This window comes from Schistocerca piceifrons, chromosome X (genome assembly GCF_021461385.2).
Source record: "Schistocerca piceifrons isolate TAMUIC-IGC-003096 chromosome X, iqSchPice1.1, whole genome shotgun sequence".
In the NCBI taxonomy this organism is placed as follows: domain Eukaryota; kingdom Metazoa; phylum Arthropoda; class Insecta; order Orthoptera; family Acrididae; genus Schistocerca; species Schistocerca piceifrons.
In genome coordinates, this window is record NC_060149.1 from 834,463,098 (window position 1) to 834,607,276 (window position 144,179).

At 43.7% G+C, this 144,179-nt stretch overlaps 1 protein-coding gene and 1 non-coding gene across 2 annotated transcripts; one reads left to right on the top strand and one right to left on the bottom strand.

Moving 5' to 3' along the window:
* Positions 1-31,678: 31,678 nt before the first annotated feature.
* Positions 31,679-89,831, top strand: LOC124722730 (cuticle protein-like). Its single transcript, XM_047247871.1, has 3 exons — positions 31,679-31,690; positions 41,685-42,146; positions 89,259-89,831. Exons 1-3 carry the CDS (start codon positions 31,679-31,681, stop codon positions 89,829-89,831), a joined length of 1,047 nt encoding a protein of 348 aa, XP_047103827.1.
* A 42,597-nt stretch (positions 89,832-132,428) lies between these two features.
* Positions 132,429-132,500, bottom strand: Trnal-uag. The gene has a single exon. It is a non-coding gene; the product is annotated as a tRNA-Leu (tRNA).
* Positions 132,501-144,179: the final 11,679 nt, after the last annotated feature.

The following is a 144,179-nucleotide window of genomic DNA, read 5'->3' on the forward strand; positions in this document are numbered from 1 at the left end:
TTGTAGCGCTGCACAATGAGTGAACAACGTAAGGATTCAGTGGTTGTTGATGTCTAAGATCAGCAGACTTTAAATCTAAAGTCCTCTAAATGTTTCTGAAGTGCTGCTGGACGTCGAATATCACCATATCGAGTTTTACGATTAACTCATGTTAGAAGATGGAATAGTTTTCCGACCCAAGATGCATCTATGCCATTACCTGCAACTTTGAGACTGAAAAATTTCGGAATAGACAATCCGTTTGAGTACATAAGAGTTCATGATATTGCAGGACACTGGCAACTTTTATACCGAGAAAGTGTCAAGAGACGATTGAAAGACTTTGTCGTCTTTCTACACCAACCGTAATTGTTGCACTAATGCCTTATCCAAGATTTAAAAACGGATAGTTCACCTATACTTCTGTCCATGACCAGTGGAGGCCACAAAAAACTACATAATTACATGTACTATGGCCAAAGAAATGTCGAAGAAATAGACTTGTCAGTGTCAAATGGTGTTATGCTGCAAAAAAAATTTGTTTTGAACGTGATCCGGGAGCTGAAACTAACGTAGAATCGCAACGGTGTTATTTGCCGTACATTACAGCAGAATTAATGACTTCTCAATTTTTGCTGAAGCAGATTGTGATTGGAATATCTTATGTTGTTACCCTGCAATAAAGAAGATTTCGGGACATATAACACACCGAAATCCTCTCTACATGTGTAAAAGGTATTCTCTTTCTTGTATCAAAATGGCAAATCTTTGAAATTCAAATAGGGTTTCTGGTGACATGTTTGAAAAATATTTGATCTGAAAACTAATTTAAAAGAACAAAAAGTGAAGAAACAAAACTGTTCGCATGTCTTGATAAGTTCGGGTACCTTCGGTTTTGCACAGCTCGCAACAGTGAAAATGAAACACAATAGCAACGGCTGCAGCGACATATGTAACACACATTTGGCACTGTATTGGTTACTTTTTTCCGTATAATTACCGTATATTGTTTTATATGTACGCATAACTTTTATCTGTTTGAAATGCCGAGACGTTTATTTACAAACAGGAGCAGAACTGTATAGTTACGTGGTCGCAGCATGTCACCGTGTAAGGCTCTGTATTTCCACGGTAATAAATAAGGTTCCTTTCAGAGTATGCTGATGCAATAGCTCTATACTTAAAAATCATATACAACCGTTAGCTCGTCGAAAGATCCGTACCCAAAGACTGGAAAGTTGCACAGCTCACACCAATTTTCAAGAATGGTAGTAGGGGTAATCCAATAATTACAGGCCCATATCATTAACGTCGATATCGAGCAGGCTTTTGGAACATATACTGTGTTTGAACATATACTGTGTTTGAACATTACCAATTACCTCGAATAAAACACAACTAGGTCTCAAATCGCATGAAGTGTTGACTGCTATTGACAAGTGATTTAAAATGGATTCCTTATTTCCGGATTTCTAAGAGGCTTTTCCCACTGTACGACACAAGCGGCTTGTAGTGAAATTGGGTGCGTCTCAGTTATGTGACTGGATTCGTGGTTTCCTGTCAGAGAGGTCACAGTTCGCAGTAATTAACAGAAAGTCATAGAGTAAAACCGAAGTGACTTCTGGCGTTCCCCATGGTAGTGTTATAGGCCCTTCGCTGTTCCTTCTCTATATAAACGATTTGGGAGACAATCTGAGCAGCCGTCTTAGATTGTTTGCAGATGACGCTGTCGTTTATCGACTAGTAAAGTCATTAGAAGATCAAAAAAATTGCAAAACGATTTAGTAAAGATATCTGTATGTTGCGGAAACTGGCAATTGACTCTAAATAACGAAATGTGTTAGGTCATCCACATGAGTGCTACAAGGAATCCGTTAAACTTTGGTTACACGATAAATCAGTCAAAACTAAAGGCCGTAAATTCAACTAAATACCTGGGAATTACAATAACGAACAACTTAAATTGGAAGGAACACATAGAAAATGTTATGGGGAAGGCTAACCGAAGACTTTTTTTTTTTTTTTTTTTTTAGGACACTTAGAAAATGTAGCAGACCTACTAAGGAGACTGACTACACTACCCTTGTCCGTCCTCTTTTAGACTACTGCTGCCTGGTCTGGGATCCTTACCAGATAGGATTGACGGAGTACATCGAAAAAGTTCATAGAAGGGCAGCACGTTTTGTATTATCGCGAAATAGGGGAGAGAGTGTCACTGAAACGACACAGGATTTGGGATGGACACATTAAAACAAATCCGTGTTTCGTTGCGGCGGAATTTTCTCCTATCACCAAGTTTCCACTCTCAACGCGAAAATATTTTGTTGATGCAGACCTACATAGGGAGTAACGATCGCCATGATAAAATAAGGGAAATCAGAACTCGCACGGGAAGAGATAGATGTTCGTTCCTTCCGCGCACTATACGATATTGGAATAATAGAGAATTGTGAAGGTGGTTGGATGTACCTTCTGCCAGGCACTTAAATGTGATTTGCAGAGTATCCATGTTGATGTAGAAGGTTCGCGTCGTCCCCATAGCATGTTTCTTTCTAATTTGCATTGTTTGTTAATGTGTTGTAAGCATAATACGAACATAGCCGAGATACGCCGAACATGACAAAACACTGCTCCACAGACGAGTATGTGACAGCTATTTACTGCCAGGATGTCTGAGCATACACACCCCGCGATAGACTGCCTCCTAGCACTCGTCCAGAATGACAGTTTCAGTGCGCTATCCCAATGAAGTGATCCATTTCCAGCAGGATAACTCACCGCTTCACACGAGTCGAATCGTTCAGCAACAGTTTCCGCAACAGACGGATGTCGACCTGATCGACTGGCCTGTTCGAGTTCAGAACTTGAATAGCACTGAAAAATTGTGGACCAAAATCAGGCGTCACATTAACTTACACTGACCGACACTAGTACCCGTATCTAGTTTTGGATAAATGGAAGTCCTGCTGAAGATGAGACTTAGTTCCAGGGACTGACCGCCTCCATGCCTCGTCGGATGAGGCAGGTAATTTGTACCAATGGTGAGTGCTACTTTTATTAGCCTCATCCCTGATGTGAAACAACTGTATATTTGTTGATTGTAAATCTACGTGAAATCATCGTACTTTTCATTTTACTTATTGAATTCATGCTGCCTAATACTTAATACATGTAAATTTGAAAAAGCTCAAGGAAGATAATTTGAATAGAAATGTCCCACTAATACGACACAGTCAGAGAAAAACTTAATATCGACCAATATAAGACTGGGTAAACGTTAAAATAATAATATTCCCTTCCTTACTGTCTCTGCAATATTTTCTGTGTTTATCGTTCAAAAGAAGTGCAGTCAGAGCATACAAAAGCTCTTTTTTGAGTGAGCATTCTTTGGGAGCTCAAGGATAATAGTTCATGCACTGTGACCATCTGCGTTCAATGACTTCTTCAGATTGCACATCTAAAACGTTGTCTTCAGTTAAATTTGTATCAGACTATGAATGACTGGAAGACTGTTTCCTGTGTTCGTCTTTCAATAACAAAACTTTCGCTTCTGTCTCCTTTGATTCCGCTACAGCATTCATGATTTTGAACGTTTCAAACATTCCCTGTATGGAGATGATGTTAGCTGCTAAACAGATTCTTAACGTGCTGATTTAAATAGACCAGGTGGCTCTTGATGTGGCTTGAAGATTTTGAGAGCTGGTTGGATACCACTTGGATTCGTATTTACCTCGTTGTTTGTTTCATGTACGTTGTAGCAAGCTAAATGGTTCAAATGGCTCTAAGCAGTATGGGACTTAGCATCTGAGGTCATCAGTCCCCTAGACTTAGAACTACTTAAACCTAACTAACCTAAGGACATCACACACATCCATGCCCGAGGCAGGAATCGAACCTGCGACCGTAGCAGCAGCGTGGTTCCGGACTGAAGCTCCTAGAACCGCTCGGCCACCGCGGCCGGCTCGTAGCAAGCCTTGACAGTTCGGTGGTTTTACTTCTGGAGGAGGTCGAGCGGAAACTACGACATACATAAAATATTAGTTCACTTTAGCGAAACTCTTTAATATATCACAGAATATTTAACTTGGCTGCAAGCCATATCCATATGAATAGCAATTTCTATTTAGTAGTGTCGCAGAACACAAGGATAATTGTTTCTAACTTCGAAAAGTGTTGAATGACAGTCTAATATCAATGTACATTTAATTATGACTTTGGTGCCCAGTTCTGAGTAATGATACTACCTTGCTGCCGGATCTGAGCTATGGTGATGCTGCTATCCTAGTTGGCTATCACAGAGTGTGGCGAACGGTGCTGCGCTCTGACGTAAATATACTTCCGGAAGCGGCGGCAAATATAACTTTTTGAGGATGTGTCTTCGTCGACGTCTCTCCCTGGTATCTGCGTCTGGCAGTGACTGTGGTTCCGTCTTGAGGTACCAACTTTAACCTGGGATCTCACTCTTCAGACGACACAATTCGTATCTTGTATGTCAAACTACTGGTGTACTGAAGAGTCATTGTCTCTTACATGGGAAGTATTCCGTTTTCCATACGCAGTTTATACCAGTTTCCATTGTTACTGCTCTCATAAACACGTAATCAAAAATGAGGTTATTACTTGACATGCATTATTTGCCCACCAGTTTTCTATGTCTTGGGGATAACGCATTTAAAACGGTCCCATGAATTCCACACAATAGGTTGCATTTTATGCTTGGAATGGGGTGATAAACAGATCATGTGGACACTGTTTTCTCTTGCTTTGTCTATCACACAAATGTGGTATGATTCACACAAATATTAGCACAACAGGATCGCCACCAGGTGGCTCCACAATGTTCACGAAATTGCCACAGCAATTGGTAAAAAATGTGAATCTGAATCCAGCTACTACAGTGGCAAGATGAAGTTATCTTAATACAAGATACCGTGTTGTAATATGCCATATTTTCGCGTATTAGGATATCTATGGTATCGCATATTAGGAATAAGCCATCTTACGCTAGAAACTTATCTTCATAGTTACGCTGCTTGGTTTGAAATAAATACGTTATATAGAATGAAGGAGTACTGTATGAAGAATATAATCACATCAATATCGTTGCAACAGCTACTCGGCTTCGATGTTTAAGTCCTACAATCACTTACGCTCAAAAAACTTGAAAATTAACACTTGTAAAATCAAAAACTTTTGACAATATAAGACTTCGTAATGATCTTACTGTCACTGCTATATGCCTCAGGCGCTGTAAGAACTAAGTTCTGATACTCTCCAACAGAGCTGAGCAGATACTTGAGCTAGAATCTAGCTGCCTCACATTAATAAATTCCCTCTGTAACATGCTGCTTTCTTCTACATTCAAAATACGAAAGCGAACTGAAAATTAATGCCTCCGAATTTTTTATATGAAAACTCTTAAAGATTTTTAAATAAGACAAACATTATCAACATTCAACACTTTTATTCTTCATGCCTACATATTTGTTTCTTAACATACTCACCCTGGCGATGAATACATTTCTCCCGACGAGAAAGCAGTTTGTTGATACCGTCACTATAGAATGTTTGACTTCGTTGATGTAGTCACAACTTCACCTCTGCTTGCACCGCTTCATCACTATCAAATTGAAGTCTTCGACGATGTTCATTAAGTTTTGAAAACAGTTGAAAATCGGATGGGACCATGTCGGAAGTGTATGGAGGATATCGATGACAGTGAACCAAGGTGTCGGATTGTTGAAGACGTCGTAGCTCTCATGTGAGGTGTAGCACTGTCACGCTGAAGGAGAGGGTGTTCCGTGTGTGAACGAACTCTTTGAATTCGAAACTATATTACAGCACGCTGTTTCTCACTCACCGACATACTGACGTTACATATCGCCATGTCACCTGCTACACTACTGACCATTAAAATTGCTACGCCAAGAAGAAATGTAGATGATAAACGGGTATTCATTGGACAAATTTATTATACTAGAACTGACATATGATTACATTTTCACGCAATTTGGGTGCATAGATGCTGAGAAATCAGTACCCTGAACAGTCACCTCTGGCCGTAATAACGGCCTTGATACGCCTGGGCATTGAGTCAGAGCTTGGATGGCATGTACAGGTACAGCTACCCATGCAGCTTCAACACGATACCACAGTTCACAATACTGGCGTATTGTCACGAGCCACTTGCTCGGCCACCATTGACCAGCCGTATTCAATTGGTGAGAGATCTGGAGAATGTGCTGGACAGGGCAGCAGTCGAACATTTTCTGTGTCCAGAAAGGCCCGTACAGGACCTGCTGAAATGTGGAGTTTCACAGGTATCGAATGCAGGGTAGAGCCACGGGTCGTAACACATCTGAAATGAAATGTAACGTCCACTGTTCAAAGTGCCGTCAATGAGAACAAGAGGTGACCGAGACGTGTAACCAATGGCACCTCATACCATCACGCCGGGTGATACGCCTGTATGGCGATGACGAATACACGCTTCCAATGTGCGTTCAGCGCGATGTCGCCAAACGGATGCGACCATCATGATGCTGTAAACAGAACCTGGATTCATCCGAAAAAATGGCGTTTTGCCATTCATGCACCCAAGTTCGTCATTGCGTACACCATCGCAGGCGCTCCTGTCTGTGATGCAGCGTTAAGGGTAGCCGCAGTCATGGTCTCAGAGCTGTTAGTCCATGCTGCTGCAAACGTCGTCCAACTGTTGGTGCAGATGGTTGTTGTCTTGGAAACGTCCCCATCTGTTGACTCAGGGATCGAGACGTAGCTGCACGATCCGTTACAGCCATGAGGATAAGATGCCTGTCATCTCGACCGCTAGTGATACGAGGCCGTTGGGATCCAGCACGGCGTTCCGTATTACCCTCCTGAACCCACCGATTCCATATTCTGCTAACAGTCATTGGATCTCGACAGACGCGAGCAGCAATGTCGCGATACGATAAACCGCAATCGCGATAGGCTACAATCCGACCTTTATCAAAGTCTGAAACGTGATGGTACGCATTTCTCCTCCTTACACGAGGCATCACAACAACGTTTCACCAGGCAACGCCGGTCATCTGCTGTTTGTGTATGAGAAATTGCTTGGAAACTTTCCTCATGTCAGCACTTTGTAGGTGTCGCCAACGTCAACCTTTTGTGAATGTTCTGAAAAGCTAATCATTTGCATATCACAGCATCTTCTACCTGTCGGTTAAATGTCGCGTCTGTAGCACGTCATCTTCGTGGTGTAGCAATTTTAATGGCCAGTAGTGTACAATTCGCAGCCCTCTATCGGCAGACGGCTGCAAATATGTAGACATGAAGAATAAAGATGTAGAACGTTAATAACATTTGTTTTATTTTATAAAGCCTAAAGAGTTTTTGCATAAAAAATCAGAGGCACTACTTTTCAGCAGTTATCTTTAGGTTAAATAAAAAACAATGTCCAATTAAAACATAAGTAGACATTTTCTCTGTGGTGTCGTCCAACGATCGCAGTGGCACACCGAAGTCGGCAACGCATATTGATACCACAGACGTTTGCGAGCTACTGCTGCAATCCACAACGAAGAATGGGAGGCACTCCAGAAGACGCACCCTCTGTCTCCGCCCTTTCAGCGCATTCGCGCTGGGGTTAATACAGAGCCGAGCTGGTATTAGACGTCCTCTGTTTGTGACCTCAGATGAAGCATTCAACAGCATCGAATAGGACTAAAGTGGTATTGAAGTCTCACATGGAAATCTACTTTTGTAAATATTGAACACTGTGGTTCAAGAGAAAAGTTTGTTAATTAGTGCATCATGTGATGCTTTAATAATCAGTGGAAGTTTTAAATTATCAAGAACTTGTGTGGCAAAGGACTGCATCAAGTTAGGTAAATCTTTTCTGATACTGCTATAGTGCAGTGTACTAATATTTCGTCTGTTGTCTCCCAGAGCAACTGAAGAACCACAGCTACGGCCGGACGATTGTAGTTTCGCCTGGTCATTAAATTTTCAAATTGAATTCTAATTATATTAGGGAAAACAGAAGTGCACACCATCACTTAATGTCAGTAGTCTTACACGCGCAGACCACCGGCATTATTGAGTTCTGTTTTCCTTGAAAATTACGGAGAAACTAACCATACTTTACGTTGGGAAACCATATTCTATGCTTGTCTTGTTAACTGGAAGGTCATGCAGTTCATCTGCATTTTGCCTCTATATACAAAATAATTTTCAGTAAAGTATTTTGGATCAGTGTACTGTTCCAATAGCATTTTAATAAATATTGTCTGACAGAATGTAAATATCGTATTCAGATCCTTTACCTTGAATAGTTGAACTTATTTTTCCCAGCACATTTGCAAATTTACTTAGAGACCAAAATTTATAAGCTGCCCGTTAAACATTTATTCTCCCTTACTCAATATCATTTTGATATTTTTTTCTGCTGCATCTGGTTCCCTGTTCTCTGCTACTTCTATGAATAGATTTATGCATACAGACAAAACTGTCTCTTTGACAGTTTAATTTGGACCTGATTGTTTTTTAAACTGAGAGTGATAATGAATTTTAGTGTTCCCGAATTAAAGGGCAACGGGGCTGCTGTTTAGCTTGGCGCTTGTATTTGAGTGTTTAATATGTCATTACCTATTTCATTCTAACCAAAGAATTGAATAACTATTTGATTACTTACTCTCTTCTACATCTGAAATACAAACTTCGTGAAAGGCAAAATTTTGCAAGAAATCTGATGATCCAAAACTTCATGTAAAAATGCTGTCTCTGTGGCAGGTATTCATTTTAAAATTCATCCGTCTCCTTCTCAAACAGATAATTGCTAAATCGGACTTTCCGTATCTATGGCATGAAGAACCTACCCGGAAGTTATTAGTCACACCAAATCATGAAGAAAACCGGCGAGTGGATAGTCCTGGGGTGAACAGGCATATCGCACAATAGTGAACAATAATTGCGCTATGCAGCGTGTTAGCTGTGACTGATCTAACGCGAATGAACAGCTGATTTTTAAGAGCCTAGCTAGCGATGGCGCTGGTTGTGACTGGTATGTGACCATCATTTACATATTGAAGGATACAGTAGTTAAAAACAATGGCACAAAACGGTGAGAAAAGTTCATAGTTTAATTAAATTAATGTATATTAAATGATGCCTTAGGCTGCGGCCACAGCGGCACCGACATCGGTGGATTCCGCCGACGACCGACATTTTCCGAAGACGGCCGACTTTTTCAAATCAGTGTGCCACTACGTAAGCGGTCACAATGTGGCCGATCTTATCACCCGAACGTGCAGATTTCGGACGACAATCGGTGAAATTCAAATCAGTTTGGCTTTCTTTTCCGGTCATAATGGCCGACACGACACTAAACATGGACTACGAGAAAGAGATAAGTTTAGTTAGAGGATTAGTTTGTTGTGAAAAATATCATAATCGAGATATAGTTCGCAATCTGTTCCCTACTGAAACAAACCCGAAAAATATTTTGTGGTGTATCTTATGATTAAATTTAATGTAGTGGATCTTTTTTGGTTGTGGCAGGTGGATATAAGCTCTTTACAGTGCTCTCGGTGTTCTACGTATCATATTCGAAACTTTGTTTTTGGCCTTCACATGTATGCTGAAGGACAGTCATTGAAGGTTAATTGACATATGTCTGCACAACATCAAATAAATTCACCAAAACAGACTTCGAGCGCCTCCAGTGCTGTGTATAGCACGTTTCACTGGCTCGATAATATGTTGAGGCTACAACGCAACATGAGCATAAACGGGGCGAAAGTGTTGCCACAAATTGTGGCGTTGCTGTATACACATAGAATGCCTGATGTGAGCCTTATCCATTTTCCGTACGAACAATTTTTTGTCGGCTGTACATTTGTTTAATAAATGACAGAGAATTTGGGCGATACATGTCATTAGATTTCTAATTAATCGGTTGTTCAAGACGCTTTTTATTTACAGTAGACGAATAAATGTTTCTATTCTTGTAAAAGAATAATGCTCCGAATAAATATTTCTATTTATTATTCAAAAATAACGAATAATAATTTTTATCTGTATTCGTTATTCCTCATTCGAATAAATTTTGTCCATCTCTGGTGATACGAGAAGCGAGCCACACATGCGCGTACTGCAAATTCTTAGCCTGTGCGCAAGCGAGAGCTAACCCGAGACATCCACTTGGCTGTGGGCAAGTGCTCACTCAGTTGTTATTGCTTCGGTCATCTTCGAAAACTTCCACTAACGTACACGAAGTGTATTGACGCTGCCCTCGCACGCCGCAGCCACGTGCAGATCACTCTGACTGCCACGTGCCTTCAGGGCTCTACTTGCAGCTTTAAGCCGGGGTTAAGAACAATATAAGATGGCATAGCTGTTAGGGAATTGGAACCGAATACCGCATTGATTTCCTTGACACAGTCAACTTCGTCAAGCTCGTCCAACATTGGCAAATTCTTGTCAGGTTTTAGGCCGTAAATCTGTTAAATAAAGGTCTGAAACATAATATTGGAACAAATCTCAATAATCACAGTGTTAAAAACCTCATAGCCTGCACAAAACTTGCTTGTGACACAGCAAAACTAGACACATGTGGGAAAAATGCAGTTGCATACAAGACAAATAAACTGATAATGAAACAACTTCAAACAAATAATTCCCGCAAAAACACTGAACTTAAAGATTTGAAAAATATTAATAGCAAACTGTCTGAAAGTAAAGCACTCATAGTAAAAGCTGACAAAGGAAATTCTTTAATCATAATGCATGAAAGGGAATATGTAGAGAAAACCTTGGAATTTTTCCATAGCAACAATATTACTGAAATAAAGACGGATCCTACAGTAAAATTCCAAACTAAACTCCGAAAGCTACTACAAAACTGTAACTTTTTACTAAACAAATATGAAATACGTAACTGCATAACAATGAATCCCTCGGCACCAAAACTGCGTGCACAGCCAAAGGTTCATAAAGAAAATTGTCCCATTCGCCCGATTGTTAACTCAAGAAACAGCCCTGCATACTTCATAAGCCGTAAATTAAAAGACCTCATTACCAAATACTATACATTTGAAAATAACTACACCATACATAACACACATGAACTCATAAGCTTAATTAAAGACATCCACATCCCACCAACAGCTAAATTAGCATCACTAGACATTGTCAACCTGTACACGAACATCCCTGTAAAAGAGACTATTAACATTATAAGAAACAATCTGCTTAAATATAAGAAAATTAGTGTTGCAGAGATCTGTGAACTCATAGAAATACTTTCACTTACTCTAGACCATAATTACTTTAGCTTCAACAACAAACTGTACCAACAACATGATGGTTTGGCAATGGGAAGTAGCTTAGCTGGGATATTGGCTGACATTTACATCAACCATATAGAACAAAAAAATTTTTTCTGCAAACCAGCACATCTCTAACAAAATAATATACTACAGAAGATATGTTGATGATACAATACTGATTTTTGATGGTACAAGCAATGAAATAGATACATTAGCAGCAGATCTTAGCAAAATGCACAAAAATATTAAATTCACAGTTTAACATGAAACTAATAAAAGCATTAACTTTCTTGACCTGAAAATTTGCAATAGTAACAATAAACATCAATTCAGTATTTACAGAAAACCTACCACCACAGATGTCAGTATTAGCAACTCATCTTGCCACCCCCGCCAACAAAAAATGGGATATTTCAGAACGATGCTACACCGAATTAAAAAAGTACCAATGAGTGACACAGACCAACAAAATGAAATCAATATAATTGAAACAGTTGCTCATAATAATGAATATAAACCCACAATAATAGAAAAACTCCACAACAAAATGCAGACAAAACCCACAGATCCACTTCACAGCAGTCACTTCAAGCCAAATCAGTGTGCCACTGAAGCCAAACCTAAATATGCTACTCTCCCATACATAGGCCCACTTTCATACCAAATAGCAAACTTATTTAAAAAGAAGAAAAATATCAGAATCAGCTTTTCCACAAAAAAATAAATTACAACACAAAGTGATACATGTGTAAACACCTCCAAGAGTCCCTACCGTAAATCAGGAATATACAAACTCAAGTGTGATACATGCCCAAAATTCTACATTGGACAGACAGGCAGAAGTTTTGAAATTAGATATAAAGAACATATTGACGCCCTAAGACTTGGTAACTTGAACAAATCAGCATTTGCAGCCCATATTGCTGAAGAAAACCATTCAGTGGGTAACATTGAGGACAACTTAAAGATTTTACATCTAACAGAAAAAGGGGCCACTATGAATATATTAGAAGAATTAGAAATACACACACACAAAAACAGCACCCCAGACTATATCCTTAACGAACAAACAGAGTTGGCTAACGCCCCTTTCCTGAAAAATTTCCAAAAATTACTTTCCAGCCTCCAAAGCAAATAATATTAACACACCTATCTGCAGATCAAGTAGAAAATTTATGTTACTATAATTCTCATGCTGCCAAATGTAATAAAATAATGTACTATTTTACCTATAGAGCTCTAAATATATATAAAAAACTTTATAATTAAATTAGCAATAACAGATTTATATATATATATATTTAAAAAAATTCAATCTCTCTACACTAATGTAAAAGACATTACAGTTTTGTAAAAGAATATATGATCCTTTCCAAACATAGGACATCATCGTCAAATGTTACGATATATCATAGCATCTGTGACACCCATATGTTTGTAAGCTCTTTGGATGTACCAAAACATGTGGTGCGTGGTTGGAATGAACTCAGTGACAAATCTAAAGTGTACAGTGAGAACTATTACGTGTGCAACAACGAGGATGCAGTGGGAATGCATTTGCATCGATTGGATGAACGTTATAGAAACAATCACTCGAAACCGACGCTTCACGTAAGTCACATGCAACGAAAATCTGCAACGCAACCATCTGTGTGTGGCGTGTTTGTAATTGTGTTTTATTTATATTTTAGGACAATTAATCTGTAAAAAACACACCAAATGTAGAAAGAAAGCGTGTAAACCGTATGATGATGAATCGCAACGATTTGAAACCGGTAACGGTTTCCTTTGAATAAAGGAACTCAAAGTAAATTTGTGGCTGGTTGCTGTCCTAACACGATCAACACCATAGATTTTGTTTTAAAGATGTTTGAGCACGAATTTTGTGCTACTATTTAGCTACTATAGATCTTTCTAGAAATGCCATCGTCTTGATAGTACCACCTCAATGTATGACAGACGAAATTTGCATATTGTGCACAGCAGTGTGCGTTGCTGCCAGATTATAACGGGAAGTGAACACAGCCAAATGTCTTCAACAAAAAATGCTCATGAATAACTATGCAAGGGACATGTCTCAGACCACTTCTGTAAGCTTCCCAGTCTCGTGCACAGGTTTCATATTAAAAAGTTTCATTACAATTAACGTATTTCATCTTGGAAGAGTAGCCGATGTTATTCTTGTCGAAACTATTATGCTAGCCATCGTTGACATTTTCAGTCTCTGTGTTGCAAATGGTATCTATCCCACCAAGGGGAAGCAAATATTAATTCTACCAATGCCCAAGGAAGATAACCCAAAATCATCAGGCGACCTAAGGACTATCAGCATTTTACCTACAATTTCTAAAGGCTTTGAGTACATTGTTCAAGAACAGCTGACAGTTTATCTTAATACTTATAACATCAACAATAAATAGCAATCAGGCTTCCGAAAACACCACCGCACAGAAACCATTTTAACCAAAGTGACTGACATCATACACGTCATGGGCACACGCTAGTCGACCATTTTAACACTCATTAATTTTAGCAAGGTTTTTGATAGTGTTGATTTCGATACATTACTTATTAATATGAAGTAGCTGCATTTCCCAAACAGTAATATTCTGTGTTTTCAAAGCTACCTCAGAAATGTATGTCAACGAGTCACCCCTGCGTCGGAGGTGTCATCATGTGAAACATGTGCTCTCTAGAGTCCTACAGCGTTCTGCCCTTGGTACTTCACTTTTCTCCATGTGTATCAATGATATTTCATGTGTGTTTCATTCGTGTAACTACCATTTATACGCTGGGATCTTAAGTTGTACTTCAGCGCCAGCCCTGCTTCCTGATCAGGTTTGAATGACGATGTTTGTTCAGTATCACGATGGACACAAAACCTGGGTCTTAAACTAACCCCTGAGAAATCACAGATCTACATCTACATCGATCCTCCGCAAACCACCATATGTTGCGTGGTGGAGGGTACGTTCTACTACTACTTGTTCCCTTCCCATTCGCTAATAAAGCGAGGAGAAATCGACTGTTTGTATGCCTCCTTACGAACCCTAATATCTCTTATCATATATTCGTGGTCCTTACGCTAAATGTACATTGGCGGCAGTAGGTTCGCCAGCTGTAAGTAAGCTTTTTTAAAAAAATATCTCACGAGATAGATAAGGATGATTAGCAACTACATAATCGTCAATAAATAAACATTAAACAATAAACGATAAATTAGTAAGAATTAAAACCGTGTATCCTGTAGAATGATTCGAACACTAATCCCAGAGTGCCCCAGAGAGCATCCCAGAGTGCCCCAGAGAGCATCCCAGAGTGCCCCAGAGAGCATCCCAGAGTGCCCCAGAGAGCATCCCAGAGTGCCCCAGAGAGCATCCCAGAGTGCCCCAGAGAGCATCCCAGAGTGCCCCGGAGAGCATGCCAGAGTGCCCCGGAGAGCATCCCGGAGAGCATCCCGGAGAGCATGCCGGAGAGCATCCCGGAGAGCATCCCGGAGAGCATCCCGGAGAGCATCCCGGAGAGCATCGCGGAGTGCATCCCGGAGTGCATCCCCGAGTGCATCCCCGAGTGCATCCCCGAGTGCATCCCCGAGAGCATCCCAGAGAGCATCCCAGAGTGCATCCCAGAGTGCATTCCAGAGTGCATCCCAGAGTGCATCCCAGAGAGCATTCCAGAGAGCTAAAACATCAAGAAGAATCGCTTCTCGGCTTTTGGCAAGATCAGTGTGTAGTAGTGTGTAATATATAAACAAATAAGTAGCACGCTCGAAATCCAAATGGCGGTGCCGGAAGCAGACTTTTCCAGCGGATCGCGCTTAGTTAGAACTATAGCGCGATCCCCCCACCAACTACCCCTACAGCGCCTCGTGTACCTCCCTGACGTCGTTACGTAGATATATGCAATAAAAGATAAATTCGTAAGAATTAAAACCGTGTATCCTATAGAATGATTCGAACCTAGAGATCATCACAGAGTCAACCAGAGTTCATCCCAGAGTGCCCCTGAGAGCATCCCAGAGTGCCCCAGAGAGCTAAAACACCAAGAAGAATCGCTTCTCGGCTTTTGGCAAGATCAATGTGTAGTAGTGTATAATATATAAACAAATAATCTGGAGCGCCGCAAGGGACACCGCAGGTGTCGCTTGCTTTGCCCACGGGCTCTGCTTCCTAGGCACCAGACGCGGTGGGTCCGCCCTCACAGCAGGGTGAGTGGCGGATGGTAACGCGTTCGCGTCGCTCGAGGCGGAGGGCCACTGTGGAGACTTGCCCCTGGCCTCGCCCATTCATCCTGCGAGTGCACAAGAGGCTGCTCCTTCAGCAGGTTCCGAGTTGGCACACGGGGGAGGGGTTTAGTGCCTCCAGCACACCGGTCGGCAAAGATGTAGCGAGAAGATCGATAATAAGCGCTGGATCAAGTGCGCCTATCACGAGAGAGGCCAGGGACCCACCGACAAGCAACTCGCCGCCAACGCCCTCTCGACAGCAAGTATTTAAGCCACCGCTGCTGACCGGAAGTTCTCACTCACTGAATCACTCGGGCTACGACAATGCATAGCGACCAGATTTGTGTAATAGCAAGATTACTGATATTGTCTGCAAGAGGACTATTACTGATGAGCTTGTACCAAAACACATGGACTCCGTTCAAGATACGTAAATGTTCATGTAAAATAAAGAATCGTATTAATTCACATGTGCATTTGTGTACTAGAAAGAGGATACTGGCCACCCATAACAACATTCTCTCCCTTGCTTCCTACAGTACACGACTCTACACCAATGTTAGGCGCGTTGTTGAGACCCTTAGGAACATAGCGTTCAGGGCTGGAAAGAAAGCCAACGTGCACTCGGTACATCTGCTGAGGGGCCTCATACGAGACGTGGAGGTAGCCTTGCTTGTGGCTATCGAGCGTGCAGGACGCAGTCGTCTGCTAATTGCGGTTCAAATCAGCGCCAGCGATGCGTATCGCATGGGTTCTGAGGCGCTCCTCAGTTCGTATAGGAAGCTGAAGGAGGTGTTGAAGACTGCTGGCCACGCGCGTGGGGTGCAAGCAGAGCTCGGAGTTAGCAGCATTGTTCCCAGAGTTGACAAGAGTCCTTTGGTTTGGAGCCGAGTTGAGAGTCTCAACAAAAGGCTTCGCCAACTCTGCGACGGTCTTGGCTGCAAAATTCTTGAACTGCATTATCGTGTGGGGATTTGTAGGACTCCCCTTGATAGGTCAGGGTGCACTACACAAAGGAAGCAGCTACTAAGGTAGGAGAGTGCACATGTGGGTTTTTCAGGTTAGGCAGTACTTTGAGGTGCTCTGATGAACACCCGCCAGTCGATATACAGCAAGAGAAGTCAAACGGCGTTCAGAATAAATAAACTTCAACAGTGTTTTTTTTTTCAGTGAACTGTCGCAGTATCCGTAATAAAGTTCGCGAATTTACTGCCCTGCCGTAAAGTTCTTGTGCTAAAATTATTCTTGGGACCGAGAGTTGGCTGAAACTCGAAGTAGAAAGCTCTGACATATTTAGGGAGTCGCGGAACGTATATCGGAAACACAGATAGAGGCCATAGGAGGGGAAATGTTCATTCCAAAAAATGGTTCAAATGGCTCTGAGCCCTATGGGACTTAACATCTGAGGTCATAAGTCCCCTAGAACTTAGAACTACTTAAACCTAACTAACCTAAGGGCATCACACACATCCATGCCCGGGGCAGGATTCGAACCTGCGACCGCAGCGGTCGCGCAGTTCCAGACTGAAGCGGCCGGCTGTACATTGCAGTTGACAAAAATATTGTCTCTATTGAAGTCGAAGTTGAATGTGGCAGTGAGTCATCTGGTCGCGTATAACAGGTATAGGTGAAACCAAGTTAATTTCGTCCATAGCCCGTAAATAATCAGATGGGAAAATTTGGAAATTTGTGGTAAGGTCTTTTGGACCAAACAGCTGAGGTCATCGGTCCCTAAGCTTATACACTACTTAAATTAACTTAAACTACCTTATGCTAAGGACGACACACACACCCATGCCTCGAACCTCCGATGGGGGTGCTGCGCGGACCGTGACAAGACGCCTCAGACCGCGTGGTCCTAAAATAATCAGATCATGAAATACTAGTTGGAAACGACTTTAACCTACCGAGTATAGATTGGGATGTCTATGGATTCATTGCGAGGGTTACAGACAGGCAGTCATGCTAAATACTTTTGAACACGTTTTCTGAAAACTGTGTTCAGCAGCTAGCTCGGCAGCACCAACGCAATGTAAATATCTTCGATCTTGTTGCTACAAATACGCCAGACCTTATCGACAATGCCAGTATAGAAACAGAGATTAGCGATCACGTTGTCATTATAGCAACTATGATAAAGAAAGTTAATAAATCAGTCAAGAAGAATAGGAGAGTGTTTCTGCTAGATAGAGCAGATTAGTAGTTACTAGCATCTCACTTAGACAGTTAATTGGCATCACTTAGTTCCAGTAAGATGGATGTAGAGGAATTATGGGCAAAGTTTAATCACAGTAAATCGTGATCTTGAGAGTTATGTGCCTACTAAGTGGATAAAGGATGGAAAAGACCAGCCATGGCTTAACAACGAAATTCGAAAGATGCTGACGAAGCACAGGCTGTTGTAACTACCATTTATACAGAACACACAAATGACAAGAGAAGGTTAGTAGAAGTTCGTGCGTCTGTGAAAAGGTCTATGCACGAAGCATACAACAGCTAACACCGTCACACCTTAGCAAAATATCTGGCAAAGAACCGGAGAAAATTTTGGTCTTGCGTAAAATCGCTAAGTGGGTCTAAGGCTTCCAATCACTCCCTTGTTGACCAGTCTGGTGCGGCAGTTGATGACAGCAAAACGAAAGCCAAAGTTCACGTTCAGGAAATCGTTCACACAGGAGAATTGCACAAACATTCCGTCATTTGACCATCGGACAGATTCCTGTATGGACGACATAGTAATAAGCATCCCTGGCGCGGAGAAACAACTGAAAGACTTCTACATCTACATCTACATGTACATGGATACTCTGCAAATCACATTTAAGTGCCTGGCAGAGGGTTCATCGAACCACCCTCACAATTCTCTATTTTCCAATTTCGTATAGCACGCAGAAAGTATGAACACCTATATCTTTCCGTACGAGCTCTGATTTCCCTTATTTTATCGTGGTGCTCGCTCCTCCCTATGTAGGTCGGTGTCAACAAAATATTTTCGCACTCAGAGGAGAAAGTTGGCGATTGGAATTTCGTGAGAAGATTTCGTCGCGACGAAAAACGTCTTTCTTTTAATGATGTCCATCCCAAATCCTGTATCATTTCTGTGACACTTTCTCCCATTTCTTTGAACTTTTTCGATGTACTCCGTCAGTCCTATCTGATAAGGATCCCACACCGCGGAGCATTATTCTAAAAGAGGGCGGACAAGCGTAGTGTAGGCAGTCTCCTTAGTAGGTCTATTACATTTTCTAAGTGTCCTGCCAATAAAATGCAGTCTTTGGTTAGCCTTCCCCACATTTTCTGTATGTTCCTTACAATTTAAGTTCTTCGTAATTGTAATACCTAGGTATTTAGTTGAATTTACGGCTTTTACGTTAGACTGATTTATCGTGTAACCGAAGTTTGAGTTCCTTTTAGCACTCATGTGGAAGACCTCACACTTTTCGTTATTTAGGGTCAACTGCCACTTTCCGCACCATTCAGATATTTTTTTCTAAATCGTTTCGAAGTTTGTTTTGATCTTCTGATGACTTCATTAGTCGAGAAACGACGGTGTCATCTGCTAACAACCGAAGACGGCTGCTCAGATTGTCTCCCAAATCGTTTATATGGATAAGGAACAGCAATGAGCCTATAACACTACCCTGGGGAACGCCAGAAATCACTTCTGCTCTACTCGATGACTTTCCGTCAATTACTACGAACTGTGACCTCTCTGACAGGAAATCACAAATCCAGTCACACAACTGAGACGATATTCCATAAGCACGCAATTTCACTACGAAGCGCATGTGTGGTACAGTAAAGCCTTCCGGAAATATTGAAATACGGAATCGATCTGAAAACCCTTGTCAATAGCACTCAACACTTCATCTGAATAAAGAGCTAATTGTGTTTCACAGAAACGATGTTTTCTAAACCCATGTTGACTGTGTGTCAATAGACCGTTTTCTTCGAGGTAATTCATAATGTTCGAACACAATATATGTTCCAAAATCCTGCTGCATAACGACGTTAACGATATGGACCTGTAATTTAGTGGATTACTCCTACTACCTTTCTTGAATATTGGTGTAACCTGTGCAACTTTCCAGTCTTTTGGTACGGATCTTTTGTCGAGCGAACGGTTGTGTATGATAAGTGTGGAGCTAATGCATCAGCATACTCCGAAAGAAACCTAATTGGTGTACAGTCTGGACCAGAAGACTTGCTTTTATTAAGTGATTTAAGTTGCTTCACTACTTCGAGGATATTTGCTTCTATGTTACTCATGTTGGCAGCTGTTCTCGATTCGAATTCTGGGATATTTACTTTGTCTTCTTTTGTGAAGGCATTTCGAAAGGCTGTGTTTAGTAACTCTGCTTTGGGAGCACTGTCTTCGATAGTATCTCCATTTCTATCGCGCATAGAAGGCATTGATTGTTTCTTGGCGCTAACATACTTCTCATACAACCAGAATCTCTTTGAATTTTCTGCCAGGTTTCAAGACAGTTTCCTTGTGGCAATTGTTATAAGCATCTCGCATTGAAGTCCGCGCAAAATTTCGAGCTTCTGTAAAAGATCGACAATCTTGGGGATTTAGCTTCTGTTTAAATTTGGCATGTTTGTTTCGTTGTTTCTGCAACTTGAAATCAAATAAATCAACAGGTCCGGGTGGAATCGTAGTTCGATTTTACAGAGTACCCTACGGCATTGATCACTTACCTATCTTGCGTTTATCGTGAATATCTCGCCCAGCACAGTGTCCGAAACGAATGGAAAAAAGCCCAGATCACTCCATTATGCAGGGTGAAAAGTATGTAAACCGACAAACTCTGGGAGGTTGTAGGGGATATCAGAACAAACGAGACCGATGCCCGTAGCAGTCTGGTCACTTCAATCCCCCAAACTAACCAACCAAAACAAATATTTTTTCCCTAATGTAATTTTTTCCTACGAGGCATATTTGAACCGGTACCGGAAGATTTCTCTGGTGACAAATTATTTAAACCAACAAACACTTTTTCATTTTTTATGACAAAGAGACAACACATTAACACAACCCAATTTCAATTATAGCAGATTTTCAAAATTTCCTCCATTGACACGTAAACAAAGGTTACACCGTCAGATCATGTTCTGACACGGGCAAAAACCCCAGGAGTATCCTGAATTGTTCCTGTTGCTGCTACTATCCGGGCAACCAGATCGTCTTCTAATGCAACAGGAGTTGCGTAAATAAGGTTGTGCATCTCTCCCCAAACAAAAAGTCCAGAGGGGACATATCTGGGGATCGTGCAGGCCATGGTACAGGACCACCTCTGCCAATCCACGTTTCTGGGAACCGTCTGTCCAGGAATCGACGCACACGACGACTGAAATGTGCCGGCGCCCCGTCATGTTGGAACCACATGCGTTGTGTTGTAGGGATCGTGACGTCTTCCAGAAATTCTGGCAATGCTCTGGTGAAAAAATTATAATGGTGCCTGCCATTTAATGGCCTAGGTAGCAGATACGGCCCAATTAAACAGTTCCCAACAACGCCGACCCACACATTAACGAAGAACCGCACTTGATGAGCGCTAGTATCAGTGGCATGTGGGTTATCCTCACTCCAAACATGCGAATTGTGCATGTTGAAAACTCCATCACGCCCGAACGTTGCTTCATCGGTAAACAACACAGAGGATGGAAATTTAGGATGCATTTCACATTGTTCCAGGTACCACTGCGAAAACTGTGCTCTGGGTGGATGATCAACTGGTTCCAGGTTGTGGACACGCTGTAAGTGAAATGGACGTAACAATTGCTCTCGAAGGACTGTTTTACATTCGTCTGATTCGTCCTCATGTCACCTGCAATTGCACGAGTGCTGATTGAAGGATCTCGCTCCACATGCTGCAAGACAGCTTCCTCAAATTACAGCGTTCTTACCGTTCGACGGCGTCCCTGTCCAGGTAATCTGCTAAATGACCCGGTCTCACGCAGACGTTGGTACACAGCAGCAAAGGTCGTATGATGCGGGATACGGTGATTAGGATATTGTTGTTGATAAACCCGCTGTGCATCTCGTCCGTTGTGGTGCGCTACGTAGTACACACCAATCATATCAGTGTACTCACTCCAGGTGTATCGCTCCATTAGTAAACAGAGACAATGCACTACTACACTGGTGGACAGCAGTTGGCTGCAACTGAAGAGCGCAATACGGCCTCTAACAACTGAAGAGTGTAATACGGCCTCCACCGGTTTAAATTATCCTCATAGGAAAAAATGACATTAGGGAAAAATATTTGTTTTTATGTCCCCTACAACCTCCCAGAGTTTGTCGGTTTAAATACTTTTCACCCTGTGTAAGAAGGGTAAAAAACAGACACGCAAAATTAAAGACGAATATTCCTAACTTCTGTTTGCTGCAGAATCCTTGAACATTGTCTCAGTTCGAATATAATAAACTTTCTTGAGAGTGATGAGCTTATGTCCACGAATCGGCATAGTTTTAGAAAGCATCGCTCGTGCGAAACTCGGCTTGCCCTTTTCTCATATAATGTACTGCGAACTATAGACCAAAGGCCACAGCTAGATTCCATATTTCTAGATTTCCGGAAAGCATTTGACTTGGTGCCTCAGTACAGGTGTTAATGACGGTAAGAGCGAATGGAATAAGTTCACAGATATCTGAGTAGCTCGAAGGCTTCTTAAATAATATAAACCATTATGTCGTCCTCGACGGTGAGTGTACATCAGAGACAAGGGTATCGTCAGGAGCGCCCCAGGGAAGTGTGACAGGACCGCTGTTGTTCTCTCTATACATAAATGATTTGGTGGACAGGGTGGGCAGTAATCTGCGGTTGTTTGCTGATGACGCCTTGGTGTACGGTAAGGTGTCGAAATTGAGTGACGAGTGACTGTAGGAAGACACAGGGCGACTTGGACAAAATTTCCTGTTGGTGTAATGAATGGCAGCTAGCCTTAAGTGTGAAAAATTATAATGCGGCTGAACAGGAAGGTCAAACCTGTAACGTTCCGATACAGTATTACTAGTGTCAGGCAATAAGAAATTCAGCCTTCAGTTGCAAGGTAAAATTTTTTTAGCTTACCTAGGTTTCGATGCCAATAATGGTATCTTCTTCAGAACCTATAGATTAACCCATACGGACGTGTATTAAACATTGAAATACATCAAGCTAATGCTTTTATAATAAGGAAAATCGTGATACTTACAAAAATTAAATTATTTTGAGGGCCAAACGTTGGCCATCTCACAGAATAAAATTAATACAGAATAAAAAAGCGTGATCGTAAGATTGTCTATCAGTACTAAAAACAATAAGAAAAACGTAGACGAGCCGGCCGCGGTGGCTGTGCGGTTCTAGGCGCTCCAGTCCGGAACCACATGACTGCTACGGTCGCAGGTTCGAATCCTGCCTCGGGTATGGATGTGTGTGATGTCCTTAGGTTAGTTAGGTTTAAGTAGTTCTAATTTCTAGGGGACTAATGACCTCTGATGTTAAATCCCATAGTGCTCAGAGCCATTTGAACTATTTGAACCAAAAACAAAGACGGAGCTACGCCGGGCCAGGAATAAGGGTCACTCGTAAGCAACAGGGAAACTAGGAACAAGGAAGCTAGTCATTTCCTTCCCTGTTCACTTGCAAATAGAGCGAGAGAAAACTGATTGTCTGTAACCCTCCGTACGAGTCCTAATTCCTCTAATCTTATCTTAATGGCCCTTACGCGAAATGTGCGTTGGTGGCCGTAGAATCGTTCTGCAGTCGGCCACAGATGCCTTTTCTCTAAATTTCGTCAATAGTGCCTCGCTAAAAGAACATCGTCTTCCTACCAGGGACTCCCATTCGGGTTTACGAAGCAGAAGAATGCCACTGTACTGCTCCGATGTCCTCCTTTAACCCGATGTGTTAGAGATCCCAAACAATCGAGGTGCAGTGTGTCAAGCAGCACACTACTTATACTGTATTCGAACGTTACTTGATTGTTTTTCCTACTCAGTCCCATTAACTTACATTTTTCTACATTTAGGGTAAGCTAGCCATAAATTGCTATTCATCCTGTCTGTAAAACACTTATGTATCGATACTTATTATAAAAATGGATGTACACTAAATAGCAAAAAACCTGGATCACATTAGACAGAAAATTTGACTATTTGGTAACAGCAGCGTAAAAATCGGGCTAGGGTGTAGGAAATGAAGGCTATCTGAAGTTCACTCTGTATTCCTCTATGACGAGTGTGGTCAAGAGTTGCTTACTTTTACAACACAGATTATGGATGTGACTGAATATCTGAATCGCAACGAGAGCATCTGGATAAGAACAAACGTGAGGCACAAAATCTATAAAAGTTTTAAGAACGCTCTTATAATGGCTCCTTATCTATCGTTCAGGCGTAGCTAAGAATGAAAGACCAATTTAACCAACAAGTTTTGTTTTCTAAAATAGCTTGTGTCCGTCTTTTGAAACTTGAAATGATAACTTCGCACGTTTTAGAGTGAAGATAAAAGCAACAAAATTATCTTCGATGAGCATATGGACTGAAGTGTTCGGGAAATCATTTTGACGTCTGTCTCATATGGTTTGATGGATAGAGGAGTGGGTAATAGTCTCTAAAAATAGAGTTCAAAGCTACAAGTTTCACCTTTATTCCTTATCTTTTGAAAGAATTCACTAGAACGAAAAAGATGGCGAAATTTCGGACAACGTTTACCCAAATTATGAAATCGAGTATGAAAGTAACAAAATAGCTGGCCTTACTGCATATCGGCTTCGCTATAATTGAAATACGTTTTTTTCTTGTTTTCGTGAGATCTGATGCGCTTTATTTCCTGTGAGCGCTGAATCTTTCTTAGTTTTGACATTGTCATGAGAATTTTTCTTTGCTCTGATTTTTGGTGACATTGCAATATTTTAGCTGGACGTGGCTATGTATGTTTCAGTTCAGTGGGAGAAATTTGCAACGTAAGGTAAAGTAACAAGGTTGCTACAGAGCTGATAGTAGTCTATATGTGGTACCGTTTTTATCCTCGTCTTGCGTGCCAAGCCGAGGCTGGTGACCCTTGACTAAACTATTTCCGTAATAGTCAACAGTTGGAAGTTGATCCGGGTTTGCTGACAAACTTTTACCTTAACTGCTTAATTGCCTCTGTACATCTTAACGGACTGGGACTGTGATGATGCACGCCACCACTATCACGAACTGCGAAAGTAAGAAACTGTCTATGAAGCTTATTAGGGGTTCTTTCGTCATGCAGGGATAAACAAACATATAAGAAGTAAGAGATGCAATGAACTTCCTTTGGTGACTTCATGAAAAATCTGATTTTGAAGTGATTGTGTTATTCTGAATTACGATGCAACGTTCCTTCGGACATGCATGCATATCCGGAGGAACAGTCACTGCGGTGACTACAGCCATTATGAAATACATTAAATGTATTCGTAATTGAGAATACATCGAATAGGCGAATGAGCTGTAAAATGGAATGACAAAAATGAAAATTTGGACCGAAGTACTGTTATTCTTCTTTTGGCTGACGAAGAACAAACACCGGCAGATATCCGTTGGAGAATGAAGAATGGGGCAGCATGTCTGTCAAAAACCACCGTTGTGGAATGATGTGCCAAGTTCCATGCGGGCACAATGCGACACAAGACGCTGGTCGATCTGGGTGTCCAGACACATTCAAGTGGGAGACACTCAAGCACGCGTCCTATAGTCTTGATCTTTCCCCACGCAATCATCACACCTTTGATACCTAAAAACAGGCCTTGAAGGATCGACGATTTCTGTCAGATGAGGATGTGCAGCAGACAGTTACAGACTTCTTCACGCAGCAGGACACGGCATTTACCAAACAGGTATCTTAAACCTGGTGCATCGGTGGGATGATTCCCTCAATGTTCACGACGATGTTGCCTGATTGACAAACCGATTGTTTGGTCGCCCATTATATGTTTCTAGTCGCAATACTTCACTTCCCCTTGCTTAGATGTATTGGAGTAAATTAGTTTGCTTTTAATGTACACGAAATTCTTTTAAGGTTAGAGTGTATGGCGTTGCATGTAGACCTCAACTGATGCAGTGAAATGCCTACTGGTCGTTTTTACGCAACCGTCAAGATAAACGTTAGAAATAGACTACCGCACATGTATAGCCTGAAGTCTTGGTAGCGTCGAAAATTGTAGGACGCCTGGTTATTGTTGGTGAAGAAACGACTAAGTTTAAATTGCATCAACAGCTAGTTTTTTATCATCCTATTCAGTTATTCATTAATACTACCTTTCAAATGGGAGGGGGTCAAGTAGTGGTTTATTCCATATCGTTCCATTGCCGTCTTTAAATGCCTATTTTGAAATACATTTCTATGGTCGCTTTGAAAGTTGTCAGCACACTAATTAGTTTCAGTCGTCCAATACCTCCGCAACATTCTTCCCTGTCTGATTCTTTACAGGTAGAGCCCAAACAAATTCGGACTATGTATCTATGATCACTAGAATGCACTTCAAACCTTTATTCTATCGTGAATATTCTCAGATATCTATGAGATCAGCCTCTCATAAATCATACAATTATGTGTGCCGCATATGGAGCTCAAGAACAACGTTCTCCATCATTACTTGATGTGTTTTTCCCGAAGTTCTGAAATGACTGATATTATTTCGTTCATGTGACCTGTATTCCCTGTGGCAGCTGATGCTCTAAGTAGCTATAATTGGTCTAGGACTTCATTCGGGTCATCGTAATACATATACTCCAGAGGCAGACTGTTAATTCGTTTCTACTGAACTTCAACTCCCTTGCCTTGCGCTACGTGCACCTGCTAACACTGATTTAATTATATTCTTGTATTTGCCACTGTTTGAGACTTTCATTCGTCCTTTTAGGTGTTACCCTTCCTATGTGCATTAGTCATGTTTAATACTTCACCATACACTTATCTATTTTCTGGAAAATACTTTTTGACATTTGCAGTTTTTCAGAATTTGACTTTAATAAATCAGACGTTCTTTCACATTCCGTATCCCAATGTGTGTTGCATTATCAGTGAAACATACTGAATGATTCATTGACATATAGTGGACATTGTTGTATTCTAACATTCAGCACCTCATCATTTCTAGCTACCACCTCAACGAGACCTTCCATTAATTTAGCGTTGATTGTCTCGATTTTTCTGTCAGTGTGTGCACACATGTGATTTGTACCTTCTGAACAAGTGTGCAAGACACATGTAAATTTGCCTATAGTCTTCAGTATACTGGTGCAGTTACGTTTTACTACACTTCGCTTGCCGGAGTGGCCGAGCGGTTCTAAGCGCTACAGTCTGGAACTGCTCGACCACTACTGTCGCAAGTTCGAATCCTGCCTCGGGCATGGATGTGTGTGATGTCCTTAGGTTAGTTAGGTTTAAGTAGTTCTAAGTTCTAGGGGACTGATGACCTCAGAAGTTAAGTCCCATGGTGCTCAGAACCATTTGAACCATTATAACTACACTTCCTTTTATGCAGATGTTTAAATGTTCAAATGCGTGTGAGTTCCTAAGGGACCAAACTGATGAGGTCATCGCTCCCTAGACTCACACACTACTTAAACTAACTTACGCTAAGAACGACACACACACTCATGCCCAAGGGAGGACTCGAACCTCCGGCGGGAGGGTTTTATGCAGAATATCGTCGAAATTTCATCTATATCGACCCTCATTCAGTTTCCTAGTTTTATCTATAATCAGAAAGCCATACTATGAGTTATTCCAGCAATCCTCGGTTATTGTAAGCAATTCGTTGAATGGACAGTTCCTTCATGTGCTTGGTAAATATGCTTTAAATTCAGATTGTCCTATTTGAAAGCGATAACAAGATTCACCTTATCCCATATCCACTGCTTCAGGATCCTTGAGTACATCTGGCTCAAATAAAATATATTGACGTGTATATGGCCAACCAAAGCAGAAATGTCTCTAGATCACAAAGCAGAAATGTCTCTAGATCACATCCTGATTTTCCACTACTACATTATCAAATATGAATATATTGTTTGGGCTCTTTTTTCAGACAATGGAATATCCTTGCTTTCGCTGAATGTCTGGTACATTACACCCTCAATTCCATACAAAATCTCCTGCAATAGCAGATATTTTGGCTGAAACAGGGCTTTTGAAATAATAGATACATGCTCGAATTGGAATTCATCAGGATGTGTTAACAGTTTTAGAACAAGATTATTGTTCCCCCAGTCTGCAGGCCTGATAATTAAAGAATGTGTGTTATTGGGAAGTAATGATCCATTCCTCTACGTCTTCCACTTTCTAGCATCAGCACTACAGTACCTGTCACTTGCTATAAGACCCTTGTGGTGAAGTTGTTTCGTCCAGTCAGTCATGGTGGCAACTTTTCGTTTACATTAGGGTTTGGATTTTTTTTTAGGGAAATAAGTAACACATGTGTGGCTCTTAAACTTTATAAACTCTTACCTACACAAACTAAATAAGATCGTAGTTCTGTGGTCACATTTGTTAAAGTTGAATCACACAATCACACACCTCCACCTCCATCGACGCATAGCAAGTATTGTAGAGCTGAGCTATGGTTTCTTCTGATGGGCAGAGTTTGGCTAGCTAACTCCACTAGATTGCCCCACAATATCTCATAAAATTGGTGGACATATGGCAGCCACCTTAGTTGACACTCTGCGTCATGCTTTACGGCGCAGCTTGATATATTTAAGTCTTAAAAGTATGTTCCAGAGGTGTATGGACTCTGTTGTTAAATATTTTAACTGTTCCAGGCACGTCCCTACAGAGATTGTATGATCCTTACGATGGTCAAGTATCATGGCGGGGAGTGGACGATTCCATAGATCAAGGCTGAAATCTGCATTGACACATTGCACATTCGACGCTATTCATGCATGGGTAATATTACTCGGATGTCACTAAATCGAGCGTTTTCAAATTCTGCCACTGAGCAGAACTCAGAGTGCGATATAACACCAACACTGAAATGCTTACAGTCACTGGTGTTCAAACAATAGGTTCGACTGAACAGCATTGTTTTCGACATCATGTGGCTGTTGCTGGAATGGCTTCCCCTCGCCTGCAAGGAAAAGGAATTATTTGTTAAGCATATGTTTTTTCCTACTCATCAGCATCAGTGTTATTACTTACACTGCCTCGCAGCAGGTTGACGGTTCTGTAACAACTGGGTGAACTGTAAATATACATACTATTCACGAGCTCTGCTGCCAGTTCAGCGTACAACCGTACCGCTGCTCTAATAGTTTGGCGACACTCGCTATAAACGATACTCACTTTCTCGACAGTTATATACATCGTGAATGCCTCATTAGCTTTACGGGCAAGTTATCTGATTTCTACAACAGCAGAAAAGACATTGAAGGGCTTCAGGCGCAGGTAAACACAAGAATCCTACATGAGCTACGTGCTTCTTTACATTTCATGTAATAGGGCAGATGTTTGTGGAATCTCTTTTCCTGACGGCGGGACAGTAATTGACACTAGTTGATAAAGTCTCATATATGTTATCTCGTTGAAGTTCTCTTAGAGGCTTCTTTCTAACGCTACAGAGAAGAATAAAGTCGGTGTCGTAATTCGGCGACTACAAACGATAAAAATCACTTGCGAACGTCAGGAAATTCGCCATATTGTCAACTATAACTCTGAGAAAACCGCACCTCGATGTATTTATTCAGTCTGTATATACGAGGGCGTGCTGAAAAGTAATTCCTCCGAATGTTTTATATGAAAACACTTAAGGCTTTTTAAATAAAACAAACGTTAACATTCTACATCTTTATTCTCCGTGTGCTCTGCCGCTAGACAGCTCGGAATTTTAGCGTGTAACATGGCGGCGGGTAACGGTTAGTGCGTGCTGTAATACAGTTTCGAATCCGAAGAGTTCGTCCAAATACGGAGCACCCTCTCCTTCAGCAAGAAAATGTTAAACCATACAGGAGCGCTGCGAAATCTGTAAAAATTCATTGTCATCAATCATCCTCCATACTCTCCCGGCTTGGCCACATTCGAATTTCATCTGTTTCCAAAACTTAAAGAACGCGTTTGAGGACTTCACTTTGACAGTAAATGAAGCGGTGAAAGCAGAAGTGAGTTAGGGCTCCGCCAACAAAGTCGAACCTTCTACAGTGACAGTATCAACAAACTGGTCTCTTGCTGGGAGACATGTATTCGTCACCATAGTGACTATTTTGAGAAATAAAAATCTAGACACGAAGAATAAAGTTGTAAAAAAATTCGTAGGTATTAATTTTCAGCCCGCTCTCGTACCATCATTACTGAAAACTATTTTGAATGTAGAGTAAAGGTGCACGTTACAGGGGAGTTCATATATGGGGTGCCTGTCTTAGCTGCTTGATCCTATATACCATACCAGGTGTCCCTCTTAAGTGTCGTCAGACGCATTTTCTCTGGTGTTTCGGGGGATATTTGGAATCTCATTTTTGAAATGTGTAGCTGACATCACCCCAAACAAGTACTGCTCATCACGTATTTCATACGTTGCCCAGCGTGGGCGGAAGCGTCGGCTTTTTCCCCCATTTCGAACAAAATTATTTTTAGTGCGGAATTTTACCACCCTATTTGACAGAGTAGCCAGGGTAGCCGAGAGTTCTAACGCGCTGCTTCCTCGACTCAGGTAGGCGCGCTGGCCCCGGATCGAATCCTCCCGGCGGATTAACGACGACGGCCAGTGTACCGGCCAGCCTGGATGTGGTTTTTAGGCGGTTTTCCACATCCTACTAGGTGAATACCGGGCTGTTCCCCACGTCCTGCCTGTTACACGACTCGCAGACATTTGCAACACATTCACACTATTTCACGATTTACACTTGACGCAAACAGCTGGGGTACACTAATTCCGTCCCGGGGGGTATGGGGTGGCGGCAGGAAGGGCATCCGGCCACCCCTTACAATTAACAATGCCAAATCTGTACTTAACCCTGCCGACCCTCCGCACAATGTGGGATAAAGGCGGTAGCGAAAGAAAGGAAGAAAGAATTTGACAGAGTGATACCAGATTAGTCCAATGTGACTTTCATTTTATTAGTATGTATTAACAGAGACACTGGAACTCGTATAATAACCAGTACTCTAGTAGTGACTAAGTAGCGCTGCTGCATGGTGGCAGCTGTCGGCGCAGGCCAGGGTGCTGCTCAGTCAGTGATGGAGTACTGGTTATACTAGGTGTTTTAATGTCGCTGTTAATACATATCGATAAAACGAATATCGGAGTAGTCTGTGACTGCTCTATCGAGTCGGTTCGTAAAAATCCACTTAAAATCATTTTGTTTCTTATGGAAAACTAACCGACGCTTTCCGTTGACAACGGGCGTCGCATGAAAGATGTGATGAGCAGTATTTGTTTGGAGTGACAGCAGCTACACATTGCAAAAACGAATTTGCATAAGTGCCGGTGTCTTATTTTTGTATCTAGTAGTCATTCATCATACATAGCCATGCTGGGTGTCTCTCCTAAGAGTCCTGAGGAGCATTTTCTCTGGTGTTGCGCCAGACATTTGTAATCATGTCCGTCTTTGATTTGTCAATAGACGAAACGTACGACATAAGTTTTCTATGTATGGTACCGCGTCATAATGTAAAAAACTTCTGCTGCTGGAGAAAAACCAACGTTTCGGCCACGGTTGCACCGGCCTTCTTCCGGGTGTAATGGTGCGTTCTAGCTATGCAGTGTCCTTTACATTTTGTTGTTACTGTTCACTGCGCATGCCATCACGTCATAATTTTAAAAAAGGTAGTTAGTTTCATTGGTCACTTAGACGAAACGTAGTTCCCGCTCTTCTCTATGCTGACGAGGCAAAAGGCTTTAAACTATTTTGCGAGGACGTGATAAAGTAATTAAGTTTGCGGCAGGCTGTTTCCAGACAGAAGCCGTTAGCTGTAACACACGGATAAGATCAGTGGTTGAGGCAGTATGGGAGGTGTTCTGCTTAGTGGGTTTTTGTTGCAGCTCGTCATCGCGGTGCGATATGAGCGATGTCACAACGGATGTATGCAAGGAGGCTAACAGCTCGGCAGGGCCATCAGCTGAAGGTGTGGTCCCCACGGCGGCTGGCTCAGCTCAGCAGTATATATAGCGACGGCAGTCACCGTCTGCTAACAGTCTCTCGTCAACCATGGCTTACAAGGTGCGTACCACCAGCGTTCTCTACACCTTTGTATCGAAACTAAGGCAAGTTAATGCCGCTTCTTCTCAGTGTCATGCTAACAGCGAGTTTGGAAGTTTTGATACGAGTGCAACTCTCACCTGGAATCTTGTTTTCTGTATTTTTGTACATATCTACGCGTTCTAGTAATCTGCCATCTGTGACAAGGTACCACAGCTTTTGTTTGTAGGCCCAACATCCCCAATAATACCTCGTATTTCGGTATCCTTCCAAAACACAAACTTCTTCCCTTCCCCCCCCCCCCCCACCCCCCCCCCCACCCCACCCCGGACAATAGAATAATAATAATGATACACACATTTAAAAAAACAGCGGCAGAGGTCGCTCTCAAATTGTGCGACTTTACTGTCCAATTACCTCGTAAATATTCTTACCGAGTGTTCGAAACATTAGATTTATTATTTTGCATCGATTTCTATACAGCGTACTGATTTTGTTTTTAAATCCCATGACAATCAATGTTTTCTTCGAAAACATTACCGGGTTTTCTTAAATTTCTAGTTATATGCAACGTTTGGTGCGCTGTGATAACCATGAGGCCAAATTTCATATTCTTATTATTTTATTTAATAATTCAGATTACAATATATGCACTGCATTCAGATTGACTTAGTGCCTGCCTATTGGCTTCTGCGTCGAGATTTTCGGTCGACGTTTGTTCAACTATTTCCCTGACGTTTCGCCAGCACGAAGGGCTGGCGTTGTCAAAGTTTTACCTCCGCTTGCTGGTAGCAGACTGAAGTCGAGTCCGCAGCCGGAGATGGGAATAAGTAACCCGCCGTCCCAACGTCGCAGGATTTTCTTTGGTTATTGCCATTGTGGTTCTCCCCTTGCTACTTGCAACGGTTGTTCAGTTCAGCACAGGAATCACAGCTTGAAGCTTTCTTCTTTATTAATGAAACTGTTGTAATGTTTGCGAATTTCTATGGCTCTCAAAGTCGAGAATCTCCGTCAAGGCGAATTTTATTACACGCTGACACGGACGTTCTCACTGTGGGAAGAGCTATCACGCCCGCTTGTTCAGGGAAGGCATAGAAATTTATAAACATGAGATCTGGTATAGGTAGGTGGTAGATAGATGTGGAACTTAACACTGGCGATGTAATAGTTTTTAGCCGTCCAGTTGACAGTCCATACATTAAGTGTGAATTAATCTACTCTTTTTAAGTAACTAACTCATCACTAGCGCCTAAGACAAACTCATTCATTAAGGAAAACGCGATTGGTTCCGAGTTTCAATTTATAGAGACTTGTGAAAATTGTGAAAAGAAATTGTTGACTTACCTACAACATGCGGTAGTTAGATTTAGAAATAAAATCGTTTGTGATTTTTTTTCTGATCTATGGCCCCTCTCTAAATTTAAGGTGATAAAGGCGTACTACACTGCACAACACAATTAAAGGATTACTTTTTCGAAACCCAGTAACTGACTCACACTGAGACGCAAAAGTTTGAAATTTGGCTCAAAGGTGCCTAAGAGTTTCCTCTGTAATAGTGCAACATCGTGGCGCCCTGCGACGTCACCCTCGTGTTCGACGACGCTTCGTGTATCAAGATGTCGACATATGCGAAAAAAAGGCCAGAGCTCAGAAGGCTTGGGTTAGGTTGCTTGGGGAAGCAGACCAAACAGCGAGGTCATCGGTCTCATCGGATTAGGGAAGGACGGGAAAGGAAATCGGCGGTGTCCTTTCAAAGGAACCATCCCGGCATTTGCCTGGAGCGATTTAGGGAAATCACGGAAAACCTAGATCAGGATGGCCGGACGCGGGATGGAACCGTCGTCGTCCTGAATGCGAGTCCAGTATGCTAGCCACTGCGCCACCTCGCTCGGTCTAGAGCTCAAAGGTTCGTGTGTAAGGTTAATGATGTCACATGGTTCATGTGAAGTGTTAGGTGAGTTAATGATGTCACTTCGACACCAAATTTCACCAAAATTCTGCCGAACGCTACTGTGGACGTGTTACTCGATGGGGAAGTCGTCACCCCCTCATATCATACCCACATTCCTCCCCTTCTTTTGACGCCACTGCAGTTCAGATCAGAACGCGTCACCCACCGTTGAAGTCATGCGGTTTTCATATGGATGGCCGAGGGAGAGATTTCGAACACACCGCTCGACACGAAAAGGCCTGAGGGGGATGGCATAAAAGGTGTCAATGTGACCATCCCTTTCCTTGGGGCGTTGATTCTGGCACATTTCTCAGTCGAAAACAACAGTTCTAAGTGCGATGAGCAACAGGACGACGTGAAACTTACTTCTACCAGTACCTCGTCTCCTAACTTCCAAACTTTACAGAAGCTCTCCTGTGAACCTTGCAGAACTAGCACTCCCGAAAGAAAGTAAAGCTGCGAGGACGGGGCGTGAGTAGTGCTTGGGTAGCTCAGTTGGTAGAGTACTTGCCTGCGAAAGGCAATGGTCCCGTGTTCGAGTCTCGGTCCGGCACACAGTTTTAATCTGCCAGGAAGTTTCATATCAGCGCACACTCCACTGCAGAGTGAAAATCTCATTCTGCATAATAGGACGACGTCCTTGACCACCTTCGACTCTGCTCCCACCTCCCCTTCCCGCCGGACATTTCAGTCCCCCGCCTAAGAATCCCCAGTTTGGTAACACCCTCAGTGTCACCTACACACATTTTTTTGAGAGTTTTAAAAATGTGACTATAGAGAAACCCCGCGAAATAGTCCTAGACACCTGCAGGAAGGTAGCTAGTATCGGACGGATGTCAAGTGGTTGCCTGGTAGCAGGTGCCTAGGACTGCTTTGAAGGTTTTCTCCGTAAAAGTACATTTTGAAAATTCTCAGTAAATGTGGATGGGGGTCGTTGAGGGTACAGCCGAACCGTAAGGGCCTTAGAGGGACTCCTTCCCGTCGTATTGACATATGTGTCAATGTCGTACCCCTCCAGGTTGACGTCGCGGGAGGGCGTGAAACAAGAGGCCCAAAAACACATAAGCAGCCTTTCCTGCTTCAGATCACTTTCAGATTGATTCTGAACGGTTCCCAGTGGTTCCCCCGAGTGCACAAGAGCAAAAATTGTGTTCACACTGCGCCCCAAAGGGGTCGTATCACGTTCAATTGGGATGCACCTCACAATGTGTTTAGAGAAGGGTTGAAACATCTGGGGACGTCAGCAGCTTCAAATGTTGTCAATAACGTCATCCTGTACCTCATCACACTGATAACTATCGTTTTCAACCGCGAAATGTTCGTGAATCAAAACCCCAAGAAAAGGGAGGGTTTCATTTACGCCATTTATGCCATCCCTTGAGGCGTTTTCATGTCGAGCGGAGTGTCTGAAATCTCTTCCTCGGCCACCCGCAAGTAAATAGCCTGATTTCAACGCTGGGTGACGCTGAGTGACACAGAGGCGTCAAAAGAAGGGGCAAAATTTGGGTAAGAGAAGGTGTGACGACATTTCAATCGTGTGATACTTCCACTGTGGCACTGGGCAGAATTTTGGTGAAATTTGATGTCAGTGTGTCATCATTAACCCACCTTGCACCTCGCATGAACATCTGAGATGTGGCCTTTCTTCGCATGTGTCGACACCTTGCTGTACGAAGCTTCGTCGAGCCCGAGGCTGATGTCGCAGAGCGCCACGGTTTTGCACAAATATAGATGAAGACCGTAGAAACCTTTGAGCCAAATTTCAGTCGTATACGTCGCAATGGGAGACAATTCCTAAATATCGAAAAAGTTATCCTTTAATTTGTTGTGCAGCGCATTTGCTTCCATTTCGAAAGTGGTTAGAAACGAAGCTGGGTAACTAAAGAGTAAAGCAACTTTTCAGACTTTCCTAGAAGACGTCTGAATAATTCCTCTAATTTGGTTGTTGGACTGGTGTCAAGCACATTTTCAGATGGTGAAATTGCCTTCTGGAAGGCAAAAGTCTTGACTAAGGTAATTATATTGCAGATTCGGTCCTAAGAGGTCAAAAGAGATGTCCTCATGGGAGCTCAGTCTTCTGAGGTAGGAGAACTTATAACGTGCTGCTCTTAATCTCCAGATGTTTTAGTCTAAATCGCATGTCTCCCCACGATATATTGCGTTGTAGGTAAGGAACACTGTTTGGTGCTGTCTGGCACAGTCGTTCAATTCACGTAGCTCTTAGTGGCAGGAGCAAAATTTCTGTTGTCACTTCGTTTCACACTCTTCTTTCCATCCATTTAGGCAGCCAGCTATACAAACCTCAATGTACCATTACGTTTAATATTGATCGTCTGATCGAAAATTTATTTTTACGAACTTGACACATCATTGCTTTGAAGAAGACAACGGAAGGATAGATGCTGCGGTGCCTTTCCAAGAATACTCGTACATAGGTTCACAAATACTAACAGATCAAGTGTGGTTGATACCTACCTTTCCTGTATCTCATGCAAGTAAACTTATGACATTAGTGTTTTTAAATGGAAGACCGATGGTGAGTGCTACATGATATCTTAGACTGGCTGGTTCTCAACAGCCAATAAATACGATCGACAAGGCTGCTGTATTTCTATGATGTCCAGGCTACTCACATATATTATCTAGGTAGATGTAATTTACGTAAATGAAGTCTGCATCCAGTGATCTACTGCCGCAAAGATCTAGGGATGTCTTGACACTTGAGAGAAACGCTCAGGCCCGCTGTGACCAAATTTTTAGGTGATTGTAGTGAGTACATGTGCCAACGGCCTTGCTGCAGTGATAACACCGGTTCACGTCAGCTCACCGTGGTTAAGCGCTGTCGGGCTGGGCTAGCACTTGGATGGGTGACCAACTGGTCTGCCGAGCGCTGTTGGCAAAAGGGGTACACTCAGCCCTTGTGAGGCAAACTGAGGAGCTACTTGATTGAAAAGTAGCAGCTCCGGTCTCGTAAACTGTCATAAGGCCGGGAGAGCGGTTTGCTGACCACGTGCCCCTCCGTATCCACATCCAGTGACGCCTGTGGACTGAGGATGACACGGCGGCCGGTCGGTACCGTTGGACATCCATGGCCTGTTCGGGCGGAGTTTAGTTTTTGTTTTTTAGTACTGAGTGCATATAGAGTGTAGTATAGCATTCGCGTTAACGAAGAGAGAAGGGCAGGGGTGAACCCGATATCGACAGACAAGACATTCGACTATGAGGACACTAGCCAAATGACTGAATGCCGGCAAACGCGTTACACCCCCCTCACTTCCTGGGCACAAAGGACAAATAGCTCTAAGCACTATGGGACTTAACATCTGAGGTCATCAGTCCCCTAGACCTAGAACTACTTAAATCTAACTAACATAAGGATATCACACACATCCATGCTCGAGGCAGGATTCGAAACTGCGACCGTAGCAGCAGTGCGGTTCCGGACTGAAGCGCCCAGAACCGCTCGGCCACAGAGGCCGGCCCACAAAGGACAGATTTTGAATTCAATCCAGGACATGGGCGTGAAATCTAGTATCAGAATCTTCACTATGCCATCTCTCCTCCCTCGCCAGATAAGGTCTTTACACAGAGAGTAAACAACTACGTACACATATTTTTAGAGTTAATAGAGGAGTTAAAGAGAAACACTTTTATTACGTGACACAAATGCCACAGGCGCATCATTTCCGCGCTAGGGGTCCTTGAAAGGTCTGACGTTGAACTTCTCTTAGGCCAAACGTTCAACGTTGTTCTGACTGATTCACAGGCAACTCGTTGACATTGGAAACCGATTTTTAACACATTTACATCTTTCTACTAGGAAGGGTGAGTTTTCATTACTGCTAGCGGAGTCCACGTCCCTGGATAAACAATTACATTATTATCATTTATGTTGTGTTGTGTTTACATGAAAGATTCTGATGTTTACAGGTTCGAAATGGTTGATTACACTCTAATCGAGTCATCTGACATGCATCTCATTTTTGGGAAGAGACGATGCAACAGTCGAGCAGCAAGGTGCCTATATGCAAAACGATTTTCAGGGAGGAGGCTACAAAATCGTGTCACATTTCAAAGACTTAATGACCGTCGTCGTGAAGCAGGATCCCTTAGACCAGACAGACGGCAAAGTGGAAGACCTCGCGGTATGCAAACTGTAAAGTTTGAGGAAGCTGTGTTACGTTGAACTGGGGACAACCCCAGCAGCAGCATATTATCTGCAGCCAAGGAACTAAATAACTGCAACGCCACTTCGTGGAACATCCTGCACGAGACGGGCATGCATCCATACTAAGTATCAGCAGGTACAAGAACTGGCAATTAATGACTTTCCCCGGCGCCTTAAATTCAGCCAACAGTATCTACATCAAATTGTCAACATCCCTAACTTCCAAATCTGTGATTTGTTTACTGAGGAAGGTAATAATATTCAGTAGCCACGATAGTCATGTCTGGGAGTTCGAAAATCCTACAGTCACTCGTGTGTTCCAGAGTCAGCAGAGAATGCCATAAATTTTTGTGCTGGTATTGTTCACGACCATCTGACTGGGCCGTATCTTTTGCCTAACACGATTGGTGGATGAAACTACCGTATCTTTCTCCGTGGAGTACCACCGGAAATGTTGGAGAATGTCCCACTAGCAGTCATGCGACGATTATGGTTCTAGCATGACGGGGTCGCACCACACTTCGCCGTTGATGGCAGACAACATTTAGATTATTGTTCCCATTTGTTGGATTGAGAGGGGTAGACCAATGCCTGGCCACCACGTTCCCTGCACTTCACGTATATGATTTTTTTGTGGGGGAGGTGGGGGGAGGTTACAGCGTTTGGTGTTAGCTAAACCGATAGGTATCCCAGAAGAATCAGTTGCCCGATTGGCTAGCCTTCACCTTTCACTGACGGGAAGATATACCAGGAACTATACGTGGTTCGGATTCCATGTTCAACTGTAGATCCTTTTCCCGGGCAGCATTACTCAGGTACGATAAGGGAGCGCAAGTCACCGAAGTGACGTCCAATTGAGAGACCTCGCAAACAAGCGGTTGAACACCCTTCTCGAGGGGTTCCTAGCCAATCGTGTCATACAAATTTAGTTTTTTAGTGTCCTCCGAGCAATTCTCTACTTCTCCTTCTCATCTATTTCTACTTTTTCTTCCCCCTCCTACTTCTCAATTCCTCTTTCTTTTCGGCTGTCCTAAAACTGCACCCCCACCGAAACGACACTCAGGGCACGCACCCACTTTCCACTGTCAACTGACGCCACTGAGTACATTAGGTTTAGCTAGACTTTACGAGACACGCTGCGCCCCTGCCGCTGAAATCTGTCTCATTACCATTTTAACGGATCCGGTGTAAGTTCTGCGCTTCTTCAATGTTCACAAACTATACTACACTGCTGGCCATTAAAATTGCTACACCACGAAGATGACGTGCTACAGACGAGAAATTTAACGGACAGGAAGAAGATGCTGTGATATGCAAATGATTAGTTTTTCAGAGTATTCAACAAGGTTGGCGCCGGTGGCGACCTACAACGTGCTGACATGAGGAAAGTTTCCAACCGATTTCTCCTACACAAACAACAGTTGACCGGCGTTGCCTGGTGAAACGTTACTGTGATGCCTCGTGTAAGGAGGAGAAATGCGCTATCGCGATTGCGGTTTATCGTATCGCGACATTGGTGCTCGCGTTGGTCTAGATCCAATGACTGTTAGCAGAATATGGAATCGGTGGGTTCAGGAGGGTAATACGGAACGCCGTGCTGGATCCCAACGGCCTCGTATCACTAGCAGTCGAGATGACAGGCATCTTATCCGCATGGCTGTAACGAATCGTACAGCCGCGTCTCGATCCCTGAGTCAAACGATGGGGACGTTTGCAAGACAACCATCAGCACGAACAGTTGGACGACGTTTCCAGCAGCATGGACTATCAGCTCGGAGACCATGGCTCCGGTTACCCTTGACGCTGCATCACAGACAAGACCGCCTGCGATGGTGTACTCAACGACGAACCTGGGTGCACGAATCGCAAAACGTCATTTTTTCGGATGAATCCAGGTTCTGTTTACAGCATCATGATGGTCGCATCCGTGTTTGGCGACATCGCGGTGAACGCACATTGGAAGCGTCTATTCGTCATCGCCATACTGGCGTGTCACCTGGCGTGATGGTACGGGGTGCCATTGGTTACACGCCTCGGTCACCTCTTGTTCACATTGACGGCACTTTGAACAGTGGACGTTACATTTCAGATGTGTTACGACCCGTGGCTCTACCCTTCATTCGATCTCTGCGAAACCCCACATTTCAGCAGGATAATGCACGACCGTATGTTGCAAGTCATGCACGGGCCTTTCTGGATACAGAAAATATTCGACTGCTGCCCTGTCCAGTACATTCTCCAGATCTCTCACCAATTGAAAACGTCTGGTCAACGGTGGCCGAGCAACTGGCTCGTCACAATACGCCAGTCACTTCTCTTGATGAACTGTGGTATCGTGTTGAAGCTGCATGGGTAGCTGTACCTGTACACGCCATCCAAGCTCTGTTTGACTCAATGCCAAGACGTATCTACATCTACATCTACATGACTACTCTGCAATTCACATTTAAGTGCTTGGCAGAGGGTTCATCGAACCACAATCATACTATCTCTCTACCATTCCACTCCCGAACAGCGCGCGGGAAAAACGAACACCTAAACCTTTCTGTTCAAGCTCTGATTTCTCTTATTTTATTTTGATGATCATTCCTACCTATGTTGGTTAGACTCAACAAAATATTTTCGCATTCGGAAGAGAAAGTTGGCGACTGAAATTTCGTAAATAGATCTCGCCGCGACGAAAAACGTCTTTGCTTTAATGACTTCCATCCCTACTCGCGTATCATATCTGCCACACCCTCTCACCTATTACGTGATAATACAAAAGGAGCTGCCCTTTTTTGCACCCTTTCCATATCCTCTGTCAGTCCCACCTGTTAAGGATTCCACACCGAGCAGCAGTATTCTAACAGAGGACGAACGAGTGTAGTTTAAGCTGTCTCTTTAGTGGACTTGTTGCATCTTCTAAGTGTCCTGCCAATGAAACGCAACCTTTGGTTCGCCTTACCCACAATATTATCTATGTGGTCTTTCCAACTGAAGTTGTTCGTAATTTTAACACCCAGGTACTTAGTTGAATTGACAGCCTTGAGAATTGTACTATTTATCGAATAATCGAATTCTAACGGATTTCTTTTGGAACTCATGTGTATCACCTCACATTATTCGTTATTTAGCGTCAATTGCCACCTGCCACACCATACAGCAATCTTTTCTAAATCGCTTTGCAATTGATATTGGTCTTCGGATGACCTTACTAGACGGTAAATTGCAGCATCATCTGCGAACAACCTAAGAGAACTGCTCAGATAGTCACCCAGGTCATTTACATACATCAGGAACAGCAGAGGTCCCAGGACGCTTCCCTGGGAACACCTGATATCACTTCAGTTTTACTCGATGATTTGCCGTCTATTACTACGAACTGCGACCTTCCTGACAGGAAATCACGAATCCAGTCGCACAACTGAGACGATACCCCATAGGCCCGCAGCTTGATTAAAAGTCGCTTGTGAGGAACGGTGTCAAAAGCCTTCCGGAAATCTAGAAATACGGAATCAACTTGAGATTCCCTGTCCATAGCGGCCATTACTTCGTGCGAATAAAGAGCTAGCTGCGTTGCACAAGAACGATGTTTTCTGAAACCATGCTGATTACGTATCAATAGATCGTTCCCTTCGAGGTGATTCGTAATGTTTGAATACAGTATATGCTCCAAAACCCTACTGCAAACCGACGTCATTACGGCCAGAGGTGGTTGTTCTGGGTACTGATTTCTCAGGATCTATGCACCCAAATTGCGTGAAAATGTAATCACATGTCATTTTTGGTATAATATGTTTGTCCAATGAATACCCGTTTATCATCTGTATTTCTTCTTGGTGTAGCAATTTTAATGGCCAGTAGTGTAAGTCTGCGACCTGCGCTGAAGATGCTATGTGTTTTCCCCACTGCAGGTACTGGTGCTAGCGTCGCTGGTGGGCGTGGCGTGCAGTGGCATCATCGGAGGACACGGGGTGCTGACGGCGGGGTCGCCGCTCGCCGTCGTGGCCAGGGGCCCCGCGCCGGTGGTGAAGGCCGTGGCGGGCACAGACACAGACTTCGACCCCAGCCCGCAGTACAGCTACGCGTACGACATAGCGGACTCGCTGACCGGCGACAACAAGGGCCAGCAGGAGACGCGCGACGGCGACGTGGTGCAGGGCAGCTACACGCTGCTCGAGGCGGACGGCTCGCGCCGCACCGTCGAGTACACGGCGGACCCCGTCAACGGCTTCAACGCCGTCGTGCACCGCGAGGCGGCCGTGGTAGGCGGCAAGGCGGTGGTCGGCCCGCCAGCGGGGGTACAGAAGCCGGTCGGCCCCTTCGGCGTCGCCAAGGTGCCCGCCGCCGTCGGCTTCGCGCCGCTCCACACCCAGGCTTACATCGGCTAGCACCTCCCTCACCTCCTCACCGGTTCGAGCTGTCCCATTTATTACACCCACTCACTGCCGAACAATCATTATATCTCAAATAAAAATCTTATATCCAAATGTGAGTCTCTTTCTTTCTTAATAACCTAACAGTCAACGACTTTCTCTTCCGATTGCTAAAGTATTTTGTTTACGTGTTGCTTGAGGCTTTCCCGACGGACATGTATACAGGGTGTTACAAAAAGGTACGGCCAACCTTTCAGGAAACAATCCTCACACACAAAGAAAGAAAATATGTTATGTGGACATGTGTCCGGAAACGCTTACTTTCCATGTTAGAGCTCATTTTATTACTTCTCTTCAAATCAAATTAATCATGGAATGAAAAAACACAGCAACAGAACGTACCGGCGTGACTTCAAACACTTTGTTACAGGAAATGTTCAAAATGTCCTCCGTTAGCGAGGATACATGCATCCACCCTCCGTCGCATGGAATCCCTGATGCGCTGATGCAGCCCTGGAGAATAGCGTATTGTATCACAGCCGTCCACAATACGAGCACGAAGAGTCTCCACATTTGGTACCAGGGTTGCGTAGACAAGAACTTTCAAATGCCCCCATAAATGAAATTCAAGAGGGTTGAGGTCAGGAGAGCGTGGAGGCCATGGAATTGGTCCGCCTCTACCAATCCATCGGTCACGGAATCTGTTGTTGAGAAGCGTACGAACTCTTCGACTGAAATGTGCTGGAGCTCTATCGTGCATGAACCACATGTTGTGTCGTACTTGTAAAGGCACATGTTCTAGCAGCACAGGTAGAGTATCCCGAATGAAATCATGGCGGTGAATCGAGGTAGTACAGTACATACTGACGAAACTAAAATGAGCTCTAACATCGGAATTAAGCGTTTCCGGACACATGTTCACATAACATCGTTTCTTTATTTGTATGTGAGGAATGTTTCCTGAAAGTTTGGCCGTACCTTTTTGTAACACCCTGTATATGGTTCTCGGGCGAGACGTCAGATGTCATAGTGAAAACTCCACAATATTTCTTCAGCGCAACTGGCCGACATCTTCAGGTGCGACGAACACACAGCTAAGGCAGGACCAAAGCCCCCTATTTAATAAATAGGGGGCTCTGGTCTTGCCTTATCAGTGTGTTCGTCGCACCTGAAGATGTCGGCCAGTTGCGCTGAAGAAATATTGTTGAGTTTTCACTGTGACATCCGACGTCTCGCCCGAGAACCATATATATTTTGTTTACCTCCAACTGCATCGAAAGAAATGACCATCTCGATAAAATAAGAGAAATCAGAGCTTGCGCCGAAAGATTAACATGCTCATTTACTCCATGCGATATTCGAGAGTGGAACGGCAGAGAAATATTCTGTAAAGGGATATGTGAACTCTTTGCCAAATTCTTCACGTGTAACTGGATGCTTTTCACTGGGTCAAGTGAAGATATTTATTGCAGTCTATTGTCACATTTATCTATGCTTTCGCGTGTCGCTTTAAGGATCCAGACAAACTGCCCAATGAAAAATGAACTTTAAAATGCATAGCTATTCCGAATTTTATGAAGACAGTTTATAGAGACACGCCGCCAAATACATCTTGAAACAGTTACGCCGCCACGGCGTTTACATCGGTCGATGAGACCAGCTCAGCACCGGAGTTCAACAACACGCTGTCCCTGTTTCAGAGCCATGGAAAACAACGCCGTGGGATAGAATACTTGCAAAAGATGGACACTAATAAACGAGGTAGAGGAAAACTTGTTCCATATGTGAACTACGAGGTTCTCTTCCATTCTAGTTTTAATTCTACTCATTGACCATAATTTAACTTTGTAGGTGTTTTGTTTTAACACATTGATTTCATCTTCTTGAAGTGCCACATATAGAGGGCAACACCTCCTAACATGTTCTCAAAATCGTTCAAATGGCTCTGAGCACTATTGGACTTAACATGTCTTCAATCCACTAGAACTTAGAACTACTTAAACCTACCTAACCTAAGCACATCACACACATCCATGCCCGAGGCAGGATTCGAACCTGCGACCGTAGCAGTCACGAGGTTCCAGACTGAAGCGCCTAGAACCGCTCGGCCACAGAGGCCGGGTAACATGTTCTCCCTCACTTCTTTGTAATTCCTGACTTTGTATTGTGTGTGCATTAAAGACGTATGAAAGGTACGCACTGCACATATACAGTCATGTTCAGAAAAAAACAGAACACCTTGAACGACTAGAGGTAGGACGCTCATAATCAAAGGACATGTACATTAGTATGTTCCGCAGAAATGGTTAGCATTTCTGATAACGACATGATTATTAGAGTAGATGCACTAAATAGCAGCTGCCTGGTGCATCTACTCTAATAATTATGCCGTTATCAGCCATGCATTATGCTCCTGGCCCTAAAGGAGAATTGATTAACATTTCGCCGACCTTTGTGACCGAGCGGTTCTAGGCACTTCAGTCTGGAACGGCGCTGCTGCTACGGTAGCAGGTTCGAATCCTGCCTCGGTCATGGATGTGCGTGATGTCCTTAGGTTAGTTAGGTTTAAGTAGTTCTAAGTCTAGGGGACTGATCACCTCAGATGTTAAGTCCCATAGTGCTCAGAGCCATTTGAACCATTTGATTAGCATTTCAGTCACCTCGGTTCACCGTGTGTCCTGTTGCCTTGTAGGCACAGAGTCCACCATGGGCCCTGATAACTTGTTCCATGCGTCATAGCACTGGCGCGTATAAGGCGCGAATGGCGTGCTGTGATATAGCCATCCATGCTGCATTCACCTGGTTCCAAAGTTCATGTGTTATGATTGGTATTGGGTCACAGCGCTGTACCTGTCGTTTCACCACATCCCACACATTTTCGACTGGCGACGAGTCTGGTGATATGGCGGCCCAGGGCAAAGGCTGACATCCTGTGACACCAAGAAGGCACGTCATCCTGCAGTAACATGTGGTCGCACATTGTCTTGCTGAAAAATGACATCTGGGCTGTTGTGCAGAAAGGGTACGGCTACTGGTCGCAGGATACCATTCACCCTGGATGCACAACAACCGTGATTTGTGGTTGTACCCAATAGCACCCCACCCCATAAGGCCTTGAGTTTGCGTAGTATATCTTGTGCGAATTCAGTCACTGTGATGCCACTCCCCCTGTCTTCCATGAAACAAAATGCGTCCATCATTTTCAAACAAAAAGAACCTGGATTCGCCCGAAAACACTATCTAGTGCCATTCTTGTGTTTCTGTACATTCGTCAAAGGTAGGCGGAGAAGTGGAGGACGCACACGTAACCCATGCTGCAATAAATGGCGACAGACTGTCACCCCGGATAGTGTACGATGTGTTACACTGTTCCACATTTGTGCCAGAGCCAAGGAGGATTCAGATCTGCCCTACAATGACTTTGGAATGAGCTGTCGATCTCCTTGAGAGTGGTCTCGGTGGTATGACCTGACCCATCTGGCGTGTTTTATGGCATTCCGTGAACAATTCTGCACATACCTGTTGCACTGCCAAAAGAACTTCGTCCCGCACTGATGGAGAAAACGTGATCCATTACCTTCAGTTTATAACGTCAAAGGGAGGCGCAGGTACATTTTACCGGCAGGGGGTGTTGCGCCGCTATATCGATGTTGACGTATCGACATGGTTCAATGCCAATCGTCTCTGCAGAAAATACTAATGTACAGACATGCTCAAAAGTATCCGAACGACCTGAATTGCATTTCGCCTGATACGCATGCAACCCACATAACGCAGCTGTCTAGCAGGTCCTCTAATCGCTCCTTCGTACAATCGTTTGACTATTGAAAATTGTTCCAAAAAGTCACCGCTAGAAAACTCTGCTCTGTATCGTAAGAACTCAAGATGTGAAGTAATACCACGATAGTACAAATATCAGGGAACACCTAATCACAGATAAGACTGACCTTAAGGCTTGTAAGCTCACATTTATTGCAATAATGTTACCACTCTCATTATTACGTCAGATAGGCAATGCACGTAGTAAGATCGTCGTATTCATGATTTCCTCTTCAAAGTAACATACCGTACTTGTTAATTAAAACAAAATGACATTAAAAATTGAAAGTTATTCACGAGCAGCTAGTTGAGAATATGTGTGAACTTCAAATGTCACGAAGAACCGTCTCGTTCTGCATATGGATTCAAACCCAGGTCATGCAGACTAAGATTTCGTGACCGACGGAAACTGTCATTCCTGACTAGGCTTACAGAGAGTGATATACCTCGATTTTAGACAGTATCAGTTAGCGAATATAAACTTTAAATTACATAACGTAAACATTTTTAACGGACGCGAATTCCTACCCAGCATCTATTGTCCCTGTTAACGAACTACGAGAGATGTTCAATATTTCTTCTTCACAAGTAACTTACTTGAAATGCCGTGAGGTAAAGCTTTGTGTTGGACAGGGATTCGAACCCAGAACCTAATCGGATTGTTATCGAAGCATAATCAACTGTGACATATCGGATTTTCTCAGCAGTAGCTAGATGTTTTAACTGAAATGACGAGACGAAACATTAATTTTTTCCTTCCCAGGACTCCAACCCGGCACCTATCGCTGTTATATTCTAGAGAAAACGAACGTTAAATATGGGTTTGTTACACCAGCAGCGACATGTGAGCATGTTTGAACTAGAAATAATATGACGAAGAGTTCAGTGCTGAGTGGGAATCGAACCCCACACATATCGTTGTTGACTACACACAAAGAGACATCAGCTACCGAATTTTTCTCCACCAGCAGCTCGGAATAACATCCTTGAACTTGCAGTGATCTCTCAAATAGTTCTGTGTCTCACTGGGAGTCAAAAACGTCAGATATCGTTAGTGTTGGCAACGAATGAAAATGCATTAAAAATAAAAATTATTATCCACCAGCAGATAGGTGTTCTCATGCTAGAGCTTGATAATACATAGTGAAAACTTTAGTGCTGGGCCAGGATTCCAAGCCATTCATGCACAATATATGGAGATGTTGAGGAATCTGCAGTTTTGAACAAATTGTAGTCGAGGTGTATTGTCGCGAAGGGATCAAATTCCGCGTTAAGGGCGGTCTGAGTTGATTCCAAGCTCAGAATCAATTTTATCGGCATACAGAACCTCAAATAAAAGATGGAATAAGTGTCCAGTGACCCTACATAGCGTTTATTTCGTCACTAGAAATAAATAACTTGTATAACAAAGGTTACTGGTGCTAGAGTTCCCACATTTCGCCACTCCTGACTTTATTGAGGTTCAGCCTAACTTCTACTTGGAAAAGAAGGAATATCATGTTTAATGTGAATTTCATACCACGATGCCATTATACTTTCTTCACTTGGCGTAGTCAGAAGAGAATAGAATCTGTCTATCCCTATTAAAAATGATCGGAAGAAGCTGGAATGGAACCCAGACCACAATCATAGGAACCTATCATCAATCCAACAGACCACCAAATGTTCTTCTCTCAGACTTATATTTCTATCAGAACACCGTTGCGGCACACTCGATGAGCATTCTGACACACGGGCTCCCTGTGGTGGTTTACAGCTTGTTCAGTACATTCATTTACTTGGTTGACCGAATCGCCATGAACTAGCTGCCTCGGCGACCCAGTGCATACATTCGACTCTGTTTTGTAATCACCGAAATAAAATCACGTAACTGACACCTACACAAAACTGCCAACAGTGTAGGATGCAGAAATTTAAGTAGGAAGTGTTCCTTTCCATTTGAGCTACGTCAGTTGGCTTGCGGAGTCTGGATGTAGATGTAGATATAGAACATTGGAAACATGCCACATCTACCTCGCCGAAGAAATCCACAGCTGTTCGCAAAAGTATCGGTAAGGTTATAATGACCTTCTTCGACTGCAGGGGCCATCTGCTCTTCCAGTTCCTCAAGCGTGGAACCATAATCACTACACAGCGCTATGAAAACATTTTGCATAAACTGCAGTCAAAGCGCACAGGAGTGCTGTCGGGCAAAATCATCTTCATGCACGATAACGCCCGCCCCCACACTGGTAATTGGTCGAAGGCTACGATACAGCGATTTGGTTGGAAAACACTGAAACATCCTCCGCAGAGTCCGGATCTTTCACTGTGCGATTTTCACGTCTTTGGCTGCCTGAAGAAAGACACGCGCGGACGTCGGTTTCAGTCGGAAGAGGAAGTGCAAGACTAAGTACTGTTGAACATCCTTCAGCGGCCGACCGCGTTCTATGAAACGGGAATTGGTTGCCTCCCAGTGGGATAAATGTATTGATGTGTGTGGTGATTATTTTTGAATGGAATCATTCCATGGTCCTGTTGTGGTGGATGTTCGTTTTTCATTTTCTATATATACAGCGTGGTCCATTGATCGTGACCGGGACAAATATCTCACGACATAAGCGTCAAACGAAAAAACTAAAAAGACGAAACTTGTCTAGCTTCAGAGGGGGAACCAGATAGCGCTATGGTTGGCCCGCTAGATGGCGCTGCCATAGGTCAAACGGATATCAACTGCGTTTCTTTTTAAATAAGAACCCCCAGTTTTTATTACATATTCGTGTAGTACGTAAAGAAATATGAATGTTTTAATTGGACCACGTTTTCCGCTTTGTGATAGATGGCGCTGTAATAGTCACAAACATATAAGTACGAGGTATGACGTAACATTCCGCCAATGCGAACGGTATTTACTTCGTGATACATTACCCGTGTTAAAATGGACCGTTTACCAATTGCAGAAAAGGTCGATATCGTGTTGATGTATGGCTATTGTGATCAAAATGCCCAACGGGCGTGTGCTATGTATACTGCTCGGTATCCTGGACGACATCATCCAAGTGTCCGGACCGTTCGCCGGATAGTTACTTTATTTAAGGAAACAGGAAGTGTTCAGCCACATGTGAAACGTTAACCACGACCTGCAACAAATGATGATGGCCAAGTAGGTGTTTCAGGTGCTGTCGCGGCTAATCCGCACATCAGCAGCAGACAAATTGCGGAGAATCGGGAATCTCAAAAACGTCGGTGTTGAGAATGCTACATCAACATCGATTGCACCCGTACCATATTTCTATGCACCAGGAATTGCATGGCGACGACTTTGAACGTCGTGTACAGTTCTGCCGCTGGGAACAAGAGAAATTACGGAACGATGACAGATTTTTTGCACGCGTTCTATTTTGCTACGAAGCGTCATTCACCAACAGCGGTAACGTAAACCGTCATAATATGCTCTACTGGGCAACGGAAAATCCACGATGGCTGCGACAAGTGGAACATCAGCGACCTTGGCGGGTTTATGTATGGTGCGGCATTATGGGAGGAAGGTTAATTGGCCCCCATTTTATCGATGTCAGTCTAAATGGTGCAATGTATGCTGATTTCCTACGTAATGTTTTACCGATGTTACTACAAGATGTTTCACTGCATGACACAATGGCGATGTACTTCCAGCATGATGGATGTCCGGCACATACCTCGCGTGCGGTTGAAGCAGTACTGAATAGCATATTTCATGACAGGTGGATTGGTCGTCGAAGCACTATACCATGGCCCGCACGTTCACCGGATCTGACGTCCCCGGATTTCTTATTGTGGGGAAGTTGAAGGATATTTGTTATCGTGATCCACCGACAAAGCCTGACAACATGCGTCAGCGCATTGTCAATGCATGTGCGAACGTTACAGAAGGCGAACCACTCGCTGTTGAGAGGAATGTCGTTACACGTATTGCCAAATGCATTGAGGTTGACGGACATAATTTTGAGCATTTATTTCATTAATGTGGTATTTACAGGTAATCACGCTGTAACAGCATGCGTTCTCAGAAATGATAAGTTCACAAAGGTACATGTATAACATTGGAACAACCGAAATAAAATGTTCAAACGTACCTACGTTCTGTATTTTAATTTAAAAAACCTACCTGTTACCAACTGTTCGTCTAAAATTGTGAGCCATAAGTTAGTGACCATTACAGTGCCACCTATCATAAATCTAAAAAAAGTGGTCCAACTAAAACATTGATATTTCTTTACGTACTACACGAATATGTAATAAAAAATGGGGGTTCTTATTTAAAAAAACGCAGTTGATATCAGTTTGACCTATGGCAGCGCCATCTAACGGGCCAACCATAGCGCCATCTGGTTTCCCCCTTCAAGCTAGACGAGTTTCGTTCTTTGTAGTTTTTTCGTTTAACGCTTATTTCGTGAGATATTTGGCCCGGTTATGATCAGTGGACCACCCTGTATATATATGACAAGACTACGGTTTTCCAGTCGTCTAGGGTCCAACCTATATGGTCACGAGCCCAGGAGAGGAGCTGCAGGCGATTTCGTACTGTTAGCAAAGGCCTCGCGTCGGTCGTCTGCTGCTATCTTACGTAACTAACCTGAAATGTGTGTGTGTGTGTGTGTGTGTGTGTGTGTGTGTTTCAGATTAGTTACGTAAGATCAAACAGCATGTCTTTTACTGTTTTAAGATTCAAAATTTGAACGATATTGTTAATACTATAAATAAAAATGCGACGATAGGCTGAAATTAAAAATATTAGAAATTTATGTGTGAATTGCAGCGTAATCATCGAGATGTAGATTCAAATCCTTGAAGTTTCTTTCCTAACACTTATGTACGAGAGAAATTAACTTTTTATTCCTGTTACACTGTAGATAATACACTAAGGTGACAAAAGTCACCAGATACTTCCTCATATCGTGTCGGAGAGCAGCAACTCGACTGAAAAGCCGTTGGAGGTCCCATACAAAAATATTGAGCCACGCTGTTCTCATAATTGTGGAAGTGTTGCCGGCACAAGATTTTGTACTCCAACTGACTTCTCGATTACGTCCCATAAATGATCGATGGGATTCATGTTGGGCGATCTGCGTGGCAAAATGATTCGTTCAAATTGTCGACAATGTTCTTCAAACCAATCGCGAACGATCGTAGCCCAGTGACATGGCGCATTGTCATCCATAAAAATTCCATCGTTGTTTATGAACATAAAGTCCAGGAATGGCAGCAAAGCGGGGTAGCCGCACGATCTGAGGCGTCTTGCCACGGTTCGCGCTGCTCGCCCAGCCGGAGATTCGAATCCTCCGTCGGGCATGGGTGTGTGTGTTTTCCTTAGCGTAAGTTACTTTAAGTTCGATTAAGTAGTATGTAAGCCTAGAGACCGATGACCTCAGCAATTTGGCCTCACAGGAACTTACCACAAATTTCCAAAAAGATTTCCAATTCCTGCAAATGGTCTAAAAGTAGCCGAACATAACCATTTCCAGTCAATTATAGGTTCACACCACACCACATCATTACGGAGCCACCACCAGCTTGCACAGTGCCTTGTTGACAACCTGGATCTATGGCTTCGCGGGGTCTGCTCCTGCGCCACGCTCGAACTCTACCATCAGCTCTTATCACCTGATATCTGACATCACTACGGTTTTCCAGTAGCCGAGGGTCCAACCGATATGGTCAGGAGCCCAGGAGAGGCGCTGCAGGCGATGTCGTACTGTTAGCAAAGGCACTCGCGTCGGTCGTCTGCTGCTATAGCCCATTAACGACAAATTTCGCGCGACTATCCTAACAGATACGTTCGATGTATATCCCACTCTACGCAAACGCCGCTGCTCTCGGTCTTCTACTGTGTTGTCTTTGATGAGATGTAATTCCTGAAATTTGGTATTCTTGGCACACTCTTAACACTGTGGATCTCGGAATACTGAATTCCCTAACGATTTTCGAATTGGAATGTCCGATGCGTCTAGCTCCAACTACCACTCCGCGTTCAAAATCTATTAATTCTCATCTGAGTACAAATCACAGCTCCAGCAATGCATTGCCCTTTTATACCTTTTGTATGCGACACTACCGCCATCTTTCTATGTGCATATCGCTATTTCCTGACTTTTGTCACTTCAGTGTAGTCTCTCTCCGTAGCTATTCCAACTACAACACACAGGCTTTACTGAAACGTTCCTTTCGTCTTGCCCCGGAGCTTTCGTGCCGTCCCTCGGCCGCGGCTAGAATCCGTCCACTCTTAGCGATTTGCAGACGAGACAAATTACACTCCTTTTTCTCTCCAGATGATTTACCGATGGATACAAAAAAATACTGCCGGCAGTAATCATTTCGTTAAGAATGAATACAGCCTTTGTATAATTTATTCGTAACAGATGTTCAAATGTGTGTGAATTCCTAAGGGACCAAACTGCTGAGGTCATCGGTCCCTAGACCTACACACTACTTAAACTAACTTAAGCTAAGAATAACACACATACCCAGGCCCGAGGGAGGGCTCGAACCTCCGGCAGGAGGGAACGCTCAATCGGTGACATGGCGCCTCAAACCGCGCGGCCTATTTGTAACAGCCTACAATGTAATAAATAAACAAATCTCCAGATTTACTCTCATACGTTTATTGTTGAACGCTGATTAATTCTCCGCACTGATACGAAATGTATTGTAGGACTGAGGAACTATTTTTAGGTAGGACACAACATGTTATCTTCAATAGAGAATCGCCGACAAATGCACAACTACTACGGCGTGCTGAATACCTCCTAACTGATGTTTTTTAAACAAAACAAACGTAATTAACTTTCTACATCTTTATTCTTCCTGTCTACATATCTGCAGCCCTCTGCCGCTAGTGATCTCCGATCTGTAGCGTGTAAGATGGCGGTGTGTAATGTAAATGTCGGTTCGTAGTTTCGAAATCGAAGAGTTAGTCCACACACAGAAAACCTTCACGTTCAGCGTGACAGTGGCAGACCACACAAGCGTGTTGCGACATCTGCAAAAGTCCGACGTCTTGGGTTCACTGTCACCGATCATCCTCCATACATTCCCAACTTGGACCCATGCGGTTTTCATTTGTTTACAAAAATTAAAAAAACACCTTCGAGGAATTCACTTTGATAGTGAGGAAGCTTTGGAATCAGAGGTGAGGTTACAGCTCATTCAACAAAGTCAAACATTCTACAGTGACGGTATCAACAAACTGGTCTCTCGTAGGGAGAAACGTGTTCGTCGCCAGCGTGGCTGCGTTGAGATATAAATACGTAGACATGAAGAATAAATTTGTAGAATGTTAATAACGTCTGTCTTACACAAAAAGATTTTAGAGTTTTCACATACAAAAAATTCGGAGGTATTACTTTCCAGCACACCCTCGTAACTTCAGGTGTGCTCCAGGGAAGTGTTCTGGGACCCTTGCTATTGAATTTATATATTAATGTCCTTGTATACAATATTAATAGTAACCTAAGAATTTTCGCAGATGGTGCAGTTATGTGTAATGAAGTACAGTCTGAAAAATTTTGCAAAATATTCAATCCATTCTTGATAAGCTCTCAAAGTATTGCAGTGATTGGCAATTTACTTTAAATGTTCAGGAAATCACGGGAAACCTACGTATGAATGTCTGAACGCTGCTTTAAACCGTCGTCCTTCCGAATACAAGACCAATGTACAAACAATCTCGCTCGGTTCCGGCATCATCTACAACATCTCGAAGCTACTTACTTTTATTTTGAGTGTTGTGTATATTTGGCGGACTGACGGACCTCCGCATCTTCGACAGCATCGCAATTCCCGCAGTAGTCTATGTGCTACGTTGCTGCTTGTGGCAATGACACTCTGTATTGAGTGTTTATGGACATACCAAAGTGATGTATACTTTCCTAAATTTTAAACATGTATTTGAAATTGTATGTTATTACTTTATTGCTTTATTTATAAGCATTTTTCTTAAACTTCTTAGAAAAAAGTGCACTCACAACAGTGAAAGCATAAATAAAAGGTCATATGGCATTGTTGGATGCGGTATTCAAGATGGTGTCCCCTAATTAGAAGTAACTTATTTATTTGCGCATAGTACCTCCTTTCCTTTGCTGTCAGTTAAGAATATCTTCGTAGCTTAGATTACTCTTATGGTTCGATACAGAGTGTCTAATCATTCCGGTCTATCTTTCAGGTTCAGATTTGCATTCGCAGTCCGACAGTTTTATTGAACATCATTCTTTTAGTGCCCCGATGACGTGTTAAACTAATCTGCATTACTAACCGTTTGAGTTCTGACAATGGGACCGCGCCCACTCGTCATCACGATTTCTTATAAATTTGTGGTATACAAGTATGCAGGGCTTGGGCATAGATGAAAGTGACAGAAATGGGACCTCCTGATGAGCAAGTATTTAGAAAAAATAGCATTTTTGATGCAGATCGGACGAGGCAAAAGCTATTTATGTTACTGTAGCTTCCGGGCAACGGAGTTCGCCCGGGGACTGGGTGTTTGTATTGTCCTAATCATCTCATCATCATTTGTGAAATGGCAAAACTGGAAATGGAAAGATTGGGAACTTGTAAGGGCGCTGATGACCACGATGCTGAGCGCCCCGCAAACCAACATCTTCATCATCATCCGGACAGCGGTCGACGCAGGGGACAGATCCCAGGACAGTAAACAGACGTCCGTGGGATCGAGCCTCTACGTGAAAACATACTTTTCTTTTTTCTTGTTTTGAGCTTTTACATTACTTGCACTGCGAATAAACCGAAAAATGCCCAGTTAATTAATTAATTATTATTAATTAACACTAATATTTATTTTTTTTTCATAAAAGGCATGACAAGGATTTTTATGGCTTACACGAGAAATTCATACATAAAATTAGATACATTTACTGTTCTACAGATTATGTATTACACGTGCTAGCGTTGTCCCCAACGGCCCACAGTGGCTCGACCCCACTACTCCCGGATTATTGTCCTGTACTCTTTCCGACGCGCCAATCACGCCCAGAGACTATGCCTCGCTCAACCAGCGTCAAAAATGCTGCTTTTTCTAAAGGCTTGAGCATCTGGAGCTCCCACTTCCGTCACTTCCATTTCTTTCCAAGCTGTGCACAAACAAATTTGGACGAAATAGCTTATGACGAGTAGGCGCGATGCCCTTGGGAAACAAAAACGTGCGAGCGCTACCCACTCGCTACCGCAATAAACAGCTTTGAATGTTATGCAACGTTCCATTAATAATTTCGATATGTGCACAATGGAAACACCATCATATTGAAATATTGGTTCAAATGGCTCTGAGCACTATGGGACTTAACATCTGAGGACATCAGTCCCCTAGAACTTAGAACTATTTACACCTAAATAACCTAAGGACATCACACTCATCCATGACCGAGGCAAGATTCGAACCTGCGACCGTAGCAGTCGCGCGGTTCGGGAATGACGAGCCTAGAACCGCCCGGCCTCGGCCTCCGGCTACTGAAATATCTTAGTGTATTCCTAATTTGGTAAGTAAGGGTCGCCTAATGATTGGAGAAATTGCAGAAACTAGGGTTCATGAAAGGAAGTTGATTTCACAAATTACTGAACGTTTATTCAAATTTGAGAAACAACATGGAATCTTACTCCAGTGTTACTCCTGAAAAGCCAAAACACACAAAATTAACATGAAAAACTCAACCTAAAAATGAGTGACATCGAGTGCCATCGTTAAGAAAACTGATAGAAGTATAAATCAGAGTTCCTCATTTGCGCAAGAGAAATACCCCAACTGCACATTCAAGATGCGCAAAAGAGCCAGATACATGTGAGCTTCTCAGGTTACAGACTCTGCGATATGAAACTAAAGCCTGACGCTATAGCAAGAAGCGACACTTGACATCTCCAGACTGCACAATCAGCATGGGACCACAGGCAGGAAGCGAATGATAAGAATAAGAAGGTCACTGTTCTCAGCACGAACTCTGTTGGAGCGGCGACAGCATGCTTGTAGCCAATGTGACCAAACGGAATTGCGTCGAGTCATGAAAATAAACGGGAACGCTGCAAAAGTTTCCCTAATATGGCATAAAAATACGTATAAACAATTTCTAGGGTTGGTACCGAGTTTGACTGGGCTTTTACTATTGATTGACATAACATACAAAGTGTCTAATACGGGAAAAATTGCAGGATGGGCCACACAGAAATACTGCTGAGATGATTCGAAATTTCTCACGTTTCGTGAGAATGGAAAGGCAGAATTCTTGTTGACATCATCGCTGAATAGATACTTGCCACATATCAAGTGGACACTTCGGGCCTAAAGCCCCGCCGACCGGAGTGGTCGAGCGGTTCTAGGCGCTTCAGTCTGGAACCGTGGGACCGCTACGGTCGCAGGTTCGAATCCTTCCTCGGGCATGGATGTGTGTAATGTCCTTAGGTTAGTTAGGTTTAAGTAGTTCTAAGTTCTAGGGGACTGGTGACCTCAGCTGTTAAGTCCCATGGTGCTCAGAGCCATTTGAACCATTTGGACCTAAGGCCCCTTTGCGGCAGCAAGTCAGGGATTACTGGCAAGAAATCGCTCCTTCATAATTCGGCGACCACCCAACCCTAGAGCAAAGCCATACTGCTGCACTTCACACATCAGATGTCGTGATATTCACTTCCTTGAATGACAATCTTTTAATCACCACCTAACAGACTGTACTGCCTGCTTTATATACACATCAAAAAAAGTTTTGCATTACCCCGGTTCCACGAACTCTTGAAGACAGACGTTGACCGTGGATATTCTATCACAGACACAGTCCCTTTGACTGTTGAGAAATGTCACTAAACCCGCCCAAAGATGTAAACAACCATTCACGGGCAGCACCTATTAGACGGAGGAGGTCCGACAGCAGATCAGTTCCAGTCATTCCACCAGGAAGGAGGTACACGGCTCGTGTTGTCTGTAGTTCAACCTGCCGGCTGGAGTGGCCGAGCGGTTCTAGGCGCTACAGTCTGGAACCGTGCGACCACTACAGTCGCAGGTTCGAATCCTGCCTCGGGCATGGATGTGTGTGATGTCCTTAGGTTAGTTAGGTTTAAGTAGTTCTAAGTTCTAGGGGACTGATGACCTCAGAAGTTAAGTCCCATAGTTCTCAGAGCAATTAAAACCAGTTTGTAGTTCAACGATGACTAGATGGTCAATACCGCGGTTCGATTGCGTCAGCATTGATACTCTGTGCCAGGGAGGCCTCTCAACAAGGGAAGTGTCTAGGCGTCTCGGAGTGAAACAAAGCGACCAATGTACAAACCAATGTACAAACAACCTCGCTCGGTTCCGGTATCATCTACAACACCTCGAAGATACTTATTTTTATTTTGAGTGCTGCATATATTTGGAGGACTGACAGAGGTCAGCATCTTCAACAGCATCACAATTCCCGCATTAGTCTATGACGTGCAATGTTGCTGCTTGTGGCTGTGACACTCTGTGTTGAGTGTTTATTGACATACCAAAGTGATGTATACTTTCCTAAATTTTAAACATGTATTTCAAATGGACATGAAGGAGATACAGAGACACAAGAACTGTCGATGACATGCCCCGCTCAGGCCGCCCAAGGGCTACTACTGCAGTGGATGACCGCTACCGGATTATGGCACGGAGGAACCCTGACAGCAGTGCCACCATGTTGAATAATGCTTTTCATGCAGCCACAGGACGTCGTGTTACGACTAAAACTGTGCCCGATAGCTGCATGATGCGCAACTTCACTCCCGACGTCCAAGGCGAGGCCCATCTTTGCGACCACGACAACATGCAGCGCGGTACAGTTGGGCCCAACAACATGCCGAATGGACCGCTCAGGACTGGCATCGCGTTCTCTTCGCCGATGAGTGTCGCAAATTCCTTCAACCAGACAATCGTCGGAGACGTGTTTGGAGGAAACCTGGTCAGGCTGAGCCTTAGGCGCACTGTCCAGCGAGTGCACCAAGGTGAAGGTTCCCTGCTGTTTTCGGGTGACATTATGTGGGGCCGACGTACGCCGCTGGTGGTCATGGAAGGCGCCGTAACAGACGAACGATACGTGAATGCTATCCTCCGACCGATAGTGCAACCATATCGGTAGCATATTGGCGAAGCGTTCGTCTCCATTTACGGCAATTTGCTCCCCCATCGTGCACATCTTGTGAATGACTTCCTTCAGGGTAACGACATCGCTCGACTGGAGTGGCCAGCATGTTCTCCACACTATCGAAAATGCCTGGGATAGACTGAAAAGGGCTGTTAATGGACGACGTGACCCACTTGAGGGACCTACGCCGAATCGCCGTTGAGGAGTGGGACAATCTGTACCAAGAGTGCCTTGATGAACTTGTGGATAGTATGCCACTACGAACACAGACATGCATCAATGCAAGAGGACGTGCTACTGGGTATTAGAAGTACCGGTGTGTACAGCAATCTGGACCACCACCTCTGAAGGCCTCGCTGTGTGGTGGTACAATGTACAATGTGTGGTTTTCATGAGCAATAAAAAGGGCGGAAGTGATGTTTATGTTTATCTCTATTCCAATTTTCTCTACAGGTTCCGGAACTCTCGGAACCGAGGTGATGCATAACTTTCTTTGACATATGTAGTAATAGTATCGTCGATTACAACATGATTCCTGAGTAGGATTTCAAAAAATTGGAATCAATAGGAGAACACTGGTGGATTTTTGTAGTATACAGCCACTTATCGCTTTTCGAGAAAAGCAGCGAACGGTGGAAGGATTAAATCTTCTTTTATCTGATTAATATTTTATTTGATGTAACATTTTATTTGATATAATATTTTATTTGATTTGATATTTTAATTCTCTGTATCTTGAAACTGAGAGAGTCGAAATTTTCCAATTTTAGATCAGTTTCTACGTACGAAATGACAAGAATAAAAATCTAAAATAGGTTACTTCAGGAACCAGTTATTTTGAGCGGTTTTAACAGTCAGTTTAAACTGGCGTGGGAAAAAACCAATAAAACCTAAAAACGGTTGTTTCAGCGACAACCGCCATCCCTATGCGGCAGTCGGGTCATGGAAGGCACCGTAACGGCTGTACGATACGTGAATACCGCCTTCCGACCGATAGTGCAACCATATCGGCAGCATTTTCACACTAGCACATAACACTTGGTATAACACAATTTACGATGCAGTCTCAGACAAATCAGTATTAATAGTTCCTTTATAACATGTTTTTATCATACCAAGAAAAAATAGTACCATATAAAATTGAGTCCTTCTTGTCTTTAACAGTAGAAAATAATTCCAACGCGACAGTTCCGATCATTCTGCGATTTGCAGCTTCTTTTCATGTTGGGCTGTTTTGCATAAAGCGTCTAGTTTTCAGAATTGCTGTAGTCCTAAGAACAAAACACACAGAAAAGACAATAGATATGCACCACTTATCAAATATAAAGCCTTTCATTCCGTAAAGTTTATTTGTGTATGTTAAATATCATGTTTTGTTTAAATATAGCAATACTGGAATTTGTGCTAACACCCACAAACCTTTAGATTCCTGTGCCATATATAATATGTTGTAAAAGTGGAGGGTGCTGGAAATAGGTGCACCTGCCCCAGTATCTGTGTCAGTCTTAAGGTTTCCTTTGGTATTCAAAAGTATTATTAATATGCTGCTTGTGTTTTATAAACGTGTTTTTCCCCGTCCAGTAAGCACATAGTTCAGTAAGCCTAAGCACACAAATATAATGTTTGTTTTCCCCATTGTTCTAGATGCAGTGCTACAGTGACAGTCAACAAGAGACGTCGGACGCGCACATCTATATTTGTATTCTTCTTTTCAGCCCTGTAGCAATGCAATGGGAAAAGTAACAAAGACATCGAGTATCTTTACTTTTAATTTTGACATTGTAGAAACAGTTTCTTTTCATTCCCGCCAACTACTACTATGTTAAAAATACTGTATCTTGTGATATACTTAATTTTTTTGTAGAAGCTATGATTTTCTCTATTTGTTCAAAATTTAGAAGGATAAGTCTGAATTCATTTATATATGAAGTGTAAGTCTAGACCACATGGCATGAAGAATATTTCTAGGTTTTTCTTAGACGAGCTGAGTAGTCATAGGACACACTACAGGCTATTGTTTTTATAAAGAAGGCATACCGCTGGTATCGTGAAAATATGCTAGTGTGTTCGCGATACGTTTTGAGTGAGGTTATGAAAGTTTTTACCAGACACCTGTTTGCCAAGAGAGCATTGGGTGATAATGATTTTTATTCGTCTTAGGTTCCTATGGGTCCTATGTTTTTCTTCTCTGTGCTACTTTGAACTATGTGCAGAGCCTACATCTCACTAACATGATTACAAAGACAAACAAATGAAATAGCATGAAGGACAACAGTATTAAAAACGTATGTTTTTCTTGGGTGGGAGGAAAGGGGGAGGGGGTAACACTTTAAACCATATAAAAGTTTGGTGATAGGATTAATTTTTTTGTGCAGAGTAAAACTTAACTGTGGAAACAATCTTGATATCATTTCTCTATTATTTAATGACAAGTTAAATGTGGTGCTAAGCATTACAAATCTCATCGAAAATTTCATGTTTACACACTTTTTTTAAAAAAATCAAACATAATCAAATTTTATGATGGATTACCAACTTGTTAGATAAAATTTCATTTAAGTATAAATATGCTTATAGGAACCTCATTCTTTTTTGCAGCAAAGATGAGGTGTGGAGTGCACAAAGGGATGCTTACAGGAAAGAAACCGTCAGAGCAGACCAAAGGCGAATTACCTGATGAGCCAGCCATTCGGGACCGCACTGATTGCGGAGAGCGATATCACCGTGTTGGTTGTGTTGTTAACATGACTACCGACGAAAGCTGCAGCAGCCTGTCTGACGTAACCAGTGAGAGGGTCAACTCACTATATCAAGAAAATGCTAATCGCAGAATGTATGACTAATTTTTCGCTTGGCATGCAGAACAAACTGTGATTCCTTACAAATGCTTTGTGGTACATATAGGAAAATCGCTGCTTGGCGCTCTACGCATTTCTCTACTGGCTCCGTACCGACGCTTTTGCAATATTTGTGATTTTGTCAAGAATCTTCTGGTGTGTACAGAACAGACACACTAGGTGTGTAGGCGACAGGATAGGCTGTGAATTTAGTGGTAATAATATGAAGGCACAATTGACACCAATGCGATGTATTGGAAATAAGGAATACAGAGGTCCTACACATGGAGAGGCATCGCGGAAAACTCCAGTCTCTCCGAGATTGATCTGAAGCGTGCTAAGATCAGTAAGAGAGAGACCGAGCACTGGCAGTACGGCACTTGGCCCTTCGCCTCCCTGCCATAGCCTCGGAAGGAGGATCGAAAGTGTCGACACTATTACAATACTTAATTGTAATTATACTTTTTACATCCCTCCACCTTCAAAAAAGTCCAGATTTTGATCTTACCGTGAGCTTATGTTCTTTTCTTTTCTTTTGCGTGTGCCTGTTTCCCGCAGTGACGCAGGGTTGGCAAGGTTAATCGGATTTGGCAAGGTTAATTCAAGGGGTAGCCGGATGCCCTTCCTGCCGCCACCCCTAACCCCCGGGACGGAATCAGTGTACCCCAACTGTCTGCATCTAGTGTAATCCATGGAATAGTGTGAATGTGTTCAGATTTCTGCGAGCCGTGTAACTGAGGTGGGACGTGGGGACCAACCGGGTATTTACCTAGTGAGATGTGGAAAACTGCCTGAAAACCACATCCAGGCTGGCCGGCACTCCGGCCTCCGTCGTTAATCCGCCGGGCGGGTTCGATCCGGCGCCGGCGCGCCTACCCGAGTCCAGGAAGCAGCGCATTAGTGCTCTCGGCTAACCTGGCGGGTCCTTACTGTGAGTTTATGTCTAAGAAATAAATTATTAAACAAGAAGAAAAGTTTAATGGTGCTACATTCACACGACACAATTTACGGAGGCCATGAAAGCAAAGATAATAATAACTTTTTGTGACTGGTCTTCCGATGAGCAGTAGCTGTGGCTTGGCGGTGTGACAGTGGACAGGGCAGAGCAGCCACCAGTCCAGTACTCGCACGTACATCAATGTGAGATCAAACTCGTACGACTCTTATCAGCATAGTGACTGGGGAATTACTACATTATAATCGTACAGGAAGGGTTATTGAACATTATGATTTAAAACTTTTAATTGATGCAGAGGTGACAGAAGTTAACAGTAATTATTCTGGTTTTCAAACGTACCCATTTTGCTAGAAAAGACTTCCACATATTCTTGGGTTCTTCTCGCCTCTCTTCTGGAATATTCTGTATCTTGGAAATATTTACTTCTATCTTATGGAGTATCTCTTCATGTTGTGTAGATTCCGGTTTGCATCTCGCTGGAGTGTCACAGGGAGAGGCAGACGCGCCCTCATAAACCACCTTCTGTGGCGATGTTGTGATCACTTAGCATTGTGGTGGAGCGCTACTGCTTGGCTCTGTTCCGTTGAAACAGAATGCAACGTCTCGTCTTTCAACAGCAAGATAAATTTCTCGTTTACACACACCTACCACAGTGTCATGCTGTTGCATGAAGTCCACATCCAAAATTACCTTCTTGGTCAGGGGGGAAATTTGAACGAACGTTAGCCCCTTGCACTCAAAGGAAAACCACACCTGTTACTTCACTTCTAGTTTTTTGTCTTTTAGTGCTCCACTCACCCGTGTTTTCTCCAGTGGTAGTGCTAACCCATGATCCGCCTGTTCCCAGGCAATAAATGTGCATTCTGAGACTGCGTTAACAATACCACCCATTTGGAAGTACTACGCCGTAGGATTCGATATTGGATCCGATTGATTGAGTTCAGTTACAAATACGAATTTTTTTTACATTTATTTTTGTAAAATAACCTTGAAATGACATCACAGATGACAACAAAACACTTTTCAGTCACGAAATTCGTTTTGTTTGAAAAACTTACACACTTACACTAATACCCAAAAAGTCACGTGAGCAACAAAGTAACACTCATTACCCACATTTAGAAAAACAGGTTAATGATAAAACAAGACTACAAAATGATTATAGTATAGGAATCAGACTTTTAGGAAGAGCGGTTCCCTTAAATAATTCTTCATTGGTTCCGATTTTAAGTCCCACAGTCTTGCTAAACATGGCTGCTATTAACATCTACCTAGTTCCATTACACATGTAGACTGGTAAACAATCAATCCTCATCGACATATATAGCTTACATCATAGTCCACGACTAAAATGTTTACCGGAAAAAATTCAGTACCAGCCATAAGACAATAACATGTTACAATATCAGTTGAAATACTCGTAGATTTAAACAATAACGGATTCTGAAAGGCAATGCAACCTGCGGCATGTAACGTGGCCAGTACATGAAAAAAAAGATACATCAGTTTCTATGGAATCAAAACAGTACAATCACTGCAGCTATCTGAGAGCAAACTTATCAGAAAATCAGCTTACAACACCTGATCGAAGCACTACCTCTCTAACATGCGAAACTGTCATTCGCTCGCACTCGCAATAAGTTAGCTTGGCACACACGTCAGAAAGCACAGTCTCAACCGCCCACATAACACAAGCGAGCGACATATTCCAAACAGCAAGTCTGCACTTCCACCAATAGGATACGGGATTGCCTACGCTAACGCCCGTTGCCTGTTACGGGTTGTGGAGTGACTTGCGTCTCTCTTCATCTTCTTTTTCGCCACAATCCTCTTTAATAATCGTCTGCCATGATCACGCAACACATCCTTTCGTCCGGGTTGTGACTTTTTCCACTTCTCCTCTACGTGGCATATGTCTTCTACACAGTGCCTCTCGGAACATCGAACGCTTCGGCTTCTATGGTTACGGAACCAGCAACTAGCCCACGTTCGAATTTATTAAGCTCTCACATAACGTACTCACAACTACACATAACAGTGTTCCGACCACGACTGAGTCTTGCAACGTATTGAGGACATTGCACAGGTGCCGTTAGTGATTAAATACAATTGTGCAACCTGAAATTCAGGCAGTTTTTCCGTACCTTTGTCCAACCCTTGCAATTTGTATAGATATAATACATCTAAAATTAGCAGTAATAGATCAAGGTATATGTAAGCCACAGCCAAGCGAACGAAGTGATTTTGCTGAAGACCTTTCGCCTCGCTTTTCATGTGTGATAAACATTCATCGCATACAGTGTGACATGTCTTAACAGATGCAGATAATGTAAAGGCTACTAGAGATATATCAACTGTGTAAATACACCGAAGAGCCAAAGAAACTGGTACACTTGCCTAATATCGTGTACGGCCACGGCGAGCAAGCAGAAGTGCCGCAAAACGATGTGGCATGGACTCGATTAATGTCTGAAGTAGTGCTGGAGGGAATTGACACCATAAATCCTTCAGGGTAGTCCATAAATCCGTAAGAGTACGAGGGGGTACAGATCCCTTCCGAACAGCACATTGCAAGGCATCCCAGATATGCTCAATAATGTTCATGTCTGGGGAGTTTGGTGGCAAGTGGAAGTGTTTAAACTCATAAGAGTGTTACTGGAGCCACTCTGTAGCAATTCTGGACATGTGTGGTGTCGCACTGTCCTTCTAGAACTGGACAAGTCCATTGGAATGCACAATGGACCTGAATGGATACAGGTGATCAGGCAGGATGCTTACGTACATATCACCTGTCAGAGTCATATCCAGATATATCACACTGGACTCGCATTCGGGAGGACGACGGTTCAATCCCGCTTCCCCCATCCTGATTTAGGTTTTCCGTGATTTCCCTAAATCGCTCCAGGCAAATTCCGGGATGGTTCCTCTGAAAGGGCACGGCCGAATTCCTTCCCCATCCTTCCCTGATCCGACGAGACCGATGACCTCGCAGTTTGGTCTCTTCCCACAAACAACCCAACCCCTAGATATATCAGCTCCAACTGCACGTACCTCACACCATTACAGAGCCTCCACCAGCTAGAACAGTCCCCTACTGACATGCAGGGTCCATGGATTCATGAGATTGTCTCCATACCCATACACGTTCATCCGCTTGATACAATTTGAAACGAGACTCTTCCGACCAGGCAACATGTTTCCAGTCAGCAAAAGTCCAATGATGGTGAGGACGGGCCGAAGTGAGGCGTAAACCTTTGTGTCATGCAGTCATCAAAGGTGCATGAGTGGGTATTTGGCTCCGAAAGTCCATATCAATGATGTTTCATTGAATGGTTCACACACTGACACTTGTTGATGGACCAGCACTGAAATCTGCAGCAATTTGCGGAAGGGTTACATTTCTTGTTCCAGTGTAACATCAAGCGCCAGCACGTTGGCCTGGAACGTTACAGCAGAGAGGGCTGTGACATGACGTCAGCCAAGAGTATGCTGACTAGGACGACACCACGACAGGAGCGGTCCCTGTACGAAGAGAATATAAGCGCCACTCCACCTAGCTGTGGGAGCACAAGAAGATAAACTGTCATTCAAACGCTTTAGCCACGACTTCTGAACTGTTGTGTTTTGCTTGCATTGAAATTGTATATACCAAAGGACATTGATTATTGGCATGTCGCCAATTGTTTGAGACACCTCTTTTTGAAAATGCAAAGTATTGTCGATTTAATTCACTGTAATAAACTCCATTAATATGATTTGCTTGAATTGTTGTCTAGCTATCCGAGAAAACAGCTTACTGGGCACCCTACATTAGATGAGTGGACAGGATACGACATTTGGCGACGAGTTATAAGAAGAACCTTATGCCTGGCGGATACGGAATTTTCTTTTGTGTTTTTCTGGCGCCTTAATTCTCTTTTGTCTTTACTTTGCAGGAGTGTTTACCTGCTTTAAAAGTCTCTTATCATGCATTAGATGCAACACAGCTAATCCAGATGTTTCAGTTCCAGACTCATCAAATATCCACACTGCTCAACACGGTGCAGCAGCTACTATCCAATGCTATGCACCTGAGGGAACAAGCAACACCTACTGCAGCTATACCGCCTTTTCACCAGTTTCATGAACAAGGATAGGAATGGCTCAAGTGGTTACAACAACTTGAAGCCCATGTAATGCCTCACAACCTACCAGGTACTGTGAAACTAGCATATTTCTTGTCCACTTTAGGAAGTGCAATGTTCAGACTTATCCAGAAGTTATATCCTAACGCCACTCTGAGTGAACTTTCGTATTATCAGGTTGTAGGTTTGCTAATAACTATTATGACCAACAAGTGAATGTGGTAGCAGCTAGGTATCAATTCTTTAATAGCAAAAAAAAAGGCCAGAACAAACTTATCATGAGTGGGTAACAAATTTGCAGGGTACGACGAGGAAATGCAAATTCAAATGTGCTTGTGGTGCTTTATATTCGGATGTTATGTTGCATGATGTGCTCGTGTACAGTGTACCTTACGTCAAACTCAGAGAACAGATTTTGAAACAGTCCGATCCATCGTTTCAGCAGGGAATGCAAATACTAGATCAGTACGATTTACGTGCCCTGTCAGCCGAGAAATTTGAGCAGAGAGCTATTTTTTGGGTTGAGTCTCTTGTTTGCGACCGGCCTATTTGGCAGCGGCAGCTTGTGCTCGCCACACCGAGTAAACAACGCTCAACGCAACATAAGCAGCTCGCTAAACAAGTTGCTACACAAGCAAACATAATTAAGTCTTGCCCTCAGTGCTATTCACAGCACAAACGCCAAGACCACCCTCCCGACAAGCCCAGTGTTATGTGTGTGGCAAGAAAGAACATGTACAGTCCGTATGTTTACAACAGACCAAACATAAGAATTCGGCTCACTCACAAAAATCTAGTCACAAGGCCCATGTCATTAAGGCAGTATATTCCAAGTCTGCTGCAGGCATTAGCAAAACTAGCAAGCAAGCAGTTTCTTCAGTGCTAAGCCAGTCCAATTTTTATTTTTTTAATTTGCTTCTTTGCGAGAAACGTGTGAAATTTCAGTTACATACGGATGCCTCTGTAACATTGCTGAATCGTCACACATATGAACTATTAGGCTCCCCATGCCTGTCTCAAACTACCATGCAACTGATGGCTTACAATGGACAAGACATTTCCATTCTCAGAGAATATACTTTGCCTGCCATGTATCGTTCACACACGCGAACGGTGACTTTCACGGTACTAAAATCATGTGACTGTGAGAACATATTCGGTCTTGATTCATTTGATTTGTTTGGCTTTAACATTCAGGACAATTGTAAGACGTCGTGGTCTCCTGACCTTCATTGCTTACATATTCCGCCCTCACAATCATATTCCGCACATCAAGACGCTTCATTCGAACCCAAACTCGATAAGATAAAGTCAATATTGTATGAATTCATGTAAACGATATGCAAATAACTAATAAATCGCAAGTGCGCACCGTGGTTGAAATACTCGAGGCTGGCGTACACACATACATTCCAGACACGACAGTCACAGGAGCTTTTAGTTCAAGAGAGGTAACCGCACGCCAGGAGGCCAGTCCCAGCCCATCTACGTCGGCTGGTGACCGCCCGTAGAGCAGACAGCGTTTGCCCGAGTGAAAGGACGACCCCCTGTTCGGCTTAAAAGCAAATTCCGCTACATTGTGTGGGTGCAGTCAGCCTACGCATTCTTTACACATAGCACGCAGTTTCAGAGATTTTCACAGGGAGACAGCAAACGCCAAACGCCGATACTACAGATTTCCGGATTGGACGCCTTAAACGAAACGTCATTCTCCCGTTTTAGAAGAGCAACGCTGATTGGCAGACGATATTCCTGACGCCTTGAGGTGAAGAAGTAATGGAAGAGACCAAAAGATATACGTCTGGCGTGGAGAGGGGCCGTTCCGTTGTCGCTCTTGGAGCGAGAACACGTAACGAGAGCGTGCGCGCTCGTACGTGTACACAAAGAGCGAGGAACAAGTCTCTCCTCAGTACTTCACTGGGAGAGCACCTCTGTCGAAAGCGAATCGAAGTGCGACTCTATATTGAGTCCTTGCGATTAAGCGTTGTTCACTGTGTTGGCCGCCACACTTATTGTGTGGTGTGAACTGACAGAGTTATAATTAAACGCCTGCGAGTGAATTTTTGAGTGGCATCACGGTGGACTGGTTATCTGGTCGGCGTACCAAGCCAATAGTTAGACTAGGGGCGCATAGGAGTCCTTGACTTCATCAAGGCGTAGGGAGAGTTTGATTGGCGAAGGTCAATCCAGATAAAACGAGAGTTATCTTATTTGTCAGCAGCGAGCGGCGCAGACAGCAGTCATCGCAGCTTACGGTATTGTGCGCTACAGCTCTTGCGAGCCCCATATTTCCTCCACAACAGTACACTTCACTGCATTTCACACGCGACAGCCTCGACCGTACCTAGCAACATTCTAACGGATAATTATTCAAGTTGAGTAGGCGCGGCTCTCAGCCATTCTGCCAAGTCAATAACCATCTTAAACTTTGTATAGAAATTTCATTAGCGAATCCTGTCCTTGAGAGGTAACTTCACATTCCGAAAAGAATCAGGATACAACTTGTTCAATTCATAACTAAAAGTACCATTGTGATTTCTCAGAATTTTTGCAAAATAAATAACAATTTTCGTTAGTCTCATGTTTTTCTTACACTAACTAGCACTACTCCAGTACCCAAGAATCCCACTAGTTACGTAAGGAATTTTGTGAATTTTTGTGTCATTTCCTTACAGCGGACAACTCCAGAAGATATTTATTGCTGAAAGTTTTTCAGGCATTTCTCTTTAGAGCGTTAGGAGCGTCTGTCTGACTTCTGTAGTAGTGTGGGGGTGGAAATTGCATCTTGCAGGAACCACAGGGTAAAGGGTATATCTCAGATTAATCCGTTGCACAGAATGACAGAATAGAAACTCCGTCGCTCACACAACGTGTTGTCAGTTTCTGCATTCCATGCACAAGACAGTGTAGTTAGCTTGCTAAAAGAATTCCCCGAACTCTTTTCTAAAGGTTCAGGCAAGGGTAACAATTTTGCTGCACATATTACTCTGAAGGACAATTCTCAGGCGAAATTTTACCAGGCCAGAACTGTTCCCATTGCAGTACGGGACAAAGTCACTGCTGAACTTAAGGGATTGCAAAATAGCGGAAGTATTGCGCTCCTATTAGCTAGCTAATTGGCAAGTCCATTGGCTTTGCTCCCCGAACCTTCAGGTCGCATTCTCCTCTGTGTTGACTTTAAGTCTACAGTCAACCCACAGACTGTGAATGATACTTATCCATTGCCACGTCCAGAGGATCTCACGCACAAATTAGGCACTGGTCGTTACTTTCAAAATTCGATTTGCACGATGCATATCTTCAAATACCACTATATGAAGAATCTCAAAAAGTGTATGTTGTGAACACTCATTTGGCTTATTTAAATATTTGCGTTTGCCTTTTGTCAGTGCTCCCGCACCCGCCATTTTCCAATGGTATTTGGAACAGTTGACTGCTCTAGTAAAAAACTGTTCAAACTATTTGGACGATATTGTCGCAGCAGGTCATAGACCTGAAGAACACATTGCCAATTTGCGTGCTTTGTGTCGTGTGTTAACTGACGCAGGACTAAAGTGTAGACTGGACAAGTGCGATTTTTTTAAACCTGAGTTGCAGTACCTTGGTCATTTCATAAACAGTCAAGGTGTACATCCTCTTCAGTCACATTTGTTAGCCATACGTGACCTGCCAGCTCCTTGCAATGTCACAGAATTGCAGTCAGTCTTATGGAAAATGAACTATTGTATTCGATTCATACAGAATGCTGCACAAATCGCAGATCTCTTGCATCACAAAAATGACCCATTTGTTTGGACAAATGAGTCCTAAGAAGCTTTTCAAAACCTTAAAGATGCATTGCTCAGAGATCGATGCGTGGTTCACTTTGATACTGACAAACCAGTTGTTGCAGTGCTTTCACACAGAATTGGTAATAGAGACAGGTCTATTACTTTCGCATCAAAAGCTCAGTGTAATTATTCACAAACAGAGAAAGAGACACTGGCTATTGTGTATGGTGTCACGAAATTCCACCACTACTTGTATGGCAGAAAATTCTATTTAGTAACGGATCACAAGCCTTTGCAGTCCTTGTTTCATCCGATGAAAACGGTTCCTGCCCAAAAATTGCAAATATGGGCTTTGTTGTTGTCTCAATACTAGTACGAGATTGTGTGTCGTTTGACAGCTCAACATAGTAATGCGGGCGCACCGTCACGTCTTCCGAATGGCCATGTTACAGACTGACGCTGTGGTGTCACCGCCAGACACCACACTTGCTAGGTGGTAGCCTTTAAATCGGCCGCGGTCCGGTAGTATACGTCGGACCCCGTGTCGCCACTATCAGTGATTGCAGACCGAGCGCCGCCACACGGCAGGTCTAGAGACACTTCCTAGCACTCGCCCCAGTTGTACAGCCGACTTTGCTAGCGATGGTTCACTGACAAATTACGCTCTCATTTGCCGAGACGATAGTTAGCATAGCCTTCAGCTACGTCATTTGCTACGACCTAGCAAGGAGCCATTATTTGCTATTTATCTTGTGATGCATGTACCGTCAGACAGATGTTCACCAATTATGAATTAAAGTTAAGTATTCAAGAAGCTACGTACTTTACTTGCTAGTCTCAATTACTTTACCTGTTCCAGACCTCACGCCAGCCTGCATGAGCTTAAACGCATGCCTTTCGGCTATCCCATCCTAGTGGATTGGCTGTCTTGCCAGTCCACAAAAGTTTGACAATGAGGATTTTGCGTATTGATACAGCCTAATTTACTTGTGTCATGGCTTCGCCACAATCTCCAGATGTACTGTCCAAATTTTATCGCTTACAGAATCAGCAGACGCAGGCCTTGCTGGATGCCCTTGGACAGCTCGTCCAGGGTCAACGTACAATGCAACACGATGCGGCGGCCGTCGCTCCACCGCTCCCGCAGCCACAACACGCAGTTGCACCACCTTTCCGTCCTTTTGATGCGGCACTGGAAAGCTGGACGGAGTGGTCACGCCAATTTGGATTCCATCTCGCCGCCTACAGAATTCAAGGTAACAAGCGGCAGCCTTTCTTATTATCGTGCGTTGGCGTGTCCACGTACCGTGTGATAGTGAATTTATTTCCCCGACGCGACGTAGCAACTCTGTCCTACGACGAAATTTTGTCTGCATTAGATGCATATTTCAAAGAATCAGTCAATGTAGTTGCAAAAAGGTATATCTTCTTTCGTATAAATCGTACGGCCGGTCAAACTAATCGGGAGTGGGTTGCAACCTTGCAAGGCCTTACTAGGGGTTGTGCATTTGAGTGTCAATGTGGCCTCCCTTATTCAGATACTATGGTACGTGATGCTATTGCACAGAACGTTACTGATGTTTGTATAAGGGAACAGATTTTGAAACTAGTCAATCCCTCCCTTCAACAAGTGATGGACATATTGGATCACCAGGACACACTTGACTTTGCTCAGGAATGATTTCAACCTTCGCCACCCATGTCTCAGGTTCACCGGCCCACCGGGCGCGCTGCACAGAACAGTAAACAGTCCTCGCGCTCGGCCGCGCCAAAGCCGCCTGGCTCTCAGCTACGTGTGCCGCGCAAGCAAGCAAATGCAATGCTAAAATCATGCCCGCGGTGTGCTACTAGACATTTGCGTGAGAATTGCCCGTCACGCCAGGCTATTTGTTTTTTCTGTGATAAAAAAGGACATGTTCAAAGTGTTTGCCAGAAAAAGCTCAGAACGGACACTCACAACCATTCCAGGCCCTTTGCTTCGCGCTGGAATCGGAATCAAACCCAGAATACTCAGGCTCGTGCACCTTCGCCCATGGAAATTCATGTAGTTCATTCCACTCTGCCCAGTGCCACTCTCTCTAACAGTGACTGTGTTCGTCCCACAACTAGTGTGCGTCGACATCGCCGGAAATCCCGTCAAGTCGCAAGTGATTCTGTACCAGTGTCAGTTCACGTTGCACGAGACACTCGCTCTTGTCGTCAGCAGGACAATAAACTTTTTGTAGACTTGGACATTAATGGCAACGTGATACCATTCCAGCTCAATACCGGAGCTGCAGTTTCCTTGATCAATCAAGACACGTACAAACAGCTGGGCACACCTCCGTTGCATGCCGCTTAAGCTCAGTAGCTATTCTGGTCAGCATATCCCTGTGTTAGGACAGTGCAGCCCTCTTGCAACATAGAAGGGACAAACAAAACTTGTGTCCTTTTACGTCCTTCGTTCTTCTTCTGCAGTGAACTTGTTTGATTTAGATTTATTTCAGTTGTTTAACTTGTCTATAGTCAATCGGGTCCTATCAGTGAACCAGAGTGTGCCTTCAGACAGTGTTTCTCGTCTATGTGAAGAATTTGCAGACATTTTTGCACCAGGCCTTGGTTGCGCTAAGAACTATAACGCACATTTGGAACTGAAAGTAAACGCGCAACCGAAATTTTTCAGAGCGCGCAATGTTCCCCACGCCTTGCATGATGAGGTCGCAAGAACATTACACGATTTGGAATCACAAGGTGTGATTGAACGTGTGCAGGCTTCTCTCTGGGCATCAACCTTAGTAATTTTACAAAAACCTTCTGGAAAATTGAGACTTTGTGTGGACGTCAAAGCTACAGTGAATCCACAACTAGTGATTGCAACTTTTCCTTTACCCCGCCCGGAAGATCTTTTTGACAAACTGTGCCCGGGTAAATATTTTTCGAAGTTGGACCTAGCAGATGCGTACTTGCAAATACCGGTGGACGAAGAATCCCAGCGCGTTTTGGTGGTTAACACGCATCTCGGTTTGTATCGATTCAAGCGACTGCCATTCGGGTGGGCATCCGCTCCTGCATTGTTTCAGCAATATTTACAAACTGTTTGTGCGTCGGTCCCTACTGCAGCAAACTATCTGGACGATATTGTGATCTCCAGAAAGACAGAAGAAGAACATTTAGCCAATCTCTGAACATTATTTCAGGTCTTGCGACAAAATGGTCTTCGCTTGCGGAAGGACAAATGTGTGTTTTTTGCTCGTGACTTACCCTATCTGGGACATGTACTCAATACCCAAAGCATACATCACAGTCCAGAGCACCTCCGTGCCATACAAGACTTGGCTTCGGCGCAGAATTTGAAGCAGCTACAGAGTGTGCTGGGAAAAATCAATTATCATCATCGCTAAGTGCGCCACGCCTCTTCCATTTCAGCTCCGCTTCATCGCTTACGCCGTAAAGGTGTTCCGTTCGTCTGGACGACGGAATGCGAACGCGCCTTTCGCCAGTTGAAATCGGCGTTGCTTTCCAATACTTGCCTTACGCCATTCGATCCCCAGACACCCCTTTTGTTGATGGTGGATGCATCGGATTTCGGGATCGGTGCTGTGCTTGTGCACAAAGATGGTTCGCACGATCGCCCTATTGCCTTTGTGTCCAAATTGCTCTCGTCTGCGCAAAGAAATTATTCACAGATCGACAAACAAGCTTTGGCTCCCGTATTTGGTGTTACAAAGTTTCATGATTTCTTGTATGGTCGTCACTTTACCATCATCACAGACCACAAACCTTTGACATCGCTTTTTCATCCGAACAAGCCTGTACCTCAACGTACAGCGCAGAAATTCATTCGCTGGTCTATTTTCCTCTCGCAGTACCGCTACGATATCTTGTATCGGTCCACTGCTAAGCACGGAAACGCCGATGCGTTGTCCTGTTTGCCTGTTGCTGAGGATAGAGCATTCGATTCCTCCAAACTTGTTTGCATGTTCATTGATGCGGAAACCGATGACGTGGTCGAATCGTTTCCGATTGATTTTCGTCGTGTAGCTACAGCCACAGCTGCTGACCCTGTCCTTGCTACCGTTCTGCGTTTTGTTGCTACGCAATGGCCCTTGTCAAAGTCACGGATCGAGGATCCGTTGGTTCGCCGATTTTTTGCTCACAAGGAGAGACTTTTTGTATGACGTGGTGTTTTGCTGTTGCGTTCTGATAATGATCAGTCCAGGGTCGTGGTCCCACGTTCGTTACAGTCCTCTGTCTTACGGCTTCTCCACCAAGGACATTGGGGTATAGTGAGAACGAAACAACTTGCTCGTCAGCACTGCACTTGGTTCGGAATCGATGCTGCGATTACGAAAATGTGCTCTTCTTGCATGGCGTGTGCCGAACAACAATCCGCACCACCGCGGAAATTCTTTGCATGGCCAAAAGCCACTTCCCCTTGGCAACGCTTACACATCGATTTTGCTGGTCCATTCTGGAATGCTCGATGGTTGGTTGTTGTCGATTCATTCAGTAATTTTCCTTTTGTTGTCCAGATGTCTTCCATGACGTCTTCTGCCACCATCCTAGCGTTATCCGCTATCTTTTGCATTGAAGGTCTTCCACAGACTATTGTTTCCGACAATGTCCCACAATTCATGTCCGCAGAATTTCAGTCATTCTGCAAGGCCAATGGTATTCAACATCTGACATCCGCGCCGCTTTCGCCTCAGTCAAACGGTGCCGCTGAACGATTGGTCCGGACTTTCAAGTCACAGATGTTGAAGTTAAAAGAGTTGCATTCTCGGGAGGACGCGTTATTGCTCTTTATCTCCTCGTATCGCTCTCAGCCCCGAGATGGTCGTCGCTCGCCGGCTGAGTTGCTCCACGGTCTTCCTCATCGAACCTTGATGTCTTTGCTACATCCGCCACATCAGGTTCCTGTGCAGCGGCAGCCACCTGCTTTTGCTCCAGGCGACGTTGTATACTATCGCAACTATCGAGGTTCACGGCGTTGGCTCGCAGGGCGCATTCTTCGCTGCCTCGGCCGCGCTATGTATCTGGTTTTGGGGGCCTCTGGTGAGGTGCGTCGGCATCCCAATCAGCTGCGCCTCTGTCATCACACTGGTTCTGCCGCTCCCCGTCTGCTTTCAGCGACGGTGCCGTCCGGTCGGCGCCCTGGGGACCCATCTACTGGCTCGCCTCATCCCCAGGTGTTACCGACGCTGCCTTCCATTTTGCCCCATGGCGACGCGCCGCCGCCGCCGCCGCCGCCGCCGCCGCCTGTTCTCCTGCCGGCGACGCCCGCAGTGGACGCGTCGCTGCAACCGCCGGGCGCCTCCCTGGGTCACGCGCCGCTGATCTCTTCCCATGACCAGTTGTCCTCCGCCATGGAATTCTTGCCCGCTCCGGAAGACATGGCGTCTTCGCCCGTCGGGTGCCCCGACCAAATGGAGGTCGACCCTTCGGCCCCTCCTGTCTCTTTACGGGCGCATACACCGCATGTTGGCGTGCACCCTGGACTAGGTTTTCAGGCGTTTCCTAGCTCCCCTCGGACCGAATGGCAGGGTGCGGGTGGTACAGCCTCGCCTGTTGTTAGGCTCCCCACCTCGTCGCATATGTCAACATGGGGTCCTCTCCACGGCAGGCGGAAGCCTTATGCCACAACCGTCCGCCGATTTGCGGGGGAGGAATGTGGTGTCACCGCCAGACACCACACTTGCTAGGTGGTAGCCTTTAAATCGGCCGCGGTCCGGTAGTATACGTCGGACCCGCGTGTCGCCACTATCAGTGATTGCAGACCGAGCGCCGCCACACGGCAGGTCTAAGAGACACTTCCTAGCACTCACCCCAGTTGTACAACCGACTTTGCTAGCGATGGTTCACTGACAAATTACGCTCTCATTTGCCGAGACGATAGTTAGCATAGCCTTCAGCTACGTCATTTGCTACGACCTAGCAAGGCGCCATTATCATTTGCTATTTATCTTGTGATGCATGTACCGTCAGACAGATGTTCACCAATTATGGATTAAAGTTAAGTATTCAAGAAGCTACGTACTTTACTTGCTAGTCTCAATTACTTTACCTGTTCCAGAACTCACGCCAGCCTGCGTGAGCTTAAACGCGTGCCTTTCAGCTTCACCTCCTAGTGGCTTGGCTGTCTTGCCAAGTCACAACAGACGCTTCTGCTGCATCTTGTCATCAAATCGATACTCAGAATTCTGAATCGCATCAATCTTTTCCGCTGAACCACAGGGAAATTGCGCAGACCACGGAGGCTGATTCAGATTTGAACATTTTTCTCACATACGTTCGCATATCTTGGCCTCGTTCCTTGCATAGCATAACGAACTATGTGGTCGGCATAGCCTCGCTATAGAGAAAGGATTGATTCTTGTTCAGAATGACAGTGGACAGTCACATCTGTTGATCCCGGAAGCTTTTCAAAAAGAAGAGTTCCAGTTACTTCACCAAGGAGACTGGGGATTGTTCGTACGAAACAGTTAGCGTGTCGACACTGTACTTGGCAGGGTATGGGCACCAAAATAGAACAGATGACGTCACAGCGTCACACATGTGCAGAAAATCAATCCGCCCCTCCACAAAAACTCTCGGCTTGGCCTAAGTCACAATCGCCATGGCAACGTGTGCACATAGACTGTGCGGAAGCTTTTTGGAACACTCATTGGTTAATTGTGGTTGACTCGTATAGCAAGTTTCCTTTTGCTGTGCCAATGAACACGACAACGTCACGTAGCACAATTCAGGTGCTGTCCTCTATTTTTTGCCTTGAAGGTTTACCTGAAATCATAGTGTCTGACAACGGCCTTCAGATCACGTCAAATGAATTTGAAACATTATGTGAACGCAATGGCATACGGCATCTAACTATTGCACCGTTCCTTCCACAGTCAGACATATTAGTGGGCAAAAAAGTAACTTAAAAATGGCTCTGAGCACTATGGGACTTAACACCTGAGGTCATCAGTCCCCTAGACTTATAACTACTTAAACCTAACTTACCTAAGGACATCAGACACATCCATGCCCGAGGCAGGATTCGAACCTGCGACCATAGAAGTCGCGCTGTTCCGGACTGAACCCCTTAGAACCGCTCGACCACAACGGCCGGCAAAACCTAAAGTTTATAGCATTACTTTCTTTAAACCTGCGAGGGGCTGGGGCTAGCAGTGTATTTAACACTAAATTCTTCTAGAATCTTCATATGGAAATGATGCTCTAATCCTCCCCTTTTCTAACTCCGACTTTTACTGTTGCACATGGATTAAGAAGAAACGCGAACTGACTGCAATCGACCCTGCAAGTGGAGTAGAAAAGAGTTTGGGACCTGCAATAATTTAATTTGATAGACATTAATTAGATAAAGGAAAGTTACATTAACGTAGTGAGAAATGAAAGTGTTGCTCTGCCAATTAACAGAATGAAAGTTCTGTCCAAAATAACAATTTGATTTGTTATGACTAAACTCAAAATAATAAACAAAACACATTTACAATACATCAAATTGGATACTCAAATAAGTGCTGAGAAGGTGAGGTTATCCATAAACTAGATTGTGATATTTACGACCAAGTGGTATGTGGAGCCAATTCCTTGCAACTCAAATCTTAAGCGAAACACCCAGCCAACCCAACATTAATTGGTGCTACAGTAGTGAGAACTCAGACAATGAATACCCAAGACAGAACAAAGTTAGAAAAGACGAACAGGCGCGCTCTGCTGAGCTCTGATTATCACCTAGCAAAATTCCCTAATCTGCCTGTGCTGAGGACATACATTACCAAGCTGTCTTCGTAACTGCAAGGACATGATCTGGCGTACCGGAGGCGATGGCTGGATGCTTCGACGTCCGGTCATGGTGATGATAATGTCGCGAGTATAGCCCGAAACAAATTATCCTGGTCTGGTTGTTCCAGACTAAAGACCTCCTATCAATACACATGCGCCTCTGAGGGAGACAAAGAAGGCTCGCCACACAATCACTGATGGTACAGTGATTGATTTTAACAAACGAAGTCACACAGTAACTCCGATACAGTCAACTTTAGCAAAAACTGCTCAAGACGGACAACATAGGCCACTTGTACGCAGAACACTCAATTGCCAACTGTACCCGGAAAGTTACACTGAAGTCGAAACTTCAGCAACTGCGTCAAATAGCTACAATTAAATGAAATTATATTAGACAGTCAACGGAAGGCAGGCTATCCAGAGCAGCGAGAGCTCAGTCTTGTAACCTACCCTGATCGAAAGGCGAGAGCCGACTCCCTCAAGAGCACCGGTACAAGCCGAACACAGAATATTCCCCCACAAAAGTGGCTGTGGTTAAACATTCCAATCGGCGACTCGAAAACCAGCGGAAAATTCCACTCTATTGCCGAAGCACTACCATTCCACCAATGGAGATTCTTGGCGCCAATGTCTGCCCTGAGCAAGCCAATCACAGTTACGATTTTGCAGAAAACGCGGTAATTTGCCCGCCAAGACTGCCTGGGAACACAAGTCATTTCCACACCTCGCTGGTAGCCCGCCAGAAAGTGTTTTCACAAAGTTCCTGCGAAGTAACGGAATCTCTAGCCCAGCCGCTCCTTCAGGCCCCTGTGGTCGTGTCGCCACCACTCTTATGACAGTGTCGGCGTCTGGAAAGCATCCATTTGACTCCCTCACACCCATCGGCTTAACCCTTTCAAGATCAGCGGAAACCCGCCTGTCACCGGACCACCCGGGTGATGAGAGACACTGCGTGGGAAGTCCGCATGTGAAGGAATAGCAACTTTTCACTTCATGCAATTAGAGAGGAAAATCGAATTACTCAGCGTAAGATAGAAATATGAGAGGGGGCTCATGCCACCGGTCAAACCTTTGGGCGATGCGATGGTGTTCCTCCAGTTCTGTGTAATATGCAATGTGGGCTGTGTAACAGTCATCAAATTCCTTCTGGTCCAAGTGGAAACTCACCCTTTTTGTTCATTTGAATAGCAAGTAGAGGGGTTAGTAAAAGCACCTGGAGGCGTATTTAGAACCAACTAGACTCTGCATCCAACTGGAATCGAACATACAGCAATCTGATTCTCTGAAATTTGGCAGACCTTGTTTCTACATATGGTCAGTAGAATATCTGCTCAAAGCTTAAGATGAACGTCATTTCGACAGAGTTTTTAACAATCCATCCTCCTTTATCTTAAGTATTGCTCTAAAGCAGCTGGTTTCACTGTAAGTTCTTCAAATGGCTCATGGCCGTGCAGTTCTAGACGCTTCAGTCTGGAACCGCGTGACCGCTACAGTCGCAGGTTCGAATCCTGCCTCGGGCATGGATGTGTGTGATGTCTTTAGGTTAGTTAGGTTTAAGTAGTTCTAAGTTCTAGGGGACTGATGACCACAGATGTTAAGTCCCATAGTGCTCAGAGCCATTTGAACCATTTTTCAAATGGCTCAAATGGCTCTGAGCACTATGGGGCTTAACAGCGGAGGTCATCAGTCCCCTAGAACTTAGAACTACTTAAACCTAACTAACCTAAGAACATCACACACATCCATGCCCGAGGCAGGATTCTAACCTGCAAGCATAGCAGTCGCGCGGTTGCAGGCTGAAGCGCCTAGAACCACTTGGCCACTCCAGCCGGCCTGTAAGTTCTCTCCAGCTCTATAAAAATACGGCTTTTGGCAGTACGCTCAGTTGCACTTTTGTTAACTTTTTCTATCATTTTTTTAATGTAATCTGCAGAAGTCTGAAATGTAGCAAGGAAACGCTGTTGAAAGTTTTTCATGTTATAAATTCTTCGTCAAAGGGAGAATTGGACATTTCAACAACCAACAGTAACACGTCAGCAGTTCAACGCCGTCGTAGGACAAGTTATGTACAAAGATTATTCACTTATTTACCATGTAATCCATTCGCTTATATTGGTGTCTACTTAATACTACCTTAGTGCAGAATACTGTTTTAAAAAATTCGTATTCGGTGATGTGTCCTTTGGCTGTGCTACATTATTTTAACGAGGCACTTCAACCTCATTGTGCACATGTAATTAAATTATCTAGAGAAATATTTGGAATACTGACAATAAATTTGTCAGCCACCGAGGACACACGAACAGACTGGTAATATGGTAGCATATACAAGTATTCCGACTGTAAATTGGCATTTAATTTATCGATTGCTAAATAAGGTCTAATTAACGCTTGTTTGCCAGTCTTATAAGTTACATCAACAATTGCTTGTAAGTATTTAAACACTTACCTGTAACCCCAGTATAAATGCCAACATTACATTAATTTCTTTCTTGCAGTTGAGAATTAACGCCCTTCTTTCTCAGTATTCAGTGGTCGGTGCATTTAGACTCAATGTATTCAGACTCTGTGAGCGTCAAAATAAATCCATTAAATCAAATTTCTCGAAAATATAATCTGACACGTACTGTATCTCTGATAGATAGTGTCGGAAGTTCCATGCGGCTTTTCGTGGATGATGCTGTAATATACAGAGAAATTGCAGTATTAGAAAACTGAAGCGAAATGCAGGAAGATCTGCAGCGGATAGGCACGTGGCGCAGGGAGTGGCAACTCACTCTTAACATAGACAAATGTAATGTATTGCGAATACATACAAAGAAGGATCCTTTATTGTATGATTATATGATAGCGGTAGCAGTTACTTCTGTAAAGTATTTGGGAATATGCGTACGGAACGATTTGAAGTGGAATGAGCATATAAAATTAATTGTTTGTAAGGCGAGTGCCAGGTTGAGATTCATTGGGAGAGTCCTTAGAAAATGTAGTCCATCAACAAAGGAGGTGGCTTACAAAACTCTCGTTCGACCTATACCTGAGTATTGCTCATCAGTGTGGGATCCGTACCAGGTCAGGTTGACAGAGGAGATAGAGAAGATCCAAAGAAGAGCGGCGCGTTTCGTCACAGGGTTATTTGGTAAGCGTGACAGCGTTACGGAGATGTTTAACAATATTAAGTGGCAGACTCTGCAAGAGAGGCGCTCTGCATCGCGGTGTAGCTTGCTGTCCAGGTTTCGAGAGCGTGCGTTTCTGGATGAGGTATCGAATATATTGCTTCCCTCTACTTATACCTCCCGAGGAGATCACGAATGTAAAATTAGAGAGATTCGAGCGCGCACGGGGGCTTTCCGGCAGTCGTTCTTCCCGCGAACCATACGCGACTGGAACAGGAAAGGGAGATAATGACAGTGGCACGTAAAGTGCCCTCCGCCACACACCGTTTGGTGGCTTTCGGAGTATAAATGTAGATGTAGATGTAGATACTAATTGCTGACAATTCCCTAAAACGTAGATCACATCAAAAAGGGCATTCACAGATGTCTGAAATGAAAATTATCAACGATGATAACAACAGTGGCGATGAAACATAAAAGAAATGCTAGTTTCGTGGTGCTTTTAATATGATAAGCTGCAAACACAATTTTGTCCTTGTTAGCATCACGAAATAACGGTGCGTAGTAAGTTATTTCTTCTGCGAAGGTCAATATTTTGCCTCAGTGTAATGTGTCAAGTAATGATGAATGAATGCAGGGACACGCTAAGGACAATAAGAGATGTCTGCGCCGAGACGCAAAGCGGAGGGCGTGTAAGATAAGGCGGTGAAAGCGACATTGGATGCTGTGGTGTAACCGCGGCCGGCTGGCTTTCGACAGAAGCGGGGCGCCGATTTCGGTCACGCCCCGGGCTGAAGCCGGGGTCACTCCAAATAGATCGCTGTAACGCGTAGACGCACTGAGCTCAGCTGCCGGCCACGCAGGCGTGGTCAATTTTGAAAGAGCGCCCGATTACATCAACTGGACGTCCGGCCAGGTATATAAGACCCACCCGGGTCCAGAGAAGCCAACAGTCAGTTCACATCCACCACAATGGCAGTCACGGTAAGCAGCACTCTCGCTCTTACATTGTGCTTATTTCTCTTCCCGTAGCAGATTGCACTTTTTTCTTGGAGTCTGTCCAACAGTAGTATTGCAGCCATCTTGTGACAGTCGTCTCTCCACGGTCGGTTAGTCGAGACCAATAACTGTCGTGATCTTCCCGTTAATTACTTGGGGCGTTTATGCACTAGGACTCACCGAAATGGATGCGCCTTCGTCGTCAACGTTACACCTAAATTGCTATGCAGTGGTAATGAAACTCTGGCAGATTAAAGCTATACACCGGATGAGGTTTCAATCTCGGTCAAGGGACTTCCACGGGCATCTCTCACTCAAACTGAAGCTACAGAGCACGTTTCATGGGCTAAGCTTCAATCTGTCACCTATCCATTATGCATTCTAAGTTTACAGCATCTCGTGCACATGGTTCACACAGAAAGTCTCTTTGGAAAGAGGTAGGCTATACGGTAGAAAATGTGCGAGCTGCAGCCCAAGAGTCTGTTTCCAGTTTGCATAGAATTTGCATTGTAATTATATTTGGTTTTAAATTATGGGTGCTGGTTTTGGAACGCCGTTGGAACATTAGTGCCGCGAACAATTACATATTTGCAGGAAGTTTCCTGATACCGTACACTCCGCTATAAAATGACACTGATTTTGGTAGCAGTTAACGATTTTCTCGCGCTTATTGTTTGACCACGGTGACGAATGTAAGTGAAATGTGTCCTCCTTAAATTACATTCCACTTGACAGGACAGTGAATGAAAGACAACTACTTCTTTCCCGCGTCTTTTTCAGGTTTTTCACAGGCCTCTTTTTCTTACTATCAATGTACAAAATTTATGTTAATTACTCTCCGCGTCAGAAGCTCAATCAAACTTTCAGTCGTAATCAGATATAATACATAAATTTTTTTGAGAAGTAAATTCCCAATACACCGGAATATGGAGAAGTAGCTTATGTGATCCACAACGAAATATTCTCTAAAAATTCTAATTATAGTGTATGTCAACAGACGAGCCGGAAATAATTTTAAGTAAAATGTCACTGAAGTACTGTTGTTAGTGTCCTTATTTATTATTTTAGCAGTTACTCCTACATTTAATCTCGTAAATAAATAAACTAATGGAATATGCCAGAAGTTTCGTGAATGTGTATTTGCTTGTCTACTGTTCTTATACAAAGCATTAGCCAACAGAAGGTGAGCATTTACAGATTAACTTCACTTATGTAATCAGAATGACAATGCAAAATGAAAGACAATGAAACATTTGCCTCTTCTAATATTCCTTCCACATTATTACGACTGCATTCGAAATCGCATAATTGCTACTCTCTTAACTTCGCTGTTCGGTACATCAACGTATCGGAATAAATACACAGAACGATTTATCTATTGTCAACAAAGTATGAAAGAACTTAAATCATCATCGGCTGAACATATCTCGAACCTCTAATGCTAGTTCGAAAACTAACGTCATATTTACGTAAAAGGCATTGTTCCTATGAAGCAAATCATAATGTATTGTAGATGGCACTGTTTTCTGAAAGGTAGTGTCTCACAGGCAAGAGAGCTAAAGAAAGCCGAAGTAAGCTGATGTAATTAAAAACCTAAAGACCATTGTAATAACATATGTTGTTCCCAAATTAACACACAGTTCAATAAGAACACAGTTCTGCCAGAGTTGTGATAACCGTTCTAAATCGTTCAGTCCGTCAATCAGCTTTGAAATTTTATTTGGTTCTGACGTAAGTCATCGCTGTTGAGAATTATAGAGCAGAGTACGTGGTAAGACAATTTGCATTGGAGAGCATAACAGAATCTAAGTTACTGTCCCGTTTCTAATTTATGGGGTTATTTTAATACACTACTGACTGTTAGATGCCTATTTTCAGACTACTGCTTCAACGAAATACTATTTATTCGTGCTGAAATGTCTACGTTAAATCTCTAATCAACCAGTCTCGAGTAAGCAAAAATATGGTTTGAATGAAGCTTATTGTGTCAGATCAAATTTCTAGGACTCTGTCATTTTGACACAGATCGCACAGTATCTCGGGACATTCCATAAGGGAAACATAGCTTTACAGGTCAGAATAATAAATAAATAATATCTTTTTGGAACTCTAGGTGAAGCACGTACTAATACAATACGATCGGTCATTGCAGTAGATTCTTCCCCTGTCTTTCAGTCTAGCAACATTCCACACACCAAGATAAAATATGCTACGTAGTACGACAGTGTGCATATTAGGCGCAATGTGATCCGCGTTCATAAAATAGCTACAGTTTCTTTAAGGAGTTCCATACACAGTACTAGAAAATCAAGCTTCCTACTAGGCAAATAACGGTAATATAACAATTTGATCACCAAGAGACACAGAGTTTGCTAATCAGTAGCTAAGACAGAGTGAAGCATCAGGTTTAAGAGCTTAGAAGAGAACTGCTCTAGTTGATTGGTTGGTTGATTTGGGGGAGGGGATCCATCATCGAGCTCATCGGTCCCACCGGATAGGGGAAGGATAGAAAAGGAAATCGGTCGTGCTCTTTCAAGGGAACCATCCCGGCATTTGTCTGAAGCGATTTGGGGAAATCACGGAAAACCTAAATCAGGCTGACCGGACGCGGGTTTGAACCGTCGTCCTCCCGAATGCGAGTCCAGTGAGCTATCCACTGCGCCACCTCGCTCGGTAAAACTGTTCTAGTCCGAAGGTGAAAAGAGGTCTGACAGTAAAACTGTCAGCGAGTACACATGATTTCATCAAAAATTTTCATCCTTCTTAGGCATACATGAAGCCTTTCAGTGAGAACTAACAATAGCCGATGTGTACCTCCCCACCCCTTGAAACTGGGAGGAGAAGGTCTCCCATGTTGCCGCCACGGTTGCTTATTTCCGTAGATTTAACCTTGCTTTATAAGAGCGTGCGCATTTTCGGATTTAATTTCATATACCACTAGCTTATATAGTAAGGACTCTGAAGGGTTTGGTTCATTAGAAGTGTTGTTCAAGTCTTATGAAACTTCATGAAGTTGGGCTGGGGCAATAGACGAAGGATTTTAGATTTTTACTGCAGGAGTTGTTTCAGTTAGAAGGCTGTCTCAAAGAGATACATCCCATTTCACAAGAATATATCATCTACATGAATCCATACAGAAACTTGGAAAATGGAATGATGGTATGGTATTGTTGGCCGGGAGGTGCTGTCCGGGGAAGTTTGGCCGCCGAGTGCAAAGCAAGTCTTATTTCAGTCGACGCCACATTGGGCGACTTGCGTGCCGGTGATGAGGATGAAACGATGATGAGAACCACACAACATCCACTCCATGAGCGGAGAAAATCTCCAACCCATCCGGGAATCGAACCCGAGCCCGCTTGCATGAGAGGCAAGCACGTTACCACCCAGCTAAGCAGGCAGACTGATAGTTGGAGTACAATTTTAAATTACGAATAGGACTACAAAGCTGTGACTTCCAAAATAACTATCCAAATTTACAAGCGCGTATCTTTTACATGCATGTACATGTCTTGGCATACTTTTTTACATGTGCCTACATCTGCATCTTCATGGTTATTCTGTAATTCACGCCTAAGTGCTAGGTAGAGGATTTATCGAACCACTTTCACATTATTTCTCTACCGTTCCACTCTTTAACAGCGCACGGGACAAACGAACACTTAAATCTTTCCGCGCGGGCTCCTATTTCCCTTATTTTATTATGATGATCATTTCTCCTTATGCGAGTGGGCGTCAACAAAACATTTTCGCATTCGAAGGAGAATATCGGAGATTGAGAGTGAAAAGATGACCGCAGCAACGAAAAACACTATTCTTTTAACGATCGCCACCTCAGCTCCCCTATTTCGTGAAAATACAAAACGAAAACAAGCTCCCTTTCTTTGAACTTTTTCGATGTCCTCCGTCATTCCTAGCCGGTAAGGATCTCATTTCGCTCAGCAATACTCTAGCAGAGGACGGGCAAGCGTAGCGTAAGCAGTCTCTTCAGTAGACCTGTTGCATTTTCTAAGTATTCTGCCAATAAACCGCAATATTTTTCGCCTTTCGCACAACTTTATTTATGTGATCGTTCCAAATTAAGTTGCTCGTAACTAGTATACCTAGATATTTAGTTGAGCTGATAGCCTTTACAGTTGCATGATTTATCGTGTAACCGAAATTTAATGAATTTCTTTTAGTATTTATGTGGCTGACCTCACACTTTTCATTGCCACTTTTCACACAGTACAGATAATTTGTCTAAATCATTTTTCAGTCGGATTTGATCTCCTTCTGTAAAACTTTACCAATCTTGGGGACTTTGCATTATTTTAATTTGGCATACTTTTCTCGTGGCTTCTACAACAGGGTTCTGACCATTTTTGTGTACCATGGGGGATCAATATCATCTCTTATTAATTTATTTGGTATATAAATCTCTCAGCTGCCGCCGATTCTCTTTCTTCGAATTTAAGCCACATCTGGTCTATGCGTCCATAGTATCAATGTAGCTGTAGATGTAGAGTATATAAGGTAGTTTCCTTCCAATCGAACGCACATTGGGAAATGAACGAGCGAGCGGGTGAGCGAACTAGCTTCATTAGTGAGAGATCTACCAACAGCCACACCAAATGGAAACTGGCAACTGGCATCAAAATAAAGTTCAGTTTTGATGCAAAAGTTAAAATTCACCTCAAGATTTTCCCGTCTTCATTCATATAGACAATATTGTCTTGTGAAATCGGGCGAATGTTTTTAAAACACCCAGTATATAACGGATATCTCAGAAAAAATAGATTAGATTCATTAGATATGTCCAATGTGTCCCATGCTATTATATTAATATCTTCGAAAGCTTCAAGACCACCATAATCTGCATGATTGCTTGCACCAATAGACACAGTCATCCCAATACTTCTTCCAAATACAGCATCGAGAAGCACACAAATGTCGAGGTGACATCCTTAAACACATTAGAACCTCCAATAACCCACTGTTTGTTTGGCTCGCCTGAAGCTTCGATTGAAACAGCCTCCAAGTTCCTGTAGACTAGAATGTAACGTCGAGGACGTACATAACGTCTCCTCGACGTTGTAGAGGCCTGTGAGCTTGGCAACAGTAACAGAACGATGCTTCTGCCACCAACATACATCACGCGTAATGAACGTAAATGCAAGACGAGAAAACTCAGAGCTCCTGCGAAAGCAAGTAGACTGTGGTTTTTTCCAAGCTCCATACGCGAGTGAAACGGAAAAAGGAATGACTAGCAATGGTGCAAGTTACCCTCCGCCATGCGCCGTATGGTGACTGGCTGAATATGTACCGAGAGACTTCAAAAAGTAACTTACTCATTATTATAGCAGTCTGCACTATACCTCATAGTGACACAGATACGTGAGACCATTTTTCAATATAGTCACCAAGTCTCTGTAAATAACGGTCGGAACGTTCTACCAATCGTTCAGTTTCTCGAACGGCAGAAATCCACTCCTTGCTCACCGAGCCATTCGCAAACTGCTGTCTTAGCTTCGCCATCGTTGAAAAATCTCTTTCCTCCCAAATGTTCTTCCACTTTGCCGAACAGACCGAGGTCTGGACTCTCCGATCAGTTTCACCCTTGTGTGTGCGATCTCGGTCAAACTGTTGGCACGATTTCACTACGGATGTAGAAGACATTACATTTAGTCCATATAGTGACAGAATTTCACGAGGAATTCCCACAAAATTTAGAGATTTTGCCACAAGAATCGAACTGCACCTAGAACTTCAATTTTGCAGTACGTTTCCAATTGCCGTGCTATTTCACTCGCAACCCGTGATGCACCTGTTATCCGTACCGCACCAGAACTGCGTCTGCAGGAAACCCGGTATACGTACTCTCTTCTGGCGACGCGCCATGCTCTTTGAGCTATGGTCTTAGCTTGGGACGACAGATGTAACTTACACTACAGGCCATTAAAATTGCTACACCAAGAAGAAATGCAGATGATAAACGGGTATTCATTGTATATACTAGAACTGACATGTGATTACATTTTCACGCAGTTTGAGTGCATAGATCCCAAGAAATCAGTACCCAGAACAACCACCTCTGGCCGTAATAACGGCCTTGATACGCCTGGGCATAGAGTCAAAACAGAGCTTGGATGGCGTGTACATGTACAGCTGCCCATGCAGCTTCAACACGATACCACAGTTCATCAAGAATAGTGACTGGCGTATTGTGACGAGCCAGTTGCTCGGCCACCATTGACCAGACGTTTTCAATTGGTTATAGACCTGGAGAATGTGCTGGCCAGGGCAGCAGTCGAACATTTTCTGTTTCCAGGAAAGCCCGTACAGGACCTGCAACATTCGGTCGAGCATTATCCTGCTGAAATGTAGGGTTTCGCAGGGATCGAATGAAGAGTAGAGCCACGGGTCGTAACACATCAGAAATATAACGTCCACTGTTCAAAGTGCCGTCAATGCGAACAAGAGGTGTCCGAGACGTGTAACCAATGGCACCCCATACCATCACGCCGGGTGATACGCCAGTATGGCGATGACGAATACACGCTTCCAATGTGCGTTCACCGCGATGTCGCCAAACACGGATGCGACCATCGTGATGCTGTAAACAGAACCTGGATTCATCCGAAAAAATGACGTTTTGCGATTCGTGCACCCAGGTTCATCGTTGAGTACACCATCGCAGGCGCTCCTGTCTGTAATGCAGCGTCAAGGGTAACCGCAGCCACGGTCTCCGAGCTGATAGCCCATGCTGCTGCAAACGTCGTCGAACTGTTCCTGCAGATGATTGTTGTCTTGCTAACGTCCCCATCTGTTGACTCAGGGATCGAGACGTGGCTGCACGATCCGTTACAGCCATGAGGATAAGATGCCTGTCATCTCGACTGCTAGTGATACGAGGCCGTTGGGATCCAGCACGGCGTTCCGTATTACCCTCCTGAGCCCACCGATTCCATATTCGGCTAACAGTCATTGGATCTCGACCAACACGAGCAGCAATGTCGCGATACGATAAACAGCAATCACGATAGGCTACAATCCGACCTTTATCAAAGTCGGAAACGTGATGGTACACATTTCTCCTCCTTACACGAGGCATAGTTCTAAGTTCTGGGGGGCTGATGACCATAGATGTTAAGTCCAATAGTGCTCAGAGCCATTTGAACCATTTGAACCAGGCAACACCGGTCAACTGCTGTTTGCGTATGAGAAATCGGTTGGAAACTTTCCTCATGTCAGCACATTGTAGGTGTCGCCACCGGCGCCAACCTTGTGTGAATGCTCTGAGAAGCTAATCATTTGCATATCACAGCATCTTCTTCCTGTCGGTTAAGTTTCGCGTCTGTAGCACGTCATCTTCGTGGTGTAGCAATTTTAATTGCCAGTGGCGTACTTTCTGAGGTCCCTGCGTATCTAGATGTAAATGTAGATGGGTGAAAGACTGTGATCGTCTCCCTAAATATACTGTATAAATTCGCTTTTAAATATCTAGCAGTTGAGATAAAAGGTAGTAAGAATCTGCCTCCTCCATTGTAAATGGCGTCCGAGGAGGAAAGGGACAAGCCGAAAAAGTTTAGGGCACGCATTAATTAAGCGGAGAGTGAGAGAGTGTCGTTGACTGCAGCTGTTGGTCCTTGCCGGAGCGCTGTCCGTGGCGAGCGCGGGTCTCCTGGGAGCCCCCGCCGTCGTCGCACCCGGAGCGCCACTCGCCGCCCCCGCCTACGCCGCCCCCGCCTACGCCGCCCCCGCCTACGCCGCCCCGGCCGTCGCCGTCGCCCACGCCGCGCCCGTCGTCGCCAAGGCTGCCGTCGTCGACGACTACGACCCGAACCCTCAGTACAGCTACGCGTACGACATCCAGGACGCGCTGACCGGCGACTCCAAGGGCCAGCAGGAGACCCGCAACGGCGACGTGGTGCAGGGCAGCTACAGCCTGGTCGAACCCGACGGCTCCCGCCGCACCGTCGAGTACACGGCCGACCCCGTCAACGGCTTCAACGCCGTCGTGCACCGCGAGCCCGTGGTGGCCGCCAAGGCTGTCGTCGCCGCCCCCGCCGTCGCCAAGGTGGCTGCCCCGGTCGCCTACGCCGCCCCCGCGTACGCGAAGGTGGCCGCCCCCGTCGCATACGCCGCCCCTGCGTACGCCGCCCCTGCCGCCTACGCTGCTCCCCTGCACACCAAGGCCATCCTCGGCTAAACGATGCTTCATCTCATCCTCTTCCTCACGCATTTATGTTAATTCGCGCATTAAATTATTATATATTTGTAAATAAAGGAATTGCACAGTACACAATTAGTCCTTGTCATAAACTTACAAGACCGTACACGGACACACGCTGCGAGCAAACAGATTCGATGATTTCAGTAACTGCTCCGAATTTCTTAATTTCCAACTACGCGTAATATTCTATTTTTGGTTTTTGATAAATATTATTTCCAATTTCCTGGCAAATCTCATTTGTACGTAATTTTCTTGGCTCAAATGGCTCTGAGCACTACGGGACTCAACGTCTGAGGTCATCAGTCGCCTAGAACATAGAACTACTTAAACCTAACTAACCTAAGGACATCACACACATCCATGCCCGAGGCAGGAGTCGAACCTGCGACCGTAGCGGTCGGGCGGTTCCAGACTGTAGCGCCTAGAACCGCTCGGCCACTCCGGCCGGCGTAATTTTCTTACATTACTTTTGAGTAGCCGTAGGTTCTCCATTTTCTCCCAATATGGTTAATTTCTTCGTGGAGTATTTCGAAGAACACGCGTTAAGTTCAGATCCTCTTCGTCAATCTAGCTTCCTTCGTTATGATCCGGCCACGCGGATGGCTTTCAAATAGCTCTAAGCACTATGGGACTTAACATCTGAGCTCATCAGTCTCTTAGACTTAGAACTACTTAAACCTATCCAACCTAAGGACATTACACAAATCCATGCCCGAAGCATGATTCGAACCTACGACCGTAGCAGTAGCGCGGTTCCGGACTGAAGTGCCTAGCACCGCTCGGTCACAGCGGCCGGTCGGCCACGTGGAATGGAAGCTCCTAACCCATTAACTGATCGTATGAATAGCAGGCACACTAATACCAAGTTCAGCGCTGAGAAAAATAGAGAAGGAAAATTGCCATTTTTAGATGTGTCTTTTGTACGAAAGTCACATGGGCGGCTCTGCCACACTATTCACCACAAACTTACACACATTAAATTACACCTGAATAGACAAAACTTTCGTCATCCAGTGACAAATAGATCAGTAAGTTTTAAACTCTGCGGAGACAGGGAAAGGAGAGTCGATGTGTTTGAGATGAGGTGATTAAAAAAAAAACATAGAGCTAAAACTGTTCCTGAAAAGAACCACCTGCATTCCTAGATCAGTTATCTCAAAAAGATGTTCCATATGACCAGCTACAGTGAACGAGATGTTGCATAACCCACCTCCCGCAGATAATCATCGCAAGATGATCAGCCTACTCGGAGCTACAACAAATAAAATAGGCAAAGTTTTGAAAGTACAACACATTCAATCCATTTTATAACGACCCAAGAAAATTAAAGAGATTATGCGCCAAGTAAAATACGGCCTTTGTCCCAGTGTCCTTCGCAAGCTTTTCTGAATGCAACGGCAGTTATATTGGTCAGTCAACACTAACGATTTCAGAACGCTGCACAGACCACTGATGCCACATTAAATGTCTCTATTTCGACAAATCTGCTATTTATTGCCTTACACAGATACATAAACAAGCAAATATCTTACACTATGCATCTACCTACTGGGATTTTGTCATGAAACAAGCCGTTGACATCAGAATGGAGAACAACAACTTTAACTGGTGCATGAGAATGGGCGCTTGATGCTGAAAGTGTACAAAGAAACAAGGTGAGTTGCCTAGTGTCTAGCGGAATCAGTATCGTTATTAATTTCCGTCTTTCATAGTCATGACGTAATCTCTGATAGCATATGGAAATTCCGTGAGTTCTTGACGTCTCCATGGCATAATTCATCTAACTAAGAACGAAAGTACCACAACACCAGTGGTTAGCACACTGTACTCACATTCTGGAGGACGACGGTTCAAACCCGCGTCCGGCCATACTGATTTAGGTTTTCTAAGATTTCCCTAAATCGCTTCAGGCAAATACTGGGATGGTTCCTTTGAAGGAGCACGGCCGATTTTCTTTCCCGTCCTTCCCTAATCCGAGCTTGTGCTCCGTCTCTAAGACGTCGTTGTCGACGGGACGTTAAACACCAATCTCCTCCTCCTCCTACTGATTACTCCTGATGATGACGACAGACAGAGTCGTTGGAATTTTGAGTTTACATACAAATATGACGTGGTAAGAAATCCGAGAAAGTTTTATCCAAGAGTGTCGCCGCGGCAAACAACGTTCTCATAATTTTAGTTATGTTTTCCATATGAAAGTGTGAGGGGCGTATCTTAATTACAACACTTGGATCAATATTGTTACTGCTCTTACTAAATACGTGTCGTGTTGTCACAAAAGTACAGAGGTTGTAAGGTTCTAACTGTTTGCTGTTACATTCTAACTGCTTCTTGTTGCCGACTATGGTTGGGGACGCCCCATATAAAATTATATGACGGTGCTTCTACTGAGTTCCTACCCCTCACAAAGAAAATAATTTCTAAAATTGTTTCAAATTTGACTTTCAGGTTCGTCACCAGCCCAGACACTATTCTACATATAAATATAACGAAAGCTGGACTGGAAAAATTTACATAGCTGCATTAATTGAATCAAGGTTTTTTACGTGAATGATCAACAAAGCTTAAACTATGGAGCCACACAGAATTAATAAAAGAGAATAATTTCAAATAAAATGGTTCAGTAAAGGAGCCTTCATTCAATACGCAGAATACATGCGAATTAAACTTTGACAAAAATATTTATTAATGAAGCTAAGATGGTGGGTTCAAGGAAAGACAATATACACAAAATTTTGCTGGTGTCTGAACTCAAAGTCACACGATAATTTAATAATGACCCAGTGATTAACAATTTCATAGTCTGTATGGAAAAGTACCGAGGAAAGGGAGGAAAACAGACCGCACATTCGTTCACAGACATACAGAATAAGACAGGCTTGGATCAGAACTCCGCCAATCCTACATAAATGAAACTACAGTAAGGAGGTTTGTGCCGACTGCGGGGTTAACGGTAAATCTGAATCGAAAGCCAGATAATTTGAACACAATTCAGTACATGGGGATATTCTCACATTCACATAAGTTAAAAACGGTTTAACGTATTGGGCTGTTCTACACCACGCAATGTTCTGAAGGAACAATGCGACTTCGAAATAATTATTAAATCTAGCACTCCTAACATTTCCCGCAAATCTATGAGCTCAATGCTCCATTATTAATAACTGGAAGAGAAAATTAAACAACTTCACCTAGTCTGAAGCAAACATTCACATTTCACAAGAGAAATTAACAAGGCTACGACCACGCTTAATGAGTACGAAGTGAACTCACCTGAAGCCCAAGACAGAGTGACTTCAGCACAGCCGCTGGTGAGGGTGCTCCCAGGTAAACGGAAGTGACCAGAGTGTTCCTTCCACCACCCAAATCTGGTTACCCTGCACCAAGATAGAAGACCCGCACCGACAGCAGACGGAAAGCAGCAAGACAACGCTGTCCTTTATAACCCAGATAAATGTGCATTCACACACACACAGTCGCATCATAAGGTATAGGAAAGGAAACATGATAAATTTGGAAATTTGTGGTAACGTCCTATGAGACCAAACTGCTGAGTTCATCGGTGCCTAAGATTACACACTACTTAATCTAACTTTAACTTACGCTAAGAACAACACACACACCCATGCCTGAAAGAGGACTCGAACCTCCGACTGGGGGAGCCACGCGGATCGTGATAAGGCGCCCTAGACTGCGCGGGGTAGCCGGAAACATGATAATACAGAGTACATTGGGTAATTAGGATGCACGTGATATACATATGAACAAAAAGTTATTGTAAAATGAATCCTAATAAAGATGCAAAGCACAAGTTGCCTCTATTAATCTGTCAAATGTGAAATAATTCCTAATGAAGGTGCAGAGCACAAGCTGTTTGCGTCATATTAATCTGTCAAATGTGAAATACATCAAAAAAGTTTTGCATCACCCCCGGTCCACGAACTCCTGAAGATAGACGTTGACTGTGGATACTGTATCACAGGCACGGTCCCTTTGACTGTTCAGAGATGTCGCTAAACCCGCCCAAAGTTGTAAACAACTATGCATGAGCAGCGCCTATTAGATGGAGGGGGTCAGACAGCCGATCAGTTTCAGGCGTTTCACCAGGAAGGAGGTACACGGATCGTGTTGTCTGTAGTTCAACCATGCCTAGACGGCCAATACTGCAGTTCGAGCGCGTCCACATTGCTACTTTGTGCGAGGAAGGGCTCTCAACAAGGGAAGTGTCCAGGGGTCTCGGAGAGAACCAAAGCGATGTTGTTCGGACATGGAGGAGATACAGAGAGACAGGAACTGTCAATGACATGCCTCTCTCAGGCCGCCCAAAGGCTACTACTGCAGTGGATGACCGTTAATACCATGTTGAATAATGCTTTTCGTGCAGCCACAGGACGTCGTTTTACGACTCAAACTGTGCGCAATAATTGCATGATGCGCAACTTCACTCCCGACGTCCAAGGCGAGGTCCATCTTTATAACCACGACACCATGCAGTGCAGTACAGATGGGCCCAATAACATGCCGAATGGACCGCTCAGGATTGTCATCACGTTCTCTTCACCGATGAGTGTCGCATATGCCTTCAACCAGGCAATTGTGGGAGACGTGTTTGGAAGCAACCCGGTTAGGCTGAACGTCTTATACACACTGTCCAGCGAGTGCAGCAAGGTGAAGGTTCCCTGCTGTTTGGGGGTGGCATTATGTGGGGCCGACGTACGCCGCTGGTGGTCATGGAACGCGCCGTACTGGCTGTAGGATATGTGAATCCCATCCTCCCATATCGGCACCATATTTGCAAGGCATACGTCTTCATGGACGACAATTCGCGCCCCCATCGTGCACATCTTGTGAATGACTTCCTTCAGGATAATGACATCGCTCCACTAGAGTGGCCAGTATGTTCTCCAGACATGAACCCTATTGAACATGCCTGGGCTGGATTTTAAAGGGCTGTTTATGGACGACGTGACCAACCAACCACTCTAAGGGATCTACGCCGAATTGCCATTGAGGAGTGGGGCACTTTGGACCAACAATGCCTTGATGAACTTTGGATAGTATGCCACGACGAATATAGGCATGCATGAGTGCAAGAAGGCGTGCTACTGGGTATTAGAAGTACCGGTGTGTACAGCAATCTGGACCACCACCTCTGAAGGTCTCGCTGCATAGTGGTACAACATGCAATGTGTGGGTTTCATGAGCAATAAAACGGGCGAGAATGATGTTTATGTTGATCTCTATTCCAATTTTCTGTACTGTTTCCGGAATTCTCGAAACCGAGTTGATGCAAAACTTTTTTTATGTGTGTAGTTCCACCGTTCAGTCTTGTCACAGGAAAAAGAGAACAGCACGAACACAGCGGCGCGGAATTTCATTCATAATATACACTCCTGGAAATGGAAAAAAGAACACATTGACACCGGTGTGTCAGACCCACCATACTTGCTCCGGACACTGCGAGAGGGCTGTACAAGCAATGATCACACGCACGGCACAGCGGACACACCATGAACCGCGGTGCTGGCCGTCGAATGGCGCTAGCTGCGCAGCATTTGTGCACCGCCGCCGTCAGTGTCAGCCAGTTTGCCGTGGCATACGGAGCTCCATCGCAGTCTTTAACACTGGTAGCATGCCGCGACAGCGTGGACGTGAACCGTATGTGCAGTTGACGGACTTTGAGCGAGGGCGTATAGTGGGCATGCGGGAGGCCGGGTGGACGTACCGCCGAATTGCTCAACACGTGGGGCGTGAGGTCTCCACAGTACATCGATGTTGTCGCCAGTGGTCGGCGGAAGGTGCACGTGCCCGTCGACCTGGGACCGGACCGCAGCGACGCACGGATGCACGCCAAGACCGTAGGATCCTACGCAGTGCCGTAGGGGACCGCACCGCCACTTCCCAGCAAATTAGGGACACTGTTGCTCCTGGGGTATCGGCGAGGACCATTCGCAACCGTCTCCATGAAGCTGGGCTACGGTCCCGCACACCGTTAGGCCGTCTTCCGCTCACGCCCCAACATCGTGCAGCCCGCCTCCAGTGGTGTCGCGACAGGCGTGAATGGAGGGACGAATGGAGACGTGTCGTCTTCAGCGATGAGAGTCGCTTCTGCCTCGGTGCCAGTGATGGTCGTATGCGTGTTTGGCGCCGTGAAGGTGAGCGCCACAACCGGGACTGCATACGACCGAGGCACACAGGGCCAACACCCGGCATCATGGTGTGGGGAGCGATCTCCTACACTGGCCGTACACCACTGGTGATCGTCGAGGGGACACTGAATAGTGCACGGTACATCCAAACCGTCATCGAACCCATCGTTCTACCATTCCTAGACCGGCAAGGGAACTTGCTGTTCCAACAGGACAATGCACGTCCGCATGTATCCCGTGCCACCCAACGTGCTCTAGAAGGTGTAAGTCAACTACCCTGGCCAGCAAGATCTCCGGATCTGTCCCCCATTGAGCATGTTTGGGACTGGATGAAGCGTCGTCTCACGCGGTCTGCACGTCCAGCACGAACGCTGGTCCAACTGAGGCGCCAGGTGGAAATGGCATGGCAAGCCGTTCCACAGGACTACATCCAGCATCTCTACGATCGTCTCCATGGGAGAATAGCAGCCTGCATTGCTGCGAAAGGTGGATATACACTGTACTAGTGCCGACATTGTGCATGCTCTGTTGCCTGTGTCTATGTGCCTGTGGTTCTGTCAGTGTGATCATGTGATGTATCTGACCCCAGGAATGTGTCAATAAAGTTTCCCCTTCCTGGGACAATGAATTCACGGTGTTCTTATTTCAATTTCCAGGAGTGTAATTTAAATCGAAAGGATTCCACAAAATGAATCTCAGTGTCGAGGTTGTGCCATGAAACGGCTCTTGTTAGATCTTTCAAGGTTAACATCAGTCTGAAATTGACTGACAGAAAAAGAAGCAACACAAGGAATATTACACAGAAACATAAAGAGAGTCTCACAACGGAATTAGGAGAAATTCCTACATGTCATAAAATGTGCCAGAAAAAAAGAACTTCAAGAATAACTTATATTAAACGCAACTAGGTATGGCGATCTGATAAAATAACTTGTATAGTAGATAGAAAAAGAGAATATAATAATGCTATATTGATATGCTGTTCGTTAAGCAAATGTCTCTGAAAGAACATCGAGTCTTGCCCTCTTCTTCATACATATTCTGAAGCTCTAAAGGTCTATACGCATTTAGTTTGACAGATTAGCTAACATCCACCACGGTCGAGCCTCTACTACCGGTGCTGGTACGTGATGTCCACTAGAACATAAACAGAAAAAAAAGCGTTTTGCATAATCTGCATAGGTGTGAACGTGTGTGTACTTGGATGCGAGGGTAGCAGGGCATAAAAGAACGAGCCTTATAAAACTAAAGAAAGTAGTGTGAATTATAAACAAAACAATAACCAAAATAAGGGCAGCCTGTTACGAAAGTGCAGATCTGAAAAATCAAAACTGTTGACGGGTAACATTCAGTGCATCCCATGGTCCGGTACGTGCGCGAAGTGCACGGTACCAGTATGTTCCAAAAATCCGCTCGCGAAAATGCGATTTTTCAGGGTGGCTTATCTCGGGTTGTATTGATCACAGACATAAGCGCTCAAGTGTTTCGAATAGCGCTTGGGCTAGGGAGCATTTGTATACCCATCGGGAGAACGGGATTACCGTAGCTACCCTACAATACGGGATCAAAATTTAAACGTTACACACTTCCACCAGCCCAGACAAATTGAGCAAATCGGTTGGTTCTTTTGCGTTAAGTGTTGTGTATGGTGGACCTTAGGTGGCTTATAAAAACACCATTTTTTATGGGCGGTTCCTGAGAAAAGCTCGAGAAACCACGATTTTTGGGCACGAAAAGCACAAACTGTAAGAAAGGTCACTTCTATAGTTTCTATTCATGGCAGATCGTCAAAATTTTTACCGCTTGTTCTTAAGATTCTCGGAGAATGTTGAAACTTTTTTAATATCAAACGGTTCAAATGGCTCTGAGCACTATGGGACTTAACATCTGTGGTCATCAGTCCCCTAGAACTTAGAACTACTTAAACCTAACTAACCTAAGGACATCACACACATCCATGCCCGAGGCAGGATTCGAACCTGCGACCGTAGCGGTCACGCGGTTCCAGACCGAAGCGCCTAGAACCGCACGGCCACACCGGCCGGCTTTTTAATATCGTTATCCATTACGAAGACACAGAGGTTCAAAGTTACCGCACTCATGCACGTATAATATGCACGTAATATCCGGTCCGAGGCATATATCTAATTTTAACTGAGTCAGTGAACACATGTAAAAGTTCTGGGGACATCGAAATGGTTCTAAGGTCAGAAAACTACGCTTTTAGTCAGCACCTTTTCACCAATAAAACTTTGTGACGCGCTGTTCCCGTGTAATGCGTACTTCACGCCCATACAAATATGCTCAAGGTGGTACTGCAGTGGCAAAAGATGAGCTAAAAAGGATCTTAACATGTCTGGAAAGAACGTAAGATGACTGCCGAAAATAATGTGAAACCGGAAAGACTACAAAGTCAGTAAAATATTTCTAATAAAATTTTTACTCTTTTAAGATACGAATCAGAAGCCGAGCGCTTTCGGCAAATTGCGATCGATGAGCCAAGTATCCAGAAAAGCATAAAGCAAACTATTTTGTGTTAATCATATATTATGAATAATTTGTATGTGGCGAAGAATGTAAATATCTCGGAGTGTATAAGTAAACTGTCAAAATTTTACCGACGTATACACTTGGTTTTATATAAGCAGCACTCCCTGTTGTAGCAGAGAAACGAAGGGATGCGAAATGCCGTGTGTGAGTGTGCCACATCTGCGTCAACTTACTCGGAAGCAGATCGCTCTTTGAAATCCTAAAGCTTAATGAAGTGACGCAACGGAATTAATTTTAACGCAAGTTGATAGTAAAGCATTGAATTCCAAGTACCGACATTCCCACAGTTACTGTATTGATTAATGTCATGAGAGGGATGTGCCAACAGCGAAATTTAATACTTGATCCATGTAAATCATAGCTTTATTTCAAGTTGCTGTCTGTGCACAGATTCATAGAAAACATTACATTTAATTACATACACTTCAAGAACATTTAACTGATACATGAAATCGGTTGCAAGACAAGGAAAACTAAAGGTCCGGGAAGGGTATCTGATGAAGGGATATATGACAATGATGAAGCACTTCCTTACATATTCATTAACTATAATGGAGTCGTGCAAATACAGTGGCTGGTTGATCGAAAGAAAGAAGAAGCACTACAAATGCACTATGCCTGTGAACTCAGTCATGCTGAGCCTGCGTGCATTTACACTAATCTGTCCAGAGAACGAGATTCCCTGTCAAAGGTGATACCCCACGACGAAATCACAAGTAAGGTAATCGCTGCCTGACGCAGCAACGAATGAGAGAAGTTCGCGTAGAAACGCACTCAAGAAGTTCCAGGAGGAGGAGATTAGTGTTTAACGTCCCGTCGACAACGAGGTCATTAGAGACGGAGTGCAAGCTCGGGTGAGGGAAGGATGGGGAAGGAAATCGGCCGTGCCCTTTCAAAGGAACCATCCCGGCATTTGCCTGAAGCGATTTAGGGAAATCACGGAAAACCTAAATCAGGATGGCCGGAGACGGGATTGAACCGTCGTCCTCCCGAATGCGAAGAAGTTCCAGAGGCAGCTGCTGCCGAAAGAGTACTTACGTCAGAGCACAGTGTCGCTCAGCTGACACTCTAATCCTCACCTACGAAGTTAGCATCGTCTTACTTCAGGATCCAGAAGCGCGAGTTGTTAGAAATCGGAACTGTATCGAAGTTCACAGTCAAATGTACACTGAGAGCGACAGTAATAAATTCATAGACATTCATGTGGACATGGATTGTTTCCAAGCTAAGTATTCTATGTTGTTCAAGATTTAATAAAGCGATCTAACATTTTGTGTTTGTGTTGGAGTACCTATTCCATCTCCCCAAGAAGTGAATCTAGACTTGCTAGGACCCATTACAGCGCCGGCGCGTATGTCTCAAGTGTGTTTTCGTCCAGTACTACACTAGCTAAGCCCTAATGCCGTTGCAACCAAATCCACCGAAGCTGTTGTATGATCTTACCATAATTGTAAGCAGACGTGATGACTGCAGATGTGTAGGTGGAGGTAACCACTATTCGGACTGGCACCTGTCTATCGCCTTTGCCTCTCTCCACCTCCAAGTACGACACCGACCTACCGTATAAGGAGGAAAATCAAGTTGATGCTGCCTAGCCTGTATCAGAAAGTGAATTAAAGTGAACCCCGTGCTCCTAGCTCCTGCTCTGCGCGAGATTTCGCCGTTAAAGCCTTGTCCGCCAATGGCAAGATTTTTCCTAGCTTCCCCCAATAGTATTGTTGTTAGTTTGCAGTTTTACTCCCACCGTGGACTGCAGAAGACACAGCCTACAATTCTGTGTCCGTCCGCTTGCTCTGTTCTGAGAATTCAGTCAGCCATCAGCCTTCATTGGTGAAGCACCAGGAGACAAGCAAGCTGCATATTTAGCTTTTCCGATTGTGGAGGTGGAAAATACCGCTTCAGTTGTCAGGTTCTTCTTATTTTTCAATAGTTAAAACACGACCGGCTTTGGGCTCTTACATGCCCATCATCAGATGTTATAACTGTGTGCTGTGTCCCCGAACACCGCGGTGGACGAGTACATGATGCGGTATTTCACCAGCTAGCGCAAAGCACGGAGTGTTTACAGTATAATTCTTAAATACTTTGAATGTTTTGTGTGATTTCGAAGTTTAATTTTTAAATTCATTGCGTGGTTTTGTATTTCAATGGTACAGAATAGCGTTTAAGTAATGGTAACATGTACATTTGCGCATAATGTAGTGCTGTAGTCGTTTGTTTTGGACAGCCAGTAACCGCTGATACAGCCAGTCAGCCGTCAGCCTCGGTTGCTGAAGCGCCAAGAGACTAGCGAGTCATACATTTAGATTTTGTTTGTGTTGGCAGTTTAATTCTTAAATTTTTTGCGTGTTTTTGTACGCTTGTAAAGTTTAATTCTTAAATTCATTGCGTATTTTTGTATTTGAGATGTTACTGTAGTTAATAAATCCGTCAAGAAGGCCAGCAGAGTGTTTATGCTACGAAAATCAGGTAAGCAGATGTTAGCGTCCCACTTATATAATGAATTTAGCTCTAGCAGGCGGCAAACCCGTGAAGACTATTTACAGCACAAATGTTGACAGACAAAAGTTAGTACAAATTCGTGTGCATCAGAAGGTCAATGCGCGAAGTATACAACTTCCATCGTCATACCCTAGCGAAAGATCTTTCCGAAAACCCCTAGGAAATTCTAGTCATACATAAAATCACTAAGCGAATCGAAAGCTTCTGTTCAGTCATTCGTCGACGGTAAAAGGAAAGCTGATTTCACGTTCAAGAAAACATTCAAGTAGGAGAATCGTACGAACACCGAATCGTTTCCAATGAAACGAATACCCCTAGCTGCATACAGGCGTTGATATAAGTCAACGGGGACAGTTGAAAATCTATGCCCCGACCAGGACTCGAACCCAGGCTCTCCTGCTTACATGGCAGACGCTGTATCCATCCTTTTTTTTTCATTTTAATTTTGTTCGGTATTGTTCGTTACGTTTGGTCTGGACGGGCGTCACAAGACGTCCGTTCAAGTTGATCGTAGATTCCTTTACTCAGTTTTTTTAATTATTATTACAGAGGGCGAGCAGTCCTCTGACCGAACACGCTGAACTACCGTACCGGGGTCTGAGCCACCGAGGACACAGAGGATAGTTCAACTGCAGGAACTTATCTCTGGCACGCCTCCTGTGAGACCCACATTCACAATTTATTGTCCCGCACTATAGTCATAGTGCCCCTGCCCATTATACACATTACTCGCGGCTTTACAGCCGATTCCCGTAAGAGTTCGGGTACTGTTTGTGCATCTGCACAGAAAAAGATGGCCAAATGGCCTGTGTGCCTTAACTATATATATATATAGAATCGTTTGATTGTCGTACAGACTCCCGCATGGAGGACATAGAAACTGGCATCCGTGGCGTACAGAAGCAACTGGAAGTGTTGAAGACAGTGAAGTCACCCGGTTCAGATGGAATCCCATTTCGATTTTACAAAGAGTACTCTGCGGCATCGGCCCCTTACTGAGCCTGCATTTATCGCGAATCCCTCCCAGTGAAAAGTCCCAAGCGACTGGAAAAAAGCGTAGGTGGCTCCTGTATCTAAGAAAGGCAAAAGAATTGACCCACGTAATTGCAGACTAATATCTCATGTTAATGACGCTGTGGTGTACGGGAAGATGTCGTCGCTGAGTGACTGTAGAAGTATACAAGATGACTTATGCAAAATTTCTAGTTGGTGTGATGAATGGCAGCTTGTTTTAAATGAAGAAAAATGTAAGTTAATTTGTAATTTATTTGCGTGAAACATGCAATTACATGCATAGCAAATGATAGTACAACACAACAGTATACAATCTAATTTTACTTTATAATAGGAACTTAAGAATGTCGTCCAAATTATTTTACATAATAATACTTTACATTTTAGTTTCTACAGTAGGCGGATGAGTAGGAAAAACAAGTCTATAACGTTCGAATACAGCTGCTTGACACACTCAAATCGATTAAATATCTATGCGTAGCGTCGAAAAGCGATATGAAATGGAACGAGCGCGTCAGATTGGGAGTAGGGAATGCGAATGTTCGACTTCGTTTTATTGGGAGAATTTTGAGAAAGTGTAGCTCATCCATTAAGGAGGCGGCGGAGAGAAGGCTGGTGTGACCCATTGTTAACCCAAGAACGCCAAAGGGTAAAGTATTACATTGCTACTAAACCATCGTTAAGTTTACAACTCCGCATTTTACTCAAAGGAAATTACAGTTTATGGGTTATGCAGTAATTAATTACATTATTAGCTCTCCAATGCTATGGTACAGAACAAATTAAGTTCAAAATTTCCCGTTTTATACCCTACTGCAGTCGAATATTTTACGAGAGTTTAGTAACCTAGGGTTAAGTACTGTTCGAGTGTTTGAGATCCCCGTTAGGTCAGATTAAAAATTGGTAATTCCTGGAAGGAAGACGACGCTCTTTTCGAGAGGCACTATTGCGGAAGTTTAAAAAACTGGCATTTGAGGCTGACTACTGAACAATTCTACTGCCACCAACGTACATTTTGTGTAAGGGCCATGGTGATAAGATGCGACAATTTAGAGGTCGTACGGAGGCTTTCAGACTATCGTTTCCCTTCGTTCTATCTGAGAGCGTAACAGGAAAGGAAAGGACTACTAGTGATACAAGATTCCCTCTGCCATCCAGTGGTTTGCGATACATGTATTTAGATGTAGATGTATAGCATAGCGTCACGTTTTAGTAACAACAACGTGCAAATTCACGGACTCAGTAGTACAGTAGTCATTTTTCTGTTTTCATCGGCCAGTAACCGTTGATAGTCAACTATCAGCCCTTGTTGGTGAAGCACCAGGAGACTAGCAAGTCACATGTTTAGCTTTTCTCTTTGTGTTCACTGTTTAGTTCTTAACTTCCTTGCGTGTTTTTGTCTGTTTGCAAAGTTTAATCCTTAAATTCATTGCGTAGTCTTGTATTTGAGTAGTATAGTATCTCGCTTTCGTAACGGTAAGGTTTACATTCGCGCATTCTGTAAAATAGTAGTAATTTACTTGATTCTTTTCGATGACCAGCAACCGCTGACCACAGCTCAGTCAGCCGCCAGCCTCCGCTGGTGAAGCACAAACATACAAGCGAGTCACATAGTTAGCTTCTTCCGTTTATTTTCGTAATTTACACTACTGGCCATTAAAGTTGCTACACCACGAAGATGACGTGCCACAGACGCGAAATTCAGCCGACAGGAAGAAGATGCTGTGATATGCAAATGATTAGCTTTTCAGAGCATTCACACAAGGTGCTGGATCCCAACGGCCTCGTATCACTAGCAGTCGAGATGACATGCATCTTATCCACATGACTGTAACGGATCGTGCAGCCACGTCTCGATCCCTGAGTCAACAGATGGGGACGTTTGCAAGACAACAACCATCTGCACGAACAGTTCGATGAGGTTTGCAGCAGCATGGACTATCAGCTCGGAGACCATGGCTGTGGTTACCCTTGACGCCGCCGGCCAGGGTGGCCGAGCGGTTCTAGACGCTTCAGTCTGGAACCGCGCGACCTCTACGGTCGCAGGTTCGAATCCTGCCTCGGGCATGGATGTGTGTGATGTCCTTAGGTTAGTTAGGTTTAAGTAGTTCTAAGTTCTAGGGGACTGATGACCTCAGCTATTAAGTCCCATAGTGCTCAGAGCCATTTGAACCATTTGAACCCTTGACGCTGCATCACAGACAGGAGCGTCTGCGATGGTGTACTCAACGCCGAACCTGGGTGCACGAATGGCAAAACGTCATTTTTCAGATGAATCCAGGTTCTGTTTACAGCATCAAGATGGTCGCATTCGTGTTGGGCGACATTGGAAGCATGTATTCATCATCGCCATACTGGCGTATCACCCGGCGTGATGGTATGGAGTGCCATTGGTTACACGTGTCGGGCACCTCTTGTTCGCATTGACGGCACTTTGAACAGTGGACGTTACATTGCAGATGTGTTACGACCCGTGGCTCTACCCTTCATTCGATCCCTGCGAAACCCTACATTTCAGCAGGATAGTGCACGACCGCATGTTGCAGGTCCTGTACGGGCCTTTCCGGATACAGAAAATGTTCGACTGCTGCCCTGGCCAGCACATTCTCCAGATCTCACACCAACTGAAAACTTCTGGTCAATGGCTCAAATGGTTCAAATGGCTCTGAGCACTATGGGACTTAACATCTGTGGTCATCAGTCCCCTAGAACTTAGAACTACTTAAACCTAACTAACCTAAGGACATCACACACATCCATGCCCGAGGCAGGATTCGAACCTGTGACCAGAGCGGTCTCGCGGTTCCAGACTGAAGCGCCTAGACCGCACGGCCACACCGGCCGGCTCTGGTCAATGGTGGCCGAGCAACTGGCTCGTCACAATACACCAGTCACTACTCTTGAGGAACTGTGGTATCGTGTTGAAGCTGCATGGGCAGCTGTACCTGTCACGCCATGCTTGACTCAATGCCAAGGCGTATCAAGGCCGTTATTACGGCCAGAGGTGGTTGTTCTGGGTACTGATTTATCAGATCTGTGCACCCAAATTGCGTGAAAATGTAATCACATGTCAGTTCTAGTAGAATATATTTGTCCAATAAATACCCGTTTATCATCTGCATTTAATCTTGGTGTAGCAATTTTAATGGCCAGTAGTGTAATTCTCAAGTTAGTGGTAGCTGGATGGATAGAGTGTGTGCGTGCTGCATGCGGATACAGGAGGAACTGGCCCCAGTTCGTGGACAGCTGAAGACGCTGAATGGCCATGGTGAGCATCGGATTGTGCAGGCAGCGGAAAATCTGCCATGTTGGATGAACACCACAGGTGTCGCTTGTTTCGTCCACAAGCTCTGCTCTTGAGACATCTTCCAGCGCACCCGACGCGCGGGATCCGTGGTCACTACAGGGTGAGTGGCGGGTTGTTACCCAGTCGCGTCGCTCGAGGCCGACAGTCAGTGTGGAGTAGGCCGCCTGGTCTCGCCCATTCAATCTGTCAGTGGACAGATGACTGCTCATTCAGCAGGATGCGAGCACGCACATGTTATCGGGAGTTCCAATGTTAGGCACGTTGTGAAGTCCATTAGGTGCACTCGATAAGTGCCCTGAGAGGCATCGTCCGAGATGTGGAAGAGGCCCTGCTGTGGCTATCAAGGGTTCAGGGTGCACAAGCCTGCAACTTGTTGCTAATGTCGGCACCAAATGGCGGCTGTCGCTTGGATTCTGAGTTCGAAGACTGCTGGCCTCGCTTGCAGGGTGCAAGCAGAGGTCACGACTGGCATCATCGTACCCAGAGTCGATCGGCGTTCTTTGATTCGGGACCGACTGCAGGGTCTCAATCACAGATTCAGTGATGGTCATAGCTATAGATTTCTGGACGCGCGTTATGGGATGGAGATCTGTAGGACTCCCCTTGCTAGGTCAGGGGTACACTACACAGAGGAAGCAGCTGCTCGGGTAAGAGAATATTGTGGAGTGCACATGGCGGTTTTTTAGGCTTGTTGGTAGTTTGAGGTCCTCTGATGAGTGCTCGCCAATCGATACACAGAGAGGTCGGGTACAAAGTAGAGACACTTCGACTTTCAAAATTGCCGAAGTACTCGTAACAAATTTCCTGAACTTAATGCCCTCCAGGAATGTTGTCACACTCGAACAGTTTGCAGCCCTCCAGGAATGTTGTCACACTCAAATTATTTTCTGAACCGAGAGCTTGCTTAAACCCGAAGTAGAAAGCTCCGAAATATTTAGCGAGGCATGGAACGTGGAGGAAACGTGTCTAACATATGACACACATTTGTAAACCCATTTTAAAGACGTAAAAGTAAATGCAGTTATATTTTTTATCATGGTAATAATATCTTGCATTACTTAATTTTGCCATACATCTACCATATTTGCAATAGTCAACAATCTTACAATGTAATTATTAAATCTTCACATACAAGGCATTTCATATAAATGAGGTAAAGGTTTCCTAATATGGCATAGTAATAATATTTTTTTATTACTGAATATTGAAATATGAGCATACAATTTTCAGATGTTCGTTTATTCCTATTATACTTCACTCATTTCACACTACTTATGTTTATTTATACGACATTGCGAGCAAACAAAATTGTCTTCTGTGACACCGCAATCTTAATGAGCCCAGCGACAACATTTCGTGCACTGTGTCAATTTTTTCCTCGTGTTTGTCGTCATAAAAGCGCCATATACAGAACAGACGTTCTGCGTCATCGTCATCACTGCTGCCTGATTCACCACTGTCATCAAGATGGACACCGGACGTCGAGTCACTAGACGATTCTTCTGCCTTAGGTCTACGTTTTGAAGACTTTCCACTCTTCTTCCCGAATAACTTTTTGGCTGCCTTGTTCTTAGCTTAAGCTGCTGATTGTTTCTGTTTAGAGTCTTGTAATCGCTTCACATAAGAAGATGATGTTCTTAACTCAGGAGAGCACAAATGCGATGTTACACCTACTTGAATGGCTGTATCTCCAGATGGCTTTGCGATCTGTGGAAGAGATCTGTAGGGCTGACAGCTTGACCAACATCACCATCACTAGTTTCCTTTTCGTTTTCGGCATCTATTTCTTGAGGAGGGTTAGTATGGTGACGAGTTGAAAATTCATGCTCCCTAAAGATGTTTCAGTTGCACGCGATGAGATTTGTTTTTGTGAAGGCATTCACAGACACTTCCATTGTTGCTGCTCAGTTGTAAGCTGCCCCAAATAACCAAGCTATTAATAATGGGACGACAACACGACATGGTATACTTGCAAACCACATGTCTATCTCTTGGGCATAGTAAGTTTTCCAGGGACCCATAAATCCGACATCAAGGGGGCTGCATTTTATGCGTTGAGTGAGGTGGCGAACATACCATATGGACGTTGTTTTCACGTGCTTTATCTAACACATAGAGATTCTTCGTATGGGAATAATGTCCGTCAAGGTACAAAATGACAGGGTCATTGTAAGATGGCTTTATATGGCTCACAAAATGATCGCACCACTGAGTAAAAATAGGAGTTTGCATCCAGTCAGTTTGATGACAAGCTGATACTGATCCTGCGGATGAACCGGCCATCAATTCCTGCTTGATATCCTTCTTTGGGAAGACAATTAGTAGCGGACCGTTAAGCGCTAGTTTAGTTCATACAAGGCACAACTGTGATGAGATTTCCCCTTTCTGCTTAAATCAAGGCAGCAATTCCTCTCTTCCCTTTCATAGCAATGATCTTGCTATGTTTGTGCTGCACGGGCGTCACCCCAATTTCTTCAATACTGAAGACTCGGTGTGTGTTATGATTGACTCTGGATAGCACAGATTCGTAAATATGAAAAAAATCTCGCCACATTTTCTGGAGTAAAAGCTTTCACTCTTGTCGCTGCGAGAGGTTGAGGAGTTCCCATTAATAAAATGGGATGTCTCTTAAGGGAATTTCGGATCCATGCCTTTCCTGCTAAAGCTTTTTTCTGAACTGAAGGGATTCTTCAGCCAATTTTTTACAGCTAACTGGAAGACCATGTTTCTTATGTCTTTACATTTAAGAGCATAAATCGCTCTTCCACTGCAAGACACTATTTCACCAGTTCATCTTCCTGATGAGATGAAAGAACAGGCCTTCTACCAAGATTAGCCCCTAGCAACTCCTGGAGCGTATCAGTTTTATTCTTCAAATACCTTTCCGTACTACGTTTTCATACAGCAAAAAATTTCGAAGCTTTTAAGTACCCCCGTCTTGCAATTTTTCACACATGTAGCGGCGCGAAAAATGGCTTCGTTATCCCATGTTTTCCTTTTAGGTGCCAAGGCCATCTGTGAAGAATGAATACAATAGTCAGATATAGACCTCGAAAGACTTCAATTTCTATGATTTTATTTGTTAGATTATTTTTATAAGTACTGTGAACCAAGTACTTTGAATCTGGAGAAATATTGATTAACCTATGACCAAAATAGTGCCTAATCCAAAGGTCCAAAAAACATGCCAATTTCGAATCATAGGACTAGTCAAAATAATCCCCGTTTATGGTAATTTAATAAATTAAAATAAACACATTTGTCAATATTTTGCTATAATAAATGATAAAATATTGTCATTTTATAATGTTATTGTATAAATCGTATACAACAAATTGTGAAAGAACTAGTTCCCCCCAGTATGCGATACGTATCTTAGGTTGCGACATTTCCGCGTATTTGAATCCTTATACTATCGGATTTTAGGAATCTCGCCACCTTACACAACGAATCACGCCCATGCTAAAAGCGCTCGTTGGAAAATGAACGTCATTATCAATAATTATAGGTAATATTACGGTATGTTAATAATTTTTACTTATGGACCGTCTGACAGCAACTGAATAAAACACAATTTTAGTGCCATACGCGTTTCGCCTTTATTTTCTGCAAGGCATCATCAGTGGCCTGGAATATGTACATATGTTAGCTATTTTATTTACATTTTTGTCATTGTGCCTATAGGTTATAAACAGTTCTGGTGGTTGGTATTTCCTATTAAGTAGTAATGTTTTGAACTGTACTTACAGGTTGAGTGGACAATTTCCTACATATTACGCTCCTGTTGCATTTTTGGTGTTGTTCTTCTTCTTATGAACGCCAATTTGCGGTTTTTTCCCCCATTCCACAACACTATGCACTGAACGCTTGTTTTAAAGCAATGTTTTGGTTTCTGTTGCCGACTGTCAAATGTTTTTGCCAAAGATCGAATGTTATTGCCAAACTTATGAGTGTAACTATTGACGTATCTGTGGTCTGTTCGTGTATGCATTTGTGTGTGTATGTGTGTGTGTGTGTGTGTGTGTGTGTGTGTGTTTTGGTGTGATATATATTTTTTGTGCTGTGTGTGTGTGTGTGTGTGTGTGTGTGTGTGTGTATCTCCAGATGATGTGGGGAAGAGTTTTCTTTTTTTTTATTATTTTTTGTTTTATGTTATCATTTCCCTTACTAAGTGTAGTAGGGAGCCTGTGCTGATGTGTGTGTGTTCATTTATCACATGTTTGTTTTCTGCTATGGCTTTCTGGATGTGGAAGTTTTCTTGCATTTGTATAAGATGTTTGTCATGATTGCTTATTCTCATTATTTTCATTTCTTGTTCCATGTTTGTAGGATGATGGTTGTAGTGTTTAAATGTTCTGCAAATGTGGAATGGTTTGTTTCATACTTCCAACATCTGATATGTTCTTTGTATCTTGTTTGAAAATTCCTGCATGTCATGCCTATGTATACTGCATCACAACTTTGACATTCAAGTTTATATATTCCTGAATGTTGGAATTTGTCTCTCTTGGTAGCTGGCTGGCTTAGGTGTGATTGAAGGGTTTGCCCAGGCTTATATGCTATTTTGAAGCCCTGTCTCTTTAGGATGTTTGCAACTCTGTGTGTTAGTTTATGTGTGTAGGTCATGGTGTACCATCTGGTTCTTTTCTGTGTGGTGTTGTCATTGTGTGTGTTTGTTGAGTGTGTTTGTAAGTTTTCAGCTTGTGAGTTCTTTTGTATTGTGGAACTGTTGTGTTTGTTTTTTATTTGTGTTTTTATTTTTTGATTGAGCTTGTGTACCACATGTGTGTCATACCCGTTGTTCCTAGCTATTTGTATGATTGTACTCATTTCTTGTTCATAGTTTCTCTTGCTGAGTGGGATTCTGTTTAATCTGTGTAACATGTGTCTTAGTGCTGCAAGTTTCTGGCTGTGGGGGTGGTTGGATGTGGAATGTATTATTGTGTCTGTGGCTGTTGGTTTTCTAAAGATGTTAAATGTATGTTTACCATTTTCTTTTTTAATTGTAATGTCAAGAACATTTATTTGATTTTCTTTTTCTTTTTCAGGTGTGAATTTTATGTTCTGATGAGCTTTGTTTATTTCTGAATGGAGTTCATCTATTTTTTCACTTGGCTCATCTACCAGACAAATAATGTCATCCACATATCTGTACCAATATATGATTTTGAAACTTTCATTTGTGGTTATCTTATCAAATATCTGATTTTCTAGGTGACTGATGAAAATGTTTGCTAGTGTTCCTGATATTAGGGATCCCATGGGCAGTCCATCAGTTTGTAGATAATATTCTCTCTCAAACTGAAAGAAGTTTTGTTCAGTTGTCAGTCTGAGCATATCTGTTATTTCTTTTATTGCATCTGTGGTGAGGTTGCTGTGGGATGAGAGATTTTGTTCTATGATTTCTATTGTTTCTGTGATAGGGATGGAGGTATACGTATTTTCTATATCGAATGAAATCAGTGATGCTGTGTGTGGTACCTGTATGTTCTGTATGTTTTCTATTAGGTTTCCTGTGTTTATCACTGTTCTGTTGTTTTCTGCTTTATAGTGTTTTGTAACTAACTTTTGGAGGTGTTTGGCTATGTGGTATGTTGGGGCTTTCTTGAAGTTGATAGCAGCTCTCATTGGCATTCCGTCTTTATGTACTTTCAGTTGACTGCGGAGTGTCGGTGCTTGTGGGTTTTTCCACAGCATCACCGATTTCATTCGATATAGAAAATATGTATACCTCCATCCCTATCACAGAAATAATAGAAATCATAGAACAAAATCTCTCATCCCACAGCAACCTCACCACAGATGCAATAAAAGAAATAACAGATATGCTCAGACTGACAACTGAACAAAACTACTTTCAGTTTGAGAGAGAATATTATCTACAAACTGATGGACTGCCCATGGGATCCCCAATATCAGAAACACTAGCAAACATTTTCATCAGTCGCCTAGAAAATCAGATATTTGATAAGATAACCACAAATGAAAGTTTCAAAATCATATATTGGTACAGATATGTGGATGACATTATTTGTCTGGTAGATAAGCCAAGTGAAAAAATAGATGAACTCCATTCAGAAATAAACAAAGCTCATCAGAACATAAAATTCACACTTGAAAAAGAAAAAGAAAATCAAATAAATTTTCTTGACATTACAATTAAAAAAGAAAATGGTAAACATACATTTAACATCTTTAGAAAACCAACAGCCACAGACACAATAATACATTCCACATCCAACCACCCCCACAGCCAGAAACTTGCAGCACTAAGACACATGTTACATAGATTAAACAGAATCCCACTCAGCAAGAGAAACTATGAACAAGAAATGAGTACAATCATACAAATAGCTAGGAACAACGGGTATGACACACATGTGGTACACAAGCTCAATCAAAAAATAAAAACACAAATAAAAAGCAAACACAACAGTTCCACAATACAAAAGAACTCACAAGCTGAAAACTTACAAACACACTCAACAAACACACACAATGACAACACCACACAGAAAAGAACCAGATGGTACACCATGACCTACACACATAAACTAACACACAGAGTTGCAAACATCCTAAAGAGACAGGGCTTCAAAATAGCATATAAGCCTGGGCAAACCCTTCAATCACACCTAAGCCAGCCAGCTACCAAGAGAGACAAATTCCAACATTCAGGAATATATAAACTTGAATGTCAAAGTTGTGATGCAGTATACATAGGCATGACATGCAGGAATTTTCAAACAAGATACAAAGAACATATCAGATGTTGGAAGTATGAAACAAACCATTCCACATTTGCAGATTATTTAAAACACTACAACCATCATCCTACAAACATGGAACAAGAAATGAAAATAATGAGAATAAGCAACCATGACAAACATCTTATACAAATGCAAGAAAACTTCCACATCCAGAAAGCCATAGCAGAAAACAAACATGTGATAAATGAACACACACACATCAGCAAAGGTCCCTACTACACTTAGTAAAGGAAATGATAACATAAAACAAAAAATAATAAAAAAAAAGGAAACTCTTCCCCACATCATCTGGAGACACACACACACACACACACACACACACACACACACACACACACACACACACAAACGCACACACAAATGCATACACGAACAGACCACAGATACTTCAATAGTTACATTCATAAGTTTGGCAATAACATTCGATCTTTGGCAAAAACATTTGACAGTCGGCAACAGAAGCCAAAACATTGCTTTAAAACAAGCGTTCAGTGCATAGTGTTGTGGAATGGGGGAAAAAACCGCAAATTGGCGTTCATAAGAAGAAGAACAACACCAAAAATGCAACAGGAGCATAAGATGTAGGAAATTGTCCACTCAACCTGTAAGTACAGTTCAAAACATTACTACTTAATAGGAAATACCAACCACCAGAACTGTTTATAACCTATAGGCACAATGTCAAAAATGTAAATAAAATAGCTATCATATGTACATATTCCAGGCCACTGATGATGCCTTGCAGAAAATAAAGGCGAAACGCGTATGGCACTAAAATTGTGTTTTATTCAGTTGCTGTCAGACGGTCCATAAGTAAAAATTATTAATATACCGTAATATTACACGCAACTGAGGAAGACAGGACTATAAAAGTTGAAGATGTCAATTATAGGTAATTCCATCACATATAATAACAATAAACGATTACATTAATATCCTCTCACCTTTAAGCAGAAATATTTTCTGAGCACCGCTGTCACGAAAACTTCAAACAGTATACATTTTATAACAGCCTCTACGTACTCTGTCCGGTTCAACAATCGCATTCTGCTCACTGTATCGTCGTGAACACACTAGAGACATGATTAAGAAACACTCCACCGGACTTCAACACCTGCTATGAGCATAGTCGTGATGTTTTACATTAGGGAACTATCTCATAATAAGCACCTTTTCTCTATATGAGGAGATGAAGGTGCGCTACATCTAATGTAACTCTCATTTTATCTCAGCCAAAAGCACAATTCTTAAGCTAGTTCGTCATAATCTTATAATCATTAATTATATCTTAGACATATAGCAGGAGGTAGCACAGAAGTAACTTTTTTATTTACGGATTATTCTCTTACTTCTTGGTAGAACAGGTCCATATTTAAGGTTGAATAATCAGCAAACTGTTTTCGTTCTACTGAATTTTGTTTATTTCTAACTAGTTTTCACTTTACTGGGCCGTCTTCTGGAAACAACTGACTAACATCCACGAGAGACACTAGTTCTTATGCAACCAAACATTATAAACAAAGATTCAATCTACTTGTACAGAATGTTGTGCACCAAACATGTTTTACAGATTATATGGTTATAAAGTTAAAGTTTTTTAGGTCATGACATTGGTTGAGAAACTGTCCAAACGCATAGACCTACTCCAGGCTGCTTTTAAGGCAACAAAGGCGCCACTATCAACACCCCACTCAGTTTGAACGAGGTCCTAGAACAGGGCTAAAAGAATCTGGATGTCTCTTCTGCGATACTGCAGATAGACTTGGCAGGACTGTAACCAATGTACATTATTGCTGGCAGTGGTGGCCACGACAATGTACCATCGCAAGAAGACCTGGCTCCGGATGGCCACGTAGCACTACCAGGAGGAAAGGCCATCATGTCTGGCGTATGGCTCTGGCGCATCATACTGCATCTACAGCAGCAATTTGAGCAGCACTTGGCACCACACTGACACAATAAACTGTTACAAGTCGGGTACGTCAAGGACTGCTCCGAGCCAGACGACCTGTAGCGTGGATTTCACTGACCACGAAACACCACCATATGCGACTTCAGTGGTGTCAAGTATGAGCTCATTGGGGGTCGAGTCGAGGTGTGTTATGTTTTAGATGAAAGCTGGTTTTGCCTCTATGCCAGTGATGGCCACTTGTGGTTTGAAGGAAGCCAGGCAAGGGCCTACAACCAACCTGTCTGCAGCCTAGACACACTCCACCTATAGATTAGATTAGATTAGTTTTTCTTTCCATAGATCCGTGCTCAGGAGATCCTCGTGGATGTGGAACATGTCAATTTTTTAAAGCTGAAATCACAATACTAATAGTATGAATATATACAATACATCATTTGTTTCTATTAAAAAATTCGTCAATGGAGTAGAAGGAGTTGTCCACTAGTAAGTCTTTCAGCTCCTTTTAAACTGATCTTTATTTGTAACTAAATTTTTTATGTTTGCTGGCAAATTAATGAAGATGAGTGTTCCTGAGTAGTGGACCCCTTTTTGAACTAAAGTAAGTGCTTTTAAGGCCTTGTGCAGATCATTTTTGTTCCTGGTATTGTACGTATGAACTGAGCTGTTTGTTGGAAAAAGAGATATATTATTTAGGACAAATTTCATTAAGGAGTAAATATACTGAGAGCCAGTAGTTAGTATACCCAGTTCTTTGATGAGGTTTCTACGGGAGGTCCGTGAATTTACTCCACAAATAATACGTATTACACACTTTTTGACTCTGAAAACTTTTGTTTTACTTGTAGAGTTACCCCAAAATATTACACCATACTATGTGCGAAGTTATCGGCTGGGGTGCGATTTCGTATGACAGCAGGAGCACTGTCGTGCTTATCCCACCCATCTTGACTCCAAATTTGTATGTCAGTCTGGTGATTCGACCTGTTGAGCTGCCATTCATGAACAGCAAGCCAAGGGTTGTTTTGCAATAGGATAACGCTCGCCCACACACCGCTGTTCTAACCCAGCATGCTCAACAGAGTATCGACATGTTGCCTTGATCACCAGATCCGTCTCCAGTCGAGCACATATGGAACATCATCAGACGACAATTCCAGCATCATCCACAAACAGCTTTAACGGTGTATTGGCTCACCAAGTGCAACAGGCATGGAACTCTATCCCAGAACCTGACATCTGGCACCTCTATAAGAGAATGCTTGCACAGTTGCATACCTGCATTCAGTATTCTGGCGGTTACACCGGTTATTAATGTACCAGGATTTCACATTTGCAATGGTTTACCTCAGCGCATACATTAACATGTGATCTTGCAAAGTTAATCACTTGAATATGTTACCTAGACAAATGTATTCTAAAAATTTCATTAGACTGCATTAATTACATTCTGGTGTTGCGGTTTTTTTCCTCGGTGTGTTACACATGACCAACATACATAGGACCCCAAAAGGACGAATGAAATCCTCAAAGAGTGATAAATACAAGAATACAAGGTGATTCAAAAAGAATACCACAACTTTAAAAATGTGTATTTAATGAAAGAAACATAATATAACCTTCTGTTATACATCATTATAAAGAGTATTTAAAAAGGTTTTTTTTTCACTCAAAAACAAGTTCAGAGATGTTCAATATGGCCCCCTCCAGACACACGAGCAATATCAACCCGATACTCCAACTCGTTCCACACTCTCTGTAGCATATCAGGCGTAACAGTTTGGATAGCTGCTGTTATTTCTCGTTTCAAATCATCAATGGTGGCTGGGAGAGGTGGCCGAAACACCATATCCTTAACATACCCCCATAAGAAAAAATCGCAGGGGGTAAGATCAGGGCTTCTTGGAGGCCAGTGATGAAGTGCTCTGTCACGGGCTGCCTGGCGGCCGATCCATCGCCTCGGGTAGTTGACGTTCAGGTAGTTACGGACAGATAAGTGCCAATGTGGTGGCGCTCCATCCTGCTGAAATATGAATTGTTGTGCTTCTTGTTCGAGCTGGGGGAACAGCCAATTCTCTAACATCTCCAGATACTGTAGTCCAGTTACAGTAGCACCTTCGAAGAAAAAGGGACCAAAAACTTTATTGGCTGAAATGGCGAACAAATGTACAACTAAATGAAACTTTATAGCTCCCATAATTCGCCGACAGATAGTGCTTAGCTCTGCCTTTTGTCGTTGCAGAGTTTTAAATTCCTAAAGTTGTGGTATTCTTTTTGAATCACCCTGTATAATGAAACTAGCGTTAGCGCCTGCGCATAGCGTGGGTAAAGGAGTTGAAGTTCAGTGTAAAAGACTGAACGATCTACCTCTAGAGTGTGTATATTACGATGACTCAAATGAAATGGTAGATTGATTATGACTACTTACAGCACATCTTCCACGGTGAATACAGGTTGGGTTGGGTTGGGTTGGGTTGTTTGGGGAAGGAGACCAGACAGCGAGGTCATCGGTCTCAACGGATTAAGGAAGGACGGGGAAGGAAGTCGGCCGCGCCCTTTGAAAGGAACCATTCCGGCATTTGCCTGGAGCGGTTTAGGGAAATCACGGAAAACCTAAATCAGGATGGCCGGACGCGGGATTGAACCGTCGTCCTCCCGAATGCGATTCCAGTGTCTAACCACTGCGCCACCTCGCTCGGTCGGTGAATACAGGTCACCCGAATCAAATGTTATCAGTCATATCTGAGATTCGAGAACGATGCATCATTGAGTAGTTATGAAGTCAGTTGTTCATGAGCTTCACAGACCTGCAACGGAACATTTGTGAACAGACGTGATGATAAGAGGATTGGATGATTTATGGCAGGCTGATCTTGCAGATATGCCAGACCGCTCACAATCAAATAACGGTTTCAAGTACATTCTAATGGTCATAGATACATATTCCAGATTCACTTGGGCCCTACCTGTGAAGGTAAAGATGAAAATAAAGATGGTGCAGGAAGGTTCGAACATCTTTGAAGAACTGTCGCAGACTGGAATGAACTGGTGTCCGAACAACCTTCAGACCATCCATGGAGGTGAATTATACAATACGATCAGGGATAAATCACTAGTCAACAGACTCCTATGTGAAAGCTAGTATTGTCGAATGATTGAACAGCACGGTCAAAAACCAGTTGTGGAAGCAGATATGCCAGACTACTCACAATGAAATAACCATTTCAAGTACATTCTAATGGTCATAGATACATATTCCAAATTCACTTGGGCCCTACCTGTGAAAGTAAAGATGAAACTAAAGATGGGGCAGGAAGTTTCGAGTTTAATCTCCAAGGGACATTCAAATGGCTAAACATCCTACCACAAATCATTGACAAGTATGATTGCACTATTTATCAGCACTATTTACTATACAATTAAGAAGAGACCTATCGGTGTCCATGATAATGGACTTCTAACTACAGTGTACAACCGTATTACGATGGTGGGTCCACGCAGATAGGAGCTCAACGTAGATGATTTGCTATGTATTTCGAAATACAAAACTGCGTTTGAGAAGTCCTACCTATCGAAGTGGTCAACAGAGATATTTACAATTTCCAAGGTGCAGCACACAAACCTCAGAACACACATCTTAAAAGACAGTGACGGTAAAGAAATTGCGGGGAATTTTTAGAGACAGGAATTACAGAAAAGCTCTGAACCGAAAATGTTCCTCATAGGGCGGGTCATAAGACGTCAATGGAACAGGGCACTGGTGAAATGGCGTGGCTTCTCATCAAAGCACAACAGTTGGGTGAACGTTTGTAATTTGCTATAAATGGAGAATCACCTAAAACTTGCACCGTAAATATCGAGGAAGCGGAAAAATGCTATTGATGTGTGATTTTCACAGAATGGATTGGTAGTGAGGCGTTCGTATTGTTATCCAATAAGCAGATTGTAATAACGCTTAGAAAGTGTATTTTTTGTGCAAACATACACTTTTTCAATGAACAATGCCTACTGACATTAAAAGACTAAAAGTAGGATAAATTAGAGGGTCAGTGGCGTTTGTTGCAGGATTCTAGTGTGAGTCATTTACTTCTTCTTCTTCATGTGCCGTCTCCTCTAAGAAGGTTGGCTGTCATCATGGCAATTTCTGATCTTGATTTGGCTGATCTAAGGAGTTCTGACGTTGAACAGTTGTACCAATTTTTTAAATTGTCAATCCAGGATGTCCGTCTTCTACCCCTCGTTCTCTTCCCACAAATTTTCCCTTCTAGCATTATTTGCAATATTTTGTAATTTACTCCCCTAATAACATGGCCTAAATATTGTAGCTTCCTTACTTTAATAATTTTAATTAATTCTTTTTCCTTTCCCATTCTTCTTAGGACATCTTGATTAGTAATCCTCGACACCCAACTAATTCTAAGTATTCTTCTATATGCCCACATTTCAAAAGCTTCTAAACTGTTCATGTCCTTCTTTTTCAATGTCCACACTTCCATTCCGTATAATAATTTTGAGAATACATAGCATCTTAGCAACCTCATTTTTGTGTTTAAACAAATGTCTCTCGAACAGAATGCATTTTTCATCTTATTAAAGATACTTCTGGCCTGTCCTATTCTCGATTTAATTTCTTCTGAGCTTTCAATCTCCTCATTTACAATTGTTCCGAGATATTTAAATTTACGTACTTGATTGACTCTTTCCCTATTGATTGTAAGATTTTCTTGTTGTGTGTTTTAGATATCACCATGAACTTAGTCTTGCTTACGTTAAGAGTCAAGCCAAATTCTTCACTTTTTTCTGCGACTTTGTCAAGAAGTAATTGTAGATCTTTGAGGTTTCCAGCTAGTAGTGCAGTGTCATCAGCAAACCTAACATTGTTAATGTTTAGCCCATTCACTTTAATGCCAGCTATTTCATCTGATAGAGCTGCCTGGATTATGTCTTCTGAATACATATTAAACAATAAGGGTGAGAGAACGCAACCTTGTCTCACACCCCTCTTTATTTCTATATCATTCGATAACTCATTTTCTACCTTCACGGTTGCGGTTTGATTGTAGTAGAGGTTATATATAATGCGGATGTCTTTCTTATCAAGTGTTTTCTTTTCTAACAATTCTATGAGATGATCATGACGAACTTTGTCAAATGCTTTATTATAATCCAGGAAGCACACATATAGTGGCTGGTTAACCTCCATACATCGTTGCGCTAATATATTAAAAGCAAACAATGCTTCTCTTGTACTGAGGGAACTTCTAAAACCGAATTGTGTTTCACTTATACCTTCTTCTACTTTTTTGTATATTCGTTGGTGTATAACTTTTAGAAATATCTTTAAGGTGTGACTCATTAAGCTTATTGTACGGTGATGATTACAAGTTTTGGCATTAGCCTTTTTGGGTAATGTAACAAAGGTAGATGTCAACCAATCCCTAGGAATAATTCCCGAATTATAAATATCATTAAACAATTGTACAAATATATCTATATGGTCTATTCCTATGAGTTTCAGGATGTCATTTGGTATCTTATCCGGTCCAGGGGCTATTCCTGTCTTTGATTTGTTGATAACATGTAATATTTCTTCTTTCGATATGCTTGGTCCTCGTTCTCCGATCATGTTATCATAAAATTTTTGATCTTTTCTTGTATCTTCAAATAGTTCTTTGACATATTCTGTCCACCTGTCCAGTTTACCTTTAACATCAGGAATTATTTTGCCATTTTTATCTAACAATAAACTTGTACTTTTCTTTTTATTAAGTCCAGCTAAATCTTTAACTTTTTTGTGTAAGTTGAAACTATCATGTCTTGTTTCATAACTCTCAATTTCAGAGCATTGTTCCTTGTACCATTCTTCTTTTGCTCGCCGTGTTTCTTTTCGTATTTCTGCATGTAATCTTTTATACTCGCTTTCATCTCTATTTTTAAGTATTCTTCTTTGTTCCATCAATTGTAATATCTTCTCTGTCATCCACTTCTTTTTCATGTTGTCGTGTTTGGTCGCCATTGTGTTTTTACATGCATTATTTAATGTGTCTTTTATAAGTTCCCATTTGCCATCAATGTCTTCTGTTTGATTATTCTTTATCCTAACTAATTCCTTATTAATCTCTTCAGAAGTCTTTTGTTTAGTCAAGGGGTCTCTTAGAATAGTTGTATTTATATAGTCCTTCTTTTGTTTCTTTTGTATGGCTTTCAGTTTCACATGGAACTTTGCTACTAAAAGGTTATGATCAGAAAATATATCAGCTCCTGGATATGTTTTCACACCATGAATAGAATTTTTGTACCTCTTGTTTATAAGTATGAAATCAATTTGATTTCTGCAAACTTCTTCATTACAGTCTCTTGGTGATTTCCAAGTATAAAGTCTTCGTTTAGGGAGTTTAAAAAATGTGTTTGTAATAGACAGATTGTTTTCCTGGCAAAATTGTGACAGCAAATCTCCTCTTTCATTTCTTGTTCCTAAACCAAAAGGTCCAATAAGATCACCTTCACTTCCTTCACCTATTTTGGCATTAAAATCTCCCATGATGATAATAATGTCTCTGCTTTTTGAGGTTCCTATTGCTTGTGTTAATTTTTCATAAAATTTTCCTATTTCTTCTTGGTCTTTGTCGGCTGTTGGAGCATAGATTTGGATTAAATTAATATTTGTCATTTACAAGATATCGCATTTTGAAAAGTTCCGACACTGACACTTGCACAATACCTGTGGTAGCATACTAAAGAACAACGCAACTGCATACACTAGTTATGTGGTTTCTGACCAGTAATGAGATAGTTGACCACCAAAGGTTGTATTCAAACTGACCTTCGGCAGCAGTAATACACACTTCCAGTCTGGTCTGGAATGACTGCTTTATACATGCTAGCATTTCAGCAGAGATGTCCAAGCAAGCTGCAGTAATATGACATTGCATACATCGGATGTAGTTGGTATGTCCTTGTAGACAGCGTATTTCAGCTTTCCCCACAGAAAAAAGTCTACAGGCGTCAAATCTTGGGTATGGACCAGCCAAGGTACAGGTCTTCTGCGTCCAATACAACTACTTGGAAACAATTCGAGAAGTCATGCTGTAGTACTTCATGCACTATAAGATGGACAGCCATCATTTTCGTACCACAGGTTCCTCCTTGTCTGCAGAGGAATGTTGTCTAGCATCCGCAGAAGATGGTCTCTTAGGAAGCTGTGATACTTGTACGCATTCAGTATTCCATCTGTGAAACACGGACCCCTAAGCTGATGGTTCACTATACGACATCACACGTTTATACTCCATGGACGCCGACGTTCCACTCGATGAAGCCAACGAGGATTGTTAACAAACCAATAGTGCATGTTTACCTGGCTATGACTGGTAAATGTGGCTTGGTTCAAATGGTTCAAATGGCTCTGAGCACTATGGGACTTAACATCTGTGGTCATCAGTCCCCTAGAACTTAGAACTACTTAAACCTAACTAACCTAAGGACATCACACACATCCATGCCCGAGGCAGGATTCGAACCTGCGACCGTAGCAGTTGCTCGGCTCCGGACTGAGCGCCTAGAACCGCGAGACCACCGCGGCCGGCAATGTGGCTTCATCACTAAACAAGATACGTGATAGATGTGGAGTATCCTATCTTAATGCCCATGTACAGAAGTTAACGTGATTCTCGTAGTCGTTTCCATGCAGCTCTTGATGCAGAGAGAGATGCCATAGGGATGGGAACTATGTCGATGGAAAATGCGTAGAACATTTGCCTGACACATACCACTTCCTTGTGGGATACGGTGGGAATAAGTGCGGATCAGCTGCAACAGCAGCAAGAACTTTAATTTCCCCCTCTTCTGTTGTCACTTGTTTCCTTCTGTTACGCCGTCTAGCCGCTACTCTATCACTTTCATGTGATTAGTTGAAAGGGTTGATATATAATTGCCTAGATGGTTGACGTCTATTGGGATATCCTGCTGCATACACCATACGAGAATGAACTGCATTCTTCCTACACTATTCATACACCATGAGCATGCCGGCGCTTTCTGCATTGGTAAATCCCATCGTCCACTCACGACCTACAGCTTGAACTATCACACACTGTGTGACTAGCAAATGGTTCAAATGGCTCTGAGCATAAGTTGAGGTCATCAGTCCCCTAGAACTTAGACCTACTTAAACCTAACTAACCTAAGGACATCACACACATCCATGCCCGAGGCAGGATTCGAACCTGCGACCGTAGCGGTCGCGCGGCTCCAGACTGTAGCGCCTAGAACCGCTCGGCCACTCCGACCGGCGTGTGACTAGCAACTCGCAATGCACCCAGGGAACACGGAAGCACACTGTAATCAAAATAACAACATCGTATCTAGCAACTAAGACGGTTGAATGGCACGAAAAAATGTCGGTGTGGAAACTGTTGAAACTTCAATATCTCGTGAACGACGCGCACTAGAATCCTACAACAGACACTACTGTCATTCTAATTTACCCTGCTTTTAGTTTGTTGATGTCAGTAGACATTGTTGCATTTAAAAAAGTGAATTTTTGCACAAAAGACACAATTTGTAAGTGTTATTACAATCTGTTTCTTGGATAACAATACGAGCCCCTCATTACCAATCCATTCTGTGAAAACCGCACATCAATAACACTTTCCATTTCCGCAATAACCGGGGAGTGCAAGTTTTACGTGATTCACTCCGTACAATAGGAAACGTGAACCTCAAATGACACAGTAGCGTGACATGAGTGCTAACAAAAAACAGAGGTGGAGGCGGTATTCTCGACAATCTACCATCCCTGGATACAATTTTTGTGAACCTAGAATGAAACTGAAACAGTGCCTAACCCATGGAGATAAGGAAATTAATATCCTAGACAATGCTTGCAAAGAGCACAACATTGCTTATGCTAAAAATAAAGATCGTCGCATTGCAGACCAAATATTAGCTGATACGGGTAGACAGATACGTTGAAGAAAGGATATTGGTGTAGGACAACGTATTGCTGCAGGCGTGGTCGATAAGGATATGTGTGCCAAACTTAAATTGGATGCTGACATAAGCTGCAAGCAGATGATGAATTCAGCTCGTCGCACACTAAAGAAGAAGAAGAATACTATGGGATGTTTAAAATGTAGCATCGAATCAGCGCTAACAGCGGCGAAAGGGGCTTTGGGGCAGAAAGGATGAAGGAAAAGCAGTGTTAAAACGCCTAGGGTCCTGCCAATGCCTAAGACATCTGGTGGAATAATTCCATCTCAACAAGAGACGGTAGACTTTCGTCACAAAGGTTCCGTAGGATCGCTACTAGGTTTCTCAGAGGGGTACAAGTGCTGGAGCGTAATACTGATAAAATTAGGAGTCGAATCAGCCAGTGTACATACTGCTAGTCGGTACTATTCGTATAGACTGTAATATCGTAACAAATTCTTACCTTAACGAAAGGATAGTCCATACCATATAGGAATTCGTTCCTACAGTGGGCTCCAGTTATAAAATTCCAAAGGTTCCCAGTAATAAGATATATCTCCCTTTGACTGTTCAGGCATTGGACCATCTTGAGCTGAATATTGTAGATCATAACTTAAATCTAGTTTATTTTCGCGGTGAAAAATTATAGTACGTGTTCTTCTGAAGAAAATTATCATGGGTATTAAGCATAAATATGGCTTATCTAACCGTCGGAAGACTGCAGCGGAAACAGAACGCGAGAATTACGAGTACGTTAAATCCATTGACTTGAAAACTTGTAGTGACGTCACACGAAATAACGACTCCAATTTAGTACAACGAGTGTATCATTAGCCAAGAATATTATTCACACAAACCGTTTGCATCAGTAACATTTAGTACAATGGTGAGGAACGAATTATTGTACAACATCAAGATGGATTGACACTTCCAAGCAAGAAGGTCCTATACTTGGAGAGAGAATTTACTCCTAAGAAAGCCGTGGCGCAATTAGTGACATCGTTCCTTACACGTAGTGCATTTGCCTTTCTGTTTCAAGAAATAAGATACGAGCTTAATGGAGATGAAACCGACTGCACCAGAAACGTGGGAATCACATCTACACTCAAGACATACGTCTCTGCTTCAGCATCGGATCTGAATGCTCTACAAACGCAGTATGGTTCATAGACAGGTCGATAAATAACTCTTTTAGTGTGTGCATTCCATTCAAACTTTTAATGGGCTTCTTTGAAGACAGCAATCAAATTTTGATGAACGCTAAGCAGGAGCTGCTTCTAGTTCGAAGCTTTACAGGCTACAAGTCGCACATTCTAGGACGGGGAGAAGAAGGGCATAAATTCATGTAGAAATGTGCCGCACCTATAGCTACCAAACAAAGAGAATCTGAAACTTTTATGTGTCCTGAATTCAGAAGTACAACTGCCCATAACTTTCCGTTCTTGGCAATTGTTTGAATACCCGATACTTCCGCAGTCATCACGCCGAGCATGGATTCTTAAGACTTCTACCCGACTAGAAACGCCTTGCTTATTTTTTTTAACACTGCAGACAGGCAGAAAGGCGAGTCCTGGAAATGATTCAAACGTATTTGACAGTTGTAATCTAATTAGTGCAAGAGTTTACCTACACTCCCAGTTTTTTCTGTGCGATAATTTACAGCTCGGCTGGGGCAGAAACGCGTATGGACTATTGTGTGACACGTAGGCAAGATTGAACTAATATTGGGAGACTGTTGATGGCTTCGGATGCACGGTAAGCCTACAGACGTTTAAGGAATTTATCACCAATAGTGCTGATAGATCGTTCGAAGCAACGAGAGTTGGTGACGACTGGAACTGTGGCCATACGTATTGAATTCTAATCATCCATAACTTCCCTGTGAGCACAGCAGTGTATGCATTCATACTATATAATTGTCCTGTAACCTACTCGCTGATAACAGGAATTGTACAACTTGTGGTATAAATGTACAGGCGCTACACAACATCCAACGCATTATACAACTATGCCTCAAAGAGCAAAGACAGTTGCAAACACACGAGGGTTTTACGGCGAGTGCGGACGATTTGTGTTTAAAGATGGGGCGTACCTTGCATTCTTCAACGTCGGACAAGTACTCCATGCGTATTTCACAACTGTTGTTTATGTGTCGTCTCGTGATCTCCATAGAGCTGTACCACGGGAAGCATGGGAAGAATGTTGTTTCAACATCTACATGGATACTTTGCAAATCACATTTAAGTGCCTGGCACAGGGTTCTTCGAACCGAAACATTAGTGGCCGGTATCCTCTTTCTATAATACAAACTGCATGCATTAACTGGGTTCTTTATTCATAAGAATAGAAGGTTATTTATCTCAAGATTGTGTTGTGGTACAAGCTCTCTCTAATAATCCACCTTATCCTCACTGCTAGTGAAGTGCAAAGTCAGCTATGTACACTATTAGGGTTGCTATGTGCTGCCTGTCTCTAAGTTAGTAGCGGAGCTAACCGCTACTGCGTTTCCCACTGGGCTGCGACTGATGACCCTGGAACTCACTCAGTGTGACAGACTGCAACAGACTTGCCCTCTGGTCCGTAGCGCTGATCTAAATACTGGCAGCCGAGAGGGCGTTGGCGGCGCGTTTCCTGTGGGGCTGTTTATGGCCTCTGTCAATCTCCTTGAAAATTCTATGCCACATGGTGTGCTAGCACCAGCACACTCCTCCCCCCTCCTCCCCCCCCCCCCCCGAAATGCCACACCGTTGTCGTGTAGTGAGGCTGCTAACGAAAACGGGGACGGAGGCAGGGCGCTGGACATAGAGATGGTCCAAGAGCCATGACAGTGGAGGACGGCATACTCCCGACTGTACCCTGACGTCTGGCTTGTGAGGCAACAGGAACGTCCCCCAGATAACTGTAAGGGCACACATCCAGGCCTGAGAGAGTTTCCTGGGGCGATGACGGCGACGGCGATGGCGGGTCCACGTCCATCGAGTCGGCGAGCGGGTACGGCGGGGGCGAGGGCACACCGTCCATCCGCCACTCCTGGGGTGCCCTGGTGGCACCAGCGGACGCCTCCGAAAGCCACGTGCTCCTGTGATGACGTGAATCTGGGGGAAGAAAAGCAGCAGAATCACGGGGCAAATGGCGTGCGCGAATTTGGTTCTGGTGATGGCGCTGCAAATTGTCAGGACCTGCAATCAAATACGTGTAACTGTCAATGCGTTCCTGGATCACGCCTGTTTCCCATCGCCCACAGTTGCCATAAACCCTGAAAAGAACAAGATCACACGGCGCCAAGCGATACTTGTCGACCATTGGCGGCGCCGGATGCTGCTGTTGATGTAGCAAGAGGAGCAGCGTCTGATGGTGGCGGCCATGCAGAAGTTCCGCTGATGATGGTCCGTCTCGTGGGTGGGAGCGATAGGAGGCGAGAAAGAGTTGCTGCGCCTGTTCCCATGTGTGAGTGGTGCAAAGCTTGGCCATCTGTTGCTTGAAAGTGCGTACGACGTTTTCTGCTTCTCCGTTGGACTGCAGGTGAAATGGAGCACTTGTTACAGGACTAACGCTGTTGCGGTCAAAAAACTGTTCAAAGTCACGTGAAGTGAACTGTGGTCTGTTGTCCGACACAAGTAGTTCTGGTAAACCTTCGATGCAAAATATCAGAGGACAATGCTTGACTGATGCTCCGTGATGTGGTAGAAGCCATAGGCACCGCAAATGGAAACTTCCTAAAAGTGTCTATCACTATCAGCCCACGAGAGTTCCAAAATGGTCCTGCAAAGCCTATATGCACTCGTTGCCATGGCGATTGAGTCCTAGGCCAAGCTGAGAATGTTCGCGGTGGAGCGGATTGGTCCTCCGGACATGCGTGACACAGTTACGTCATCTGCTCAATGTGGGAGTCCATGCCCTGCGAAGTACAGTGCCGTCGCGCTAACTGTTTAGTGCGAACAATTCCCCAATGTCCTTGGGGGAGCAGTCGCAACACATCCTTTTGCAACACTTTGGGAATAAACACACGCGATTATCCACTGTCATTTTGAACTAGAATCACATCCTGTTTAATTCAAAGACTATGCCGACGTGCAAAATATCGAGGTACAGCTGAGTTCTGGATACTGTTCAATGAACGAGGTCAAGACGTGCGAATATAATGCAACATAATCTTGAAGTCTGGATCTGCTTAAGTAGCCTGTGGTATTTTTCTGTAATTCAAGGGAAAAGATACCAGCAATTCAGAGTCCTGCACGTCGATTTGGCAACAAGATACTGCAGATACAAAAATATCAAGGTCTGAGCCAACTGGAAGGCTCGGTAGGGCGTCTGCTTTGCCATACTTTGCTGTAGGTCAGTACACAATTTCATACTGATACTGCGAAAGCAACAAAGCCCAGCATTGCATCTTTTGAGCAGTGTGCGCAGGAACTGGCTTTGACGGATGACTGCAAAGGCTTGTGATCTGTCACTAAATATAACTTCCGACCATAGAAATAATGATGGAATTTTGTCACACCATACACAATAGCGAGAGCCTCTTTTTCAATTTGAGAGTAATTACAGTGAGTTTGAGTTAACAACTTTGAGGCAAAAGCAATAGGTCTATATTGTGCACCAATTCTGTGCGAAATCACAACGCCGATTCCGTAAGAAGAAGCGTCGACTAGCAAAACTACCGGCTTTGAAGGGTCAAAATGTACTAAACATCTGTCACTAAGCAAAGTATTTTTGAGTTTCTGAAATGCGTCTTGACAGTCTTTAGTTCACACAAAACGTACATTTTTGCGACGCAAGCGATGCAATGGAGCCGCGATCTGTGCGGCATTCGGTATGAACCGAATGTAGTATGTCATATTGCCTAGTACTGATGGCAGTTCAGACCCAATGCGAGGAACAGGCAAGTCACGAATTGCAAGCAAATGAGTTTAGAGGGGGTGCACACCCTGACTGTTTATCAGATGGCCTAAGTACTGTAATCCAGTTTGAAAAAAGTCACACTTTTCGAGACGACACTTGAGTCCTGCTTCTGACAACACTCGAAAAAGAGCACGCAAACTGGCAATGTGTTCCTCTGGTGTACGACCTGAGACGACAATATCGTCAAGGTAGTTTTAGCAAAATGGCGCTTTTGCAGTCAGCGGAAGCACTGCGGATGGGCAAACGCAAATACTTGAACAGTCCGAAGTGTGTATTTACAACAAACACTTTCTGTGATACTTCATCCAGTGGAATTTGCAAATAGGCATCACGCAAATCTATCTTAGAAAAGTAATGTCGCCGCGTGTGATTAGCCGAGCGGTCTAAGGCGCTGCAGTCATGCATGGACTGTGCGGCTGGTCCCGGCGGAGGTTCGAGTCCTCCCTCGGGCATGGGTGTGTGTGTTTGTCCTTAGGATAATTTAGGTTAAGTAGTGTGTAAGCTTAGGGACTGATGACCTTAGCAGTTAAGTCCCATAAGATTTCACACACATTTGAACATTTTTGAACAAAAGTAATGTCTTGCACCAAGCCTGTCCATGAGTTCCTCAGGGCGAGGTAAGAGTCAACTACTGTCTGTCGGTTGAATGTAGACTTGAAGTCAACACAAACGCGAATGCGACCAGAAGGCTTAGGGAGCAAAACTAGTGGACTTGCCCACTGACTAACTTGAATGGGAGCAATTCCACCATTATTTTGCAATTCTTTCCATTCACTGACTACTTTGTTTCTTAAAGCAATTGGAACAGGGCAGGCCCAGAAAAACTCAGGCTGTTCAAATGGCTCTGAGCACTATGGGACTTAACGTCTGAGGTCATCAGTCCCCTAGACCTAGAACTACTTAAACCTAACTAACCTAAGGACATCACACACATCCATGCCCGAGGCAGGATTCAAATCTGCGACCGTAGCAGCAGCGCGGTTCCGGACTGAAGCGCCTAGAACCGCTCGGCCACAGCGGCCGGCTAAATTGTCTTTCAATGTAACATTATGTTATTAGCTTTTCCATTCCTTCTGAAAACAGTTCAGGAAATTCTTTAAGCAAGCTATCTACACTGTCTTGTGGTACAAATGTAGAGGCCGACAGTACATTGTCGTGGATGCTAAGGCCAAACAAATCAAAGGCATCTAAACCGAATATGTTCTCAATGCCTCTTGATTTCAACACAGTAAAATTCACTGTCCTGGTGAGAGATTTGTAAGTGGTAGGCAAACTACACTGTCCAAGCACTGTAATTTCTTTGCCGCGCGGAGTGGCCGCGCGGTTTAAGGCGCCATGTCATGGGCTACATGGCCCCTCCCGCCAGAGGTTCGAGTCCTCCCTCGGGCATGGGTGTGTGTGCTGTTCTTAGCATAAGTTAAGTTTAAGTAGTGTGTACGTCTAGGGACCGATGACCTCAGCAGTTTGGTCCCTTGGAAATTCACACACTTTTTTTGGGGGGAGGGGGGGGGGGATTTCCTCTCCATTACAAGCAGTGAGGTGCTTGCTGGATTTAGGACAACGTGGTGAGCCTAACTGTTCGAATGTGGAACGATTAAGCGAAGTAGCTGATGCATCTGGGTCTGACTGAAGGTTCACACGACGACCAGCAATTCGGAATGAGATAAATAGTTTGTTAGAACTTCATTACAGAGCACTAGGGCGAGAAGGAGGCACAACCTTACTTTTGTCAGAACCTTCTATAGATTTGGGAAACAAAACGTTCACTGCATGGGCACGAGCCTGTTTCTTATGGGAGCGGGCAAAATTGGCGTTTTTATGCCGTTGCAAACAAACTGGTTGGACTCACCCTTTTTTTTCACACGTGTAACACGTTGCGTTACGTGATGGGCAGTCTTGTCTTTTATGTCGATCAAAACATCTAGGGCAAGACCTCAATAAGTTCACGGGTCTGTTTACATGTTTACGTGGCAGATCTCGCGGCTGTGTAGGCGCTCGCTGTTGTTGCTGCTTGGGGCGGTCGCGAGCAAGGGGCGACTCGACCCGACAAATCGGGGCCTGGTCAGACTTATCGGCCGCTATGGCGCCCGAATCATATTGCCCTAAGATTTGCAACACTTGAGGAAGTGAAAGATCAGAGTACTTTAGGATCCATTCCTGTATTCTACTATCGGAGACACTGAATGTTACAGCACCCCTAATCATTAAGTCACTGTAAAAGTTGCCACAAATACACTTAAATTTACACTTCCTAGTCATGCCCGTTAACTCTGAATACCACTGATGGTACGTCTGTTCCGGCTTTTTCTGCAAACGAAAAAACTGATCTCTGGCTGCAGCTACTTGAACTTGCTGGTCGTAGTACTGAGTTAATGCAGCGATTACTTCGCCATAACTGAGTTCGTCAGGAGACGGAGTTGGGAATAGTTTTTGTATTGTCCTAAACTCTGGGGACGCCGCAATCGAAAGGAAGTATTGTAGCTTCACAGTACAATGAACTCAATTAACTGCACAATGAACTTGGAACTGTGTCAGGTATCAATGCTATTCCTCTTCTGTGTCGTTAAATTGCCGGAATCGTGGTATGCTGGTCGGCGGCACTTGATGGGTGTGTCGGACGCTTGGCTTCTGTTGTTGTGCGGCCGACGCTGCTTGTGCAGCCAGAAGTTGTTATACCTTCGTCAGCAAGGCAGCAGTTTGTCGGTTCTAAAACTGAAAAGCCTGAGTTAGGTCCATCACATTGGCCGTCTGCGACTGAGGCGCAGGGGCAGTGGGTGGAGGGGGCGGGGTAGCCATGGTTTACACAAATACATTATAGCAAAAAAAGCAAGCAAAGCCTGTGAAAAGAGAAGTTTGATTAGTCCTGCAGCTCCCCTGCTGGAGCAATAACACAACAAAAATTTAGCAAGCACCTGAATACGATCACCCCTGCAATCTGAAACATAAGAGAAGCAACCAAATCCTTCTTCAAGAAAGGATTCTCGTCGCCATCTTTTATGTCGTCTCGTTGTCTCTAAAGAGCTGTACCGTTGGAAGCAAGGAGAGGATGTTGTTTGGCGGCCGGTATCCTCTTTCTGTAACGCAAACTGCACGCATTAACTGGATTCTTTATTCATAAGAATAGGAAGTTGCATATCTCAAGATTGTGTTGTGGTACAAGCTCTCTGTAATAGTCCACGTTAGCCTCACTGCTGGTAAAGTACAAAGTCCACTATGTACATTATTAGGGTTGTTATGTGCTGCCTGTCTCTCACTTAGTAGTGGAGCTAACAGCTACTGTGATTCCCACTGGGCTGCGACTGATGACACTGGAACTCACTCAGTGCGACACACTCTCCCTCCGGTCTGCAGCGCCGATCTAAATACTGGCAGCTGAGAGGGCGCTGGTGGCGCGTTTCCTGTGAGTCTGTTTTTGGCCTCTGTCGATCTTCTCGCAAACTCTCTGTCGCATGGTGTGCTAGCGCCAGCTTACGCCAGCACAGCTGTGGCACCCAAATTGTTTAGCTCAGCACAGTGTGCTAAACCCAAGAAACGGCGACGTGGTTGATTCAATTGCTGGGTTGGTGAAAGGGTGTCGTATGAAGATATGTGTTGTCACTCTGGATGTATGATCATAGAGACAGTATTGTTTATGTCAAAGGCTGTGATAATATTTCCTGGTTTCAAGAAATTTATAAATGTGTATCTATACCGAATGTGAAAGCAGAAGGATGTCCTGCCCTCAAGTAGCTGAAGTAGAAGAGATATGAACAACATGGGTTTATGAATGCTTCAGAAAATGTACAACTATTTTTCAGTTGGCTTACTAATGAATAAATTGTTTCTTAAAAAAGCTTTGTATTTATTTACTAACTTCTTATTTTCCACTTCCTCATTTACAGGCTTTGGGTGAGCATTTAACTTACACATTCTGCTGCACTCCTCATGAAAAGAAGAAGTGCCAGGAATTCCTTGCAAAGTAGATGTGTCATTAGGCAGGAGACATCATACCAGCAGGCACTGGCAGAAAGCAGCAAGAACAGACATGCAGCACGAGTTTGATTAGATATGCTGGAACATTACTGCAGTACCGAGTGTACACCACACACGGAGGTATTGGATTACAAGCACCATGAATACGCATGTAGCAGTGTTGGATTTCTCGTATCTAAGTATATGAACTACCGTTAACTCCCACTCTCATGAAGAGTGCATACATAGTGGTACATGCAAACTTGCGCCTCTCGCTCTCACAAAAAGCATGGACGTCAGCACTGTATACGCAGACTTCTACTTCTCTTGGTACATGCGTAGCTGCACCCAAGAGCATGTGCCGCCTGTAATTAAATCAGCGCTGAATGGCTCCTGCTCATTGCAGTCTGAACAACCATGACATGCTCCAGTTCTACTGTAGACAGCTAATGACAATTTGTATTACATGGTCCTACCAAAAATTCAGTGTATACCACTTCAACGATCAGCTCAGCCACATTTCCACAAACGATCGCAAAACACATCGCAAGGTTCCACCGAGACTCGAACTTGGATCACTGGATTCTAAGTCCAGAGTGCTAACTATTACACCATAGAACCCCACGTTACTGCTGCCCTTAAATTCCGCACAAGATGATGACGAAGGCTCTGGTAACCGCGCTCGTTTGTCAGTCAATGACAGCTTGATTTCAAGTATAACGTCACCACTTTTCGGTGATGAGATAATAGCATTTATCATTAATGACTTACACGAGGGTGAACATAATATATTTTTTCTGTATATGTATGCAGTTTTTTTTATGTTTCATATGATACTTACTTATTCCTTTGTTTTTTTCTGCTATAGGAGAACGGATCGATACTGATCTGGCACAGCAGGTGCCAATGACGCCATTTCCCTCTCAGAGCTCATGAGGATGACACTAGTCGTTGAGAGGCAGGTTCTTAAGTAGCAGTATTATTACTTCTTCCATCAACATTAATAATTGTTTTTTTATGATTGCATACAGTGTTTTTTTATGTGTTCATTTGATGCTGATATTGCAAGTGAAGTAGAAACAGAATTCATTCAAAAGCTGTTTCAACATATCTAATAGTATAGTTAATAATGAGGATGATGAGTCACTGAAAATACTTATCATCAGTGAACCTTGACTAAGTATCGGAAGTCAATTATTATTGGTGGATGTGCTTGCCTATTGCGTGTATCTGTGTGTGATACTGATCGGTTTCGCTTCTTCTTCCATTACAGAAAGAGGTGGGCTCACAACACCTCCACTGGACCCTTAATTGATGGTGTCATCAACGTCTGAGTCACATCGGCCTAGCGATAGCTGGGTGGCGCCGTCGACCACTGTGTCACCTCAGCTGGGGCCATTAGGCTGCCGCCCCTGACCTAGCAATAACAGTGTGGTGTCGTCAAAGTCATCACTGTCACACCGTCTTCAGTACCTGAAAGCGTTTATCGTCAATGACTCTCAATGTAAGTATCAGAATTTAATTGTTATTGGTGGATATACATCTCTATTGCGTGTATCTTTGTGTGATACTAATTAACTTCGCTTCTTCTTCCATTGCAGAAGGAAGTGAGCCCACAGCAGTATTGCTGGCCCCTTCATTGATGTGGGCATCAACATCTACATCACCTCAGTCTAACAGTAGCAGGGTGGTGCCTCTGATGTCATCGCCATTGCCTCAGCTGGGGTCAAATAAAAATGGTTCAAATGGCTCTGAGCACTACACGACTTAACTTCTGAGGTCATCAGTCGCCTAGAACTTTGAACTAATTAAACCTAACTAACCTAAGGACTGTACACACATCCATGCCCGAGGTAGGATTGGAACCCGCGACCGTAGCAGTCGCTCAGTTCCAGACTGTAGCGCCTAGAACCGCACGGCCACTCCAGCTGGCCCAGCCGGGGTCGTCAGGCTACTGGCCCCAGCCTAGTGGTAGCAAGGCGGTCCATCACCCTGTCCAAGTTCTAGTGGTAGCAGCCCCACACCCCATCTTGTTAACCAACAGCAGATAAATTATGTAGCCACATTAGACTACTCTGTGGTTGCTGTTGCTTTCAGGGATATGACCTTCATTGATTGATAACGTCAATGCTGGATTTCGAGATCTAGTTACCTTCCTTCGAGCATGCCAAGCAGTGTTGGGAAGGGAGCTCCCTGAAATTGTCAATGCCTAGCTGTCCAACTATCAGGTGCAAAGCAGTTCTCTACTGTGAGCTGTTACACCCTCCCTGAAGGAGATAGCAATGATGCTGCAGAGGCAAGTATCGTCAACCTATGAAGAAAAGATGGTGCGATATCACGGGACATGTTGATTGCAGAGTGGTATGGAACATTTACTGAGAGCATCATACTAAAGCTTCTTTCTGATATGAAGATAAGAGGACCTAGTAAGGCATTCAGCCGCAAACACTAGCTTGATGTGCACTCAAACATTTTTGATCCAGTTAAGGGGGAGAGCTCCCATTTCATCCCTGTCTTAGATGATATTGTTGCTAAACAGGCATGTATTAATGTCCAGAATCTAGATGAGAAGGATGAATACTGCTTTTCATGGTAGCTTCTGGCTTGCAATAGAAATTATCCAAATGATGCATGTCATACAGGTGAGTACCGGATATATAACATCTGCAGGCATTTGAAGGCATCTCACTCCCTGTCACAATCCCAGACCTGTCAAAATTCGAGAGGCAGAACCCTGATTACTCAGTTCACATTTATGATCTGCCTGTACATGAGAAGAAAAGCAAGCCAGAAGATGTGAAGCATAAGGTAGTTGGGCCCCTCTACTTTTCCAAAGTAGCCAATCAGTGTGCTAATCACGTAAATTTATTGCTCTTCTCCAAATGCGAGAAGCAACACTACATTTGGATCAAAAACAAGTGCCCCCCCCCCCCTATTTTCGGCCCAAATGAGTAAATATGAGCATAACTGTCCCTTTTTCTGCAGATACCTCAGTTCTTTTACTAAACATGAATATTTAGAAAAATGTCTAATTGATTGCTCGAGCCAGAAACCAGTATGTGTAGAAGTGCCCACTGAGAATAAAAAGGTCTTAAAGTTTAAGAACGCCCACCACCAGAAATGATGTCGCTTTCTACTATACACCGACTCTGAGTGTTTACTAGTTCCTGTGGCACATTGTGAAGGTGATCCCAGCGCCTCTCACATCACTTTCATAGAATGGTGCGTACCATGTGTGGCAGTGTATCAGATGGTATGCCCATATGATTACAGTTGCAACAAATTTGACTCGTTTGGCAGGGATAATCCGGCAAGATAGTTACTCTCTGAGGTTAAAAAACTTGCATGGGATGTTGATGGCCTTTATAGCAAAAATATTCCAGTGGACACCTCACACAAGAATGATTCCTTATATAAGCAAGCAGTTAAGTGTCATATTTGTGACCTGCCTTTGGTTGGAAAAGTGGAAACTCCATGTAGAGACAACTGTCATCTAATAAGAATGTTCTGCAGTGCAGCTCACAACACATGCAACCTGCAGTACAAACTGCCATGACATGTGCTTCTCTTCTTCCATAATTTGAGCTCGTACGATGTTCACTTTCTTGTTGAGCACTTGGATGCCTTCAGGTTGGAGAATGGTAAGATCAATATCATACCTGAAAATGCAGAAAAATACATTTCATTCTCCAAGTGAATGATGCCAAGAATATCGATCTGCTTCCTGGATTCACTACAATTTATGTAGGCATCTTTTGAGAAACTTGCCAAGACTATGCATCAAGAGGATATACTTATCACTCGATCTGCATTTGCTGAGGATACACAGTTTAAGCTTGTAATGAAGAAGGGGGTCTTTCCATTGAATACCTTGATTTGATGGAGAGACTCTGCGAAACCATATTTCCCAATATAAATGCATTCACCAGCAAACTCATAGGCACTGCCATAATGGATGTGGAGTATAGGCACGTGGTGAATACTTGGCAGGAGTTCAACATCTCTGATTTAGAGGGGTATGCTAAATTGCACACGGAGACAGATGTGCACCTGCTCACAGACATTGTTTAGAAATTCTGGAGTGTGTGTCTGGACACATATGCACTGGATCCTGCCTTATGTTATGTAGTGTCGGTAGCTGGACCGACACCGTGATGTGGATTGCTGAAAAGGAATGCTAAACTAACGCTGTGGCCGATAGTGCACGCACGGCAATAAGCATACGGGCGTGAAGTCTGGAACATAAAAACTTATGAATGAATAAGAAGAAAAGTATGTAGATGCTTTTTACTTAACTTTTATTGATTCCTCGGAATACATCTCTCTTGAATACTCGTAAGCTATAGGCACTGATACAATTGGCTCCTTGCTAGTTCGTAGCCATTAACTTAGCTGATGGCTATTCTGTCTCTCGGCTAATGAGAGAGAAAGGCTTCGTACAACTGGGCGATAGCTAGGTTCGCGTACAACTGGGCGGTAGCTTGGTTCTAGTACAACTGGGGTCGAGTCCACTCTCGTATCACGAGACCTGCCTTGGTGGTGGCGCTAGGTCTGCGATCACAGTGGCGACACGCGGGTCCGACATGTACTACATGGACCGCGGCCGATTTAAACTACCACCTAGCAAGTGTGGTGTCTGGCGGTGACACCACATTCCTCCCCCGCAAATCGGCGAACGGTCGTGTAATAAGGCTTCCGCCCGCCGTGGGGAGGACCACATGTTGACGTATGCGATGAGGTGGGGAGCCTAACAACAGGCGAGGCTGTGCCACCCGCACCCGGCCATCCGGTCCGAGGGGAGCTAGGAAACGCCTGCAAAACTAGTCCAGGGTGCACGTCAACATGCGGTGTATGCGCCCGTAATAAGACATGAGGGACCGAAGGGTCGATGTCCATGGCGTCGGGGTAGCCGACGCGCGATGACGTCATGTGGTCCGGAGCGGGCGGGAGTTCCATGGCGGAGGACAGCTGGTCACGGGAAGCGATCGGCGGCGCGTGACCCTGGGAGGCGCCTGGCGGCTGCAACGAAGCGTCGAATGCGGTCGGCGGCGGCGGCGGCTGCTGCTGCTGCTGCAGCGGCGGCGGCGGCGCGTCGCCATGGGGCAAAATGGAAGGCATCGTCGGTAACACCTGGGGATGAGGCGAGCCAGTAGATGGGTCCCCAGGGCGCTGACCGGACGGCACCGTCGCTGAAAGCAGACGGGGAGCGGCAGAACCCGAGCGACGACAGAGGCGCAGCTGATTGAGATGCCGACGCACCTCACCAGAGGCCCCCAAAACCAAATACATCGCGCGGCCGAGGCAGCGAAGAATGCGCCCTGCGAGCCAACGCCGTGAACCTCGATAGTTGCGATAAAATACAACGTCGCCTGGAGCAAAAGCAGGAGTCTGCCGCTGCGCAGGAACCTGATGCGGCGGATGCAGCAAAGACATCAAGGTGCGATGAGGACGACCGTGGAGCAACTCAGCCGGCGAGCGACCATCTCGGGGCTGAGAGCGATACGAAGACAAAAAGAGCAACAATGCGTCCTCCCGAGAATGCGACTCTTTCAATTTCAACATCTGTGACTTGAAAGTCCGGACCAATCGTTCAGCGGCACCGTTGGACTGAGGCGAAAACGGCGCGGAAGTCAGATGTTGAATACCATTGGCCTGGCAGAATGACTGAAATTCTGCGGACATGAATTGTGGGCCATTGTCGGAAACAATAGTCTGCGGAAGACCTTCAATGCAAAAGATAGCAGACAACGCTTGGATGGTGGCGGAGGACGTCGTGGAAGACATCCGGACAACAAAAGGAAAATTACTGAAGGCGTCGACCAGAACCAACCATCGAGCATTCCAGAATGGACCAGCAAAATCAATGTGCAAGCGTTGCCAAGGGGAAGTGGCTTTTGGCCACGCAAAGACTTTCCGCGGCGGTGCGGACTGTTGTTCGGCACACGCCGGGCACGAAGAACACATATTCGTAATCGCAGCATCGATTCCGAACCAAGTACAGTGCTGACGAGCAAGTTGTTTCGTTCGCACTATACCCCAATGTCCTTGATGAAGAAGCCGTAAAACAGAGGACTGTAACGAACGTGGGACCACGACTCTGGACTGATCATTATCAGAACGCAACAACAAAACACCACGTCGAACAAAAAGTCTCTCCTTGTGAGCAAAAAATCGGCGAACCAACGGATCCTCGATCCGAGACTTTGACAAAGGCCATTGCGTAGCAACAAAACGTAAAACAGTAGCAAGGACAGGGTCAGCAGCTGTGGCTGTAGCGACACGACGAAAATCAATCGGAAACGATTCTACCACTTCATCGGTTTCCGAATCAATGAACATGCAAGCAAGTTCGGAAGAATCGAATGCTTTATCCTCAGCAACAGGCAAACGGGACAACGCATCGGCGTTTCCGTGCTTAGCAGTGGACCGATACAAGATATCGTAGCGGTACTGCGAGAGGAAAATAGACCAGCGAATGAATTTCTGCGCTGTACGTGGAGGTACAGGCTTGGTCGGATGAAAAAGCGATGTCAAAGGTTTGTGATCTGTGATGATGGTAAAGTGACGACCATACAAGAAATCATGGAACTTAGTAACACCAAACACGAGAGCCAAAGCTTCTTTCTCTATCTGTGAATAATTTCTTTGCGCAGACGAGAGCAATTTGGACGCAAAGGCAATAGGGCGATCATGTGAGCCAACTTTGTGCGCAAGCACAGCACCGATCCCGAAATCCGATGCATCTACCATCAACAAAAGGGGTTTCTGGGGATCGAAAGGCGTAAGGCAAGTATTAGAAAGCAACGCCGATTTCAACTGGCGAAAGGCGCGTTCGCATTCCGGCGTCCAGACGAACGGAACACCTTTACGGCATAAGCGATGAAGCGGAGCTGAAATGAAAGAGGCAGTGCGCGCATTCACTCACACCTTGTGATTCTACATTGTTCAATGTTCTTGCGACCCCCTGACGCAATGCGTGGGGAACATTGCGCGCTCTGAAAAATTTCGGTTGCGCGTTGACCTTCAGTTCTAAATGTGCTTCATAGTTTTTAGCGCAACCTAAGCCCGGTGCAAAAATGTCTGCAAATTCGTCACACAGCCGAGAAACACTGTCTGTAGGCACAGTCTGATTCACTGAGAGGACCTGATTTACAATAGACATGTTAAACAAATGAAATAAATCTAGACCAAACAAGTTCACAGAAGAAGAAGAACGAAGAACGTAAAATGACACAAGTTTTGTTTGTCCCTTGTATGTTGCAAGAAGGCTGCACTGTCCTAACACAGGAATGTTCTGTCCGGAATATGTAGTTAGCTTAACATTTGCGGAACGCAACGGAGGTTTGCCCAGTTGTTTGTAAGTGTCGTGATTGAGCAATGAAGCTGCAGCTCCGGTATCGAGCTGGAATGGTATCACTTTGCCTTCAAAGTCTAAGTCCACAAAAAGTTTATTGTCCTGCTGACGACAAGAGCGACTGTTTTGTGCAATTGGAACAGACACTGATACAGAATCACTGGCTAATTGACGTGATTTCCGGCGACGTCGACGCACAGGTTTTGTGGGACGAACACAGTTACTGTTAGAGTAAGGGTCACTGGACGAAGTGGAATTAACGACATGAATGTCCATAGGCGAAGGTCCACGAGCCTGAGTGTCCTTGGTTCGATTCCGGCGCGAAGCAAAGGGCCTGGAATGATTGTGATTGTCTGATCTGAGCTTTTTCTGGCAAACACTTTGAACATGTCCTTTCTTATTGCAGAAAAAGCAAATAGCTTGGCGTGACGGGCAATGTTCACGCGAATGTCTAGTAGCACACCGCGGGCATGATTTCACTGCATTTGTGGGCTGGCGCGGCACACCTGGCTTAGCACGCGGCGGCAGCTGTGCGGACGGCCGCGAGGGCAGTTGACCGGGCCGCGTTGCGCGAGCGCGCCCGGCGGGCCGGTTAATGTTACACACAGCTGGCGAAGTTTCAAAAGATTCCTGAGCACAGTCAAGTGTGTCCTGTCTATCCAATATGTCTATCACTTGTTGAAGGGAGGGATTAACCAGTTTCAAAATTTGCTCCCGTATACGAACATCAGAAACGTTCTGTGCAATTGCATCACGCACCATTGTATCTGAATAAGAAAGACCACAGTCACATTCAAAGGCACAGTCCCTAGTAAGTCCTTGCAATGTTGCTACCCACTCCCTATTAGTTTGACCGGCCGTACGTTTTGTACGGAAAAACGTATACCGTTTTGCAACCACATTAACTGTTTCTTTGAAATAGGCATCTAATGCAGACAAAATTTCCTCGTAGGACAAAGTTGCTACGTCGCGGCGGGGAAACAATTTCACTATCACACGGTATGTGGACACACCGACACAAGAAAGCAAAAACGGCTGCCGCTCATTACCTTGAATTCTGTAGGCAGCAAGGTGAAAGGCGAACTGACGAGACCACTCTTGCCAGGTCTCGTGGTTCGGGTCGTAGTGCCTAAAAGGCGGTGCCGGCAGGTTGTGGCTGCGGTAGCGGTAAAGCGGCTGCGGCCGCATCGGTTTGAATGGTACGTTGACCCTGGACGAGCTGTCCAAGGGCATCCAGTAACGCCTGCGTCTGCTGAGTCTGCAAGCGATAAAATTCGGACAGTACATCTGGAGAATGTGGCGAAGCCATGACACAAATAAATGTAAGCAATCAGAAATAAATGTAAGCAATCAGAAAAAGATCCCATCCTCGTCGCCAATAATTGTAGTGTCGGTAGCTGGACCGACACCGTGATGTGGATTGCTGAAAAGGAATGCTAAACTAACGCTGTGGCCGATAGTGCACGCACGGCAATAAGCATACGGGCGTGAAGTCTGGAACATAAAAACTTATGAATGAATAAGAAGAAAAGTATGTAGATGCTTTTTACTTAACTTTTATTGATTCCTCGGAATACATCTCTCTTGAATACTCGTAAGCTATAGGCACTGATACAATTGGCTCCTTGCTAGTTCGTAGCCATTAACTTAGCTGATGGCTATTCTGTCTCTCGGCTAATGAGAGAGAAAGGCTTCGTACAACTGGGCGATAGCTAGGTTCGCGTACAACTGGGCGGTAGCTTGGTTCTAGTACAACTGGGGTCGAGTCCACTCTCGTATCACGAGACCTGCCTTGGTGGTGGCGCTAGGTCTGCGATCACAGTGGCGACACGCGGGTCCGACATGTACTACATGGACCGCGGCCGATTTAAACTACCACCTAGCAAGTGTGGTGTCTGGCGGTGACACCACATGTTACACTGTACTGAGCCTTTTGTGGGATGCTGTTTTAAAAAAAGACACATATCAACCTCGAACTGTTGATTGATGTTGAAATTGTTGTGAAAGGCCTTGTACACAATGGTAAGGAGAGATGGGCTACAGAATGGTGTGGCAACTGTCATCATAGGAAAGCCAGACAGGAGCAGAAATGATTAGCAGACAAGTTAACACAATAAACAGATGATTTACTTAACTTGTATTTCTCAAGGCAAACAAAGACCCATTGCAAATAATCCAGCAAGAAATAGAACCCAGCCACACAGTGTCAATAAGGGTGAGACTCTCTGCACAAAGGCACGAATAATGGTGTTGTAGCAATGAGCCTCCAAGTGCATGTGGGCTGAGTGGCTGCCACTGGCCATCCTACATTGCAGTGGCAGACTGCTCGTAGTCCAGAGTCACTGAAGGTGTGGCTCTGCAGGCACACACCATTGGGCCTGCCAGATCCCACATAACCACTATTGGCATTAGATGAGAACTTGTCATTCCGTTACCAACCTCGATATGTCATGGGATGGTATCTATATGTGATACACAGATATGTTGCTTTTATTCAAATGCGGGACTTGCAGAGGACTTTGCCTATGCATCCACAGGTATGCCAAGGTGAATAACTTGTGACTGAGTGAGGGGGAGTACAGGCAATCTGACAATTTGTGTTACATACTTTACTCAGATGTGAACATTTTCTATGAAGAGACCATTCAATGATCTCGCTGTTCTGAAGGTTCCGATAGTTGTCAAAAGATGAAATTGTAAATTTGAAGGATATGATCCTAAACATGGCTGCATATGCTGGTAGGGGATATATCCTGGAGGCAGATATGGAATGTCCTGCTTATTTACATAATGCACGCAATGACCTGCTATTGTGTCCTGAACACCTAGTCCAGTTAAATGGTTCCATTCCCAAGCTGATGATAATGTGAGGAAATAAGCAGAGACACATTTTACACTCCATAAATCTCCCGCAATGCCTCTGGTTGGGGATGCAACTTCTTAGAATCACCCACAGCTTCTCCTTCAAGCAGCATCCCAGGTTGAAGAAGTATATTGATTGAAACACCAAGCAGAGGGCTCTCATGATGTGTGATTTTGAAAAAGATTTTTATAAATAAATGAATAATTTGGTTTTTGGCAAAACCATGTAAAATGTTAGAAACTGTCATGATATTCATTCAGTCTACTATTGGGATGGCCAGTGTGGTGCAAAAGATTATGGCACCAGGTCAGATTTTAAGCAGGCCACGATCTTCAATGGAGGACTAGTTGCACTGGAAGTTGCTGAGGTTTCAGTGGAGTTTACTAAGCTTGTCAATATTAGTATGTGTATCCTTGACTTCTTAAAGCTACATATGTACCAATTCCATTACAAATTTGCAAAAATGAAGTTCACTGATGTCAAATTATTTTAGATGGATATAGACAGTTTCATACACTGGGTGAAAGGCTGTGATCCATAATTAGGTGCAATCCCAAGAAATTCGACATGTTTTGATTTATAACTGATAATCCTAACTGGCGTAACACCTCAGAACAAGAGGGTTATCAGCTTGATGAAGGATGAAGCAAATGGCTCACAGATTGTAGGATTTGTAGGGCTCAGATCAAAGATATGTATATGTTGTGTAGATGCAGGTGCCATCCAGAGATGGGCCAAGGGTGTGCATCGCACTGCCTCACAGACTCTCACAATTGAAGGCTATAAGAAGTGTCTGTTTTCTAATGGTGAGTCCTCTCATGTGGAGCAGCAAGTAGTCTTTTGGTCACAGGGCCATGTGGTACATACATGTACTACAACTGAACTGTGTGTGTGTGTGTGTGTGTGTGTGTGTGTGTGTGTGTGGTGTGGGTGGGTGGGTGGGTGTGTTTTGTGAAGTGTTTGTTATAGTTTTGTAGATGTGTGTGTGCATGTGAATTTGTACATATGATTGCTTGTACCATGCACACGACTGCACACTGTGTGTGCTTGTAAGGGTATTGTATATATTTCGTGTGTTTTTGTGTATGTGTGTGGTTCTTCAGCTGCTGCTGCTAGTCCCTATACACAGTAAATATTGTAAACAATTTTTTAAAAATCATCTTAGTATAATATATCTCTCCTAGCTGATCAACTGCTGTTGTGTAAATAAAATCATTCTGCAGACGTGCGATCTCTTTCTTGAAAAAAAAAAAAAAAAAAAAGTATTGTTACTGATATAACGTATTTGTGCTGTTGTAACCTATTGTGTAGTTGATCGGTAGCTGTTATATAAAAAACAAAACCATCATGCATTTATGCAAACTCTTTTTATTTTTCAAAAAAAGAAAAAAATATTGTTTCTTATACCACATTATGAGATAATTTGCCATATCTGTGTTTTTATTATTATTATTATTTCATCCTTTCATAATTAAAGTTATTATAGGGTGGAAGTAAATAAGAACAACTTTATAGAACTTTTTTTTATTTTACACACAATCATTCAGCTTTTCAGAAAGATCCAAATAATTGTCTTTTATATGCTTGCAGTTCAGCTTGAATCATGTTCAAACCTATAGGTGCAATTACATACATGGGCGTTCCTCCAACAAATCCAGTCTCCACTGATTTTATAATTACACACTTTGGTACATGAAGAATAAAGGCACTGATACATTGCTCCACTTGATCAATATTTACACAGTTCTTGCACAAATACTCAATAAATCCATAGTGTACTCCTCTCACATATTGATGCCAGTGACAGAATCTATAAGTGACAATTGATAATGCACAATACAGATCTTTCAGTTTAATATGTTCTGAACATAATAAGCTACAGCTGGGTGTTATGGCATAATTCAATCTTTTATTCTGAAAGTATCTGTTGTTTTTAATTTTGAAAAGGCTTACACTGGATCAGGGGCTATTAACAGGAACAAAGTGCCAGGTCTTCAGCGTTTACTTGATTATACGCAACATATATACAGATATTTCTATGATGATTTGATGTAATGGCCTGTACATAACAATGCTGCTGCTA

What these genes read in the sequence shown, in the direction of transcription:
- LOC124722730 (XM_047247871.1), top strand. An exon ending in TCGCGCCGCTCCACACCCAG is followed by an intron (nt 42,147 to 89,258) that starts GCTTACATCGGC and finishes CGTTGACTGCAG; the next exon opens with CTGTTGGTCCTTGCCGGAGC.